This window comes from Copadichromis virginalis, linkage group LG6 (assembly GCF_057382275.1).
Source record: "Copadichromis virginalis isolate Kocher_CV1m ecotype Utaka linkage group LG6, C_Virginalis_male_GT1.1, whole genome shotgun sequence".
In the NCBI taxonomy this organism is placed as follows: domain Eukaryota; kingdom Metazoa; phylum Chordata; class Actinopteri; order Cichliformes; family Cichlidae; genus Copadichromis; species Copadichromis virginalis.
In genome coordinates, this window is record NC_140623.1 from 24,730,679 (window position 1) to 24,839,421 (window position 108,743).

General features: G+C 41.4%; 9 protein-coding genes and 1 pseudogene across 14 annotated transcripts; 5 read left to right on the forward strand and 5 right to left on the reverse strand.

Annotated features, from left to right (window-relative positions):
- Positions 1–933: 933 nt before the first annotated feature.
- On the reverse strand, positions 934–10,983 carry melk (maternal embryonic leucine zipper kinase). The gene is made up of 18 exons (XM_085459400.1): positions 10,851–10,983; positions 10,529–10,640; positions 10,338–10,423; positions 8,853–8,969; positions 8,373–8,516; positions 8,209–8,277; positions 7,562–7,654; positions 7,210–7,308; positions 6,987–7,055; positions 6,571–6,669; positions 5,838–5,924; positions 5,586–5,717; positions 5,311–5,472; positions 4,167–4,452; positions 2,309–2,402; positions 1,964–2,120; positions 1,737–1,840; positions 934–1,639 (listed from the first exon to the last, which is right to left on the reverse strand). Exons 2-18 carry the CDS (start codon positions 10,605–10,607, stop codon positions 1,462–1,464), a joined length of 2,055 nt encoding a protein of 684 aa, XP_085315526.1. The 5' UTR covers positions 10,608–10,640; positions 10,851–10,983; the 3' UTR covers positions 934–1,461.
- Positions 10,984–13,681: 2,698 nt separating this feature from the next.
- On the forward strand, positions 13,682–23,066 carry adamtsl7 (ADAMTS-like 7). Its single transcript, XM_085460781.1, has 14 exons — positions 13,682–13,739; positions 13,950–14,088; positions 15,511–15,652; positions 16,321–16,450; positions 16,593–16,768; positions 17,022–17,127; positions 18,092–18,268; positions 18,666–18,795; positions 19,700–19,922; positions 20,838–21,011; positions 21,138–21,311; positions 21,455–21,634; positions 22,286–22,430; positions 22,773–23,066. The coding sequence occupies exons 1-14, from the start codon at positions 13,682–13,684 to the stop codon at positions 22,925–22,927; spliced, it is 2,109 nt and encodes a 702-aa protein (XP_085316907.1). The 3' UTR covers positions 22,928–23,066.
- Positions 23,067–24,509: 1,443 nt separating this feature from the next.
- ptpn9b (protein tyrosine phosphatase non-receptor type 9b) lies at positions 24,510–39,597 on the reverse strand. Its single transcript, XM_085459403.1, has 13 exons — positions 39,514–39,597; positions 37,192–37,335; positions 36,295–36,384; positions 35,905–36,029; positions 35,354–35,459; positions 35,072–35,182; positions 34,117–34,979; positions 33,915–34,011; positions 33,421–33,490; positions 29,318–29,396; positions 29,052–29,202; positions 28,589–28,796; positions 24,510–27,253 (listed from the first exon to the last, which is right to left on the reverse strand). The coding sequence occupies exons 1-13, from the start codon at positions 39,544–39,546 to the stop codon at positions 27,030–27,032; spliced, it is 2,301 nt and encodes a 766-aa protein (XP_085315529.1). The 5' UTR covers positions 39,547–39,597; the 3' UTR covers positions 24,510–27,029.
- Positions 39,598–41,242: 1,645 nt separating this feature from the next.
- Positions 41,243–57,890, forward strand: polq (polymerase (DNA directed), theta). The gene is made up of 35 exons (XM_085459401.1): positions 41,243–41,517; positions 41,652–41,751; positions 41,829–42,301; positions 42,394–42,623; positions 43,259–43,435; positions 43,627–43,757; positions 43,860–44,016; positions 44,353–44,464; positions 44,567–44,768; positions 44,845–44,986; positions 45,153–45,299; positions 45,561–45,773; positions 45,877–46,019; positions 46,224–46,413; positions 46,698–46,840; positions 47,040–47,233; positions 47,584–47,708; positions 48,204–48,447; positions 49,180–50,704; positions 50,787–52,371; positions 52,536–52,676; positions 52,766–52,968; positions 53,494–53,701; positions 53,779–53,972; positions 54,084–54,212; positions 54,348–54,522; positions 54,636–54,759; positions 55,458–55,558; positions 55,688–55,770; positions 55,848–55,949; positions 56,034–56,145; positions 56,833–56,957; positions 57,068–57,203; positions 57,322–57,428; positions 57,505–57,890. Exons 1-35 carry the CDS (start codon positions 41,450–41,452, stop codon positions 57,616–57,618), a joined length of 8,355 nt encoding a protein of 2,784 aa, XP_085315527.1. The 5' UTR covers positions 41,243–41,449; the 3' UTR covers positions 57,619–57,890.
- Positions 57,891–57,943: 53 nt separating this feature from the next.
- On the reverse strand, positions 57,944–70,380 carry uba6 (ubiquitin like modifier activating enzyme 6). The gene is made up of 32 exons (XM_085459402.1): positions 70,358–70,380; positions 68,393–68,484; positions 68,161–68,255; positions 68,045–68,073; positions 67,833–67,927; positions 66,965–67,076; positions 66,360–66,440; positions 66,135–66,257; positions 65,837–65,960; positions 65,519–65,622; positions 65,336–65,398; positions 64,875–64,951; positions 64,687–64,753; positions 64,412–64,555; positions 64,149–64,295; positions 63,989–64,069; positions 63,823–63,900; positions 63,552–63,733; positions 63,228–63,333; positions 63,043–63,132; positions 62,852–62,932; positions 62,624–62,752; positions 62,456–62,507; positions 62,275–62,338; positions 62,127–62,196; positions 61,969–62,040; positions 61,714–61,837; positions 61,379–61,572; positions 61,083–61,210; positions 60,345–60,432; positions 60,131–60,225; positions 57,944–59,815 (listed from the first exon to the last, which is right to left on the reverse strand). Exons 2-32 carry the CDS (start codon positions 68,431–68,433, stop codon positions 59,674–59,676), a joined length of 3,078 nt encoding a protein of 1,025 aa, XP_085315528.1. The 5' UTR covers positions 68,434–68,484; positions 70,358–70,380; the 3' UTR covers positions 57,944–59,673.
- A 1,125-nt stretch (positions 70,381–71,505) lies between these two features.
- On the forward strand, positions 71,506–74,394 carry grhprb (glyoxylate reductase/hydroxypyruvate reductase b). The gene is made up of 9 exons (XM_085459413.1): positions 71,506–71,750; positions 72,173–72,306; positions 72,388–72,460; positions 72,622–72,738; positions 72,850–72,938; positions 73,039–73,143; positions 73,439–73,574; positions 73,949–74,079; positions 74,169–74,394. Exons 1-9 carry the CDS (start codon positions 71,578–71,580, stop codon positions 74,288–74,290), a joined length of 1,080 nt encoding a protein of 359 aa, XP_085315539.1. The 5' UTR covers positions 71,506–71,577; the 3' UTR covers positions 74,291–74,394.
- Positions 74,395–75,187: 793 nt separating this feature from the next.
- On the reverse strand, positions 75,188–87,852 carry zbtb5 (zinc finger and BTB domain containing 5). 6 transcript variants are annotated; one of them, XM_085459408.1, is made up of 4 exons: positions 87,760–87,852; positions 85,463–85,676; positions 84,516–85,376; positions 75,188–81,386 (listed from the first exon to the last, which is right to left on the reverse strand). In XM_085459408.1, exons 1-4 carry the CDS (start codon positions 87,846–87,848, stop codon positions 80,220–80,222), a joined length of 2,331 nt encoding a protein of 776 aa, XP_085315534.1. In that variant the 5' UTR covers positions 87,849–87,852; the 3' UTR covers positions 75,188–80,219. The 6 variants fall into 6 exon arrangements, with proteins under 6 accessions (XP_085315534.1, XP_085315533.1, XP_085315532.1 ...); XM_085459407.1 differs by having other exon boundaries at positions 84,528–85,376; positions 87,745–87,852; XM_085459406.1 differs by having other exon boundaries at positions 87,745–87,852.
- Positions 87,853–88,088: 236 nt separating this feature from the next.
- polr1e (RNA polymerase I subunit E) lies at positions 88,089–92,110 on the forward strand. The gene is made up of 12 exons (XM_085459412.1): positions 88,089–88,170; positions 88,410–88,513; positions 88,600–88,676; positions 88,757–88,842; positions 88,959–89,014; positions 89,112–89,256; positions 89,353–89,463; positions 89,637–89,733; positions 89,821–89,951; positions 90,043–90,124; positions 91,538–91,669; positions 91,859–92,110. The coding sequence occupies exons 1-12, from the start codon at positions 88,095–88,097 to the stop codon at positions 92,022–92,024; spliced, it is 1,263 nt and encodes a 420-aa protein (XP_085315538.1). The 5' UTR covers positions 88,089–88,094; the 3' UTR covers positions 92,025–92,110.
- Positions 92,091–99,242, reverse strand: fbxo10 (F-box protein 10). Its single transcript, XM_085459404.1, has 11 exons — positions 98,950–99,242; positions 97,990–98,619; positions 97,043–97,867; positions 96,716–96,865; positions 96,287–96,423; positions 95,993–96,063; positions 95,727–95,879; positions 95,272–95,622; positions 94,870–95,180; positions 94,565–94,752; positions 92,091–93,500 (listed from the first exon to the last, which is right to left on the reverse strand). Exons 2-11 carry the CDS (start codon positions 98,572–98,574, stop codon positions 93,320–93,322), a joined length of 2,952 nt encoding a protein of 983 aa, XP_085315530.1. The 5' UTR covers positions 98,575–98,619; positions 98,950–99,242; the 3' UTR covers positions 92,091–93,319.
- A 4,634-nt stretch (positions 99,243–103,876) lies between these two features.
- On the forward strand, positions 103,877–106,248 carry LOC146707853 (uncharacterized; annotated as a pseudogene).
- Positions 106,249–108,743: the final 2,495 nt, after the last annotated feature.

Sequence of the window (108,743 nt, forward strand, 5' to 3'; positions counted from 1 at the left end):
TCCAACCTTCACCCCTGTCTTTAAATGATCGTCCCACCCCCTACCCTCGCACTCCATTAAGGTTAAACCCCTCCTGTTATTATCAGCTCACCCCACCATTACCCTTCTCCTCCCCACTGAGACACCAAGGAGAACCTGCTACAAATAAATGCTGATCAGCTGTAATGTTGTCATGATTAAGTGGCATTCTGTCAGAGTAGGGGGAGAGGGAGGTTTACTCAAAGGGCCGAAGCGCACTAATAGTCTTTATGTTACCATTTAATGTCTTTCACCAGGGTTTGTTTATTTATTAGGTCTGTTCAAAATTGCAGGTAATGTTCATCATGACTTCAGCCTTTCACTTAGTACTAACAATCATGCTCTCACAGGCATTCCTGCCATAAAAATGATAAAAATCATGATACACCAGTTCAAGTTTTTTTTATTATGTTAACCCAGTGATGCGTGGGCAGTATGTTTATACACCATGTTTTATCTGTGTACTGTACAATGATTACTAACGCTTAAAAATACTGGAAACTATTTTTTTGTTTTGTTTTTGCAGCTTGTAGTAAATGTCGGTTAAAACCACAAGTCTGTTCGCCAGTAGTCTTAAACTCAAAAGTATCTGAGGTGAGAAACGTTACAGACATTTGACACCTTTCACTGCTCATTTCATTTACGGTAGATGTTTAGAAAAACTCGCTAAGATAAACTATCACCATCAATCTTTCTACCAAAGTGAAGTGAAGCCTAGAGGACGAACAGAAGGCTGATGACAAGAGTGTAAAACACACCACTGCTCCATCAACTGCTGAATGAATAAACAACATTTGAAGTTAAGAAAGTAGCTGAATTCATCTCAATCATCTGTCTTCATGAATGCGAAAATCATTTATTTTTGCTGCTTTTGCATTTTCAGAAAAAACATACAGACACCATGTGACACAGAAACCAAGACAGAAAAAAGGACATTTAATATAACCACATAAAAACATGATGAAAGCTGTAAACATGTGTACAGAGAATTAGTCATTCTTTACACTTCATCCTATTCATAAAAATTTTGCATCTACAGGGGAGAACAACAAGAAGAAGACATAAATATGTTAATAAGAAGCTGGAAGGTATAGTGTAAGAAGTCCCGTTTCATTTCAGACACACACCTCAACTCACTTTACATCAATTACATAAAGCTTACTCATTATGAAAATGGAAATTAAAAATTGTTCTACATAAAACAAGACGCACTGTACAGACAGGATCCTGAGACGTGATGCTCATAAATTTAATGTAACATGTATTTTGGGAATTCCGGACTAGCCTACGGACAATATTCCAAACAACAATGAAGGACTGATCATTGTCCATGTATCTGCATCACTCATTGGTTAGTCAGTGGTATTTCTTCAGCAAAGAAAGCCAGTGCGAATTCACTTAGGACTAGTAGATACTGGTAAGAAAGTGCTTTTTTTCCCCCCTTCAAATACTGGATGTGGAGAGAATGTCCTCCACCAGATGCTTGTATACCCAAGCGTCTCCCTTCAGCCTCTGGCGGCGGACCCCAACAACTTCGGGCCTTTGCAGCAAGCACACCTCCAGTTCAAACGCCATCGTCACCTTCCCGAAGTCACCCCAGGTTTGACATTTCAGAGTATACCTGGAGGAAAGGCAATGGGAACAATGTGGAAACATTAACATTTGGTCCAAGAGTGAGCAAACCAGTCAGAAGACAGGGAGGTAACGGGAATTCTTACCCTTTCTGTGTGAAGTCGATGTTTTTCTCCGGCAGGATGGAGAGGATCTGGTTAAGCACCTGGTCTGGATTGGTCTGACTGGTCAGAGTCACGTTGTACTGTGCCTGGTGGAAAACACAGCCAAGCCACTGATCAGAATTTCTATCATTTTGCTGTAAATTAATTGTCTTTGAATTTTTATTTTACTGATGATGGATCTGCTTTGGGGGTTTTCGGCTTTCTATTACCTTAATCTTACGTGGACCATCCCGCAGAGCTCGTCGCTTGTTTGGCGTGAGCATGGTTATCACCTTATCCAGACCTCTCTCCAGGGAACCAAACATCTTTCCCCCTCGTTTCTTCTTCCCACTGTCTCCTGTGACAGCCAAGTCCAGTGACCTGGACCTTAAGAGCACAGAGGAAAAAAAAAAAAAGCCTCACTTTAGCTCAGGAATCCTGAACTGCCCTTCCCATTGGCTTACATGTTACTGGTTTCAAGGACTCAAGAACACATTTATGACCCATTCTTATGACTAAAAGTAAAGAATAAATTCTGTTGAAGGGAAAGCACCATTTAGGGAACCTTTACTCACCTCCGCTCTGGGCTGAAGGCTATGATTTCTACATTTGCAGGATCCTTGTTCTCTGCTGCTCTCTTCTTGTGCTCTTTGGATGAGCCGTCTCCACCTACCAGAAAAAAGTGCATTAAGAAAGTTGAAAACTTACTACCTTGCAAACACAGAACTTCTATACATATTGGTGGATCTGACTGAGAAAGCAAGAAACACCGAATGCTCATTTGGTTGGCTAGCCTAAAGAATACTTGCTTTTATTTGTGTCACTAAGCACAATAAAGACCACAGTTCATGTTTTATTCAGTATGCCTTATCGATTATCGATTTAGGCCATAAACTCATCAGGACTGTCTTCAGTGCCTGCTGAAGTCATGCATCAAGTGAGCACTAGGATTGTTTCACCATAGATTTTACACAGACGTTGTCACCACCCTGTGATGGCTCTGAGAAGGAATCCAGGTTTAATCCAATTTAACAAGCGGCAGAATTTTATAGCAAAATAATTTAACTATAAATATGTGAGTATTTCATTAACCAATAAGGAAAAATCAAACTGAAAATTGATAACTCATGTGAAATTCAGTGTCAAATAAACCCCTCTTATAATACATTTTTGGCTATGACTGTTTTGGTCAGATCGTAGTGTTAGGGAAATAACCGTGAAGCTCCTGAGAAGTATAGTCAGCTTGGGGTTTGAATGTTTCACTCACTGTCACTCAGGAACTCTAGTTTAAATCAAGAGCTGATCAAAGACAACACAAAAAATAAAGCATACCGCTAACACAACATGGATAAAGGTTTGTTTTTTACCAACCCCAAGGTCACTCAACAGGGAGAAGTGTTTGGAATGAGAATAAATTTGAAAACGCTTAGGTAACAGCCCTGTGCTCTTATGCATCGAACTGGCTGGCTTTGACACTGGAGTTGTGAACACAAAGGAATAACGATTTTGACACACACGCACACACAAGAGAGCTAGGCTTTAGTGGTAAGAGAACACATGTCACTACAGCCCACGTGGGACAGTGAGCAAAGGAAAGAGACAGCTACACCTGTCACAGCACACGCCTAGGGACAGACACGCATAGACCACTCTGTGTGTGTGTGTGTGTGTGTGTGTGTGTGTGTGTGTGTGTGTGTGTGTGTGTGTGTGAGTCAGAGAGAAATATGAGGACAAGTAAGTCACAGGTAGCACGTTTGCACTTTGCTGTAGTTTGCAGAGCAGGAGGCTGTAAAGAGAGCGGGTCTGAGCCGTATTCCGAGGATTCAACATCAACTAGGTCAGCTGCAGCGAGCTGGTGGCTGAATTTATAGAGGCATCTAATGAGGCTGGACATGTGAGCAGACAAGTCGCTATGACAAATGATTAAGACTTTAATGATTCTCCGTTCATATTAGTGTCCTTCATTCACAGATAAGTGAACAGAATTAGCTGCTTCTTGATAATAACCTCACCTTTGAGTTGACAGTGATAGATGTGTGTGTGTGTGTCCATTTTCAGTGGCAAAATGACAGCTAAATCACAGAAATATGAGTGGCTTTGGGATAAAAACAGACCCAATAAATGAGTTTATTACCAGAATACAATTTACTTGCAAATGTTTGGCATGTGGTTGTGGCACTTGTGATTATGAGAGCTGTGTAAGACCAAGCGAGGGACGAATAAATGAAGGGGGGGCAGGGGGTGAGTGGAGGAGAGGGGCAGCTGGTTAATGCGAATCTGATCTAATAGGCACTGCACTTCAAACCCTTGTTGAGAACAACAATTACAGTACAAATAAACTGTACGATGCCCAGAGCTCTGTACTGTCTGTACGGTACTCAATTTTCTGTCTTTGGTTGAGTGACCAAGAATCTATTAAGAAATGATTCTTACCTTTAGGTGTGGCCACACTGGGTTTGGGGCTGTTGATATTAGCATTTTGATTGGGTGTGGTCAACACATTCTTATTGAGGCGTGCATTCCTCTTACTGGATACAGGCGTTCGAGGTGGAGGCAAGGCAAAAATGTCAACGTCTCTGTCTTGGACATCATTATTCTCCTTGTTCTCGCTGGCCTGTTCTCGGTTCCTCTCTCTATGGTAGCGAGGTGTCGCTTTTCGCGCTCTCTCTGGGGTCGGGCTTGAAGGATGTCCTTTTTCCACCGATGGCGATACCAGCCTCTTTAAAAATACCAAAAGACAAATGATGATAATAATAATGGATTAGATTTATATAGCGCTTTTCAAGGCACCCAAAGCGCTTTACAATGCCACTATTCATTCTCTCTCGCATTCACTCACTGGTGGAGGCAAGCTATGGTTGTAGCCACAGCTGCCCTGGGGCAGACTGACAGAAGCGAGGCTGCCATATCACGCCATCAGCCCCTCTGGCCAACACCAGTAAGTGGCAGGGTGAAGTGTCTTGCCCAAGGACACAACGACTAGGAGAGAGAGCCCGGGGATCGAACTGGCGACCTTCCGGTTACAGATACGCTTCCCAACCCCCCTGAGCCACGGTCGCCCCCAAATGTGGTGTTCTCAGAAAAAAAGCTGCATTTGGGATTTATCTGAACTGCATTTCAGATAGCCAGAAAGCACCCAAAACCTCATCCCCCTGCTTCTTTCAGGTATCAGCTGGAGAATTTCTTATTCATTCAGTATCTGTAACTTCCCGTTCAGACTGTACTTTCTGACATACGGCAGTAAGAGAGAAATCAGGGATTGGTTGCTCTCTGCTTCGGATTAATTAGGTGGTTATTTGGAATACTTTTCTATGTTTACCACCCTGGCGAGAAAAGTGGGTGTCCTTTCCATTTTTAAACATTTAAACATCTGCCTCCCCTTCCCCACAATGGCTGGTTTGTCACTCTGCCTTAAAGCGTGGCCACTTGGAACGACTAAACGCATCCAGCTTCTGACGTGGTTGGACAGCGTGTCTAAAGAGAAGGCTTTCAATCCGAGTTTACCTTTTTCTTCAGTCTACTCATTTAGACACATGAAAGAAAAGAGAAATCTATACTTATAGCAACTTCCACATACCGTGTCTTTTTTTATGATTCCATCTGGCTGACCTCTGACCCTCTGGGGTGTGTGCTGTGGAACTGAAACCCAGGGGCAATCATCGATGTAGTCTGAGCAAATGTCCAAGGAATCCACAATCAAAGCGTCTTCATCCTCACTGAAGTGCAGAGCTTTTCTGGTCTAACAGAGATAGAATAAAAAAATAAAATCCATAACAGCAAAATGTATCAGTATCAGCTGTAAGCAGCTTTAAAAGAGCAGAGCATCATGGAAGCTCTGGTCCTAAATCTGACCTGTAGTCCCTGATGCAGAGGCGAGCAGGAGTCCTCACAGACAGCTGGCTCAGGGCGCAGGCGGACAGGCTTTCCCCTCTGCTTCTTAGACAGCAGCAGCAGGTAGGTGGCTGTGATGTGGTCATATCGCCACTGTGGGAGATAATTTAAGATGTATTTAAGTAGATGTCTAACAGAAATTAAGTACAAGTTCTAGTATAATATGATAAATACAACATAATGATGCTGAAATATGCATATACAGACACACACCTCCTTCACCAGCGCTGTGGTGCTCTGTCTTGATCGCTTCATGTTTACTGCCATCTCAGTGATACAGTCTTCATCCATGTAGCCAAGCTACAAAAGACAAAACAAAGATTAAACTGTGAACACACAAAGCTACAAACAGACAAATTTTATTATCGTCACCAAGGAGGTTTTTCATTGATTCAGTTTGTTTGTTTGAAGGATTATTCAAAACAGCTGAAGAAGGTTTTGCATCAAAAATGTGTTCACAGAGGTTCAGGCTTGGCCTAATTTAGTACCAATTAACTTTTGGAGTTCATCTGGATCCAAGATTTTTGTTTTGAAGGATTCTTCAGGATTGCAGCAGAGGGCAAAACTGGTCATTTCCTCACAGATCCATATCACAGTCCTATCTTCACACATGCACATCACATAAAAATAAGAAAACTTGGACAAAATCTCAAGAATATATCACAAACTAATCTGGTTCCACATCATGTACAGTGTGGAATTTTCAGCCTTGGTGGAGATGTGCATTTGCAGACTGTTCTTGTTTCATACACTAATCCCGATGAAAAAAAGAAAGTGATGTTAAGGACTATGGTAATGTCACAGAACAATGACTTGTATGCTGACTGGACAATCTAAAAGAAGGGGGAAAAGCCTGAAAAAGGCTGTAAAAGCGATGTCACAGCAAACGCTACCATTTGCAATTATGAGTTTTCTTATGCAGTTTTTTTTGTGTGTCTGTCCATACCGGCTGCCTGCTGTACCACTCCACAGGGCTGTTGTAGTCTTTCATCACCCAGGGATGGTCCAGCAGCTGTCTGACAGTCAGACGCCGCTTTGGGTCCACCTGCAGGACACATACAGAAACTACAACTCAACCTGCACAAAACTACATAGTCCACAATCTGTAGCAGAAACAGATTTGCCTTCAAATCTTGGAAAATGCTTTTAGGTTTACTGAGAGTAAGAGGTGTTCTGTTATAATAAATTTATGTGGCAAATGCATAATTGCATCTTACTGTAATTCAACCAAAAAAAGAAGATTTGCACCTCAGTTTTAATTAAAAAGAATCAAGTTTTCTAGAGAACAGTAAACAAATGATACATATCACAGGTTGAGAGGCTGACAGGTATACAAAGACAAGAGCAAATAAACTGACTGACCTGTAACATTTGGTTGAGGAGGAGGATACTACCTGGAGAGAGCCACTTTGGGTTATCATATGTACCCCTCTGAAAATAAAGAAGACATCAAGAAACCCATTAAAAACTAATAATAATAATGATAAGACAACAGCTTGCTGTGAGTTTCCTTGAATGCCCACAAAAATTGAGGAGCAGCACCCGGAACTTAAGGGAAAGGTTTTAAAAATAAGAGTGCTCTTACTGTAATCTTCCTGTAGAGGATCATGCAGTTGTCATCATCAAAGGGCAGGTGTCCACAGAGCAGAGCGAACAGCAGTACTCCCATGCTCCATACATCAGCCTGGGAGGAGGGAGTTACACACCACACAGCGGTATTTCAGCTTCATGCGTTACAGATAACATTTCACAGCTCAGTTGCACTGAATTGCACGCCAGCAAATGTGATCACGACACCATGAAAAACTCGAACCGTGGAACAGGCAGGTATTCATAAATCTTGGTGAAAGCCAAATGCAAATACTGCGACTTCAGAAATTTTTGAATTAAAACCCCAGCATTTCTAAAAGTTGTATTTACCAAAGAACATGTCATACCTCTGATCCAATATACGCTTTTCCCTGGATAAGTTCAGGAGCAGCGTAAGCAGGGCTCCCACAGCAGGTCATCAGCTCATAGCCCAACCCTCCCTACAAGAGGCAACAACATGCTATTTAGGTCATGATTATACACAGCATCGAGTACAGCATGCATACACATGTCTAAGTTTTAGTTATGATGTGCTACACAACAGTGTTCCTTTTATGATTATTTTACTCCCCATGCTTCTGAAAAAATAAAATGGATGTTTGTCTGAGATTTTTTTCCTCATTGCAACATCCATAAGTATCAGGATACACTAAAGCCTTATCCATAACTAACTACTACATTTTCCAAAGTAGCTAAAAAAAAAAAAAAAATCCAAACTCACAAACAACCTTTCAGAAAGATATTTAGGACCCTGGGTGGTTTTTCTGTGTTCAATATGATTGGAAAAAAGATATGCCTGGTAATCAAATTTTACATAAGTGCTGCTTTGTCTCACGTCGTGCACCAGTGTAGTGTGTTATGCATGGAACTAGTTTGTACAATAGACTGAGGAGTACCTTGGTAAACAGCAAATGCCTTAAGAACGTTTTTCCCTCGCCCTGATGCTAAATATTTATAATACACACAAAGAGGGAAAAGGAATTTGGTAATATACCTTAGGTTTGGCACACAAGCCAAAGTCTATAAGCTTCAAGTTGTGGTCTCCATCAATCAATAAGTTTTCCTAGAGTTCAAAGAGAAAAACTTTAAGATTCTTATTACAGCCACAACTGATCTATGACACTTTTTGGTGGTTGTTTTTGTTTGTTTGTTTTTTACCGGTTTTAGGTCTCTGTGTGCGTATCCTTGGCTGTGGACATAGGCCATTGCTGACACAATTTGCCTAAAAAAGACCCGGGTTTCCTCCTCAGACAGGCGGTCCTTAGCTATGATGTAGTCAAAGAGCTCCCCACCAGGGCAGTACTGAAAGTAAAATGAAAGATTGAGGGAAAGAAGAAAAAAGAATTCAGGATTTTTCTGGTTCAAAGCAGGTTTTGGGGATAATTATCTCAACTAGCCCACATATAGTTGCATCAAAAAAAACTGTGTTGCCTTACCGAAAAGAAATTTGTGGCTTTTCATGTTATTTTAGGTCATTTGATAAGCATAAAAGTCAATATCACTTAAAATAAGTTGATAATGATAACATAGTTTTATTTACCATTATTATTCAAATTAAATTCTGGGGGAGAGGAGAACCCCAGAAATTGATCTTAAGCTTATATTCATTCTCACATAACACATTGCTTATGCCCTTACCTCCAACACCATAAATATCTGGGTGGAGGTCTCTATGACCTGATACAGTCGACAGATATGTTGGTGACTCAGGTTCTTCATGGCTTCGATCTCCACCTTCACACGGGGTAGGTCATCCTAGGTGAAACACAGGGATTTCTTGTAAATTATTTATACATACAAATACTGTTTACTGCACTGTACACTTTCTTTCTTTTAAAAAAAAAAAAAACAACATTATTCTTTGTTTGTTCTGCCTATTTGAAGACGAGCAAGAGCCGCGAATTGTGCTGAAGCGAAATACTGAGTTATTTCAGAAGAACCACTCCCATACTAATGTTTTCTGAAACCTCTTGTTCTAGACAAGGTCCGGTTTGCAGAGGAAAATGGGGTGTTAGAAAAGCTTCAGCATTACTTGGAAGGTAACAGGACAAATGCCAGGGCGTGACTTTTTCTCCCCAGATTAAAGGTTCAACTCAGGGCGAGGTCATCTTACTCTTATTGTAAACAAATGAATGCTTGAGCAAACATAACAGTTGAAGGCTGCCATCATTAGTCGGCCAAAAAGATTTGAATTGCAGTTCCAGCACATAGTTATTGAAAAGTGCCAAATGTCAGTTGTTGATTTTTATAAATGATGTGTCATGACTAATTGACCTGCATGCACCTAAACCAAAAGGCCAGTGAAACTGAGTTAACAGTTACAGACATTTAGGAACAAAAGTTAATAACAAATTTAATTCTGATAGAAACACAAATTTATTTTACTGCTTGGTGCGATTGGAAATCACCAGTTTGTTGTCAGACAAACATGAAACAAATTTTATTGGCTGAACAGCTGTTATTGCTGATAAATGGACAACAAATGCAACCAATAACTTTCTGATCTGTGTTCTAGTGGCTGAAATTGCATTAGTGTAAACTCTGAATTTAAGATAATCAGAATACTTTATTAATGCTAAGGACATTATGTGGTTAGTGTTGCTCCAAGACAACAAGAAGAGTAACATACTGAACTAAATTAAATATCCAATACATTATCAAAGTTACAAAATAAAGCCAAGAGCTCCAATATATACAAATAGCTCAATCTCCAGAACATTACAGAAATTACATATGATTGACATTTTACTCTAAAATTATTTTTGTAGAGGATGTGGAAAAGGGTGTAACTATGGCAGTGTGTACTGTGCATTAGATGGAGGAGTTTTACAGCCAGGAATGATTCCCTCTGTAGTTCATAGCAGTTTTAATAGTAGTTTAACTGGTACATATTTGTAAATATTTAATCTTTTATTTGTTTACTGCTTGTCACTCCATTTCACTATCAGATCTAAATAAAGACTGAACTGAACTCTTACAAGTATAGACTAATGGCACCAACATACAACTAGGCTGCCTCACTTTTGAATGCAACAACTTGTGATAATTGTTTCTGACATTTTATACTCTGAGCTATATTTTTGTGTTTGACCCTATTTTTCTATTGCCGGTTTCATTTCTTACCCCAAGATCCTTTTTATTCATGATTTTAATGGCAACCTTCTCTCCTGTCAAGATGTGTCGACCCAGCTTGACTTTAGCGAAACCTCCTGGGGAAAAAACAGAAAGAAAGAAAAAACACACACAGGGTTCAGAGAGGATACGATACAGATAGTAATTGTTTTCTTAAATGCATCAATTAACCCTTGCATTACCTGAGCCGATAGTCTCATAAACCTCATAATATCTTTGGAGCTCGTCCGCTCCGCGATGCTCCGTCCTTTCTATTGGCATCTTCCCTGCTCCGGCGCAAGATGGTAAACTTTCCTGGAGAGGAAAATGCTTAAAATTGGCAACAGACACGAAAAAACTACGTTTGGCACTCACTGGTTATCGGTTTGTGACCGTTCAGCTAGCTTAACGTCAATTACTGCATAACTGTAGCCAACATAAATCATTAATACCGCTTGCAGTTGGTAAAAGTAACTACAATAAACCTTAACTGAACCAAAACAGTACTCGATATTCTGCATTTACCTGAACGAAAACAGAGGAAGACGGCAGCGTCAGTTAACCACACGGTAAAGCCCGAGTCCGGCAGACCGATGTTTTGTTACAGAAGTTTGAATTTCGCACGTTGACGTGACTACATTTCCTGCTTCCGGTTTGCGCTTCGTGCTTCCCCCTGTGGTGAAAAAGAGTACTGCAGCTGTAAAACAAAAAGCACAGTTAGTGCAACTTTGTTTTCATTCTGCAGGCTGGTTCACAATCAGAATTACGTTAATTACCAAGTTGTTTTTTTTATACAAACGAGTCAGGGGTTAAAAAAAAAATCGAACATGGTATTTATATTTGGTGTTATATTTGGTTCACTTTACCAGTCAGAGACAACATTAAAACCCCTGACGGGTTAAATGAATATCATTTTCATCATCTTGTTACAATACATGTTCTGCTTGGAAACCTGTGCTTTATTATTTATGTGTATGTATGATCTATTTGCTAAATGCGTATGCATTTCTATTTTAACTTCCAAATAGGATATAAGAAGGTACAAAACAAACATATTTGCCCCTAAAACCCAGATTAGTAGTTTGACATATAGCTAAATACAGGTAAAGTAGCACAGTAATATATTCTAAATGCATACAAAAACTACAAATACTGGTTAAATATGGTTAAATATTGGAGTACATATAGGAAGGACTAATGGCACTAGTCTGGTCAGATATGTACAATGTGGGTTAATGCATTTCTGTTGGGCTTTACACGGTTCAGTAGTCCAACAAGCCACAAGTTAATACACACCTCCCAGCCAGTCAGAAATCATTTATTTGTTTTGGTATGCATACACTCATCCCTGTAACACTGAAATCTCTTTTTCCTACTACTGTGTAGGTCCCGCTTTTGCTGCCAAAACAGGCCTGACCTATTGAGGCATGCACTCCGCAAGTCCTCTGAAAGCATCCTGTGTTGTCAGGAACAAGATGTTAGTTAAAAAACTGCAAGATAGTGTCTCCACAGATGGTACTCAGACTGGATTTTAGGGAATTGAGGACAAGTCAACAACTTGAATTTGCTAGGTTGCCCAAACCATTCCTAAAGTAGTTTTTTTTTTTCCAGAGAGGCAGACAATAGTGTGGAAGGCTTCTGCAACAATGGAAGGGTCTACCACAATGTTTAAGTAGAGCCCACATAAATGTCAGGACCAGAACACTGTCCAGCGTATGGCACTGTACTTCTGCCAGTTTGCCTTCATTTGCCAGTGGATTCTGGTAAAAGTGACACCTGGCTGTCCACATAATGTAGTATAATATAAACTATCACACCAAGCAACCTATTCCCATTGGTCAACCGTATACAAGCGTACACTGGGTAAGACACAGGGTCCACCATTTCCCAGCCCCAGTCAACGAACAGATTCAGACCCACAGACTAAGTGCTGCAAGGTCAACGTTTTAACTACTGCATCACTATGCTGCCAGATTTGTTCATCTATTATTCCCATATGGAAAAAGAAATAGAAAAAAAACCTCCTGAGTTTCCCATTACCTCAAATAGTAAATATTTATATTTTATGTATAAGTATTTACACTTAAACCAATATACTGTGGACGAATGATGATACTGGTAATCATGCTTTCATATACAGGTATATTACGACCTGCAGGTAGGAAAGCCTTGTGTGTTTTTTGTAATGTGGAAAGTGTTCTGTTTTGACCCTATAGGTATGTGATTGCAGTGGCTGACCGAAGAGATGTATTTAAGGTGTCAGAAGAGGTGTCTTCAGCTGTGCCTGTCTGAAGTCTGTAATTAGAAACAGGTGAGAGGTGAACTATAAATGCATTTTAGCAGAACCCCATCTTCTGTCTACCACTTGTAATGCAAGCACTTTCACTGCAGATGATGTATAAAGTTATTTCCCCCTTGATTATTTTCCCTGATTATTTTAATTGTAAAGGGACAACCACAAAGCTACGGAGCTATTCAGTGATTAATCAGTGACCATCCTGTATGTCTCGTGGTTGTTAGGAAATGAGTCGGTTGTTAGGGAAGTAATCTGTGGTTAGGGGATGTCCAGGTGTCAGCAGGATGACAGAACCACTCATTTGGTCTGTGCGGCAGCTGGACGGGATGGGACAGAGGCACATCAAATAACCACAGCTGGAAGCAAACAGAGGAGAAAGTGAGTGTGAGGAGACGGGAGAGTGAAAAGAAGAAAAGAGAGCGGAGAGAGCAGCGGTGGAAAGTGGAAAACAGAGGAAAATGGAGACCAGTATGAGGTTTTAAAAAAACGAAATCTCGAACGTCACTATTTTGTCTTTGTGTCATTTGTACTTTGTGGTCAGCATACACACACACACATACACAATCACTTACACACCGACGAAAACATATTTTAAATAGTTACATACGGTTGATTGTCTGGAAAGCAATAGCCGTGTTTTTTTTAACAGATCTCAGCTAGTCTAAAATCTGCATGAGCTCATAGGTTTACTGCAGATTTAAACATATTTTGAATGTATTGTAATGTACTGCAAGGCACAGGGTGTTCCCCCCTCTGGGTCCTTTTATAAGATACAACTCAAAGAATTAAAAAAAAAAATGGTTATAATGCTGTTGAGAGCAAATTTTGTTACGGCAAATGGTTTTAACAGACAGCCCGGGACTGCCAAGGCCATGTCCAGCCAGCAAAGTTTCACATATAAGCATCAGTACATAATCATAACAGTCAGGCAACTAAATGTCATGAACAAAATCCTGGTGTAATTGCACGGAAACTTTTAAAAACAATAAGAAACATCATGTTAGCAGATGTGTGTAATATGCAGGTTGTGCATCCACGTCCTGCATTTGTTTTGGGATATATGCTGCTGTGTGCTGTCATTCAAGCAGATCTCTGCATTAAGGAGCTGCTGTGTGAAGGTAAACATGTTGCAAAATGTAAGAGCTTGTAAAATGTAAGAGTCTACAAGCTCTCACATTTTGCAAGATATTTACCTTCATACATATTTAGCTCCATACTGCTGTACCACCTCCAGCGAGTGTATAATGAGAGATCCTGTAGCAGCTATAAAGGTGTCACAACCAAAAACAGACATTGTGGTCCTAACAGCTTCTGTCTTGTACATCTAGTATCCTCTGACAGATTCTTGGAGGTTCCCAGAATGCCTGTGTCATTAGTCCATGGCTGCTGGGTGTTCACTGCAGGGGACTGGCGTCTTAGACCTGGATGGTTGCCAGAGAGGGTTGAAGTAAAGAAAAAGAGGGGCATGTATGTCCGTGTTTAGATGTACAACATGTGTATGTAGGTGCATGCTATCATAAAGGTTGTGCTGCACTTTGCCTCACTGTCTCCAGTCAGAGGGCTCGTGCTAAACACTCAATAGGAGAGATGTAAAGCTTTGCAGAATAACAGATTTTCGTTCTCACTCAACCTCTTTAAACAGTGGCCCGATTGGCTGTGTACAACAGACATTGCATCACTGCACTTTATCCACACATATGTGTCTCATATATCTTTGTAGAGTCCACACATAAACATGAGCGCATACACAATCACAAAGAAGGGGGCTCTCAGAGAAGTTGGGAAAGTTTTGATCCTGGCAATTTCACACCCATGTTGTGAACAGCTGCAGGGTCAATCGAAGGACAGTCTGTGGGGGGAAAAGGTTTTTCAGGTCTGAAATGTTGTCACTCCATTCAGCAACACAGGTAAGACATGTTTTTATCTGCCCCCTACCTCCCGAAGTGGCTCTGTGTCATAAGTTTTGATAGACCTGACTCTCATTGCTCCAATCTACGCAACATGAAACGGTGGAACTAGGCAAGCTTCACTACATTGTGTGTTTACAGGGCAAAAACAGTCCTCTTCCCAGAACTAAAACATTCAGCCAAGGTAATATATTACACCCATATGTGTTTGGACTCCTCCAAATCATTCATGTTCATCCAAAATATTAGCCAAAACTCTCAAACTGAAGACCTTGGGAGTGTGTGACAGTGGGGTTTTGAATGCAGGCCAGTGAATATACAGTAATGTTAAAAGCGATCTGATCATTAAAGGACAGAGCAACATGGTAGTAAACTGAGTCATGATAAGATGGCAAAATAATGCATGTGAATCATTTATTCAGGGAATTTAAATCACCAGGGAACAATGCCACTCAGTGCGTGTGTGTGTTTGATTTTCAGTCCATCCTCTAGCAGTTTGCTGTGGGCTTTTGTTTTTTTTCCCCCAAAGAATTTCTAAAGGTGTTTCCCATCATCACTAAAATATAATAAAAACAATAACTCAAAACATAACAAGCCTTATACAGCAAAAAACAAAAAGTGGGTGGAGAAGCAAGAAGTATGCCTCTCTAAAGCCCCACAATCCTGCATGATGATTCAAAGGGAGCAATATTGTCTTTGGACAAGCGTTAGGATACGCTACAGGAGTCTGTCCATTTTTCTCTCTCACAAACACACGCTCTCTGTGAGCTGTCACAGAATTCATACCAAAGAGTAAAAGAGGTGAAATCCACTTAAAAGGACACCTACATTTGTAACGTTCTCTCAGCACGTCTCTTTACATCCTTCCCAAACTGTCCTTTTTCCCTCCCACCCCATAAGCCAACCCCAACTCTCAAACGCACACTCCCCTCATTACAGATGTGTGTCTATGTGAGTGTGTGAGATTGTCCTCCTCTCTCAGTCTCTTCATGGCTGGATTGTGGCAGCAGCCCTGCTATCTGGGGCAGGGTCGAGTTCTGGCTCTGCTGTACTTGATCTGTCTTCTCTCCCCAGCCACAGGTGCTCTTCCTTGGGATAACACAGGTGGCTCGTCCCCTCTGGAGGTAAGACGCCCACACTTTCATTGGGGGGGGGTATAGAGTATGAGCTACAAGGGGAAGGCATGGCATGCTAAGTTATATCCTTACTTTGTAATATAGATCGTGCTTGTTCTGATGCAAAATGCAAGTAACAATCTTTTAAGATTGGGGAGGCAGGAGTGGGACTGAGTTTGCCCTCGGGGAGGTGGGGGTGGGGGTGTGTCCTGTTTGTTTTAGATCATCTCTGTTTGTGCCACTCAGGCTGAGAGTAATCACTAACAGACTGAGTAATATCAGACTGTAAATAAAATTTCAAATGCGAAGAACCAGAGAAAATGTTAAAAGAGAGATGGCAGGAACGGAGCAGATGAGCCAAACTCATTTGCAAAATAGAGATCTGCACTGTGGAAGATTGGAGAGGAAGACCAGAAAGATTCCCCAATTCAAACCAACTGTTGGACCGAGTGAGCTATGGGATTTCCAGGAAGAGGAGGGAGAGCAAGATACACGAGTGAAAATGAGAGAAAAAGAACAGTAATGTGATCCAGCGGAATCTGTGATTATACTGTTGAAAATTCGGGTGATGCTGAAACTATGGTAAAGAGAGTAAGCAGAAAGTGTCTGAACATGTACAAAGGTGCAGTGTTGTGGCTTTGTTTGCATAAAACATGTGCCAGTGTATCTGTTGGCAGCAGTTTGAGGTGGTGAAGGGGAATTTTTCTCGGACTTTCCTTCACGTTGGCTACCATAAGATTGCAGAGATTCCTGCAGGAGCATGCAACATCAGCATCCAGGAGACCAAAAAGAGCCCAAATTATCTGGGTACACACACACACACACACACACACACACACACACACACACACACACACACACACACACACACACATAACCATATCTAATAGCACAAGTATTTCCAGAATGACAAGCACCAATGCAGTAAACAATCGTGGGGATTTTCCAGCTCTGCTCAGCCAACGTGGTGTCTCCATCATCAACGGAAACTGGCTAATCAATAGACCCGGGATCTACGTTGCTCTGGGAACATATCTGACATATCGACGACCCAATGAGATCCGGTCTCGTAATGGAGAGTCCATCACTGCACCGGGGCCGCTGACTGAGGACCTGCACGTCTATGTGAGATGGAAAATGAAAAACACTGATCTGACAAAGTTGCCCATAAAAATTAAAAACAATTTGAGCTTCATTATGAGATACGAGGTTATAAAAGTGCAAATTTAGTTTCTTTATATGTCTGACAAATTATCAGAATTAAAAGTAGCAAATAAATATACCTTCCAAGGAGTCCTATTAAGATTTGCAAATACAAATAGTATAAAAAATACTACTTATTGGATGCCATTCATCTTTTTTTCTTTCTTTTTCACAGCTGATTTACCAACAACCATTTCCTACTGTGCAATATGAATACAGCATGCCTTTAAACCGATACCTAGCTCCTGAGCCCGGTACACCTTCTGCTGTTCTTCCCCTGGGTGAGTAAACTCACTAACATGCATAAGCACACAAGCTGTATTTGAGTTACTCAGTATGGCCACAGCGTCAGTATCTCATTATCAGGACTATGGTTTACCCTCAGACAGCATGTGCCCTTTTTTGGCTTCTCTTTGTGTTTGGTTAAGATCGCACTGCAGGGTGACACCGTTTCGTATCGTTTTCAGCAAAACTGTTCATTTGATCATTTGATTAGGGTTTAATTGACATTTTTGATACAGGTCAAACTTTCTCCTGGCAAAGAGCCCTTTGCCACACACTGAGACAAGATAAGCTGTCACTTATGCCAGATTTGGCCTCAGGCCTCACCTGGCCATGAAACCACTTCTCAGTCAAATGTGTAATATGTTTTGGATCCCCTGAAAATGTGACAGGGTATCAAAATGTCTGTAATTCCTGAACAGTTGATGCAATATTTTCTTAAACCCCGTGAACCAAAGCTGAAAGCCTACACTATTCACATCTTGTTTGATTTAAAACCCACTGTGGTGATGTACAGGGGCAAAATTATGAGCATTGTTTCATTTTATAAATATTTACAGTATGCAGTAAAGCCCCCTTGCACTTGTTGGTTTGACAGCTGTAACCAGATTAAAACTAAGAATAAGGTCATTTTCTGTATATTTTTCAAAATTTGGTTTTAGTTAGTTTTGCAACTACAGTCTTTTTACATCTTTTTCTAGCGTCCAGTTTTTGTTTTTATTTCAGTGAACTAAAGTGTTTCGTTCACACCCAGCTTTAGTTTTAGTCTAGTGTTTGTCCACTGTAATAGCCTACATACAAATTCACACAGTCCTTAAAACAGATCTTAGTAGCCATAATTAATAAAACCACCGGTGTGGCAGCCTTATGGTTGTACTTGTTACATTTTAAGTTATATTATATTTTAAGTTAGCCCACTTCTTCTCTGGCACATGGAACCTCTAAACTCTAACTTTCTTGTAGCTGAGACAGTAGATTTCTCCTATCCAGATGATGATGGCAAGACCAAACAAAGCATCATCAAGGAGGCATGGCATCCCAACCAGGTTCCCTCTTACCCTACTGTGAACTCTGAGTCTCATGTCACCTACACCTGGATGAAAAACGGGCACACAGAGTGCAGCACAACCTGTGGCACTGGTAAGAAGTTAGTTCATAGTTCTCAAATCTTAATCTGATAGTGCTAACAGTATCTACACCTGGGGCCATCGGGAATGGCAAGTTGTAAAGACAAGAAAAGCATATAATAATAGCTTACACAATCAAAGATGGCCACAGTGGGCAGCTCTGCATGTCTGATTTGGCAGATATTATCTCAGGGATTTGTATGTTCTCCCGGGATGAAACCAGGGGTCTCTCACTTGTTTGGTAAATATGTAAACTACTACACCATAGAGCCACTAAAATAAAGAAATCAAGTCGCTAGCTGAAACAGTCTCTAGGACAATGGGCTTCTACATTACTGTGCATAAGCACACATATATTTCACTCTCCTATTTAATTTTTCCCCCTGGGTGTTTGTCTGTGTTTTTGCCAGGCAAGCGTCAGGTGGTCCTGGAGTGTGTTGAGAAGGATTCCCAGACGGCTGTTCCCGCTGACTTTTGTCACCCTGCCATTGAAACAACAAAGTGGGAAGAAGACTGCAACATACAGCCCTGTCCTGCATAGTGAGCAACACCCACAGACACCTGATGTCCTATTCTGCTAGATGTGGCTAATGCACAGACTGAGCTGCATATAAACTACACATGACGCACACAGTATTACTTCCACATGGTGCTGTGACTCTCGGGGTGAACCCTGATCACTTGCACACATCCTAGCCATAAGTCGGCCAGTAAGTCGCACTAAATCTCTTTGGTGTGGCTTCATTTTTCATGTCGTGCGGTAAATACCACTCTGCTTTACTGCTGCCAAGATGTTAGGACATTAACTTTATGTTTGGTTGTGGGTCTGTCAGATATTTTGCCCACAGTCTCAGTGATCCATGATTGCTGTCATCATGAAATATATGTTTATGTTTTTACTTGGAATGTGGCAGAAACAGAGGGCTATAAAACCAAGACATGAGTAGTAAGAAAAGTAAAGACTTCTGAATTTGTGCAGCACTTTTTGGGCTCCAGCGATAGCCTTTTGTATGATCTGTTTTTCTCTAAAAACAAACACTAACGAGTAACCTTTAAGATGGTGGGGAAGTGGTCACACAAAATTTTAATTTATACAGCGCTGAATCACAATAACAGTCCCCTCAAGGCACTTTATATATTGTAAGGTAAAAAATTTATAGTGACATGAGAGAAAACCCCAGCAATCAACTTCCTATGAGCAAGCACTTGGCAACAGTGGTAAGGAAAAACTCCCTGTTAACAGGAAGAAACCTCCAGCAGAACCAGGCTCATGGAGTGGCTGGTTGGGGGTAAAGGGGAGGAAGATACGCTGTGGAAAAGAGGAACTTAGTAGTTGTGGTCACCAAGAAGACAGAGCTAGGGCAAAGGCAATTTGGTGAAGGTCTTTAGTAAACTTATGCATCAACATTAAAGCACATCATGTCTCTATTCTCTTGGCTAACAGCTGGGACGTAGGTGAGTGGTCAGAGTGCAGTAGAAGGTGTGGACCTGGGACCCAGCATCGCCAGGTCATCTGCCGCCAAGTCACCGACGTTCACGCCAGTGGGACAGAAACTTCAGTTACTGTGAAGTCAGAGATGTGCGGTTCATCTGACATGCCAGTGACCCAGTCTACGTGCCAGCTGAAAATCTGCAGTCAGTGGGATATACGATCAGAGTGGAGCCCTGTGAGAAAACACACATTTCATGAATACTTATGAACAGCTGTAGTATGAGGAGTGTAATTTTATCAGTCGTGGGGGAAGTCTTAAGGTATTTAAGTAATCCAGACAAGTCTCCACTGCTGCTACGTCCTCAGCTCTCTAGAGGAAAAGCGGAGCAATGACAATCATCTAGTATGTGTGGAGAAGGCGGAGGCACAGTTAAAATGTTTTACAACACAAAACACCATAAAAAATGGAAAGAAACAGAAAAAAATGCCAGAACCAACCAAGTGTGGTACATGTGATGTTCGTTTTACTCTAGACTATAGCTAGCCCAGTCTCTAGAGTAGGAAAACCATCCAAAATGGTAATATAACAACTTACAGACCCCCCCCCCCCCCCAAAAAAAAGAACAGGACTTCTTAAGGTACGTTTAATTTTAACACACATACCAGCCAACATATAACATGTTATTTTTGCAACAAACATAGAAAACTAGCCAGACAGCTAAAGTCACAGCTGCCTCTTTTAAGCCAGCTGTTGCAATTAGCTGGAGCCTGACTAGAGCACAGGACTGAAGCTTTGTATCAATCAGCAGTGGTGGTGGGCAGGCTGAAGAGCAGGTGCAGAGACCAATCAGGAGAAGTAGAGCATGTGAAACAATTAAATCATACAAGCTGTAAAGAGTGGAAGACCCAAAGGAGTAAAAATAAAAGCACTACCACTAACCAGCAAAGTATAACTAGCTGACAACATTGTGTATAATGTGTATCTTGTGCCATTCATTTCAGCAATACAGCCATGAATGGGCATTTAGGAAGACAAACATGCATAACTCACAATCTATAGCTGCAGCAAAGGAATTTACATGTCACTGAATAAAAGGAACTCAGTAATTTTCATGAGAAACAAATCTAGATCTCTCATCTTCTCCTCTAGTGTTCAGTACCATGTGGAGTTGGCCAGCGCACCAGGGAGGTGGTGTGTGTGAGCAACCAGGGCGATGTGGATGATGATCAGGAGTGTAACATGAACCTGAAGCCAGACACTATAGAGAACTGTGACATGGGACTTTGTGCACGCAGCTGGTTCACCTCTATCTGGAGCCAGCGGGTAATATTGAAACTGTTTGTGTTAGATATTGTGTTTGAGGAGACTGTGACAGGACGTGCAAATAAAATAATGTTACATTTCAAAATGGGACCAAATAAAATGAAATGTGTGTGTGATGCTCCTTAGTGCTCTGCAGAGTGTGGTAGAGGCAGTCGAACCAGGTCTGTAGTATGCCTGATGGATCATGTGACAAATCTGCCTTTGGATAGCTGTGAAGGGGAACGCCCGCCAGAAGTGACATCATGTGATTCAGGGCCATGCCAAAATCGTCTGGAGTGGTACACAGGACCTTGGAGTCAGGTTATTCACACACACACACACACACACACACACACACACACACACACACACACACACACGCACACACACACACACACACATCATTGCAAACTGTGCAAACAACATCCATTTGAAGACTCACTTATGTGTGTGGGTAATTTAAGTGTTCTGCAGAGTGTGGGAATGGCACACAGACCCGAAGTGTGGCTTGCATTTTAAACAGCGATGGTCAAATGGAAGTTGTGGACCAGTTAAAATGTTCCAGTCTTTCAAAGCCAATCACATCTCAGCCCTGCAGACTGAAGCCATGTGGTGTCCAGTGGTATGTTACGGAGTGGAGTGTGGTAAGTGTACCAAACGTCTAAATCAGTTCTGGCAGCTCCAGATTCAGCATCTTTTATCCAATATATCCACTATTCCTCCTCTGCACACATCCAAACCATCTCAGCCTTGTCTCTCTGACTTTGTCTCCAAACTGCTCAACATGACCTGCCCCTATTATATAATACTTTCTAATTCTGTCAATTCTGGTCACTCCCAATTAAAATCTCACCATCCTCAGTTATATCACCTAAACCTCGGCCTTCTGTCTTTTTGTCATTGCAGCTATCCTTTTGTCACAAATCATCCCTGACATTCATCTTTACCCACTCCACCCTGCCTGCCCTCTTTTCTTCACCTCTCTTATACTCTTTCCTTTGCATGGGATGTTTAATCTCATTTACGTTGACTAACTCTACTCCTTGCAGCTTCACTGTATCCCCTTTAATGTCTTTAAGTCATAGACCACTCTACATTTTTACTGAGACTTTTCCTCATTAAAGATCTGCAGTTATCCCAAGGACAAGATTTCTTTTTTTTAGTGCAACAGGAGACCATTAAAATGCATTTTTCAGTATCTAAAAACATGTGTTTTTTTTTAAAAAACAAAACTGAACCAATTTGTGACAAACTGGTTAGTTTGTGTGTAATCTGTCTTCGTCCTATGACCTCAGTGTTCACGGACCTGTAATGCTGGCTTCCGTGTGCGCGAGGTCCGTTGTCTTGCTGACAACATCGTCCCAAGCGATCGCTGTGATCCCAGCTTTATCCTGGAGAGTCGAGAAGAATGCAACAAACAGCCTTGTGTAGCTGAAATAGGTAAGCATGCCAAGCAGTGTTGTACGACAGCAGTTCAGCTGCATACTGAACGGTCAGTGTTAGACCCCTTACATCACAGAGAGCTCAGACGATGAAGATGCTGATCCAGATCCAACTGCCTCAAACAAAAAGAACTCGAACTTGCTTAATGTGGTCCATATACAGTACATTTGATTCTTTTGTCTTGGCGTCTTGTAGGATGATTAAATTAGTCCCACCTCTTCTATCAAGGTTAGCCAGTTTAGTAGTTGCTCCAAGCAGATGACTGCACTAAACAACAGACAGAAAATACAATTATTTAAAATATCTTTACCCTTCCCCCCCCCCTCTTTTCCTTCACAGATCCATTATGCAGTGATAAGTATCATAACTGCATGGTGGTGGTTCAAGCCAGACTGTGTGTTTACTCATATTACAGAAGTGTCTGCTGTGCGTCCTGCTCTCGTGCCCAGGAAACACACCCCAACTCTTTTCAAAACAATCACATACGCAGGTGATGCTGCAGTGAAACTCAAGGAACAAAAAGCTCTGTGATGACATCAACTTACTGTTGAAGACAATGAAGCTTTAAAATTGGGATGCCTGAAACTTTTTTGTCCTCACAACAACACACAGACAAACACACATGCTCTTTCATAGGACGTTCACAATTTTTAAATCTGCAGTCCAAGTGTAACATTAAAGTGGACACATTCAGTGTTTACTTGTATATTTATTCTTAATAAAGTTTCTGTAACTTCTGGTATTCTACTGCTTTGTTCACTTTTTATTAAAGAAATATTACAAAATTAAAGAATATATTAAATAATATATAAAAGTTTAAAGAAACATTATTAAAAAAACTGATCAAATATACCTGCTTTCTATCAAATGTATTCACTTTGTAATAGCTGTTCCCGGTTTAGGTCTGTGACTGGTTGATATCATTAGAGTTAAGTTGTCTCGATAAATAAGGAGCCAGCTGTGACATGATCAGGTGTGAAATGAAGCGCCAGCATGAAAGGACCGCGCAGGCCATCGTTACCTTTTTTTTTTACTGATCTAATGCTGCTGCACGGCAAAATGTTTGTGCCCAATTCTGGAACCACTGACGAGTTTAGCCATTGAAGGGTCTATAGCAAGAAATTAATCTACAACTGGCAGATTTTGCTCAACATGATTTTCTTTTAACTAAAATGTCCTTAACGTCTGTTAGTAATACTACATAATAATGGCTACATTGAAACATGCTAAATTAGTGGTGGTAACTTTTCATTTTCATAAAGATGGGGTTCTTAATGGTGACGCTCTCTGTGCAAAAGGTTTTGGTAGTTGTACTTTATTTTTGCAGCATGTTGTAGTTCTTATATAGTTTTTTCCCCCTTGTGTTTTCTCCACATGCTTAGGTATCTAATTGACTATCTTAGTTGTCACATCGTCACCCATTCTTTATTTATGTCATACTGTTTTGAACTGGCAGTGTGAAGGGATCTAAACAGAATCCATCCATCCGTCCATCCATTCGCTTCCGCTTATCCTTTTCAGGGTCGCGGGGGGCGCTGGAGCCTATCCCAGCTGTCATAGGGCGTAAACAGAATCCTTAAAACCTAATCGTGATTCCAAAGCCTAACAGTGTGAAAATATTTAAACTGTAACACAGGATCTCAGATAACTTTGCAAGACCTCAGTTTAACTGGAAACTGTTATTTTAGATGGAGTAATGCCTAAGGTTTTTACCATGATGCATTAATGTGGAAGATAAGTAGGTTGAGGTGGACTTTTAATATAAAGTTATGCCTCATATTTTAGAATCTCAGTCTCAGTTACATGCCTTAATTAAAATATCTGCGCCACACCATAACCAATAAATAATGTGGAGTGAAAGTAATGGAGGTGTGAAGTAGAACTACGAGGGAACTCGAGTACATTACATTTGCACTAGAGTAACTAATACTTAAACTGTTACATTTCTGCACTAGTGCAAAGAGCAGACCACAGACTGTTAGCTGAATGCTTAATACTTCAAAGATCTCATCAACCCATTTCTGTATGTGAAAGCAATTTTGTAACTCCAATTTCAATGAAAGAGAAAAAGGTGGACATGTTCTTACTACACATTTAATCTTTGCAATACTCTTTTTCAGCCAAGAGATCACATTAGCTTTGTATCCATTTAAGATAGTAAGACCATTTCTTTAATGGGACAGCTGGGCTGACAGCATGTAAAAGGCTGTAATTCAATCGCATGAACTTCAAGCACAAAAAGAGACATTAAATGAACACTAGTGACAAATGCACATTGCATTCTCAGTTTCTTACAAAACAAATTAAATGTAGCACAGGGATCAAAACTCTTGCATACCCACTCTCCCACTTTTTTTTAGCTATACATATTTATTAGCAATGTTCCCAAGGTGCTCCAGGGTCTTTCGGTGTCCGTGGATGCAAGACTGCACCAGTAAGTCCATGCTTGCAGGCTGTTGAGGATGTGTGACAGGAAAACACTTTCAGATTGAGCCTAGGCCTTTGGCATTGAAGGATGCAAGGTCCACATTCACCAAAAAAAAAAAAAAAAAGTCTTTACTAAATTGCTCGGACACCAGTACCCCAAAAACATTCAAGGCTCTATCCATGCTGATAAACTTTATCCCATAATAATATATAGATATATATTTATATGAACAGAAATGTAGCCACATGTCCTTTTTTTTTTTTTTTGCCATTTTCTGCTCTTAATAGGTTTTTTGTTTGTTTTTGCTTTGTCCTTGGCATAAGGGGACCAGACAGTTGGATGTTAACGTTACCGTTTCTATGATAAACTCTCTAAAAACACAAGTTAGCTTACCTGATCCCTACCCTACCTCACCCCCATCCCAACCCCTTATTGTCCAAAACTTGAACAATCACCATTTATACAAGTCAGTTCTGAAAATACTATGGCAAGTGACAGTTTCCACCTCAATGTCATTGTGAACAACAAAGAAAAATATATATAGTTCACTCCTCGTTCGATTTGTTCAGCTTATCAAATGCAATAACTGGTCTGTTATTCTTTGTTGCATCGTACCAACATTCACGGATTTTCAATAATGTAGAAGTTGTACAAAGACATAAATACAGTAGGATACAATACAGTAAAAAATACAAAATAAAGTTGATATAGATTTTTTTCCTTAAATGATAATTTACCAGAGGCAAACCCAGAAATGGATCTTTGACACTAGACAAAAACACCCCCTGAGGTCAAATGATAAAATAATAACCACGTCTCAAAGCTAACTCCCAGATAACTCACTACTTTGTCATTTATACATAGTGTGCTATGTACAGGACTTATAGGCAAAATGTGGGGGTCCTGTGTGGCACAAAGTTAACATGTTTTATGCAAGTGCACTAGTTTGGGTTTTACTTACTAGCGAGACATTAAGCTAAGGAAAACGTGAAGGCACAATTATCTGAGGGAGAGCATACCTCAGGAATCAAACAACAGTTGTGGTGTCAAGAGTCAGATTGAAAAAAAGGAGAACCACGGGAGGAAATAAAAGTGTACAGTTTAAAGGTATGGTTCAGGGTCTTAGAAGGACGAGGCAGTGAATCAAGTTAAGGCCAAATTACTTAAGATCGTCCAATCAGAACGCTCCAACAGTAAAGACGATGTTAGACCTGACAAATCAGAGATTTGAAATACAACATTAGTTTAAAACCAGAACTCTTCTATATTTTGTCATAGCCTGGCTCGCTACACAGGAATTCTTTCCTCAAAGTTAAGTCAATTATATTAAACAAGGCTTTTTTTGCTGTTATTTCAGAAATTGTTATTATGCACAATAATGTATAAATGTATGTTACAAGAATATACATGGGCTTCAGTCTATAATATCTCAGTAAGGAGTACATCCAAGCATTCAGATTGCGGACTTTGGCTTTTAAAAGTTAGTCTACATATGCACAAATATGAAACTCACATAGAAAATGCACCATAGAAAAAATTAACATGGGAACCCCCCCCCCCCCAAAACAACATGGAAATGGACTAAATGGCTCACACACTGATCTGTCACACAAACTCTCTCAAAGAGAACCAAGAAAAAACAAAAAGAAATGTTTTCAAGTTTCACCTTTTCATACCCCACACATTTTATCTGCAGTCACAGATTTGTTCAGAGTTGAGAAGAGACAAGAAATACAAAAAGGACCAAAGATTCGGGTTTGGAGGGCTTTTAGGGGTAAGGTTCAAGTTTGTCATTTCTCATGTGCAAGTCAATATAAAAATGCTACTCGTACACTGCTTTTGTCGACAACACAGGTTCGGGGCAGGCCAAACCCCCTGTAGTTTGCTAAATTTTTTAAAAAGGGGCTTGGAAATTGGCAGGCCAGCTTGCTCGTCAATGCAGTTTCCACTGCACTGAATTTTCTTCTCCAGCTCTTTGCCTTCTCAGTTTATCAACTCGTGGGAAGAAGGAAGAGCAACTGTGGGAGTCTGCCATCTTGTGCCTCTTCTCTGTTATGTCTGAAGAGTCATCTCCTTTATGTACTCAGAATCGCCACTCCTCACTCTCATTCCTATGACTTCTGCTTAGATTGACTGTTCTGTTCATCTAATTACCCTCCGTATGTCTCTCACTCGCTGTCAGTCTCTAGCTCTGAGTCAGACCACTGCACTGGGCTCAGCTTCCCATTCCGCTGGGCATACTCAATGATTGCTGTGTAGCAGAAATAGTACTGATCCCAGGTCTGGATGCTGAAAGCCCTCTGTGTACGCATCCGCCGCACCGTCTGACAGACATCTACTGTGCCAACATCCTCCAGCTGGGACAGGCAGATGTCCAGTGTGCAGAATGTGCCTAAACAGCCATGAGGGATGAATATCGAGAAGTTACACTTAAAAGAACTCAATTAAAAAGGTTTTTGTTGGACACAAGACAACAGATTAAAACCTAAAAATAAATGCAAAAGTTAGGACTACAGCTCAGCAGAAGGGAAGAGGTAATTCAAGTAAAAGTCATTGTCTAAATAATACAAGGCAAAACGACCTGCATACACAATACCTTACATTTGTTTACCAGATTCACATTTGGTGGGATTTTAATTTTGTATATCAACTGCATGAATTACAATTAGGAAGGCAAGGCAGTGGCACTGATATATAAAGACACAAAAGTGGCTCACACACTGGTGAGGTACTTTTAAAATAACAGGCTGAAGATTGACCAACATGTCCTCCCACTTCAGCTGGCTGCAGGGATTTCCTTTAACTTAAAGAGAAGCCTTTTACACAGTATCAGCCCTCTGAGCTAAACAGGCACTGTAAAAAAAATACTTAAGTGTTATGGGACAGATGCAGATTGCTTTACTGTCTTCTGTGCTTTAAACTTAATAACCAATTTCTTGGGCTATTTAAAGGTTAGCTACCATTTATTTAAAGTGGCACCGGCTCCAGGTTCAAATAGTAAAGTAAAACTCTCAGATGAGATTACTTTAAGATGCATAAGAGCGCTATAAATCTATATTTAAAGTATTTAAATCAGATGACGACATCTTTACTAGGATGTGTGCAACTATTCAACTACACAACTAATCATCCCTAGTGTTACTAGTCAGTACCAGACGTGCTAGTAGTGTAATCTAATTGTAAACATTTGAATTGATGCCCAGTGCTGGTAAATTGCTATGTACTATATGTTATGCAGCCATCTGCCACCAGATGGAGCATCAATATTGAGAAAGACCATAAATATGTTGCTCTAGGTCTGATCTTTTGTTAACACTCTTATTCTTTTAAAAGCAAAAGAATGAGATTGTAGATACAAGCAGCAAAAATGATCTTTAAGGGTGGATGGGCTGTCCCTTAGCGATAGGGTGACGAGTTCAGTCATTCAGGAGGGGCTCAAATTAGAGCCGCAACTCTAACTTGAAAGGTTTATTTTCAGTGTTTTTCCCTCTTCCTTGTCTATTTGGAATACAATGTTCAATGTTGATAATGTTAGGTGCTGCACAGTTAAGCAAGATATATTATTGAAGAACGGGATTAATGATGTCAATGTTTTAATGGTTATCCATTAAAGGGTTCTCAGATTTAACTTGATATCTGAGTGTTTCTTAGTTTTAGATTAGTCAATTTTTTCCCCCTTAATTGGTCGATTAAGAAATTAGCTGCCAAGAGCATCCATAGTTTTTACCTGTACGGCCAATGCCAGCACTGCAATGCACAACCACAGGGGGGCCCCCTGGAGGCCCTCTCCAGGTGGATCCCAAGGTCTGGACTGCAGCTTCCCTCCTTTGCAGAACATGTTCACGGAAGTCCAACATAGCAGAAGCACTCTTGGGCACTCCGAAGTCCGGCCAGCTGACATAGAGGTAGTGGCACACTTCCCGCCTCTCTCCAGACTAAAAGGTCAGACGGTTTCACAGGAGAGCAGATAAAGAGAGAAGATAGTCACTTCTTTCTTGTGAGTTGGCATGTTTAAGCCGTTTTGGAAAATAAGATATGGTGATTTCTACAGTTTCTACTGACAAAGCATTCTCACAATTTAAAGAAACTCTTTAGAAACTCTTAATTGACAAATGAAACTCCTATCTCAGTTTTTCATCTCAAAAGACTTAAACTGAGTTAAAGAAATGTAAACTACACGTGTGCTCTACCTGTGTGTTGTACAGTTCAAGATGGGAAAGTTTGAAGTCCTGAAACACTTGGATGTGTGTATTCCTGACCAAGAAGTATCCATGCTGTTCAGTCCTGCCCTCCTCAAGAGGCCAGTATTGTCCACATTTGACACGTCCACGCTCCACCACCCTGAGAGACACAGTAAATCCATTTTCATCTCATTCACAACACATCAATAATGTGCCATCATTTGTAAAAATCCTTACATTAAAGTTTACATCAGCAATCCAAATTGGAGTCTCACCTGGTGGTCATTACAATGATAAGTACCATCTGTTCCCAAACCATCCTCCAGAAGTCAGCAAAGGTTTTTGGCAAAGGACCTGAGGGACACAAGATGATAATAACGACACATTTTATTTTAGGCGTCTTTCAAAACACTAAAGCTCAACTTACACAGAAGAGTTTAAAAAATGGTAACCAAGGAAGTATCAATGACAATAAAACTATTTTACAATATATAAGCTAATTAAGAACAGAGGGTTCATGTGACAGTTAAAGGTGAATATGCCAGTTTAAAGAAGAGAGTTTTGAGGGGAAATTTTAAAGTGGATTAATGCCAATATTACAGATGTCTGAGAGGGAGTTCCAGAGGCACGGTGCAGGATCTGAGAGTAGAAGAGAGGTACTGCAAAGCAAGTTTATGGAACAGCTTAAAAGGTGAGGAGCAGAATCTTGATGAATAAAAGACAAATTTAAATGTGATTTTGTCAATGAAGTTTTACTAAATGACTTATGGAGGGAGTTCTGGTTATGATATGACCACTAGCAATTGGGACCAGATAACATTTGTGGATGGACTTGATAGAGAAACAAAAAAGAAAAACGTTACAGTAATCAATGAGGAACATAAACAAGGAATGATACTGGTTGTGAGCAGAGGGAAGTTTCAAACTAAAAAGGGAACGAAAGTGAGGGAAAGGGGAGGAGGAAAATTACAGGAAGTGTTAGTGATCAGCTGCTGGTAAATCTAGTCTATTTTGACATTTTAAAAATAACATCAAAGAATTACAGTAAGAGGGTGGGTAAGGATGAGGCAGCAGAGCCAGGTTATTATGTTCCTGACCATTCAGAAAAGGGTCCTTTGCTCCCTTGACCTGAGCTGATTAGTAGGGGTGCAATGATACACAAAATTCACGGTTCGGTTCGGTTCGATACTTTGGTGTCACGGTTCGATATTTTTTCGATACAAAAAAAAATGTTCATGCCTTTTTAATTTGTCATTTATTAAAATTGTAAATATATATTTTAACACAAAAGTACAGTTTTTAAATTTAACCCTAACCCTTGTGCGTGTTGTTTTTTAGCTCGTCATATTGCAGCCACAGAAATTCTTTTGTCCATGAAACCATAAAGCTGCACTTTCTTTTTGCCTTATAGTCTGATTTGTCATAACTTCTCCGTTTTGTGGTAAGCTTTTCTTTGGCTGTCACTTCTTCACCCTGACCTGTCTTATTTGGCTCAGCAGAACTAAAATATATATCTGTCTGTGAAGGTTCTCAATCATCCAGGTCATCGTAGTGAAATATATATCCTGCCGCACTCACATAAGCTCAGCGATTCTCTGCGCGATCAACCTCTCACATGTTTAAGCTGCGGGAGATTTCACTTGTCATGTTTGCATAGTAAGCTAACAATTAATAAGACGATGTCAGAGGAATTGGTGCACAAATTATCATCACTCACAGATCAGTGCTGTCGCTCTCTATACACAGTTCGAGCGATTGCAAAGTGAAAGCAAAAAAACAAGGCAAATTCAAACACGATTTCAATATGTCACATATTGACAGTGGCTCACCCAATGACATAATTACCCAGCTACATTTCTGAAAGAATGCAAAAGCATTGACATATATTTTTCCTTCCTACAATAGCCCGACAGGCAGGGCAGAGATAGCCCCGGGACGTCGGGCTAGCGATATTGCGAGCCCTGTATCTGATTGAGGAATCACTCATCTTTGGAAAAGAGAGTTTATTACAGAGAAATGTCTCTTTCCAAAATAAAAGCTATACTATCCGCTTCTTCTGGGCTATATTCTCAGCAGCATATTAAACATATCAGGTCTCCATAAGGAGAATCCTGTGCTAACAGCTGTCTAAATGACTCGGCTAAAGTTTGTAGCATGCATGCTTGTTGTTTTTGTCTTTGCACTAGGATGATGTCGGTGTAAATGTGCAGTCATATTCGTTGTGTTCCCACTAGTGCTTTCAGGTTAATCTCGTTGAAATAACCTTAACGCCACAACACGGCAAATCTCCGTTAACGAGCTACCCTATACAGAGGGGCTAGACGGCCAACACGTTAACGAGCTAACTGCGCTAACACACTAGCTCCCACCCATGTAATTGAGCATTGCATGGCACATCCAACATACTGTTTTACTTTAGTCCATGACTCGCTTACCTTCAGGGTCATACGTCACATGAAAACCAAAATAATTCCAAATGCCAGATCTGAATGAGGGTGGGGAGGTCCACTTCTGTCTCGCTAGCTTGCCCTGCGCTCTTCCTTCTGACCATGCTGTCTGTGTTGAGTGCTCAGTGAATCTGCGTTCGACTACTCCGCCTAGGCTGCACTCTCGAGCCTAGGCGGAGTAGTCAAATGCAGATTCACTGAGCGCTCAACACAGACAGCATCGTCAGAAGGAAAGTTGATAAAATAAATTACAAATTTTGTATTGTTCTTTTTTTTTCTCCCCTTTGGTTTTCTTTCTTTCTCTCCCCCTCTTTCTTTCATTCTTTCCCCCTGTCCTATCCCACAGTCATGTCTGTCCCGTTTGCAACTGAAAATAAAATAAATTCATAATTATAATAAAGGTCAATCAACTGGACCAATATGATGATCCACTTAAAATAAATCCTCTTGGCATCTTTCTTGGCCTCAAGACAACAATTCTGATGGGTATAGATCCAAACGGGACACAAAAAAAAAAAAATTGAAAAAATTGAAAAAAAAAAATTGAAAAAAAATTGTATTGTTCGATACATATGTGTACCGAACCGAAAGCACTGTATCGAACGGTTCAATATCGATACGAATATCGTTGCACCCCTACTGATTAGATCTGTGTACCAAGTAGATTTTTCTGTAGATAGCGTGCATCCTTCTAATGAAGAATGTGGTTATTGTACATTTCTTTGTGAACAACAAAATCCAACTCTTTTGTAGTGGTGTTCCAAGAGATAGGTTTTTTGCTACCACTTTGCATAATTCAGAAGTAAACCATGATGGGGAGAAAAACAACCTATGTTTTTAAAGCAAGAGCATCTAAAAGTCCAAGAAGACCATCGGGGGTAGGTTAAGAGTTTATGGTGGGAAGGCTGTCAATGACACCCGAAAGACTATTTAATGCCCTTAAAATGAAGTGACATGTTGAACATTTGTCTTGGATAGAGTTAAATAGCCATTAAAAGATAATCAGTCAAAAGCTATCTTAGTAAAATGTAAAGTCCAGCATGAGAACATTACCCATCCTCTTCTGCTTATCCTTATTGATATTGTATGATATTATCCATATGGAAATTTTACACTGACTACTGATAGAGACTGCTGTATTTTAATATACATACAGATAATATCCATACTAAAATCTCCCAGCAGTCAACGTGAAATTTCGCTGGGATGAATACATCTCTGACAGACAGACATACTTCCAGGTAGAAATGTAATAGCGACAGAGAGTCGGAAAGGTAAAACCACAGCTGTAGGAGCTAAGCGGCTATGTACTAAAGAACTGCTGTTGATGGATTAAGTATGACGGACTGGGAAGTCCGAGCAAGCACAAACCATACAAACAGCTTGGCAAGTCACATTATTGGTGATGATGAAACAGAGTACGGCTCTAGACTAAAAGAGGTGAGAAGTGGGAGCAAAGCTGGCATATGTAAAAGATAAATCTGTCAATGCGGCCAGCTGAGATTCCAAAATAATGAAAGTCAGTAAAGTGAAAGACTGATCAGTTGCAGTCAGTAGAGATCAGACAAAACAATAAAAGAATAAAGAGAGCAACAGCGATAATAGCTCATGTACTATTTATAGTATTATCCATACTGTAGTTCTTTACACAGTATGGAGAACTACAGTATTGCTCAAAAGGGTTGAGGCACTTTGGATCTTCACACTCCATTCAATCTCACAATCCCATTAGAGGCATTTGACGTACATCACGACCAGAACATAATAAACAAATATCTGAAGGAGTCATGCAGTTTTCCAGTTAAAGCACTTAGAATTACATTCATTGAAAGATAAGAGCTGTTCAAGGAATCATCTCATTATATCATAAAAATATGCAAAACTACAAGCAATAAAGAGTAAAGCAGGAACTTATGTGAACAGCTTCTCACCCTGAGTAGCGATGTAGGCGTTGCTCCTCTTGTACCCATCCATGAAACTAGCATTAATGTAATCTGATGTCTGCAAAACACAGCAGAGCGATTCACCGTTCAGTTATTTTGCCTTGGATAAGAAGATGCTACACATTACAGTTTAAAAAAAAAAAAGTGTGCATAACCTTAATTGTAGTAAATAATTCTACACTTAGACCACTGTCTAAAAAAAGAACAAAACAAACAACAACAACAACAACAAAAACTGAAAAAAAAAAAACAACCCAAAACACAGATACACCTGTATTCAAAACATTTTGAATACACAGACTGGGCCAACATTCAATGTCTTAAATTAATAAGATACTTTCAGCTGCCGATGATAAACATGAATTTCATCTCAGCTAAATGCTAATGCAATCTTCACTAATTCCCAGAGATAAACAATAATATTGTATTAGTATCGTACTTATAATTTATTGATTGAAATGTATCTACAGATGAATTATTACCTCATCCTCATCATTAGAGAGTGGGCACAGTCGCACTCGTGACTGGTCGAGGCAGAGAACATCACTGTACCTGTTCTTGACCTGATTGGACAATTTCCTGCAAAGATGAGTCTAATGTGAGGCTACATAACAAACTGAAGCTCTGGCTGATATTATACATTTAATTCAGACACACAAAATATAAGAGCTTGACAAGTCTTACTTAGAGTAGTCAAAGGTGCCTGCAGGAGGCTCCTTGCGGATCTCCTCATACTCTTGATAGATCCCTCTCTTCTTCTTCCTCTTCACATACTCCACCAGGTCATGCACCGTCATGGCTCCCTGCTCTGGCATGTGAACAGACACCTCCATGCAGTGGTTCTCATCATCAGGACCCCAAGATGAGGACAGCGGTGGGGATTTTGAGGAAGGCTGGTTGGGTGGACGAGGCTGAGATTTCTGAGGCAACGGAGGCACTCCTTCCTCCTCACCCTCCTCATACTCCTCCTCTATACCCTCACTGCCACTCACCACAGCCCCATCAGTTTTCTTTGAGAGGGGTGTATCAGGGGGAGTGTCTGATTGGGGAGGAGCTTGGCAGCCACTACCATTAATGTTAGCATTGGCGCTGGAGCCAATGACAGCCATGTTGGCGCCGCTCACTGCTGAGCCATTCCAGTGTTGGTGGTTCACTTGCGATTTGTCCACAGCAGAATTTGGACTATGTTGGTGCTGGCCTTGGCCTCGAGTCCTGCTCTCCACAACACAGTGGTTGTGTGGGTTTGCGTTGCTGTCATCATAGCAGTTAGAGTTAGCCACAGCTATCTCAGGACCTATTTGTGTATTTATATGGGCGTGGGACAGTGTTGCATCTACACTTGTGTTGCTATTCTCTAAGCTATAAGAGCGCAACAGGCTTCCCACGCAGTCATGTTCTTTTGTGTCACCCTGAACAATGTTTGTGTTTACATTAACACAGGATTGAATCCAAGCCACGTGGTTATACTGGGATGTCCCACCCAGGTGTTCAGGGAGGGAGGAAACTGGGATATGACTTGCCAACTCATGAGCTTTCACTGTGCAGACCTGGTGAGGAGAAAAACAAAAGTAAGTATTAAATAATGAACAACAAACATCTTATACATGATGCAAATTCTTGATGAAACTAAGAGACACACCCTTTCTCTCAGCTTCTCGCGTACAAAGAGGCGAAGAACCGCGAAAGGTGCTCGAAACCAAAGAGGTGAGGACACAATGAAGACACATTTTAGACGAGCTGGAAAGGCCCCCTGCAAAATGAAAATATTTTTATTATATATTATATAATATATAATTATTTTTCACTATAAAAATATAATGAAATATTTAAAAAAAAAAAAAAAAAACAAGGCGAAAAGCATTTTTGAATTCCAAGATCATCAAACACAACGTGAGAAAAAAAAAATGCTCCTTATATTTACCTTGAGCAAATTGAGAATCTTGACACAGAGCTCATAGTCAAAATTTCCATAACTGGAGTTGGTCATGTCGTAAATAAATATGAGCCCATCCCTTTGAGTTTGAACACTATAAAGAAATGAAGATCTTTACAGTTAAAGAGCAAAATAAATGTGCTTAAAAATACACTTTTATCTATTATAATTCCTGTGTTTCATTTAGTTATTTTATATTTCTAAAGGTACTTTCAACTGATCCTTTCAACTGATCCTTTATTCAAATCAATCACTAAAGCAAGAGATTTTTATGTTGGATGCTCTTCCTGACACAACCCTCCCATTTATGTGGGCTTAAGATCGGCATATGAAATAGACTAGCTTGTGACAGACTGTGTTTATACCTCCTCCTGGTCTTCAATCAGGGACTTTTCATGTTACGCTAATGATTAACCCATTTATCGATATTTCTATCTTTATGAATTAACATCAGAGCACAGGGGACGAACTGTTGTACCAGATCAAAATAACACGATAAAGTGTCATAGGAAACTGTTTATTTATGGTTCACGCTTTACCTCTCTATGGCTTTGTCTAGCTGGTAGATGATGGCCTGGAGAACAGCTTTATGGGTGGTGAGGTCTGGTCGATGAAGTCGAGCGGTGAAGAGTGCTACAGCAGCACCTTTTGCGTCTCGGCCAGGCTGGGAAAAATATTAACAGATCACCATGTTACACCACTGCAAATCAATTTATCGAAAATAAAAACTTTACTTCATTTCTATTCATAGAAATACAAAAATAAGCTTACATGAGCCCTGTGACATGCACATACAGAAACACACAAAACTCTTTTTTAACGACCAGCACCACCTTGCATAATTTTCTGTGTATTCTTGGGTGTTAATTCAAAATGATAAGCTACAGTTCCTTTTATGTTAAGTGACTTATCATTGCTTTATCACTCACCAGGACTGTAAATTTGCCACTCAGCAGCTCAGAGCGTAGGGGCTCCTCGTCAGGGTTGATATTGATTATGCCCTCTTTGATTCTTGTGTTCTAATTTTCATACATGAAGATAGACACAGGAGAGACAGGGGAAAGTCATAAGCTTATAGATGACTTAGTATGTATACAAACACTTAACAGTATTCAGTTGTTAGTCTGTGTATTACAAAAGCCAGTTTATTAACTTGCAACTCAAGGGTTGTTTTTGGTTTTTAAACAGAACTCAATTATTCCACTAAAGTGCTAGCATGTATTAGATTAACATACATTTTTATATACACTGTATTATACAAGTATGTTCAGGGCATTGTGATTCATAGGTGTGTGAGAAGTAAAAAGCATTTAAAGACATACAAAAAAGTGCAGTATGAATGTGTTAATTAGTGAATGCTGGTTATGGTGCAAAAGCTCTCTTAGCGCTCTGCTTGAGTGCGATACAAGTACCACTCCAGTTCATTTTTTTTTAACTTTAACAGATAATAGATAACTATTTAAGCGTCAATAATTACATGTTATAACTATAATTATATTTTAATGTTTAACATTGAGAGATGTAATAACCTGTGAACTAACTTGTGGTTTTTTCCCCCCCCAACAGAAACCCTGTCATTAGATATACTTATAGGGCATTAACACTATGCATTTTAAAGATTTCCTGCATTTACAAACAAGCCTATGATTATTTTTAAGGATTATTATATTTTATATCTAAACACCACTTAAGAAATCATTACAAATTCAATGTGTGATATTTACCTGAAAAATTGGAACTATTTTGCACAAATTAAGCCCGATGGGGTTCGCGTGACGACAGAAGGTAAACAGATGTTGCTGTCACTAGTTGAAACAATGCCATACCTTGTATGCTTGGAAAAGATCAATGGCTCTGGAGACGTCAAACTTGCGGGCCATAAGAAACTTAACAGCTGTAGGTTGAGAGACGAGCCCAGCGCTGTGAGGCTGCTCCCTGCTCCGCACCTCACTCAGGAACTCCTCTACAGCCTGAAAAGACACGGGAAAAGATGGGCACACGTTAAGAAAATAAAAAAGAGAGATTGTGTGTAAAACTTTATATGGCTTTGAAAGATATCCATAAAAAACAAAAGATAATATGGGAATGATTGCTGACATGACAAGAAAAGTACACAATTTTGTCAAAGATTAAATATTGTGAAGTGTGCGCTACTGGAAGATACTATCAACAAAAGCACTCATGTGCCAAGAGACAACAGTCAGCTTGTTTGCTCCAAGTACTCTGCATCCATCCTCCAAATTTGAATGCACCAGGAGAAAAGTATAAAAATGGGGACAACAATTAACTTTTCAGCTATACACAAAGAAGCTTTATATATGTGCACAAATAAGGACAAAGAAATGTACATCCATTGTAAACATGATTCAAAATACCGTGTTTCTCCACCGGGTGTTTTTTGGCAAACGTAACCCATCCAAATGCTTAAGCACCTTGTCTCATAATGAAATTTGTTATTAATTGTAGCCCTAAACAAAAGAGATGCTCATCCAACATGTGGCACTATCCATGTGAAAATGTCAGTGCAGGGTTTTCTTTGTTTTGTTTAAATGGCTCGTGGGATTTTGGAGAATGACTAAACACATGAGTCTGTTACATTATTTAATAGAAATGTATGCATTTTCCCTTTTTACAAAGAAAATAATTTGATAAAAATGTCTTTATTATACTTTTTTTATGAAACCATAAGTAACAAAACTGTTTTTTTCTGGTGTTTTTACTGCCTCTGTATATATCTTTTTCCTATGCAGAAAATAGATGAATTATAACAAATAACTATATAATTGATGCATACTGGAAATTAACCAGAATGCAGACTTTCATTTTTTCTAATCCAAGACTAATATTTGGAAAAATGTGTGCATTTCCTGGCACAGTCTTAATTATATGCCAAAAAGATGCAAGGTCTTGACTGGCAAAAAATATACTTATATACAAAGTATTAACACATCAAGAGAATTATCACTGTGGGCCTAAATTTTTAAGTGGGACAAAAACTATTGAAAAACTCATTATTTAGGGGGCATATTTAAATTACATGACCACATAATTAATCTAGTACCCAATAACGGTACATCAACACCAGGATGATCGCTTTCCCTTGGTTGAGATGTAATCCAAGACGACAAACACGAGCAGCCAAAATCTACAAACGTTAGTGGTGCGGGCAGTTAGTTGACAGACGTTACTGTGTGCGCGAAAGTGATTAGCTATCAACAGATAAGATCTGCAAATCTGGGGAGCATCCAAAGTATGCCCTTTAACTTTGCTCAATGATCCGTTAACCTTGTCATAAGTAGATGAAGATCAGGCCAGAAGCTGTAATATAATGCTGTAATCAGAAACGCAGAATGACATTTCATGTTTGTCATTTATCTCAGGCCCACCCCTTTTACTAGAAAGTGATTGCAACAACAATGCTACGAACCGGAGGATCATTTCTATGAATTGTCCACAGTAAATCCGTTAGACGAGATATTGCTAGTTCGTTGGCTCGTAGCAAAACACTCGTCCAAAGTCGCGGTTTTGGTCATTTTTAACCGTGTCATGGTATAAAATGACAATAAATAATAAAGACAACAATCGATTTATCTTTTTTAACCTTAATGCTCAGCCCGAAATCATTTATAAAGACTGGTAAGACTGCAGTCTAGGAAATTCCCTGCAAGTCAACAATAGCCACTGCCATTAGCTAGCGGCTAGGTTGCATGTGGTAGCTGGACGGCTAACGAAAGCCATTAAGTGACTACAAGCTCTATGAGTAGGGCCAACTGTAAAGAATTGTGGGTCGCTGGTTAATTTACTTTAGACTCATGAACATATCGATGTGGTCCGCATAATGCCTAGTTATCAGGAAGTGAGCATTCAAGGCAGACTGCCGGTAAAATGATACCTTCCACTACTAGCAAACGCCATCGCGCTAACACACATGCTAACTACTGTCAGTCACACCGGAGTCGGTCGACAGGAGGCTTGTGAACGGGCCGGGGCTGTTTACTACACCGCCCCGTTCCCAGAAATAACCGCACGACAGAATCTGATTTTTTTTAAAACCTCCTTTAGAGAAGAAACGGAGGGTGGCGACTGTACACAATGACTACTACAAGAAAACGAAAAAGGAAAAAAAAAAATCACGAAGAGACTCTTACCAGCTGCTCCTGAGTTGTCAGGGCTTCCGCCATGTTGAAGCCTCCGCAACGTCGCAGCGGGCGCGCCCACTAGCCGCTCGCTCACGCCATGCAGCCAGAGATAGACTTCTAAGCCCCGCCCACATCCCCCCCAGCTCAAACCGCTGGCGTTTCATTAACTGAATAACATGGTAGTGTTTTCCCCATGCTGCATCTTCCTTTTGCTGTCCAGTAACTCTAGAGCACAGTGTTCCAAACACAGTCAGTAAAAATAACTATAGACTATATTAAAGCAGAATAGTTAACATACAGGGAAATTTTTATGAGCCTAGAGGGAGAAAATCTGAACAGAGATGTAAAACAAAATCCAAGTGCAAGTAATTTTAGCAAGTATGGGATAATCATTGTTTCTATGATACAGTCATACATAGACTCGCCAATCAGCCACAAATGGTCTCTAAATCGTATGATATCTATCTCCTGCAATTTTTCACAAAGCAAATATTCACATTGAGCAATTTTTGCACAGAGGAAAATACATATTTTTCTTCATAACCATGACAAACATAACCGTGACTCTATATATGAGTTGTAAACAGTTCAGAGGATCTCGGCACTACTTCCTAAGTATTTCTCTGAACCACGGAAATAGCTCCTCCCAGAATTTCATATGCACTTACGGGAAAGAAAGAAGACTTGAGTAAAGGCCTATGCTATGACTGACAGATTTCACTTTCGTGGCAAACAGAGTAGATCATACTCATCTTAAGTTCGGAATTGAATATTCAGCTTTAAACATTATAAATGTTTACTGTCATATTTGGTCTATATTTTATTCCTCCCCGCTGAATAGGCAGACTTACTTTCACTGTAACAGGACCAGACTAAATAGATATAAAATATCCAACTTATAGTAAAAGAAGAGGACGATATTGTTCTACACATTATTTCCAGAAAAGAAATGGAAAGAAGTAGCACTTCATAAGAGACGCAATACCTTCTGGGTTAATTTTCGAAAATTTTACGATGTAGTAATTTTTCTGAATTTAAGGCATTATGTGTTTTTCAGTAAATACCCTGGAGCATAATTATTTTTACCAAAACATAAAACATCATAAAACATGTATTAAACAACATTTTATTTAATTTGTCAATTATCAGTATTAGTTTTATTTACACTACACATACATGGTATATTATACTAATGTGTATTCTTTGCGTCATCAGCATGTATACGGTATGGTCGGGGAAGAATAGCTAAATTGTGAAAAAGGGGAAAAAAGAAAAATAAACTGCTGTACAGTAAATGAAACCACGCAACAGTATATACAATTACTTCAATCACCTCTGCCCTGGGCATCTACAAATATGAAATACTTGCTTATTCATTTATAATAATTTGATAATAGACTATAACATAAAAGAATGGCTATGGAACCCATTTTATGTGTAATGGATAGTTTTACTTTTATATTGTAAGGTTCAGTAAGGTTTAGAATGTATTACTTTTACGTTTACGTAAGTGGTAAAGTAGAAAGTAAAAAGTACCACTGTAAATACACAATCATTATTCACTACACAATCATTATTCACTACACAATCATTATTCACATCAATCATTATTAATAGTCAATGTAGAATAGATAGTAGTAGCAATAGTGATGCTAAATGGAACTTTGCTTAGGAACAGCTTGTATTCCGTCGGACTGTTTTAGCGAAACACCGGGGTGGCGCTCCGGCGGTCTTTTTGATTTGAGATTTGTTTATCAAACTAAAAGGTTTTTTTTATTGTTTTTTTTCGCTACTAAAATAATTACTTAAGAGGTTGACTATTGCTTTCTTTTGTTTTGTGAACATCAAATTGAGTTTATAAGCCTGTGTCGAGGGTAAATTTATGTCATGTTAATTCACATCCACTCACTCGGGCGTTCACTAAAACCTCTGCAGTTTGTTCAGCATGAACACCTCGGGTCCTCAGAAAAAAAGGAGCTACATGGGACAGCACCAGGTCAAAAAGAAAACAAGGTGAGTAACCTGTTTCACTTCATTTATCTGCAATGACATTTATGAACAGTCAGCTGTTGCTTGGAGACACCAATATTAATATAATCGCCAGTCGTACGTGTTGAAGTAATGAATGCACTTATTTCTGCGCACAGCTTCCAAGCTCATGATGAGCCACCAAACGGAGACAGACAGAAAACAAGCCTGTCAGACAAAACAAACGGATCACAGAACAGCAACAAAGACAACCACACGGTGAGTGGAACAGCTTATTTTACTCTCTCTGTCCTTCTTTGATTCAAATAAATCATAAGCATTGTTTTTTGTCTTAGAACGGAGGAGCTGTGTTTCTGCTGGGGGAGTCCACTTTAGCTCTCAGTGAAGAGGTCCTGCTGGCGCTAGACGTTGTGGACCCTGTGAAGCTCGCAGTAAACAGACATGCCCTGGAAAGACCATCATCAGCATCAACTCCCTCTGCCCCTTTACGCCCCCTTGCACTAGTTGCACAAAATGAAAAGGAGAGAGATTTGGTGCAGATCAGAGATGGAGCATCGTTTCACCCCTCAGACAAAAGATCCCGCAGACACCCTTGCCCTATTGATGGAGTCTGTGAGCCTAGAGGGGATAGCAAGCGAGCGAGATGGAGAGCTGACTGCAAAGAGCTTGCTCAAAAGCTTCTCTTCAGTGAGGACTCGGAGGAAGTGGAACATCCACAGAGCACTACTTCAAAGCTTGCTTCTGCCGTTGTCAACGTTGTAGCTTGCCAGAACACACAAAAGAGTCAGCAAGCAGGCACTTCCAGCATGTGTGTTTTAACTTGTCTAGCTTTTGTATAATTTCTTTAATGTCCTCCTGAACTGCTTCTGTCAACATATTCTCTCTTGCTCTGTTCCACAGCCAGAAGCTTGTGTCTAAAAGAAAGAGTTCTCCTTTTAGCGAAGACAAAAGTGGGTCAAGTAAGAATGGCCATCTATCCAGGGACTACATCTTGTTCAGCCCCACCCGTCTCGCAGCAGCTATGAAGAGGGCCAAACTCCAGCAATCATTACAGAGTCAGTCTGCTTCTGTGCTCACAGTCCCCAGCGGCTTAGAGCACAGCACTCTCAGTGACACATTGCCTCATCCAGGTAAAGTACACCAGGCACTGACATAAAACTGTCGAGCTAGATTAACCATTCAGCTGGCTGCTGGACGAAACACAGATGAACTATTGTGTGTGTTACTGCATACAGCTTAGGAATGTGCACAGAAATAATCAAGGTTGTAAAATTTGATATGATAAGTAAACCCTCTTCAGAACATGGTTTCAATATCAACGTTCATAGCATACATATCAATAGCAACATTTCCAAGCTGCTTCCCCTTAGATGAGACATGAGGTAGGGGATTTTGTTTGTTTAGCACCAATCGCCAACAAAGCAGTTAAAACTATTTTACATAAGACAAGGAAAGGCATGAAGACGAGAAGAAAAAAGGCCCAAATAAAATAAAGTTGCCTCATATTGAATATAATCAAAGGCAGTGGTGCGACCACTGATCACAGTTTTGAGGCCCTGCAGCAGGTGGCTATTTTATCCTTTTAGTAAACCAGTTTTGCAGCTTGTATGAATGGCTTTCTTGTTCATGTGTGCCCAGATTTGGACTGTTTCAATAAACTGTATTCATATTTGACATGTGTGTGACATGATCACATATCTGTTTTAAACAAAGCATTGAAGATTTTGATTCAATACTACGTGTAATAACTTGTGTCCTACTGTAGGTCCTGCCTTGTGTGTTCCTCCTGACCAAGCTGAAAAGCTGTTGCTCTCCAACTGGGGCTTACCAAAACCTGTGCTGGACCGATACCAGAAACATGGAGTGACTCGGATGTTTGAGTGGCAGGCTCAGTGCCTTGCTGTTGGACAGGTGCTGCAGGGAGGTAACCTGGTGTATTCTGGTAAGAATCTCAATGTTTTATGTTTTCTTTATTCTCTCCTCTATGATCTCAAGGTTTCTAAAGTGGGTCTTGGGGAGGGAGGAGCAACAGGCATATCAGTTGGGAAAATCTTTTCAATTATTATTTGTATTGCTGTTATTATTATTATTATTGTTTCATTTTGTGTTTTTTTTTTTTAAATTTTATTTCAGCCCCTACTAGTGCTGGAAAAACTCTGGTGTCAGAGCTGTTGATGTTAAAGCGTGTGTTGGAGACAAAAAGAAAAGCTCTCTTCATCCTGCCATTTGTCTCTGTTGCAAAAGAGAAGATGCATTACCTTCAGGTGCGTGAGCAGTGAACAGAGAAATTCATGCATATGGTTATGGACAAAGTGTTTTCTGTGTATATGTCTCAGTCTAACACACTTGTGTATCTTATCTTGTAGAGCATATTTGAAGAGGCAGGAGTTCGGGTGGAGGGGTACATGGGCAGCACCTCTGCTGCTGGAGGGTTCACAGCTCTGGACGTAGCTGTTTGCACCATAGAAAAAGCCAACTCTCTTCTTAACAGACTCATTGAAGAGAATAGTATGACTCTTCTAGGTAATAAATTTGTTATAGGTGCTAGTACTGAAACAGTTGAACAACTGAGTCGTCAATTGACGGTCATGTCAAACTTTTGCTTAACTGCAGCTTTTCAAGTTTAAGAAGTTCCTTCTTTTCTCACTTTTATCAGTGTAAACTGAACGCATTTGGGTTATTTGCAGGTATTTTATAAACTGAAATAAAAGAAGTAATTTACCAAAGTCAGTACACTACAGTAAATTACTAAATACAGAAATACTAAATTCTAAAAGATATTATTGCTTTGCAGTCCTAATTGTTTGCATTCATTGATATAATTAATAGAGAATGAGTTTGTTATTTTTGTGCTTCAAGGTATGGTGGTAGTAGATGAGCTGCATATGGTTGGAGATTCTGGAAGAGGATACCTGCTGGAATTGCTCTTAACTAAAATCCGCTACATTGCACAGAAGCAGAACAGCATGGGGTCTGTGCCATTTATTTAATTTTTTTGGCCTGACCTTTTCTGAATTTGCAGTCTTTAAAAATCATGCTCCTCTGCCAAAAGTGTTAATTAGTCTTTCTGCAGGTCTCTTTCTGAGGGCATTCAAATAATCGGTATGAGTGCCACTTTGCCAAACCTCTCGCTCCTGGCTAGCTGGTTAGGTGCAGAGCTGTACCAGACAGACTATAGACCTGTACCCCTGCAGGAGCACCTCAAGGTGGGCTGCAACATCTATGACCAGAGTCTCTCTGTGGTCCGACATTTTACTCCTGCACTCCACGTTAAGGTAACTGAGTAAAGTCCAGAGATGAGACATAGTTTGTCATGAATAGTAGTATATTAACAGATTCTTTACGTCATAGGGTGATGATGACCACGTAGTAAGCTTGTGCTATGAGACAGCGAGAGAGGGCCACTGCGTGCTGCTATTCTGCCCTTCAAAGAACTGGTGTGAGAAACTGGCAGATACTATCGCGAGAGAGTTTTACAACCTCAGACATGCTGGTTTGTGAAGCTTAAATACTTATTTCAGAATGAGGTAGAACAATAGCCTGTTTTTGCAGCATGTTATGATATGCACATTCAGTTTTTTAATGAATTTATTATATTTGAGTCACAGAATTTTATCTCAAATCTTATGGTGTGTTGTGTTTGGTATGTTTTTTCTCAGAGCGTCAGAGCGAAGCTGAGCCTCAGACAGTGCGTCTGGATCAGGAGGGACTAGTGGATGTAATAGCTCAATTAAGACGAACTCCAGCTGGTTTGGACCCCATCCTGCAGCGCACTGTCCCATGGGGCGTGGCCTTCCACCATGCTGGTGAACACATTTATGCAATCCTTTTAACCACAGCTGAGTCTAGACTACTGGATATTAAACCTAATTTGATGCCCCCACATTCAACAACTATTGTCAATAGTTGTTGAATAATATAACTATATTGTTATATTAAATCAACTTAGTTTAATTTCTTATTGGTCACCTGGTTGGGGCCTGCCACGCAGTTTGAGAACCATTGTTCTAGACTAAATGCAATATTTTTTTGAGTATGTTTATATGAGTTAATGTTTGACTCTGCAGGATTAACATTCGATGAACGTGACGTGTTGGAGGGAGCTTTTCGCCAGGGCATGATCAGAGTCCTGGCTGCCACCTCGACCCTCTCATCAGGGGTTAATCTCCCAGCGCGCAGGGTCATCATTCGAACTCCCACATTCAACGGTCACTTGCTGGATCCGCTCACATACAAACAGATGGCAGGACGAGCAGGAAGAAAAGGAACTGACACTACAGGTGTGTGAAGTCTTTCATGAATGAATGAAGTTTATTTTGTTTGCAAAAAAAATTAAGTTTAGAGTTTTATTTTGTGTTTTATCATTTTGTTCTTTCCTTCTAGGTGAAAGTGTGCTGGTGTGTAAGGAGGCAGAGCGTCAGAAAGGTATCACTCTGCTTAAAGGTGCTCTTCAGCCAATCAGCAGCTGCCTGGTGAGAAGAGAGGGTGAAGGTGTTACCACTAGCATGCTACGAGCCATCCTGGAGGTATGATTATTATTCAAACTGGTAGGAATAGTAACAAGTTATGCTTAAAGTAGATTATTTCCTTCTTTTATAACAGCTATTGCGCTAGTTTAACTGATGTACGGTCAAGGTACTTTACCTAACCTCACAGTGACTAAACAAGCAGCTGCGTCAAGATGTCTGTAAATGTTTTGTCTTCCTTATTCCCCTCATTCTGACACACAGATAATCGTTGGAGGTGTAGCCAGCACTCCGCAAGATGTGAGATTGTATGCTTCGTGCTCACTTCTGGCTGCCAGCATGAAATGTCATGGCAAAAACGTCTCCAAAGAAGAGGCCAGTAAAGGCTCTATTGAGACCTGTGTTGAATGGTTGATGGAGAATGAATTTATTAACATTCAAAAAGATGGACAAGGTAATCCCACAGTTTTGATAATATCCTGCAGTATTCATCCTTTCATATCCTTTCATATCACTGCTAAACTGGCACATGATGAATAGGCCTTCAATAATATTATGCTCTGGTAGAAATGCATATTTCAAATAGTCATTTTCAACATTTAAAAAAAAATGTTTTCACAGTTAATTGATAAGACTAATTTCACTGTGATTCCTTTACTTTCTTTGATCCTAGTATCATTTTCTTATCAGATTTTCAGTGAATTATATGCTCTCTGTCTCATGTCTTTGCATACCCAGACGAGCGGTACTGTCCAACTCAACTTGGCGCCGCCACCCTTTCTTCCTCCCTATCTCCTCCTGAGGCTCTAGGAATATTTGCAGACCTGCAGCGGGCCATGAAGGGTTTTGTCCTGGAAAATGATTTGCACATTTTGTACCTGGTACATATATTAAAACTTGCTGGAACATTTTCTGTTGGCTATATAATACCTCTTAAGGTTGTTGATACATGCCTAATGGTGCTTAAATCCTAACTTTCTTATAGGTAACAAAAATATTTTGAGAGGACACGTCTCTTAAAATTCCACACTGCTGCTCCAAATCTAAATATTTGAAATACTGTGTCCAAATTCTCCTCAGATCACTCCACTGTACGCAGAGTGGACCACCATAGATTGGTATCAGTTCTTCTGTCTGTGGGAGCAGCTGTCATCATCGATGAAGAGAGTAGCAGAACTGGTTGGCGTCCAGGAAGGCTTTTTGGCACGATCTGTCGGCGGGAAACTTGTTGCCAAGACAGAAAAGCAGCACAGACAAATGGCTATTCATAAACGGTAAAACACATTTATTATAATTTGAAAGTCATGTGTATAACATATACTTACTGAATATCCTTTACATTTAGTTTTCAGTTCACATGTTCAGAACCTCAAACTGCTGCAAACCTTGAAATGTTATTGATGAATCAGGGTTTAGTACTGGATTACATTATATTGTTCATTGTGTGCATAGTGATTCCTAACATTGCGGCCCTTGTTTAAAAGCTGACTCATATGAGAAGCACAGGGAAAAAACCCAACCCCCAAACAAATAAGGGATATATTTCATTACTGGAAAAAGTATATTCTTTTGTTTGACTGAATCCTTTGTAATTCCCATCTTCTTTTCTTTCACTTGCTCTCAGGTTTTTCACAACTCTTGTACTGCAGGATCTGGTGAATGAGGTGCCTTTGGGAACTGTTGCAAACAAATACAACTGCAGTCGTGGGCAGTTACAATCTCTGCAGCAGTCTGCTTCCACGTATGCAGGTAGATACTTCAGAGATTCAGACAAGTTGTTCCAGCGCCTCTGGAGGCTTGAGCGTAAAGCTTTTCTGAGGCTTGCAGCAGAGAACACGTTACACTTTAGAATACGCACCCTTTGAATTTGTGACAAAACTTTACCTTTAAACAGAACATTAACAAGAACATTAACTCAATGCAAGAGGCAGGAACACTTCTGAGTGGTAGATACGCAGGAGAGACTTACCTCCACTACAACTTAAATGTGTTTCTGCACCTATATACATAACTTATAGACATGTATCCATCATTCATAGTTGTCCATGTTTTTCAGTCAGGTTAGTATGAGATTTTCTAAGGTAATTCATGTTAACATATTTCGTTCCAGTGTGCATCAGGCGTTTCGCTGGATCAGAATGGATCTAAATGCTGTTGAATCAGTGTAACCACAACAAGAAACGAAAGAAAAACAGAACAAAAAGCAACATGTTGGTAACTAAGCATGTAAATGTGTTCCCTCAGGTATGGTAACTGTGTTCTGCAAGCGTCTTGGCTGGCACAACATGGAACTGCTTTTATCCCAGTACCAGACCAGGTTGAGCTTTGGAGTCCAGAGGGAGCTGGTCGACCTGGTCAGAGTTTCCCTTCTGAATGCAACTCGAGCCAGAGCGCTCTACACCCAAGGCCTCTGCACTGTCGCAGAGCTGGCCAGGGCCACCGCAGCTGATGTTGAGAAAGCCCTGCGGAATGCCATCCCATTTAAGAGGTAGGTGTGTATTTGTGTTAAAGATATGAAGTCCCTGATAGGTCACTGAAGAATGGCACTTATTTGGTTCTGCTGTCTAGGCAAATAATGGCATTGCTTTTTAAATTTTTAATCAGCAAATCTGATACAGTTTTTCAAATGTGCTACGTACTGCATAAAAGGTATTTAAGAATTAAATGGGAAAAAATGGGTGGGCGGAGCATCTTAGTGGTGCATAAGGCACATAAGACTGCTTCCATCAAGGCCAGTGCATTTTTCATTTTTTGCAATTTTAAAGAAAGCGACCTGGGTCTGCAGAAATATTTATTGGGTTTTTCCTTTGCCTGTGCTCCATTTCTCAAGAACTGTGACCTGGTAAATGTTGCAGAACGCTGCTGGAAAAACAGAAAAATAATATTGCAAAGAAATTAATCAGTGTATTATTAATTAATCCAGTTCAGATGAACTGGATTAATTTTTTTATTAATAACTTTTAAAGTTAATGCAACTGAAAAATCCTGATGTGCTTACAGGAGGAACATAATTATATGCACATCAGTCAAAAAAAAGGAATAACAATTGAACAACTGCACTGTGAATCAAACTAAAAAACAATTTAAACTACCCCCGTAATGTAGCTGGTGTGGTAAACCATCTAAACTCAAACTCAATTTCAAAAGGTATGCACTCAAGTTATAATCTCCTGAGAACTTTATAACCTATAACCAGTCTTGTACTGTCTGCCTTCATCAGCTCCAAGCGTGCAGTGGATGAGAGTGAAGTGGAGGCAGCTGAGAGACGAAGCCTCCGATGTGTCTGGGTGACTGGTGGACGAACTCTCACAGAACAGGAGGCAGCTGTTGAGATAGTGTCTGAGGCAAGGCTCCTTCTTCAAGAAGACCTGGCCCAGTTAGGAATTCACTGGGATCCTACAAGTCTTCCTCCTGGGGCTCCTGCTGTAAACAGCCCTGATGATCACTCTGGGGATTCGGACACCTCGTCCTCCTCGTGTCTCAGTGTACAAGAACCAGAGACAAACAATGATCATGGAGAAGAGATTAGGGAAGGCTGTAAAAGTGATGAAAAGATGTCTGAAGTGAAAATGGAGGGAAGGAACAGCAGGGAAAAAGGGGAAGCAGGAAAAGAGCAGGGGAAGTTAGGAGTGATGGAATCAAAGAATATATTGGAAGATCCCAGAAAGGAAGGCAGATCTGACCCAGAAATCGGGGAAGCAAACAGAGAAAGAAAAAATGAAACATCAAAAGCAGTGACAAAGAAATCAATAACAAATGCTGCAGGAAATCAAGGTGAAAACGCAGAGAACATAGGGTCAGAGCAGGAAGAGAAGGAGTGCCACAAAGCAAAGCGAAAAGAAAGAGACGCAGATGGAGTCACGGTCTCAATCAGGCCAAAGAATTGTCAAGTAAATCAGCCTGTTCCTGAACAGAGCCTAACACAGGAGTTGGCTGAGATTATATCTAGCCCCCTGCCCGTGCCTGCACCGGGACCACAGCCTCAGGCCTCACCTTCTCCAATACTGCTTCCACGTTTTAGAGCGCCAATATCACGGGCAGAACAACAGCAAACGGTTTCCACAAGGACAGTGAAAGGAGACTGCACCACAGGACTCACTGTTTCACCTGTGCAACCTGGTATACTGAAGAGAGCCTTAAGAAAAGTCCTGCACTCCATACAGACTGACAAAAATCTGCAAGATAACGTTGAGACTGCAGAAACGTCACACTCGAAACCTGCAATAGTTTCTTCAGTCAAAAATTCAGCTCATTCAGGTCAGCTGCTAGTAACTATTCCTGCCCCTCACCGTATGCACGAAACCCCTCCTCGTACACCTACAAATCCAGACACATTAAACTCTCCCCTCTCGGACTCCTCTGCCACTGTTCCTGAGGCCAAGCGAAGACGGATGGATGGCAGAGAGAAGTTTTCATCTCCTGAGCTCTATGGAGGAGATAAGACAGATGATGAAATTGAGGGGGATGTTAAAACGGGAGAAGAGAGTTTTGGTGACAGCTTTGAACTGGACACTCAGACAGAGAGAATCATTGTTCAACAGACAGATGAGGTCGTCCGATGTATGGATCAGGAAGTTGAAACAAAAAAGAGAAGAGAAGATCAATTGTTGGAAGTAGCTGCAGGTCTGGAGGAAAATGGACATGAAAGAACAAATGGACTTAAAGGGCCAGACAAAGCACACCCCAGCTTCAATGTTTCTCTCTCAGATAGCCAGATGGAGCTCATCCTCAATACCAGCCATCAGGTAAGAGACTGAAACATATATTATGCTAGAATTGTGTGAATATGGTCGTCTTTATAAATACTTATTTGTTCCTTTCTCAAAGATTTCGCCTGAGCCAGGAGGTGGTGATAACATGAATAAAGATGAAAATGAAGGTGCATTTAATGATGAGGCCCCGGATCCTAATCAGACCTCTTCTGTGAGTCTTAACAGAAGCAGTAGCTTCCTTTTTGACAGCTTATATCACAGCCCTCTGCTGGCGGATCTGAGCCCGCACCAGATCCCTGACCAATCAGATGAGGAGGAATCTATAAACCAGGAGGTGAAAGAAAAGCGTGCTTCATCGACCCAGGAGAGACGACGCAGTGAGCTTCTTGCCAACCAGGAAGCAGAGAAACAGGAGGCAATCCAATGGGGCGAGTCTTTCTTTAACCTGTCAGAGTGGGGTGACTCGCTGCTGATCGGTGAACACTATCTGGAAAGGCAGAGTTTGTTCAGACAAGCAGACGGTACTGAACAAGAGCATGAGCAAGTGAACCCAGAGCAGAATGTTCTGTGTGAAGGACAGATGCAGCCACAACTCACTACTACACCTCAAAATGAACATGATGAGAAAAATCTAAAAAACATTAAACAGTGTAGCACACAAGAAAGTGTTAAACCAGGAAGGAGACAGGAAATAGGTATTGAAGATGTTGAAAATGCAAAACATGTAGAGACTAAAGGAGAAGAGAAGGAAAAGAAAAAGAAAATGGATGCCATATTGTCACATAATACAGTTTTTAAACAACCCTTTCAGCAAAATGCTCCAGAAAGTGCATTTGATTGTAGCCCTGGTTTACAAGAGATCTTTGACCGCTGGCCTAGCATGTCTGACCAGCCCTTGCAAAACACAACAGAAGGCCTCACGGTCATTCAAACGCATGCTGCTGCTGCTGCAAACACAGCTGGTGCTCCACTGATACCAGAGTCTTCGAAGCAAGCAGGCAAAAAGAGGGAGAAGTTACAGCAATCTGCTGCTACAAGTAACTCTAAAGAAGGACGACCTTTAAGAAGTGACAGTGAAAATTTACTAGAAAGACCAGGCTCTGCTGGTGACCTCATTCCCCCAACTCAGGAAACACCACCTGTTACACCAAGAGTAAAGCTGACCACCTCATCCATCCAGTCACCACTGAACCAGTCGATTCCGTCAAGCCGCTTTCAAGAAAAATTGGCAATTGCAAAATGTCCTAAAACTCCCACAGGAAACCATAATCTTCGATCAGTAGTTTCTGCTTCTGACAATAAGAGTCTAGAATCAACAACTGATCACCACCAAAAACGTGGACAGGAACCACAGACGCTACCTAATCCTGAACTAACAACTGTTCTGCAGTCAAATTTGAAAACCACATCCACCAGGGAGACCCTCGGCCCTCCCCGACACTCTGTTCCTCCATCCCCACAGCCTCTCTCTGATACAGAGTCACCTGTGTTTCACGAAAGCTTCACGCTTCAGCTGTCCCAGGATGCGTCTGTCTGTTCCAGCAACTCCGGGACTTTCTCCATCATAGACGTGGCAAGCGACAGGCGCCTCTTTGAAACGTTCATTAAAGAGTGGAAAACAAAACAGCGCTACTCTCTGGCTTTGGCCTGTGAAAGGACAGAGCAGCCTGAGGGGGAAATAGGAGGGAAACACAAGAGAGGTAACTGAAGAGTCATTTAGGGTGAAGCAGTTCCAAGGCACTCAATATATTTGCATCATCTGACAAAATTTCTTTAGCACCTGTATTTTTTTCTCGTCAGCATAAGCACCACTAAATTAGCCTGTGATGAGATCAGTGACTTCATCCATTTATTTTCTGTGCAGAGTCAGCAGCTCAGCACAGGCTCAACACGCCTGTTGGATTTCCATTAAGGAACAGCGAAGGGCTTGTTCTGATTGGATTGTCTGTATGCTGGGGAGGAAGAGACGCATACTATGTATCCCTGCAGGAAGAGCAGAGCAAAGGTAGCGATCGAAAAATACATGCAGGTTGACGTTACCAGCTCGCTCTTTAACAGTGTTTTCTCAGTTGACCTTGTTTGCATTTCCCTTAGGCCTGAGCGCCAGTCTGGCCCCTCCTCCACTGGATAATGACTTGCCAGTAAATGAGAGGCTGGAGCAGGTGAAAGCTTGTCTGAGCAGCCAATCAGCTGGTCATGAAGTGCGTGCGGTAGTTGTATATGACATCATACAGGTGTACAAGACACTTGTACTGAGCTGTGGAATCAGCTTGGAAGGAAACTGTGAAGACCCAAAGGTGAGAAAACAGAAAAACACTGAAGTCACGTGTGCAACCTGACACTTCTCCATTCAAGTGCAGTTCATATTAAACTATCATTTTTATCTCAACCTGTGAGATTTTGTGATTGCACCTTGGTAATATGTAAGGCTGACACTTTGAGACTTTTTGTATTTATTATAAACGATAAGAGATAATCCATCCATCCACCTCTTACTGCTTATCCGGGGTCGGATCGTGGGGGCAGCAGTCTGGGCAGAAAAGCCCAGACTTCTCTCTCATTTCGGACACATCTTCCAGCTCACCCAGGGGGATATCAAGTCTTTTCCAAGTCAGCCGAGAGATACAATCTTTCCCGTGAGCAATAAGAGATGATCTGCTTATACTTATCAACATATTTTCTCAGCAATATGTAAAAATAAATGTCCATTTCGTCTCAGATACACTAATAACATTACGGGTTAAATACAGCTGCCATGCTTGGAGGGAAAAAATTGTTAAAGAAAATAAATGTCATGCTGAAGTTGTGAATATCTATCACAGGTTGCGTGTTGGCTGCTGGACCCTGGCAGTGAGGAGAGGACTTTACCCAACATGGTCACTGTCTACTGTCCAGAAGAGTTACCGCTGCTGGACGGACTTGGAAATGCACATTCACACTGTCCCCGTGTTAGGGCGGCAACCACAAGCGTGCTCGTACACGCCGTCATGAACCATCTGACCGGCATGCTAGAGAAAGAGGGCACACTGGGTATAGAAACTCACACTCCATGTGTTCAGAAATATGTGTTTAGACATTTGTTTAACAATATTGTACATATATGTCAGATTTCTTCAGGAGCATAGAGATGCCTTCCCAGGTTTGTTTGGCCCTGCTGGAACTGAACGGAGTCGGCTTCAGTGTTGAAGAGTGTGAACGACAAAAACACGTCATGCAAGCCAAACTGTCTGTGCTGGAATCTGAAGCTTACGCTCTGGCTGGACACAGCTTCTCCCTCACCTGCGTCGATGACATTGCACAGGTCAGACACTTCTTCTCCATCCCAGCTACGTTTTTGAGTAAAATTGCCAATTAGTCTGCGCAAAGCGTAGTAAGACTTCTGAACTTGTGTGTGCTCACATGTATGCCGCAGGTGTTGTTCTTAGAACTCCACCTACCTCCAAATGGTGACGCAGGTGGATCAAAAAGTAAGAAAACTCTGGGATACACGAGGAGGGCAGGTGGCAGAGTGCGACTTGGGAAGCAGTTCAGCACCACAAAGGTGAAGCAATTTCACATTTCACCAAATTAATGTTGCTCCTGCACCTAATTGCTGTCAAGAAACGTATTTATTATATTATAAAACTGTAAATCATTATTTTGGCTTCGTAACTCTAACATTTATTTCTCGAAGCAGGATGTTCTGGAGAAACTTCGCCCGCTGCACGCGTTGCCAGGTGTAATTCTGGAGTGGAGACGTATCACTAACGCCTTGACTAAAGTGGTCTACCCTCTGCAGAGGGAAAAACAATACCACCCCACACTGGAGATGGACAGGATATACCCCATCGCTCAAACACACACAGCCACAGGTAAAACACAAACACCAGCACACGAAGACTTCTGAGATTTCACTGCTGTCAAATACATTTTCCCTTTAGGTTAAATATGAAGCCTGTAGTGACTCGGCTCATTCTGTCCTCAGGTAGAGTGAGTTTCACCGAGCCAAACATACAGAACGTCCCCAAAGACTTTGAGATTCACATGCCCACCATGGTGGGTGAGAGCCCACCTTCACAAGATGGTTGTTACAGGACGACCAAAGCAGGGTAAGGTTAAACTTGATCAAAGTGTTTTGTTTTTAAAAGGGGAATTCATCAAGTTTTAATTATATAAATATGTTTTTTTTAATTTAGCATTTTCTATGTTACAAAGAAACAAACAGGAAAGCGAAAGAAACGAACAAGAGGTCATGAGATGCAAAGACAGTCAATAAAAAGAAAAGAAAATAAAAAAATGAAAAAAGACAACTGTATATGTAAATGAGAAAACACGTTTCTCACTAAATGAATTCAGTTTCAGATTTTCTTTAGAAATGAAGTTGGCAGCTGTTACTGTAGGCCTGACTGCAGTTTTTAAATTTATTTTACAGTACATGTAACTGTGTTAAAAATATGTGTTAAAATATGTAGTTTGTTTTATTTGCCTCCCGTTAAATGTGGCATATTACTTAATAATAACCTGTAAAGTATTTTCCAGTGGAAAAAGTCAATAAATTAAATGAAAAGTTTATTTGCCTGTGCTCATCTCTTTTATTATGCCGAATGTTCTGTTCATATTCATAGGTCTGTCTATGAAGTAGAAGTAGAAATAGGCCAACAACAGAGTAATAGTATTACATCCCTAAAATAATGCAAGAAGAATAATGCATTTTTTTTCCAAAACTAACCGCTTTAAAAGTTAAGTAGCTCGGCGTGATGTAGCAGGGTGGACTTGCTATAATGATTTTTTTACACTGTTGTTACAGAAAGAGGAGACGCTCTGTGGTATCTTCAGTCGCAGCTGGAACTTCAGAACAAGGCCCTGCCTTCTCTGTTAGCATGAGACATGCTTTCATTCCTTTTTCAGGTTAATATAATAATTCTCTAATAATAATACTACTGGTACATCCACGTATAGTTCATATTGATGAGTGGTTACCTGTCCTTCCTGTAGCTTTGCCTCAGGCGCTTCTATAAGCTTTGTACTGTTGTGTAGGTGGAATGATATTAGCAGCTGATTACTCCCAGCTGGAGTTGAGAGTGCTAGCTCATCTCTCAAAGGATCAGCGTCTCCTGCAGGTCAGTGAAATTTAAATCTGGTTAATGGAAAGAAAACAATATGTAAACTCAAATTGTGAACTTTGCATGTTCACCAGGTGCTGAATGGTGGAGCAGATGTGTTTCGCTGCATTGCAGCTGAGTGGAAGAGTGTCGAGCCAGAGTCAGTGAATGACAGCCTCAGACAACAGGCAAAACAGGTACAACTAGGCTGGAAAGGGTAGACAGCAAGGACATGCACACATGCAAGGTCACCAGGGGAGTACATGCTTCTGTGTTTGCAGATTTGCTATGGCATCATCTACGGGATGGGAGCAAAGTCTTTGGGGGAGCAAATGGGAGTGGATGAGAATGATGCAGCATGCTACATTGAGAGTTTCAAAGCCAGATACAAAGGTATACACTGGGGCTTCCCCACTACACATGTCTCAATATTAGTAATATCACTAATATTAGCCGTGTATTTCCGGTTGTTGCCACGGTGTCTCTTACACCCACGCAGACTGCTGCACACACGCATAATGTAGCTGTTCCCATGTGACTTTTTCTTCATCCAATTTGAGTCCATCTGAAAGACGCATGCATATTCTCTGCACTGTTATGCATCACACAATGCTAAAAAACACAAATTCTGCATATGAGACAATCCAGTTCATGGGATGTGCTGCAGTATACAGGTTGGAATATTGAGGGGTTTATAGCTACAATGAGATAACAGGAAAAAATAAAAACATTAAATGGAAATTATGTGCCTGTACTTGAAAAAAAGAGACACAGCAAGATCTTGAATGTTTGTTTGGTTGTTTTTTTGTTTTTTTTTGGTAGTATGAAATGTTTTTTCTAATCTTATCAGTGTTGTGAAGATTAGACTTGTGTAAGTGTAAACTTCTTAACGTCGTTCAGTTATTATCAGTACTAAAACAAGCTGAGGAGCATAACAAGACCAAGAGTTGGATTGATAATCCAGTATAGCAGACCATGGTCAATTGTAGAGGGGGCTTGAACCACTGACATGTTTGCTTTAAACTGGTTAAACTTACTTCTACATTCTCATTTTAAAACATTTTCTTTCTGACATTTCAGGGATCAATGCTTTTCTTAAACAGACTGTGAGGAACTGTATAAAGGACGGCTATGTCCAGACGCTGATGGGTCGCAGAAGATATCTACCTGGAATAACCAGCAACAATGGACACATCAAAGCTCACGTGAGCACGAGTTCTTTGACAGAATTTAGATATGAAGCATGTCATTTAAAACGCATGCAGTGCTTCTTCCACTTTTTTCACCTTTTCCTTAAAACACAAAACTTTTTTAGGCAGAGCGGCAGGCAGTGAACACAACCGTACAGGGCTCTGCAGCTGATATTGTTAAACTTGCCACTGTCAACATCCAGAAACGGCTACGAAATACGTATCCTGCAGCTCCTCCGTCTCACCAGCACACAAATTCAGGTGACCTGAACACAAATTATCTCCTTTTTGGTTTTTTGCATTAATGTAATATGCAGGGAGCGATAACCCCTGCATCATGTTTAAATCTGTAAATTAATCACGTCTGTAATCTCGTCAGTCCGTAATCATCGCAGAGCTGGAAGATCACAACTCAGAGGAGCTTACTTCATCCTGCAGCTGCATGATGAACTCATCTACGAAGCCACAGAAGAAGACCTCATACAGGTACATAAAGGAATTACTGTTTTGGTTGCACACAGCTGTGTGAAGTGTCTCTCACACTAACCTCTGCTTCTGTCAGGTTGCACAGATAGTCAAGAGAGAGATGGAGTCAGTAGTGAAACTCTATGTGAAGTTGAAGGCCAAAGTCAAAGTGGGACCCAGCTGGGGGAACCTGCAGGACCTCGATATATGAAATGTTACAGTTTGATATTTAAACCAGACACAATGCACTTTTCCTCAGTTATTACTATGTAGATACTGTGTTATGTTTTTAATCACTACAGTGGCAATGATGAAATGTAGCAGTCCCACTATGAGATCTGAATGAACTTTTGAATGTATTTATAATTTAATTTCCCAAGGTACTGTATCAAATTATATTTTTAGTTTGGAAAAAAACAAAAAACAAACCTCAGTTACATGTAATATTTTCTCTCTATAAATATCTGACGTAATAAATTCAAATCATAGTGTCTGTATTTGTTGTAAAGTTTGACTTCAAAGAACGAGTCAGCAGCTTCAATTTTGAAGACATCCTGAAATCTCACATTTTATTGGACCACTGGTTGAGCTTGTCTGTCACAAGAACATACATCAGTATCTGTAATTAACACTGCTTTGTTTTAAAATGATGAATTCACTGCACAAGAAGTGTTGTCATTATGGGTAGACATCTGCTGTAGAAAGGAAATTTCACCACCTCTGGTTTTGAGCAGAGAAACAAAGGAACACTGAGGAAGCATCTCGTTGTGGTGTTCAGCCAGAAGGTCCAAGACAGATGATAAGATGCGACTTAATCTTCAAGACAAAGTTCAATTTAACTGATTCCATTCAAAACTACACTGACGTTATTGCCACTGTAGGCACTACAGACTGATCGAAAGCCTTCTTTTTAACCTGGAACTTAATGAAAGGGAGAATTATAAACCTGGAGAAAGACTTTCTGGATGACTACTATTCATTATTGATTATTTAACCAGTGCACCATTACTTAGAGCTCATCAATACAGGCTCAGTCTGACCCAAACAAACAAACAAACAAAAAACAAAAAAAGCATAACAAGTAAATAAATACATGTCACAGACATTCATGAACAAATACAACAAATCATGAACAGCAAAGATTTTCTTTTAAAACAAATGTGTTATAACACAGGAGTGTGATCCCAGATGATTAATGTCTGTCAAAATAAGGCTTTTCTATGTGTGAAACAGTAAACTCACGTCAGTTTTTGTATTGTTAATGAAGAACATCTTGTTTGCTCAAACTAATGTCAGTGTAGTCATTACCCAAGTATTTATTAAGGTAGGTAAGACTAACAGCTACAATTTACTTTTTTTTTTAACCCATTTTTTGTTTTTAAGTGCACCACACACTGACGGTGTCATTTTACACCCGACTGACTGCAGAACAACTTCAGCTTAACCTTTAAGTAAAACAAAGCTTGTGTGTTGCTCTCAAATGCTGGGTGATATCCATGCCCCGTGTTTGGAAAAAAAAAAAAAAAAAAAAAAAAAAAAAGAATCTGCAGACAAAATGATAATCACTATCTTTGGTGGTTTTGCCATTGTCCACTTAACTTCTCGCACCTTAAAATTATACAACAAATCTTGATTTTTTTTTAAATTTTATTTCTATAGAGGGAGACAGAAAATAATTGGCAAATTTGTGGTTGGCAATATTCTCAAAGAACTCAGAGGACGAAGATGTTGCGAGGCCTACCAACTACTTGTTTTTATTGTGCCAAAAGTTTAACTCACAAAAAGAAAAAAGTTGAACACAACAACTAAATGGGTCTGTGTGTCGGGAGTTTAAAGATTCCTGTAAACACAGATTTTAGTCAGACTCGCTGCCACAAACAGAAAAAAAAAGGTTAATAATCAATTAAGGCATCGACACAACCAGAGCTGTGCATTTCACCAGAGTAAAAAAAAAAAGAAAAAAGGAACAAAGTATATGTACACAGGTATAATTATAAGTGCTACTCCTTGTGTTCCACTGGCTAGATCTTAGGCAACAGGGGAAAACAACAACAAAAAAACAAAAACGGAACTGGGACCACGACTGGCTTTTCTTGCTCCATGAAGTACAAGAGGGGTTTGTGCTAAGGCAAGGAGTTTTGACTTTGTCAGGTAACATCCTAAGGGAAAACTCTTGGCCCATGCCAAAGCAATTGGGGTGTAACAATTTACATAAAAGAAGGGAAATAAGGACACAAGAGGCTTGAGGATGACATTGAGGGAGGTGTCAGGGAGTCTCGCCATCGGGGCTGAAGTAGTACCTGACCGGAGGACCAGGGAGGTCCTCATCTCCATCTGCCTCGGGAGCAAATGACACAGTAAGGTCTACGTAGCGGCGGTCCACTGATGGCTTGATTAGTTTATGCATCCTGTGAAAAATCAGAGGCAAAGATAGACGAATAAATGCACTGTGAACATTTCAGCAAATTGAAAAAACAAAACAAAAAAACAACGATGTAATGAGCACATGTACAGGCACACACCTGGAAGTTTAGACCAGGAAAACACTATGTAGGCAGTGTGAGGGAAGTGTGAGTGTCTCTGCTTTAATCTCTTGTTTAAGAGTATCCACCCTCCCGATTCTGATGTGCCCTTAAGCAACACATTCATTGCCTACTCCCTTCAAAAACACTTATTATAAAAAGAAAGACGAAATAAGGAAAAGTTTGGAGGAAAACACATACGTCAATTTGAGCCTCTTGGAGTGTCCAGGCATCACAGGCACATAGAGCATCTTTACACCGTGGACGACCATAGTGGGTTCAATTCCATACTTTTCCTGTAAATAACAAAACAGCTCATTAACGAAAATATTCTCTGCAACAACAAGAATCTGAGGAAGAATACAATAATCTAACAGCTGCAAATCACTGGATAATGGGAGTAAATGCTTCATACCCTGACAGCATTCATGAAGTCAGAGAGAGTGAAGTCCTCGTGGCCAAAGACAGTCCAGCAGTCCCAGATGGTGTAGTAGATGTTGTTCCTGGAAGAGATGCAATGGAGCTGTTACTACATGACATTATAATAATAACAACAACATGGTAAATGTAATTTCCCCATGGATGCTGTGATAGTGCAACAGTAAGTGGTCACTAAGAGTGCAGGACTTGAAAGTTTCAGTACACAGAATCCAAAAACAGCAACATCTTCTTACAGAACAGTCCACTGGAAGTCGGAACTTCATAGCATCAGTTAAAAATCTGAGATCCCCTTATTTCACAAGAGGTCACTGCTGTGGATGGATCTGCATATTTGGCACAGACATTTACTCCGGATACAACTCTCCGAACCCTTCTTCCAGGCATTAGCACCGCACTGTCTTATGACTCCGTGAGGCTGGATTTGCGTTTCCCACTGGGATCTTTCGCGTGTGAGGCGAACATGTTAACAACTAAACCATGGAGCCACAACTGAGCTCATCATTGACTCAGGAGACACAAATGCCTTAGGAGGAGTTTCGGGAAGCGCATCTGGCATATTAAATTTTTTTTTAAAAAAGTGACATGAAACGTGTAGAGCAACGCACTGTGGCGACCTCTTGTGCTGCATCACAATGTCTGGATGAAATCGTAATTTGTCGAAAGTCCCATTATTCTGTGGAGGTGTGATAAAGCGTGAATATGATGAGTGTACCTGATGAGTGTCTGTTTGACTGCAGCAGGCTCGGTAAGAACGACTACAGGAATGGCCAAGTTAAAGAAGCAGTTTTTGTGCGATTCAAACCCGAAGCCTCCAACCACCTTGATCAACTCCAGCGCCACCTGAGTGCATCACATTAATACACAAGGTTACCATACCATTAAATCAACATTTTAAAAACATATTGTACACCTTATTCTTCAATCAAAACATAACCTAATGGATGATGAGCATTATCTGCTGGATGCAATCCTTAAAAACCACACGAGTATCTCAAGGTCTGTGCTCACCAAACCAGCCACTGCAGCTGTTGCCGTGGCAATGGCGGGGATTATCTTCCCAGCAATGCGTTTGGTCTTAAGTCTGTCAGCTGGCTCAATGGAGTACATGATGGCTCTGAGAGAGGATGCTGATGCGACAAAGTCCATGTGACCGTTGCTGTCATCATCCTTTTCAAACTGAAGTGGACTCATCCGTAACCGTTCTGCACAATTTACAGGACACACACTCCAATCGTTAATCACAAATGTAACACTCCAGCTTTCACGTTTTCAATTTGTCAGTCAGCTTGTGTCTCCTTCAGACGTAAAAAAAAAGAAAAAGGATATGTTGAGTATTTGCATACCTGGTGTGACCCTGTCAGTAGCAATAGCCTGCTCCAAATGAGTGATGGCGTCCCTTTCCTCTTCACTGCTTAGAGGCATCTTTATCTGATCAGGCTTCCTTGCCGTCTCATCTGTTTCTATGCACTGGTAGGGACAGAGTCACATCAAAAAGATTAGGGTGGTTTGTTTTCTGGTTTTGTTTTGTTTTTTGTTTTTGTTTTGGGGGGGGGGGGCTTGTTTGAAAGTGTAAAGTTCAGATCAACAGAACAGCTTACTTTTTCTGAGGGCCTGTACTCTGGAATCTTGACATCTGCAAGAATCCTGGTAATAGCCTCTTCAGAAAGATCCTGAAAAACACAATCGCACAGTCAGTAAGTCATTACGTATGTGTGTTGTGTATGTGTGCGATTAGATTTAAATGCTTGCCACCCACCCTTTCTGAATAAGGGATGTTATAAATCCCTGCGAAGAGCCGGGCAGTGCTCACAATGAAAGCAAAGTGCCTGATGGGAACAGAGGAGAGTTTAAAAGTGAATATCTGAGTATATTTAGCTTATCGGTTAGCAGAAGGGCATACTTACAAAGAGTCTTTCAAGTCAAATTCAAGAGGTGTTGGTGGTCTTTTTGGAGACTGCCAAAACAAACCTGAGGAATTGGGAGATTTTTCACTAAATACTTTTACGTGCCATTTATGAATTAGCTATACCCGTTAATTTGCTTGATAACTTGATTCTGGTTTCCATCTGATTATTTAACACTTACTTCCATCTTTTAACCTTGTGTCCAGGGGGAAAGAGTGCAGCAGCTGTAGGGCCTACATGAAAACAGCAGTAAAGTGAAAAAAACGAAAAGAAAAAAACAAACAAAAACCAAACAAAACATAATCGTAAACCACACAGCCCCTTCGATAGGAATGTGTATTTTCATTACCTTTCTCTTGAAATATTTCTCAAATTTCAGACGAGCAACAGCAACGCATTGTTCCCACTGAGTGGGCTGTCTGCTCAGCAGCTTCATGACCTGGAATGACCCTTCCAGACTTTCCCCTGCCTGCATCCTCTACACAGACAAACACACACAATCAAAGTTGTTTTTATTGATTAAACAGCTGCACTGCTGGGGTGATTTTCATCAGTGAAAACTGCACTTGTGCCTTACCTGCAGCACCACCTCAGCCGAGGAATGGGTCTGCCAGAACGAGTTGTACATGGAGGGCTTGTGGACAAAGGCACTCTCAAACTAGAAAGCCAAAAATTTAAAAAATAAAAATTAGGAAGTACACTCAGACTTTCAAAACAATAATTTGCAGTGTGGAAAAAGAATACTGTTGGGTCTTTCAGCTGCCTGACCTTATCTCTGGCCCACTGGATGGTGTGCTCTATAACAGAAGGGAAAGACTTGAGAGTGCAGAATGGGATCTCCTCTTCTGGGGGGTCCCTCTGGGAGGCAGAAGAAAAGCGATTTTAGGTTGGTGACGGGACTGCACATGTCCAGCACAGAAAACCAATAACATGAGCCTCTTCCACAGACTCACATGGCTATTGTAAGACTCTGTCAAGTTTGGCACAATGATTTCGGTGTGCCCTTTAGTTCCCATGGTGCCAGAGTCTAGGAGAGGCCTCTGATTGGATACACAGCGGCTGAAAATACATAAGTTACAAAAAAGGAAAAACTCTTTTTAAATGACAACAAATACTTTATTAAACTGCAACTTCTAGATTCATGTCATGACAATGGTAATCATGAGGTCAGGGGTCACAATAATCACACATGGATTCTGCTTCACTTTGGTTCATTGAACATCGAATACTGAAGTGAATGAAGTGAAGCTGTTCATCGTTACAATGTCTTCACCAACCTGTCCACATATCTCCGTGCCTCTACGTTGTCCAGCGCAGTGACCACTATGTTTAATGAAGAGTAGAATGAGTCATTGTAGATGTTCTCAGTAGCCGGACACACCTTGTTGAGGTGAGCTTCCACCTGTAGGTCTGGGTTTATATCATGAGTAGCCTCTGCTGCTGTGGTACTTTTGGGTTTCTAAAGCAGAGAGGAAACAGACGGCTTAAATGCAGCAATGCGCTGACCAAGCCCGAGCCTGACCGGTGCAGAAATGCACGTCTATTCACCTGTATATGATGTGGCCTGAAGAGAAACTGCCTGTTGAGGTTAGACTTTTCTATGAGGTCTGGGTCTGTGATGCACACCTGAGAAGTTAAATATGCAAATGAAATTCCAGTAAACTTTTCACAGTGAGGTAAAACTTAGGTAAATGCATAAAGAATAAACACCCACCTCCCCTGAGCTCTTGGCCAATCCAATTCCAAGCAGGGCGAAGTTTTTCAGCATCTCACAGCCTATTGCTCCACAGCCAACCTATAAAATAATTTATTTTGGGGTAAACTAGCATGATTCAATAAAAACCTTAAACACATTGAGAACTTCTAAATCTTACCATAAAGACCCTTAGCTTGTGTAGTTGTAAACACAGTGAGTCACCAATGCAAGCTCGTAATCCATCATATCGATCACCCCTAGGGGAAAACTCCTCAGCAGAAAGAGGCTGAAGTGGCTTGACTACCTCAATAGCGTCAAGATAAAACTAAAAATGCGATAAAACAAAACAAAACAAAACTGGATAATAAAACATTTTCTTTCAGGGTTGGAAAACAGCTTACAGTGAGCTATAAAACCACAGCTTCAAATTTAGTGACCTACCCATTGCTGCAGGGGTGCAAACTTCCCTGTGATGGCCTTAAGAACTTCCTGACTGGCTAAACCTCCAACAGCTGCTGCTAATGGAGGGAGAGCACCCCTTGCTGTCCTTGAAAGGCAGCGTACTAGCTCAGTATTCACAGAAGCCTGGGAGGAAGGAGTCACAGAGGAGAGGAAAAGAGAGTATAATGTTATCACACCAGTGTGCATGCAGTCATTTGTCAGACAATGAGTGGCTGCCTTTGCAGTGATGAAATGTGGAAAACAGTAAAGCTCACTTTGCTCTTGAGAGCTGCATTCACTTCCTCAGTCAGCTTTAGTAAAACCTCAGCATCCTGTAAACACCTGATGACATCAAAGAAAAGGCGCTCTTCAGTGCTTAGCAATCATATCGCACAGAGAAAGCAGAGCACAACATTAGACTGGAGGGTAAAAAGTACTGATCTGATATGGAAATTTTACTTACCCAGTGTTAGGAAGTCTACTGTGCTGCTCCTGGAAGGTGTCCAGTGCCAACATGCCAGCATGGATTTGAAGTGGGGCCTGAGAAGCAGATTTAAAACAGGACTGAAGAAATCGGCTTCTTAAACTCAAAGAAAAACAGGCATTTGTGAACTTGGCTAAGAAACACTGGGTCTACGTTAGTTTAACCTGTTTTGTAAACCTAGTTAAACATCAATGTGAAAGAAAGGGTATCTCTGCTCTGTACATGTTTCTATTGTTTAAACGTGAAGGCAGTATGTTTAAGCATGTGGGATACTGTCAGGAGAACCAACTGTGTAGCAAGAGAGCCATGGGAAAGTTTTGATCAGTTTCTAACTCACACTGTTCTTAGCCATGTGAGTCACGAAGCTGCAATAAAACGATGTTTAAATGTCACACTATTCCCCTCTGTAGGATATAAGTTTCTACCTAGTTTCCTCTTACCTCTGGTTTACTGAAGTCCGGAGTCAGGACCCGAGGTTCACACAGCTGTCGCTCTAATGTTTCCTGAAATAAATATTGTGAGTTATTGTTAGCATACACACAAGTGATGGTCATTTAAACATATCTGCATGTTTTTAAATCATAACTGGACAACACTGTTAATATGAAAACTAGTCTACTTACAAATCTGTACATTTTAGGGGTTTTCACCATGACAAAGAAACCTCCATGTGTGTATGGTTGTAGCTGAGATGTGTCTCCTATTGCAAAGCTGTGAGAAGAAAGGACTATAACCACACACACACACACACACACACACACACTTAATTAATATGAACATACATATAGAAAACAAGTCACCAAAGACATTGCCAGATACATTTTTGCATTTGCGTCCAGCAAAATAAATAAAAACACCAGTTTGAGTTTGTACAAATAATAACAATAATCTTGGAGACGCCGCTGTTATGCATTACAGTAATAAAATTGTAACCATAGTACCTGAAACCTGCCGAGATGTGCCGTTGAGCTCCACCATGCCACCGACCTCTCTGAAAACAACACTCTGCCCTGTCTGTAGGCCGTGGGGTTGGTTGTCCATGCAGGTTACCATCCCAGGATTATCCTAAAACAGTTTGCAGAAAAGTTCACCCAAAGTTCGCTCATTTACTGACTAAGCAGAAGATTAACAGGCAAACTTTACTGCAAATTGTAGGTGTTGAATTTTTTGAAGAAAAGCTGGAACAATTTATTTATCTGTCATTTTTTATTTTTTGTGGGGTGTGGTCGGGGGGAATACCTGAGTGATACTTTGAATGAAAACCTCCTTGGGCTCCTCTCCTGTGGGGTCGAACACCTCAAACTCTTCTCCAAAATCACAAAACACTCGTGCACAGATACCGTACACGTCACAGCTGATGAACTGAAGCAATACACACGCAACAGTTTTGGTTAATATTTACCCATCTGTGAGCTCTCGCAGTGCAACTGTAATGCATAAGCACAACAAGGAGAGCAGACTTACTCTGATAGGGGGTTGTTGTGAGTGGCAGAACTCATTTACTCTCTTCTGTAGGCTCAATCTGGCCTCAGTCAAAATCACACACTAGAGGAGGAAGCAGAGCAGACAATAAACATTACCTGGAGTCCATAGCAGACTATGCGGTAGAGAAGAAAAGCAGTTACGTACAAGCATTTTATTTTAAATTGAATGCCAGTTGGTGGCCAAATACATGATCGATATAAAAACGAGATCAACCCTTCGCGACTTGCTGTGCCGTTATGAAATGCCGACCTTTAGGTTCAACATTCCTTTAGACCAGGGGAGAAACATAACTAGAACATCTGTAAGAGGCAGCTGTGAAGTGAATCACACTGCTGGAGTAGCTTCATGAGTTTTATTGACATTCAGAAATGTTTCTCTATGATGAAATCTTTCTATTGGAAACTCTTGTTAAGCCACATTGGTCTTCAGGGAAGGGGCGGGTGTCTTCATACTTCTCTACACCTCATATTTTTAATCACTAGGGGGTTTCTGAGGGCGTGGGAGCAACCTATTAAAAAAAAAAATGTCTGTCCTACTAACCATGGGTTAGCTTACAACCCGGAGTCTGAAAGGTAATGACTTACCTGGTACCTTCTGAGAAAACCGAGATCAGTGTTGTCGTCAAGAGCAGAGGAAGACATGTCAACGTGGACATAAGGGTTCAACTCTGCAACGTGAGGGCACACTGCCTCCACCCTGTGGGAGAAACACAAGGGAGTGGGTAAACATGAGAAAGTATCTGAGTTAGGATGCACCAGTCTCAATGTTTATACCACCTATCACTCTGATACCTACTCAGAGCTGTATCAGGTACGCACTGGTCAATCACAATTATATTCAGTTAAACTGAACTAAAATGTTATTCTTTATTTGGTACATTAGCACAACATGAAACTAACAAGAAAGGATCGTCACTTTGGTGGCTTTCACTGTTTGTGACCTAATTGTGATTTAACAGAAACCAAACAGTGATCAGCTGAGCTGATGACAACAGCAGACAATGGTGCTGTCCCTGTCAGTGTCACCATTTCTGTATCGATGTGTAGTTTACACAATTACGGACTGCACTAATCAAGTTGTGCAGTTGTAAAGTTTTTACAACTGCACAACTTGATTAGTGCAGTCCGTAATTATCTTGTGCAAGCAAGGAGGGTATGGTTAAACAGACATACACAGTAACAAAGGGGAGCAGCAATAGCTTAAATGTATCAATTCAATTTAAGCACAGACCAAGATGAAAGGAAACAAGTTCAAATTAATTAGGTTTTGATCTTGTTATTTTGTCATTTTAATAATGACTGTTTCACATAAAAAGAGAATGGTTTGCAATGTATTTATTCAGCAATATTATCAGCCCGCTCCTTTAAGGAATCTTCATGAGGAATGAATAAGCTACACTGGTGCATGCCTATTTAAGAGCGTAAGGAGAGTCCTGCCCGTGGGGTTCATTACCTCCTCCTCTGGCTCAAAACATCCTCTTTGCGGATAAAGAAGTTGGAGCCAAGATCCCAGGTCTCACACTGTTTTGTGTCATGAAGCGTGACTGCCTGTACATACAGAGGACAAACAGGACAATAGGTTCGAACAATTATGACTACAAGACCTTTGGACTTGCAAGATGCTGAGAATGACACATTGCTGTAATATTAAGAGAGCGCGCCTACCTTTACACCAGCCAGGACAATATTTTTTGCTGCGAAACCAAACCCAAAAGATTTAGAGTCATGTTAGAGTTCCTTGCATGGCTCATACAAACACCAAACCATTAAATATTGCCTACCTATCTCTACTCCCATTCCTCCCATTCCACTGAGAAAGACTGAGGACTGGGCCATCTGGTGCATGGCACTGTCTCCAAGCACATATCGCTGGCGGCTAAAGAGTGAGAGAGAGATGAAGAGTCACTGTGAAGGAATGTGCTAGAAGGACGAATGGAAACACCACGAACAATAACGGCGCTGGTTGTAATATAAACCATTAAAAAGGCAAATTATAAGGATGGTGAGGCTTGCCTGTAAAGAGAGTCGTCAATCTCCATCGAGTCTGTAGCCATGGTGGGAGGGGAAGGGGGGGAGAGCAAGTGCCTCAAAGATAGAGATGCTTCCTGTTAAAAATATAAATAGAGTAATTAACCTTGTCTGATTGAGCGATATAGATTTAAAACCAACGCCCTGCTGTTAATGAGCCGCACAGCTAACTAACTGTTGATGCCAGTTAGCTGTCAGCAACATGGTTGACCCCACCGAGCTGAGCTGAACTGAATTAACCAAGCGGCTTAAAAAAAGCCCGACATTAAAGGGGTTAATACACGTGCCTTAGTAAAGCTAGATGACTTATGAAGTTGCCGAAGCTCAACGCTAGCGGCTACAGCTAGCTAATGCTGCTGCCCGGTGCCGGTTACGGAGACACTTCTCATAAACTCATTAAAAGTGGCGACACAAACACGAGGCTACAAATAACTCCAGGGAGTAGACAAATGTTTAAGGAATAGTTGTTTCTATCAAGCAATATGTAAACACTGCTATAAATGTACTTAAAATTAGTCAGAATATCACACGCAGGTACCTGTCAGTAAGCCCAGCGAGCTGCAGCGAATGAATGGCTGTGACTGGTTAAAAAACTTGGAGTGTTTCCGGGTTAACGCATTCACGTGGCCAACGTCAACCAATCATTTCACGGAAACTTCTAGGACTATATTTGTGAATAAACGTTACTTATTTTGTGTTGTTGATAAAATAACACACATTTATGATGATTTACTAGATTTCGGGTGACATTTTTCTAAAGAATAAAATTTCACCATTTTGTTTTCAGAGGTGTAATCTTGAGTTACCACCCATTTCTTTTTGCTTGCTTTTTAAAAAACCTAACACTGATCCATGACTCATTCAATAGCTAAAAGGCACCAAATTCAAGGATCTAAACGTAACAGACAACTTAGAAAAATACCAATTTTAAATGGAATCTTTAGACACTTTGTTACAAGCAGAACCCCCCCCCCCCCCCCCCCCTTCTCCCCCACAAAAACACAGGATTTATTTGCTGAAAACTTGGCATATCTGAACATGTTGTGCAGTGTGTCTTTAATAATATTGAAGAAACTGAGAAGTGGGAAAAAAAACAAAATAAGTAAATTAAATTAACAATTTTTTAAAAAATAAAACAGGTAAAGCATCTAACAAATATCTGACACAGGTCCTGGGAGATGCTTCTGACTCTTGATTTAATAAATCTACTGTTCACTGTTTCAGTGGCTGTTAAGAAGCCAGTCTAGTATTTACTGTCATATTCCCATATATCATTGTGATGTTGTTTATTCTATTACTCTTGTTCTCTTCTGCTTGCTTTCTTTTTTCTTTCTCAGCAGGTGATCCAGGTGATTGATATATGCATTTTTTTTTCTCTGCCCGTTCTGTTGGTTTTTGTCTTTTGCCCTTCTCCCCCGTCCCTCTTCTCAGCTGTTTCTCTTTCCCTCTTTCTTTCTCCCCTTCTTTCCCCCAGTCAAGTCTGTCCCGTATTCAGTAAGTGAAAATAAAATAAACAATAAAAGGTGAATCAAATGGACCATTACGGCAAGGCTGGGATGGTCAGTTTGGTAAAGTAAATCCGTTGGGCATCTTTCTTTGCCTTTAGACAACAATTCTGATGGCAAAAGAGCCAAACGGGACAGGCAAAAAAAAAAAAAAGAAAAAGAAAAAAGAAGCCAGTCTTAAGGAGGGGAAGCAGGGAGAAAAGCTCATCAGTATGTGCAGAAGAGGTCGGAAGAGAGGTAGAACAGTTAGTGTCTAAGTCAGTGTTTACAAATTATAAGTGATGGTCTGTAAAACACAGTGGAGACTCTGTCATGGTTTCAATCTGCACTTCAGACAGTTGTGTTGGGGATTTTGTCAAAACAAATTGAATTATCAACACACATTTTGAACAACTACCAACAGAAAAGCTCATGATTGGCAATGGCTAATGCAGTAAAAGCATACCTGGTTAGAAAAACACACACTATCAGTCATGGACTGGCCTCCTCAGAGTCCGGACCACAACATTACCGAAGCAGTGTGGGATCATGTTGACAGAGAAGGGAAGAAAAGGAAGTCAACATTTCAAGAAGAGCTTTAAATGTCCTACAAGAAGCCTGGAGAACTATTCCTGAAGACTACACAATTAAAGAAATAAAGGTTAAGAGTGTCCAGGCTGTGTTAAAGAATAAATAACACACTGTTCTACCAATAATACTAAGTACTGACTTCCGAGCTCATTAGAATTGTACAAACTCTATTTTTTCCCCTTATATACTGTATTTCTATGTGTGTTTGCACATGTTTCAATAAGTTGCTGAGTCTATTTCGCGTTTTCCTATAAAAATATAAAGTGATTAAGAGTGTCTTAAGACTTTTCACCGTATAGATGTATATTGTATATGTGAATATGGTGACAACAATGCATTCTATTCATAAAAGAAAAAGATAGCACAAAAGTAATACCTGTAACACAATAATGATTTTAAGGTCCATCCAACTGAAAGCAGGACAGAAACAGCAGAAACATGTCAGAAAATATTGCCTTATCTTAAATCAACCTTGTCGATGATGAGTCTGCTTTATCGCTTTGGATTTGAGGTGTGACAATACCTCCTCCAGCCATTACGGGTTAGGGGTATTTTATTTTTCAGTTTGAGAAAAAATAAGCAATCAACCAAGCAACAACTTTTCTATTTTCATGACAACGCAGGCAGGCTCGTGTTGGAAAAAGCCAGATATAAAAACTGGTCGCAACCAGTGAAAGCAGAAGATAAAAAACAATGTTCAGGTCCCCCCCCCCCCCCTCATTTAAAGAAACAAAGTTCACCAGCTAAGTGAAACATTTACACCACAACTCGATGGAAAACACAATTCTGGTACTGTCTTTGTCGCAGCGGGTAGTTATGCTTGTGCCTCCAGTTCCATAATCAGAGACAAAATTGGACCGATTTTTGCTTCTTCTTTTTTTTTTGGGGGGGGGGGGGCTAGGGATAAGTATCTCTAACCTTCAGACCTTCAGACTATGCAATGGCCTTCAGACTCCCGCCCTTTTATCATATTGGTTAGTTCACAAAGGAGCCTCCCCCTTGATCTGCAGCCAGAATCACACACAAATCCCACAACAGTCTCCAGAGTCTACTCATCCTACACTGTGGACACTCTGCCCACGCACTTACGCTGCAATGTGGTGCAGTCGCATGCCACTCCGTCGGCTCCAGAAGATCGCCGTTACTCCTTTGAACATTACCGGGGGTCTAACAAGCAACATCCAGAGGGAGATGTCAACCCTGCCACGCGTCTACGTCACACGACAGATCCCACCTGAGGGCCTGAAGATCCTCCGCAAATCCGGACAGTGAGTATTTTTTTAGTATCCTGTTATGTCACTTAAAATAACAAATTTTTGCGTTTTTATGTAACTACGCGATGTGTGCCGCAGGAGATTTGACAGTGATCACTTTAAGCAGTTTGAATGTCTGGTCTGAGGTTCATCATTTACTTTGAACAAACATGACTGCTAATGTTTGCCTTAAGGTCTCGTCAAATAAAGCACATAGTCTAAAGGGTATTCCCTGAGAAAGAGAACTGCACAAATGTTTCACTGCACCTTAAAATCCCAGGATTTCTATGAAAAGCACTTTGAGATTATGTATCTCTAAGAAGAACCATTATCTGTATATAAATGTGAAACCTGTGCTCATGCATTTGGGATTTTTTTGTTTTTTTCAAAACTGGATTTGATTTAAATCTTCAGTCATGTGATTTCTGTTTCCCTAGGGTGCAGTTTGAGCTGTGGGACTCAGATGACATACCGGTGCCCAGGAAGGAGCTCCTTCAGAAGGTCAAAGGTGTAGATGGTCTGCTTTGCACGCTGACAGAAAAAATTGATGCGGAACTGTTGGACGCTGCAGGTCTGCCCTTTGCCTTTGACAAATAACCTAAATGCAACAAACAGCCTTGCATGTCTTTATATGTGTGATGTATTCCTGCAGGTTCAAACCTGAAGGTCCTCAGTACAATGTCAGTGGGATTCGATCATCTGTCTTTGGATGAGCTGAAGAAACGGTGAGTTCCCTCTTTCTGTTTTATTTTATTGTAACACGTGTGAATGCCGTTCATGGCTCTACTGAGAGTGATCTTCCCTTTATGAAAAAAGGTTCTTAACATGCAAATAGGCAGTGAAATATTCATGTAACGTTGTATGCAATGTTTATGTTCCCCTACAGAGGAATCCGTATAGGTTATACCCCTGAAGTCCTGACAGATGCTGTTGCTGAGTTGACAGTAGCTCTGCTGCTTGCGACCTCCAGGAGGCTCATAGAGGCCACACATGAGGCCAAGACGTACTGTCATATACAAAATAAGATCACACATGTGTGGAAAACTTACTAAAACATACATGCAAAAATGCAAACTGTGCAAAACAAATTCTCTCTTTCTCTCACTGATGCCAGTGGCGGCTGGGGCACGTGGAGAACGCTGTGGCTGTGTGGTTATGAGCTGGCCAACAGCACTGTCGGTATTCTCGGACTAGGCAGGATCGGTAAGCAGCACGTCACTAAGACAACCTTTACATCAGCGTATCGTCAAACTGCCATTTCTGTCAGTTATGAGCTTTTTACAGTGTGTGATTGTACTCAAAGGTGTGGCCATTGCTGAGCGTCTGGCACCTTTCAAAGTAAGGAAGTTTATCTACACAGATGTGGCCCCCAGGCCTGAGTTGGCGAGTGCCATCAATGCAGAATATGGTAAGGAAGACCCAGCAAGGACGTTACTCTATGATATGTGGACAAAAGATCCCCTGCCAACAGGGCAGATGAGAGGCAGGTTTAAGGGGCTAGTCAAAAGATAAGGCTACTTAAAACCTTTTGACTTTTTATAAGTCTTTCTTGAAGTCCTAAGAGCCATCCACAAACCTAATATGATAAAAGTGATATTAGTGCATCTAGTTTAGTTTTCATCTGATTCCTACCAGCTAAAAAGGTTTGTTTTATTTTAGTTTTCAGTTTATTTTTAATAACCTTGCACTGTATCTTGTTCTAGTCTCTTTTGATGAGCTGGCAAAGCAGTCAGATTTCCTGGCTGTGTGCTGTGCTCTAACACCAGAGACAAAGGAGATCTGCAATAAGAACCTCTTCTCCAAGATGAAAAAGACTTCCATCTTCATCAACACGAGCAGGTATCCCTACCTGATACATGCATGACCCCAAGAGTGGTCTGTGAGTGTTGTGCTCATTAATTACTGATTAACCTGATGTTTAACAGGTTATTTTCCTTCACTGATCACCATTTAATACACAAAATGCAAGGTAGCGGTTTTAAGAAATGACCATTGTGTTTCCTCAAATCCAAATATTCACATTTGAGATATTAGAATTGCTCGCAGTTTCACAAAATGACCTCCACAGTTGACTAGTTCACTCACAGGAAATTAGAATGACTAATCATTTAACTTCTCGGTGACTTGCATCTGGAGAAATGGATATGTACTGTAGGCAATCAGCAGAGAGGATTCTGCCCTTTGAGTCTATAACTGACTTTGCTGTTGTGCAGAGGCGGGGTGGTGAACCAGGAAGACTTGTATGAAGCTCTGTCCACAGGGCAGATCGCAGGAGCTGGATTAGATGTCACTGTTCCTGAGCCGCTGCCAACCAACCACCCACTGTTTACGCTCAAAAACTGTGGTGGGCATTCTGCTACTTTGAACAGGTTTTTAAATCACACTTGGTCCTCTCTGCCTATCATTAGGTTTTAATATTTTCTCTTCCTGCAGTGATTCTACCCCATATTGCGAGTGCCTCCTATACTACCCGTGATGCTATGTCTTCCCTGGCGGCAAACAACCTCCTCCTGGGCCTGCGAGGGCAGCCGATGATCAAAGAGCTCAAGCTTTAAGAAGAAACAGCTTCCACTCTGAAAAAATGATCAAATAGTGGATGATTAGTTCTACTTACTGTTCAAAATATATTTTGCTGACTGAAGTAAATCCTTGCAGTGTTGCAACTGTCTCCTTTTTCTTTAGTCTTCAGTTTCACATTTTTTAGTTTGGGATTCTAGAGTGCTGTGAAAAAGTTTTTGCCCCCTTTCTGATTTTCAAATTATATGGAAAAAAAAGTGATTCAAACCTAGCAGGCCCTGGGTGAAAAAGTGATTGCTCCTATAAACCTACTGGTTTCCCACACTTTGGCAGCAAGAACTGCAAAAAGATTTTTACTCATCTCTGTGGAGGAATTTCGGCTCACTCCTCTTTGCAGAATTGTTATATTTCAGCCACATTGGAGGGTTGGCGCATGAACAACCTGGCTCAGATAATTGTACTGCTGCACAACTCAAGCGTGGGGAAAAGCTGATAGCCGGACATTCTCCTTCAGGATTCAGGATCAAGCCTAAGAAATGGCTCTGTAACTCTTTCCACTCTGATAGGTGTCAGTGACATTGCTTCTCAGCTGCTCATTGCATGTTGCGTTGCTTTTTGAGAACTTTTAGCCTAGTTAGCTTTGTCAGACAGCTTCTATGTTAGCAATTTCTTGAATCAACGGGTCTTGCAGTAATCAGGCCTGAGTGTGGATACGGAAATTGAACTCAGCTTTCCCCAAAAGTGTGGTTAATCACAGTTATCTCTTAATTTAACAAACAAAAAACAATTTTGTATTTACTCAGGTTATTTTGTCTTATGTTAGAATTAGTTTGATGATCTAACACACGTGTGATAAATATTTAAAAATACGAAATTAGGAAGGGGGCCAAGGCTTTTTCACAGCACTGTATATGATAAGAAAGTTGCACACAAACTGAATTTCATAGCATTTTTATTCAGCCTATACAACACCTGAACATACTATACAATCTTCAAAGTACTCAAGAGTAAAGAGACAAACATTTAGCCACCTCATTGTTACACTACGGACGTTATACAGAAAAAAACAAACAAAAACAAACTAACACCCCCCCCCAAAACCTTTCAATTTTGGCATATCAATAAAAGTCCGGCTTTACAAGCTAGAGGGCATAAGGCAGTGACTTTAATAATCAATTCAGACTTTTATACACATTTCTTTCTAAGAAATCAAACATCTTCATACAGAGGGTAGTTCAGTCAGTGCAGTTTTAATAATAATTTAATAATTAATACAACAGCTGTAGAAGACATCACCTAACCTGCTTGTGTGACATGTAAACAGTCAAACCTTTGCCTGATCCCATATCTACCTTTGTATTTTTCAAAAGCCTGCTACAGCTACCTCGCTTCATGACGAGAGAAGAAGCTGAATGTGAGTGAGAGTCAGAGCAACAGACTAAATTTTAGTCAGATTAAAGACTGAACCGTCACTGGTCATTTAAATGACTTTAATAGAGTTCTGAATTAAATTTACAGGGAAAATAACTTTAAATAACTTTTTTTTTCCTTTTTAAAAAGTGTCATTTTGTAAAGGGCTAACAGTGTGATGACTCTACAGTACAATAAGGTGCCAACTAGGATTGAAAGCAATGATCCTGTCTCACTGACAGCTCAAGTGTCACAATACACCAATCATTAAACTACACAAAAAGCAAACATGTTAATTAATGTGTTATTTTTTTCCATTCCAGTTCACTAAAACAGAACTCTACAACACAGCATGAATACTGTTTCAAAAAACATACTGCCATCCAGAGGCTGTTTTTCAACCTGCAGGATGTCTGCTAGCAGAAAACCTTCATGTGATATTATTTTTGTAAATCCTGTCTATATTTTTTTTTTTTAAGCGTACACATCCTCAGCTGTAACATAGTTGTCTTGTAACTTACAGCATTCCCCAACATTTATCAAGTTACATTAAAATACAGCTACATAAAACACAAAATTTCTTGTAATTAACAAAAAATGAAAACATTAAAATCTTGTTTTTTAAAATTACTTTCTCCATGTGAAATATTCCTTTAGTGATGTTACATTTTTCTAGACTAGTGGAACTTTGTTTTCATTTCCAGCACAACAGAATAACAAAGGAAGAAGGAAGATCATAAGAGCTGGGTGAGCCGGATGGTTGGATTACAATGAAGATGTCGTCACATAGTTCAACGTTCCAGTAAACATTATTAGCTGTAAAAAAAAAGACTGATTTGTCTCAGTGTTTTTGTATCAGGCGCAACATTATATGTAAAGAGACACGTATAAAGCACTCATATCAAGTACAGTAGCAAACAGACACGCAATGTTTACATCTTTAGGAGTTGTTTTGTCTCCTCTCCAAAAGACTTACCAGAAATGTGCAATACAGTATTTACATGTCTAAATATTTTTTTTTCCTCCAACACATGCTGAACTCGTCACTGAAACTTCGCCGTTCTTTCAATAAACGCACAACACCGAGGAGCTATGGCTGAAAGTCACGTAGTGCCATATCTTTTACAATCACAATAAACTGTTTTATGAATTTAGACAGAAAAATGCGTTTGTTTTTTTAAACTTTTCTCCTGATTGCCGTAATAGTTTTACGTCAGTAAACAATGAAACTTCACTCTAAGGTAAACAGTTGTGGTGGAAGGGTAATCAGGCTAATTCATAATTTTCCCCCTACAAGTATAAATGTTTTAAAGTGAGGCTGTTACTCTTGCAGACATATGCCACATGAAGGCCTCCATGAGTACATTTTGAATTATTTGGCCTTTAACCAAAAATATTTTCAACATTAAAATGAGCTCAGCAACAACGTCAGCGACAGACTGAAAATCAACCACAGACGACGATCATGTCACGTTAATTTGACTTGAATAAGTCCACTGCTCGATTCCTCATGATGACTATTAATTAACAAAGTACTGATGACATTTCACCGCATGACAGAATAAAAACACTGTTACAACACTACATACTCTGTCGCCTTCTCAGCTGGTTAAACTGTTAAAATGCTACAGATTTCAGCATTACCCAGGTCTCTCCCACACACTGGATTATCTCTACCTTTTTTGCTTGCATCTAGAGCTGGGCGATATGAGATTTTTTCATATCACGATATGTTTTTTTCATTTCAGGCGATAACGATATCTATCACGATATAAGCCAAATAACTATATTTGTAAGATTTAAATGTGCCGTTGCTCACAAGTAAAATGTGAAATATTTCTATTTCTATGCTGTGGTGTGCTGGGGGAGCAGCACAGCAAAGAAGGACTCATCCAGGCTGGAGAAACTGATCAGGAGGGCTAGCTCTGTGGTCGGCATGAAGCTGGACACTCTGGTGACAGTGGCAGAGAAAAGGACATTAAAGAAACTGATGGACAATGCCAGGCATCCTCTGCACACGGCCATAAACAATCAGAAGAGTCTGTTCAGTGACAGGTTGCTTCTCCCAAAGACAAGAACTAACAGACTTAAAAACTCCTTTGTCCCACACGCCATCAGACTGTTTAACTCCTCTCTGGTGGGGAGAGGGAGGGGAAACAGGAGGACAAAGGAGGGAACAACTAAGCTGTAGTGCCTCTTCACCTCACTGTACAATACCTTTTGTGCAATACTTTTGTAAATAGTCAACGGTGCAATAGACTCAATACTTGAAATGTGCAATTCACTTGTATTTTTATTTTTATTCCTATTTATTCTATTTATCCCCTTCGTATATTTTATTTATATTGTCTCTGTATTTATATATATGTGTGTGTGTATAACTCTGTAACTTCTGTCGGTGCTGTGCTTTTTTGGAAATCGAATTTCCCAGAGGAACCCACCCGAGGGATTAATAAAGTTCTATCTTATCTTATCTTATCTTAAATAATCAGCAGCTTGTTTTTATTTAAATATTTATTTCCCATAATAAGTTCAACAGGGTAGATGTACTTAAGGAACATGAGACTTTTTCAGATAAATAAAGGCAAATATTGCAAACTACACAAAAGGCAGCCGCTAAAGCGTTTAAGTTTCAAAATAGAACAAACGAAACAGACTAAATTGTCAATTCCACTTAGAAACAAAATATTAATTCTAAAAATAAATCTTAGTTTGTTTTACAGAAGAACAGACAAAACTGACTAACTTTTGTCAATATCAAATAAACTGAGAACTAAAAGGAAATTCTCAATCTCTCCTTGTTGTATAGCTGAGCTTTTCAAACAGTTTTAACAGTTACTTTAGTCTGACAAAAGCCGAATGACGAATTAGCGCTTCCAGTCAGAGACTGAGGCTACGTCCACACGTACACGGGTATTTTTGAAAACGGAGATTTTCCGTTTTCGTTTTAAAAAATAATCCCGTCCACACATAAAGGCAGAAATGAAGGAAAACGCTGCTATGAACATGCCAAAGCAGCAGGTGGCGCTAGATTTCTAACCGTGCCTAAATGTTGGCCAATCAGAAGTCTAGAAGCCTCGGTGGGAAAAAGTAAACAAAGCTGGGGCGTAGAAGCAGAACCGAGTCGTATGTGTGGAGGGACAGTAACTGTGTGTATATGTAAGCATTTAAACACTGCAGAGAGTAGAATTAACAGTAACAGTATTGTAGAAATTCATTTCACCGAAACAATAACGTGGCGCAGTGTGACGCATGCACCAGTTTATTGTATTTCCAGACTTGCTTTCGGCACAATTTACAGTGCACGCTACTCTGTTTTTGTCAGACTTGAAATAGCCGAAATACCTTCACACTACGGAACTTCTATGGCTCTTCCGTTTGACAATCTCTCCGGCATTGGAACCATCATCTGTTTTCTCTTCGGTCACGCTCGGTTGATTTTTCTAGTCGGCACACTCATTTCCTCCATTATGCACTGGCTCCATTACCCGCTGGCTGCTTCCCAAACAAACACACGTGCGGCTTGGCACTTGTGCTGTACGTAACAAGTCACGCGACGTGACGCTGCGGCTCTGCGCTACTTAATTTGGATTGGCTGACCTTTTTTTTTTTTTTTTTTTTTTGAGGACAAGAGCGGCGAGGTCTATCGCGATAGCTTAATTTCTCTATCGAGTAAAAGTTATATCGCGATACATATCGTTATCGTTCTATCGCCCAGCTCTACTTGCATCTAATAAACCATTAGATTTTAGCACTTACACTCATAATGGCGACCAACGTGGATGAATGTGAATGGATGTGACTGCCCGTGCACAGAACAAGGCACAGTCAATAATGTCAGCTGCTACATGTTTTTACAATTATGCACCGAATATGAATTTAAATACAATATTTTACATGATGTCAGTCTTTAGTGCTGATGTTGCACAGCTGCCTCTGAGTGTTGCAATGACTGAATCTAATTTGATTCCAAGTGTACCACTAACAATGAATCGCCACTAAAGGATCACCTCATGCTCATCTTGAAGTTTCATAATGGGAGTTCACAAACCAAAGGGTGATGTCACAGCAGCTATGTCCATCTTTTATGCTGTGTTATGCTCACAAAATTGTTAAAATATGTTTTTTTCCTTTTTAAATTTTCACATATTGGCCATTATCAATGCCAAATGGTAATTTGCTGATATATCGGCCTGCAGACAAATCAGTCAGGCTCTAATACAGTAAAGTTTAAAGGGTGCACTTTGACACTTTGCAATTAATTAACATAAATAAATATGCTAATTTTGCATGTCCTACATCCCTAAAATCTTTCTATGGGGTTAATTTTTTAACAGAAACTTTATCAACTGGTCCTGGAGAAGATCACGTTATATATTTATATTAAGTTACATTTTCATCCCCATCTTTGGTCTGTGATCAGGATCAGTTAGTTTAGACAGAGCGGATAACAAAACTGGCCGTTCAGTCAGAGCTTCAGAAACATTTTTATAACAGCTTTGTGACTTTAAAGGCAGCTACACTGATTCCTAGTGTTTTAATCTCCACACTCTGCTCCTACAGCAAGCCATTGGACATGTTACTGTTCTGCCAGCGCAGACAGGTGGTCTTGGAATGCTTGTATAGGTGTGACGACTGGCTGAAGCGTTTTCCACACTTCAGACACGCGTAGGGTTTCTCTCCCGTGTGGACACGGATGTGTTTCTTGCAGTCAGTCAGGGTGAGGAAGGTTTTGCAGCAGATTTTGCAGGCGTATTTTCGTGCCCCTTCAACCACTAGGACATTGTGCTCTGAGAGAGCCTTTTTGCACTTGGACAGAACGTCTGCTGAGGCCCGGGTGAGCTGAGGGGGGAGGGAGGTGGGCCTGTTGCCACTCATCTCATACCCCCCGTTCTCATTGAGGAGCAGGGGACCCGCTAGACTTGAGGAAGAAGAGGCAGCATCCTGAAGAATCCCCCCGACTGCCTCTTCTCCTCCCATGCCAGTGGTCATTTTTGGAGCAATGCGTCTGTAGCCTGGATAACTCAGACCTGTGCCGCTGGCTCCTCCTGTCTCTCTTGAGGGCCGTCCCAGTGAATGAAGCCCCAAACTTGAGCGCTGGAATTCTAAATCAAAAGGATCCACTCCTCCACGTCCTCCTCTTGAATTTCCCCCATTTCCTCTGGGGCTTCCTAAACCATCATGCAGGGGGCGGAGGAACAGAGAATCGGCTTGCAGATTATCTCCAAAACTGCTTCTACTCTCACCACTGAGTGGACCTGATTGCAAAAGAGAGGAAGAAGCAGAGCTCGAAGTCCCAGCAGCTTCCTGCCTCAGCAGAAAGCGATGTGCTACTGCATCCCCAGTTGTTGTGTTCGGAAGGTCGTCCTCTCCGGCAACCATCCCCGAGCTGCCAGTCGCAAAATCCTTTTGGCTGAGGAAGCTGGAAATGCTGAAACCAGGTTTGCCACTCAGTCCATTATTACACCCAAAACCTCCGTTCGCACCTCCTCCTCCTATACTGCCCTTGAGGATGAGCTGAGAGCTGGGCTGGAGAAGAGAGTCGGAGCTGGGCTGGGGTTCAGAAGTGAAGCTGCGGTCGCTGCTTTCTGGGCTCAGCTCCACCTTCTCTTCGTCCTCCTGGCACCCAGGCTCGGGGCGATCACTGCCTTCGGCCTGCGATGTGACGTCGCTAATTTCATCAGCTGGCTCGGGCGAACTTAGCGGCTCACGTTTAACAACCACCTAAGAAAAGCAAGAAAAGGAAAGAAATGTTTCATCTAAGGCCAAGGGAGATAAGACCTCAAATTTTAATGTAAGAATTAATATTCACAACACTGGCTAAAGGTCTCACAGTTGGACAGAATTTTATTGTGGAAAGACTTCTCACAGAAACCTCAGAGCCAGCTCCCAAATGGGTAAAACCAGATGCTCTAAAATAATCTCTTGAACAAGCCTGCTTTGCCTTACTAAGACGTTTTATTTTTTCTAGCATGTCCTTTCGAAATAAAGAATTAACATCCAACCATTTCCCCATTCTTCTGTCACAGTGCGTTGCTACTTTGTTGACCTGTGTCGTCTTAGCAGCTGTAACAGTAATTTGCAGGTTCAGGGTGGATTAAGCCATGGTGATAAATTCCTCTACAGGGAGTGCAGAATTATTAGGCAAGTTGTATTTTTGAGGAATAATTTTATTATTGAACAACAACCATGTTCTCAATGAACCCAAAAAACTCATTAATATCAAAGCTGAATGTTGGTGGAAGTAGTTTTTAGTTTTAGCCATTTTAGGGGGATATCTGTGTGTGCAGGTGACTATTACTGTGCATAATTATTAGGCAACTTAACAAAAAACAAATATATACCCATTTCAATTATTTATTTTTACCAGTGAAACCAATATAACATCTCCACATTCACAAATATACATTTCTGACATTCAAAAACAAAACAAAAACAAATCAGCGACCAATATAGCCACCTTTCTTTGCAAGGACACTCAAAAGCCTGCCATCCATGGATTCTGTCAGTGTTTTGATCTGTTCACCATCAACATTGCGTGCAGCAGCAACCACAGCCTCCCAGACACTGTTCAGAGAGGTGTACTGTTTTCCCTCCTTGTAAATCTCACATTTGATGATGGGCCACAGGTTCTCAATGGGGTTCAGATCAGGTGAACAAGGAGGCCATGTCATTAGTTTTTCTTCTTTTATACCCTTTCTTGCCAGCCACGCTGTGGAGTACTTGGACGCGTGTGATGGAGCATTGTCCTGCATGAAAATCATGTTTTTCTTGAAGGATGCAGACTTCTTCCTGTACCACTGCTTGAAGAAGGTGTCTTCCAGAAACTGGCAGTAGGACTGGGAGTTGAGCTTGACTCCATCCTCAACCCGAAAAGGCCCCACAAGCTCATCTTTGATGATACCAGCCCAAACCAGTACTCCACCTCCACCTTGCTGGCGTCTGAGTCGGACTGGAGCTCTCTGCCCTTTACCAATCCAGCCACGGGCCCATCCATCTGGCCCATCAAGACTCACTCTCATTTCATCAGTCCATAAAACCTTAGAAAAACCAGTCTTGAGATATTTCTTGGCCCAGTCTTGACGTTTCAGCTTGTGTGTCTTGTTCAGTGGTGGTCGTCTTTCAGCCTTTCTTACCTTGGCCATGTCTCTGAGTATTGCACACCTTGTGCTTTTGGGCACTCCAGTGATGTTGCAGCTCTGAAATATGGCCAAACTGGTGGCAAGTGGCATCTTGGCAGCTGCACGCTTGACTTTTCTCAGTTCATGGGCAGTTATTTTGCGCCTTGGTTTTTCCACACGCTTCTTGCGACCCTGTTGACTATTTTGAATGAAACGCTTGATTGGTCGATGATCACGCTTCAGAAGCTTTGCAATTTTGAGACTGCTGCATCCCTCTGCAAGATATCTCACTATTTTAGACTTTTCTGAGCCTGTCAAGTCCTTCTTTTGACCCATTTTGCCAAAGGAAAGGACGTTGCCTAATAATTATGCACACCTGATTTAGGGTGTTGATGTCATTAGACCACACCCCTTCTCATTACAGAGTTGCACATTACCTAATATGCTTAATTGGTAGTAGGCTTTTGAGCCTATACAGCTTGGAGTAAGACAACATGCATGAAGAGGATGATGTGGACAAAATACTCATTTGCCTAATAATTCTGCACTCCCTGTATATAAGTTGTAAAACAAATAAAACCTCTAAAGTTAATCATAAATATTTTTTTCTAACTCTAGCCTATAAATGGAAACATTTAGTGGAAAATTAACATGTTAACTTTTGCAAGAAATGGCTTCCTTGCCATTACTGCTGCTGCTGCAGAGTGGGGGGGGGGGGGGGGGGGGGGGGGGGGTCTATACTATACTGGACAGTCTTTTCAGGCTAAAGTAGGTACTCTGCAGTACTGTGGTACAGTTTACAGTAATGAAGTGCAGGATGGATGTTCACGATCACTGTTAGGACTGGTTATGACAGCTGAAACTCGATGGCCGAGTTGTCCCACCTGTTATACCCCTTTGAAGTCTGCTTGAACTCTTCTGCCTGGGGTGTGTGTGTGTGTTTAGTTCATGGACTGTAATGTCAATTATCTGCACATTAGTTAACGAGGCCACAAAAACACTGGTCAAATTTATGTCTCTTGGATCCAAGTCGATGAGAAAAATGTAATCAAGGCTTCAGGGTAACAGTCATTAGTTTGAATGTAAGTTGATGACATTCTTTACTACCCTTCACCTGCCAATCTCCACCTTTAGACATTACAGACATTCAGAGGGCCCGGTGGCGCCAGTGTCCGGCAGCCTCGCCTCTGTCAGTGCGCCCCAGGGTGGCTGTGGCTACAATGTAGCTTGCCATCACCAGTGTATGAATGTGTGCGTGAATGGGTGGATGACTGGATATGTAAAGCGCTTTGGGGTCCTTAGGGACTAGTAAAGCGCTATATAAATACAGGCCATTTACCATTTACCATTACACCGCCCAAAGGTTGGAGAGTGGCCACGACAGCTCATGTAACATCTGCTAATATCTCGTAAATTGCAGCAAGCAAAACCCACAAAGAGCAGTGGACCTCAGAGTCAGCACAGGTCAGCTGTCACAGTCCGTCCGCAAGGAAATCAAATCCTCAGAACAGAAATTATGTGTGACTTATTTCTAAGTGAGTCATTTTCCCCAGCTGCACTGCTACACCCGATCTTATGACTTCCCTCTTCTGTCCAATCCCTTAACCCCTGGTTGCATTAATGACAATCAAACCAACGATTTCTGTTAAGTTTGTTTACTTCATACAGACAAGCCTGAGAGGTCTGGAGAGTTTTAACTATGAAAATATTCCTGCCCACTGAAGAGACAAACCTGTAGCTTTACCTTCTGCTCCTCTTCTTCGTTCTCCTCCTCCTCTGTTCCTGATTTTATTTTCACCCCTGCTCTGCTGTCCTGCTGATCCTGGTCATCCATGTCCTCTTCTTTGTTTACTCCTTGAATTCTCCCCAAGTTCTCCTCCTCGCAGCGTCCACTATCTGACTGACTCGGCATCTGAGGGTCATCTTGGGACGCAGCTGCTAACCCAGTGATTGGAGGGTCAAGTTTAGATTCGTCCCCCATCTTGTGGGAATCCGGGGAGAGAAGTGCTCCCTCCTCCCGCTCTGCGTTCACCCCTTCTTCTCCTAACAACCCGAGGTTAGGCGCCAAAGGACGCTGTCTCTGTCTGGGTCTCTCCTCTGAAATCCCCAGCGCCAGAGAGGGCTTCCGTTTGTGGAAGCGTCGGATTGGGAAGGAGGCCCTCTGGTCAACCACCCTACTGCCAACTACATTTCCCGCCCGGTCGTCTTCCATCCCACCCAAAGCAGAGCTCACCAAGCTGAGCCCCAGCTGCTGCAGTAAGAAGGAGCGCTGCAGCTTTGAAGTGGCAGCATTTGCTGCAAGGTTAGCATTAGCTGCTAACATCGGGTTCACTGCTAAATCAGCTACTTGCTGATGCTGCTGCTGTCTGTGCCTCTGCTGCTCCTGCTGTGGGTGGTGATGGGCAGCTCTGTCGGATGAGGGGGACATGGGCAGCGTGCGCGTCGTCAGGTAGTGTTTGCAAGCCTTGACCACATTGTTGAGGTGCAGATGCGAAGCTGCGAGGAGAACATCCATGACATTGCTCTCGCCGAGCATCAGTGTTGACGTGTACATCATGTCCACGAGAGCAGCGAAGGCCTCGGCCGTCACCACCTGCAGAAGGCACACAGTGGTTTCAATCACCATTAGAATGACTAAAAACACTTTTTTCGCTTTTTTGACAGCATTTTCTTTCTAACCTCGCTGTCCAGCTGGATCATGTTCATGCTAGCATCTCCCTCTGCGACAGTGAACAGCGCTCTGAAGTGGGTGCTGCAGGCCGCCAGCACGGAGCGGTGGGCTTTAAAGTGTCGGCTGCCTACCACGATGACACAGTCGCAAAGCTGACCATGGACACGCTGATAGTTCAGCTGCTGGAAGATCTGCTCAAAATGGCCTGGGAAATCCATGGCCCTGCAGACAGAGGAGCAGAGGGTAGGTTAGTTATGCAAAACTACAGTCAGTTAGCAAAGATCAGGTGATCTACTGATGTCACTGCATCTGACCTATCAGCAGCGACCTGGAGCTTTTCAAGCTTCAGTGTTCTTCAACAAATTGGGAAATTCAGTTTACTGCCCCTACGTACTCTTACCCTTATCATCATAATGCCCAAACCAATAGTTCTAAGTTAATTGCTGTATTACAAGAAACAGACTGTATGTAGTTGCCAACTTGACATTATTGAGTAGCACACTGGTTGCAGCTTGCTTTTTTGACAATCCATTATGCATGAGAAAAAAAACAAAAATTAAATAAGATCAAGTTATCTTAATGGATAAAACAATTGGGGACAAAGTGATAAATCACAACATGTGTTACTACAACACTCATCACACTTCAAAATGTTAAAAAACGCTTATTTATCAAAGTAAGACAGGAGAGGATGGAGAGAGGTTAGATTTTAAAAGGTAAGGACTGCTCCGTGACATTTAACAGACTGGGAAGTTAAAGCTGAAACATAACATCCTCATTCATTTTAGACACTTTTGAACTAATACCAGATCTATACCTGATGTGTTGCTTATGTGAAGTGTATACTAACTTTTGCTATTCCAAGGTTGCATGAAAAGGCAGTGTATGGCAGGGTAATCCGGTTAATCTGTGGTACTGTGGGGATGTTTACAGTGCAGAACAGATGTGGCGTTTATGGTTACTGTAACAAGGAAACACGTAAATTTAAAGTTATGGAAAGGAGATTAATTCACTGAATTCTACCTTTATAGTGTGTAGGGGTGTCACAAATCTGCCCTGACAGCCAACAAGAGCAGAAACTCAGGTCAGCTGATCACAGCCCGAAAACAAAGAAAATTTCATTGTGCTTACAATAAAAATTACTTCCAAGTGATGCTGCACTACAAAACTAGAGATCTCACACCTACTCGAATCAAACTTGAACCCACGATTATGTTCATTTTTCTGCTTAGGTGTAGCTACATCAGCACATAGAGCGAGTTTGCATCTGAATTTGGGCTGACATAATGTTTGTACTCCCATAATATTATTTGATTTTTATATTATTAATGAAGTTAAGTTAGCTTTGCACAAAACAGCTGATAGAAATGTCCTCCAAATAGCTCATTTTCACTGCATTTCAGAGTCTGGATCCAGCACTTCAGTATTTTTTGAAACAAGTATGTTCACTTCTACTTGAGTGATGAAACTGTGCATTTTTGAGTACCTGTGGATGCAGTCTAGGATGTCTGAATGGTGATGGGGGTGAAGTTGGACCAGTTTTTGTATTTACTAGCGAACAGCCAGGATGCCGTGGTGCTGTCGTTTTATTTTGGTTACTGATTACTGTGCACCAAATGTTGCGTTTTCCACTGTCTTTGCCTTCTTGCTATAAAGTCATATATTGACGAACAGGTCTAACTTTATTGAACACCGTCGTCTTTACACACAGTTAACGTCACAACTGCAATGGAACACAATAGCATGGGATGCGACTGGGTAAAATGGCACAAAAGAAGCACTCTGCTGGTGCTGTAAGTCAGAGCAGAGAGCCAGCGGTACTTTAGGTTACCTTGAAAGATCCGGAAAATGCAGGTATCGAGAGGGAGAACAGGGCCCCGATTAGCTAAAGTTAGCTGGCTTCAGCCCAACAAATAGCCCGTTAGCTAAAGTAAAAGCAGCGGCATGCGGTCACCGAGACTGGACAAAATGTCCCCTCAAGCCGAGCTGTGGATAGCTAACATTTCCGCTGCTACCTCCCGCGTCCCCCTGCGGTCGACTTCCTGACGGTTTGACCCCGAAGCGGCTTGTTTGGTTTTGGCCGTGGGAACGTAAAGCTGGCCGCGATGCACGGTGACGCGGTGTCCGTTGATCTCCAGCGGCTGCCAGGCTGAGCACACAGCCACGGCGCCAGAATAACCGTTAGAATAATATTAATGCCTCCTATCTATTGGTGAGTGGTAGCGTCATGCTGTGTTGTGTTTTCTAATATTTCCCCCGGCCGACAGACGGTTTTTCCAACCAGACTCACGGGGCGGCGCTGTACCTCTTTTTCGCGTCCATGACCTCACCCGAGGTGAAAAGCTGCAGCTTTACAGTTTCACCACAAGGCGTCGCTGCTGCACCCCCACACATAGCCAGTTAGCCAAAGATTATAAACAGCATCGAGATGGTAAATGCTTTGGCATTTTCATTTTGTTAAAGCCCGTATAAATGATAATCCAATGAACAAAGACATAGCAGAAGGAACAGTGCAGGCAAAATAAAGAAAGGCACCAGGTAAAGTATCCACAACAAAACTGGAGAAATTAGAGCAGCGGCTTGGCGAAGCGAACACGGAAGTACAGAGGAGTAAACTCTTGCCCTGCATGAAAACTCATCATGACAACAGTCATGGCCGCCTCCTGCTCGTTTGTGTGCTGCGGAGAGGAGAAAGAAGCCGATAAAGCTGTCGTCGGTGAGTCGTCCTCATTTGTTTATTATGTAGAATTTTTCACGAGGATGATGATGATGACACATGACTCTGGGTTGGGCTTTGTAGAGTTTATATTTCTAAAGCATTTAGGTGCACACGTGGGCACTACTGTGTTGTTGTGTCCGAGGCTCTCACGTGTGTCACTCTACAATCACATCGGTCATTGAGGTTTGATCGCATTTGAGGTTTTGATTCCCGGTGTTTCTGTCTCAATCCCACAGTCCGCTTTTCCAACGGCAGCGTCCAAAATGAAGACAAGCTGGATTTCAGCATGTTTAAAAACACAGAGGAAAGTAACCCCAGGAAAAAGACCAGGCGGATACTGGTGAGGAAGATGAGGATCTATCGTGTGTCTGCACTCTCCGGGCTATGTTGCTATACTCTGTGTTCTTCCTGGTTTCTTTTATTTAGGTTGCAGAGTCAGACAGACTGTCCTATGTGGGGCAGAACTTTGGAGTGGGGTCAATGAAGTGCAATAATCTTTGCAAGTAGGTCTTTGCTGCACATTTTGGCATGTTATGGTCACCGAGGAGGAGATTGATAAGGAGGATGTTTGGCATCTTTTTAGATATTATGTGGGCGTTTTGAACAAGAAGACCATGACGATGGAGGTGCATGAAGCTCAGCTCTTCAACATGCAACCAGTTATACCAGGTAAGAGACCTATAACATATCTGTTGCTATTTCTAACTGCCCATAAAGACCAGAAGCTGTGGAAGGAATGCTTTGTGTGCCTTCTGAGAGTCACTTTTTCTGACTTTTGTCACCAGGAGAGACAACAGACAGTGCAAAACCCCAGGACACTACTCAGACCTACAGAGAAAAGGTGCATTTGCTGCTACTGTCTGTCCATTACAAGACATCTGTGCTTAATTATGTGTAATGTGAATATCTTGTTATTACCTTTAATGTTTCCCTTTCAGGTTGACTTACTGATTGAGGCCTTTGGTACCAACAAGCAGAAGAGAGCTCTGAGCTCTCGCAGGCTGAATCAGGTGGGCAGTGAAACCCTTCAGCAAGCAGTGGCAAAGGCTGCCAACACTGTGATTGGCGAGAAGGGTCTGGAAGGTAAGCTGCACAGTGGATGCCTCTCCTAGGAGAAATCTGGAAGTTGAATGTTTCTCTCTCCAGGTTTTTTTTTCTTAACCTTCCCTCTCTGCACAGCTTTGCAGCAAGAAGTGGCTGACGCAGAGTCGCAAGGAGACCTGGCTCTGCACCTTCCCCCCTGCAATGCAAACGCAGACAAACGAGAGGACGTCTATCCATTTGATGAGCGTATCTTTTATTCCTGTGCTGGAGGAGGAATGTGTTTATGGAAATAGGAAGGCAAGGAATCCATTTGAATCCCAGATATCAAGCTGGGGTACTAGCGTATGCATGTGTTTGCAGGTTTTTATCTAGAGCCGTACCAGACTTTGTTCAGGTGACCCTTAATCGAATATGTGCAGTCTTGAGCCCAGTGGAGTTTGGTGCTTTGGAGCAGGGTGGTGCCAAAATGGCAGCACTCACCCCCGAAGAGCTGAAAAAGATGAAAGATGATGGAAGGTAGAGGCAACCAAACCTTCAGAGACATTTTATTAATGTGTTCTTGCACTTGAGGTTGATCTTGTGGTTTTTATCTTTAACCTAAAGGTGCCTGAGTATTGTGAAGCATCTAGAGAATCTGCCAACTGAAAGTGAAAACCGAGACAAAACGGCACGCTGTGCTTTCTACCTCTCTCTGCTCCTCAAACTGGCTCGGGAGAGGAATGTCACCCGCAAGTGTGAGTGAATTTTGTTAGTGTTATGATGTGGAAAGTGGCATACAAACTTTCACCATTAGAGGGTTGTAGTAATTCATGTTTGCATGTACAGTTGGGCAAGAGGAAGGCTGCCCTCGCATCATCCAGGGCAAACTGTTTAAAACGTTCACTGTGGAGACCTTCAACAATGGCAGGTATGGTGGTTAAACACATGTAGCTAGTGAAGAAAAATGTATCTGGAATTTGATTTTGTTTCACTAAATTAATAATTTCATTAGTAATTCAAAAATTTACCAAATGCTAAACCGAGACAGGGAAGCTAAATAATATATACAGTTGTAAGAAGTTTATATACACGAATCATGAGCATGAATGTCATGGTAATTTTGGGCTTTTAATGACTTCTTTGAACTGTTCTTTTCTCAGCGTGGAATGATTGTACAGCATACACCTTTAATGATTTTAAAAACCAAGAATTAGGTGCACAAGTTTCAATTTATTTAGGATTTTCTCTAATCCACATGGGGTCAAATGTATAGATACTCACTTAAATAATTTAGTAAGTGTTGTTAAAGGTTCTACAATGTATTTTAACAAAGTTAAGACCTATTAGCTTCTCGATAGTGATCGTGATTGACTACATCTTTTAGTTTCTCTTTGCAGCATAAGAAGGGATTGTTCGATAGCACCAACTGGATTGAATAATGCAAAAGTCCAAGAAACTAATTGAAGATCTAAGGAGATCTGTAGTTTCTTGGAGACCCTCGAAAGAACTACAGATTCCAACATCATCAGTTTAAACAGCTGATTTGTCATCACTTTGCCAAAAATGTCACCCTCATATGAGAGAAGGTGAGCTAGGATAGTCAGGAACAACCCAGAAACCACCATGGCTGAAGCCTGCCATGAACTGCAAACTGCTGGAACACCAGCATTACTGTCCACAGTGAAGCACCTTTTTCATTGCCATGGACTGAGAGGGTGGCAACCAACAAAGAAGCCCCAAACACACATTAAAACTGGTTTTAGCATGAATAAAGCAGGCTAACATTAAGCCTCTGGAATTGCCTTTTAAAAAACAAAAACCCAACTCAACCCTGTTTAAATTTGTTCAGTGTGCTTTAAAGCCAGGTCTATGCCAGGAAACTAACAAATTTAAGTGAACTTTACCATTTCTACCAAAAAGAGTGGTCAAATATTCAGCCAGAATTATGCCAGAAGCTTCTTGAGGGCTGCCAAAAATCTCATTAGTACAACTTGCTAAGGGACATTAACCAAATATTAGTGGGGATGTGTGTGTATATTTGAATCTGTATGCATACTTTTGACCTGTGTGGATTTCAGAAAATCCCAAATTTAAACTTGTGCACCTAATTTTTGTTTAACTATAAGTTATTAAAGGTGCGTGCTTTACTATCATTTCACTCTGGAAAGCAGTTCAAATAAGTGTTTTTTGTTTTGTTTTTTGTTTTTTTAAAAATCACCAAATTATTTATGGCAGACATTCATGGCCATGATGAGTTTATGTAAACATCTGACCACAAAAGTATAGTTGTTGCTGCACTGATTCTTTTCAAACGACACACTTTCTTTACTTTTCTGTTTAGAATCCAGAACATGGTGTCGTCGTCAATGCGGGTCAAACTAGCAGCATACTGCTTAGCTCTGCTGCTGCATATGGGTAACATGACAGCTGACCTCACATTACTGCATCGTGACCTGGGAATCACTGAGGCAAGGTAAGCAGGGGAATAAAAAGGAAGCCTTTAAAAATCGTTTCTTACATTTCATACATTGTTTAAATAAAGAGTAAAATCATTAATGAAGTCAATAATGTGGACTTAACCACAGATACTACTATCCTCCTTCTTTACTCTGTAGTTTTTGTTTAAACTGTAAACTATTGTGATTCTTGTGCTCTCCTATAGGATGACTGAAGTCGCAAAGTCAATGAGACTGACCTTGGTGAAACCAGCCCGAGGCAAGGGTGATAACATTGAACTGCAAGATGACAGCAGACTGGCCGCCCTTGTTCTGCCTCTGATCAAATACGATCACTTCACTGAGAGACGGAAACGCAAAAAGATGCACTGAGGACGCGAAGGAGAACCGAGAACCGGACAGAAAGAAATGAATATCAAACAAATGGCTGCATTAAACAAGGCTTGTTTGTTAATGCTTTTGTAGACAAAGTGAACTTCAAAGCGTATGTGACACACTTACATTTAAAGATAGAAGAAAAAAAAAAAAAAAAAAGAGACTAAAGAGCTGTAAACAAATTCTAGATGACAGAACATCTAGCAGGAACGTATAGGCACGTTTGTAGACATCACATGTTGCACACTACATATCTTCCCCTTCTCTGAGTGTGTGGACAGGATATCTGGATAACTGCCTCTCTCTTCTGTCTGCTGGTCTTTTTTTTGCTTTTGATTTATTTTTTACAAATGCAGACAAATTAAATAAGCTGTTACAAAAGCTAAACTGTCGTCAGACAATAGTGGATGGTTGTGAGATTATATTTCAGCAAATGCGAACCCTCTTCTGAAACCGAAACCTACTCAAATGTGATTGGTTGGTCGAACTTAAGTGCAGGTGGACTACAAATGGAACTATAAAGCTTAGACTACCAACAGTTTTTTTTGCATAATCATATGCAGACATCTGTTTAGTTTTCTGTGCAGCATGTTGACAGGATCTGAAATAATGAGATGTCTCAAAAGCTGAAGTGCATTAAGTTTTAAAAACCATAGAGGACATTACGCAAGAAGAGACCCGCCAACAAACAGGACAGAAAGAGACAGAATCTTAATTTTGGCTTAATTGCATAAAAGCCCTCACGCTATGAATACACCTTCCCTCGCTACAGCATCCCTTAAATAGTCAACCAAGGCACAGCTTTACTTTGACCCACTGTAAAAGCCACCATTTCTGAAGCCTTTGACTCCTGCTAGGATTTAGAAATGTGCACTTCCTAACCAGCGAGTCCCTATAAGCAAAAATAAGACTACCAAACAAGTCTGCAGTAAATGAGCTAATGATAAACTAGGCAAAGCTCTAGTCTCAAACAGATTCCAAAGAAGTATGAATGTCTTGTACTCCAGCTTCGGTTTTCAATAGCCCACGTTTTATGAGTACAGTAGCATTTTAATCGTAGAAGTACAAAAGTCTAATTTCAGATTTTCAAAATCTTCTTCCACCTTAATAAAAATGAGGGTGGATGGCTCCTTTAATGTTTCAGTTGCCGTCTCCAGCTACTTGGACAATTAACCGAACCCTTATTTTGACAGTCAGTGCCCCACGTGTATGGTTTACAGCAGTTAAGGTGCAACCCGATGCTGACCTCCTGACCCTGGCTATCATATTGGCTTGTAAGTTCTTGCCAGTATTCACAGGATGCTGCAAAACATGCTGCCGCTGTGGCAACCACTTTCCACAGTTGCGCTGATCCTGGTGGTCACGGAAATTCCAAGTCCAGAGGGATACTGGGATGAAGAGAGACCAGCAGGGGAGCTGGCCAGTGGGCGAGGAGGAGGGTTTTCCATAACCCAGGGGGGAACAGATGTACAGCTATGAAATGAAGAGAGAAAGGGTAAACAGCAATTGGGAGGTGCCCTTTAAGATTATTTTTCACCCCACCCCGATTTGTTTTTTTTTAAAAACCATTTTCATCTTCAGCAGTTCCTGAGGGAAATAACCTTTAAGCTGCACACCATTTTTTATGTCACTAGCTAGCTGTCACTGACTGTTATACAATTCTGAGTAAACGGTGAATTTTTAGAGCTTTTTCTTCTCATAAAAACCTGCTTCATTCAAAAACGTTGCTATTAGAGTAAACTGTAGCAGTACATGTATGGGTCCAGCCCAGCAAAGCTAATAAATAGAGAGGGAATGTGATTAAGAAAAACAACCACTGCTCTCCACTGAGGTAATAAAACCAGTAAAAGAACTGCAGTGTGGTGGGACGCACTACCAACACGGTAAAGAACCAAGGACTAAAGCCTCTAAGGAGCCAAACCCCAAACACAGAACTCAAGTTAATAAGATGAGGCAGCAGCAACTGATTCAAGCGGTATCCTGATATTTAGATGGCCTGCCTTAGTACTTCTCCAAGTACACCATCTTCTAACCTCTGAGGTTGGGCTCTAGGTCTTGAACTGGGGGATCATTTCACATGTAAGGAAAATGTGATCACTACACCACGAAGCCACTGCTTTCCTACTAAAAGCAATGACCTCAAAAAGTTCTTTAAGTTAACCTGCAGATCTGAGTAATTTTTTACTCAGATCACTTACTATTTATTAGTAATTTATTAGACACTGCACAGACAGCAGAAGCGATAGAAAGTGACGACACTAATTCCACTGATGGTCTACTGCAGGGGTCTCCAACTCCAGGCCTCGAGGGCCGGTGTCCTGCAGGTTTTAGATGTGTCCTTGATCCAACACAGCTGATTCAAATGGCTAAATTACCTCCTCAGCTTGTGTTGAAGTTCTCCAGAGGCTGGTAATGAACTAATCATTTGATTCAGGTGTGTTGATCTAAAACCTGCAGGACACCGGCCCTTGAGGCCTGGAGTTGGAGACCCCTGGTCTACTGAATGTCTGCCAGTTTTTAATGGGCCTACTGATTACCTGTCATCATGCCTGAGAATGCTATTGTTCCGCAGCACACAGCTCTCATTGCCAGGATCCATATGTAGCAACGCTTTTCTGTTGTCACGGTGACCCTGGAACAAGATGTTGTCATGGACAACACCTTTAACTGGCCCTAGCACGGCAATCCCACAGCCTTGTGAGGGTTGGACACGATTGCGCATTACCTGAAGACAAAAAAATTATTAAAAACTCAAATGTAATAAAGTTATGGTTAATATAAAAGTAAACAGCTACAATATGCAGGTCTAATAGTAGGTTTGGAGATCTTCAGTCCATCCCACCTTGATATCGGCAGTTCCACAGACCTGGATTCCACATCCACGGTTCCCAACAACATCATTCTCCACAATCTGCCCATTACCACTGAAACTGACACCATAGCCACTGTTTTCATAGATGCCATTACCACGAAGCTCCACTCTGCAGTCTTTCTCCACCGCAACACCACCTCGACCATTTTCCAGAATGCAGTTTGTAGCAAGTCGGGTCAGCTGACTGCTTTGCAGCACGGCAATGCCAAGGCCACGGTTACAGTTTATCAGGTTAGCGAAAACATTCAGGGCCTCAGTGCTCTTCACATACAGACCAACTGCTATAGGAAGGGACAAACAGATGGAGAAATGACAAACAGTCTTTCATTCTCCCGTTCTATCGGCATTTGATGAAACAGATCAATTTAGTACCTCCATTGTAGCTCATGCAGTTGCTCTCCACCAGGGCCACGCTAATAGAGCGGCGAGCAGAGTGGCGCTCATCTTCACTGTCCAGGTCACTGTCCCAGGCAAACAGTTCACCTTCTTCATTAAAGTTCTCCTGCCCTTCACGTCCCTCTCCTTCTACACCCCTCCTGTCTGCACCGCCTCCTTCTCCAGCGATTCCTTCCTGCCCAGGCCAGTTTCCCTCCCTGACCTCAATGTTCTCTGGGTCCTTCCTGCAGAACACTGCCAGCCCATACATACAGTTATGGATGATGTAGTTGCTTAGGAGCTGTGGGAGGCTGGATGACATAACCCACACACCGCAGCCTTTGTTACCTGAAGGAGTCAGAGAAAGAGGGAACTGAAACTGTTCTGAGTCAGGGGTGTTGAAAATGAGCTATTAAACACAATGAAGCCTCTAAGAGATAAATAATACATACAAAAAACCTGGTTTCCCTCAATAAGTCCACGTCCTCTCTCTCCCACCACAACACCATCTGAGTAGCCGTAACAAATGTAGTTGTTCCGTAAGATAGGGTCGCCTCCTCTGCGGATATCCACACCGCCCCATTGGTTCTCTCGAATTACATTCTCTGGAATTAAAATTAGTTATTATCTGTGTACATTAGTGGAGAAACACAAAGAAGCCATTTGTCAATTTGTGTGTTCATCTGGATAAGACAATGGAGCAGATCCACTGACACACCTGTTATCGTTCCTCTGCCGTTCTCATTTATAGCAATCCCTGCAGCCTGGCCCTGGAAGATGTGATTCCCACTGAGAAAGAAAGAAAAAAAAGGGGGGGATAAAAGTTCCCACGGAGCAAATGATGAATAGGAGAACAGAAAAGTGGTGTCAAAAGAAAAAAAAAAGAAGCTAGCTCTGCTGTAGGCTTTCTACAAAAATCCAGATTTCTATCTTTTTAAACAATTCCAGTCTCAAGATAAACACGAACACAGTGAATAATATCCAAATTAATTGCTTGCAGACTCCAACCTACCTTACCACGGGATTTCCACTGAAGAGAATATATACCCCAGCTTCTTTGTTGTTGTAAATCTGATTGCTTCGAATTGAACCTTTTCCATTTCCAAGGACAACAACCCCAGAGCGCAAACCACTGTGTATTTTGTTGCACTGTGGATTAATAGTTGATAATGGATAAAAAGACTGAGGAAATTAGTTTCATCTGGAAAGCCTGAATAGATCATTTCTGGAAATCATAAATATTCATACTCTGGGTCTGTCTGTTTTATGCATCTTAAGCTCTTAAGTTGAGTAAGTTAGAAAAGTAATGAACAAAAATCTCCTCATCCATGATATCTGGGCATGCTGCTGAAAGGCTCTGGGACATGCTATCACAGGAAATTTTTTGTTTGCTTGCATCTTTAAAAAGTTGGAATCCAATCAGCAATTGTGTGGCATTTACCACAATGGTTGGGTTAGCCCCCTTTCGGATATCCAGCCCTGCCTCCCCGTTCGAGTGAATGTTGTTTTCTGCTATGAGGCCCTGAGCAGAGAGGCGCAGAAACACGCCTGACGCACGACATTCGCAGACCTCGTTTCTCAGCATTACGATCTGAAGCAGGAGAGATAGAAAAGGAAGGTGATCAAGTAGCAGCTTGAATAGGACACTGATGCTAAATTACTAATGATACGAGCTACTTTAACTTGATATGTTTCCCAAATACACACAATACACAATCGCAGATGCATGCCATTTGTATGAAGCAAAGTTACTAGGAACATTATTAACTGTGGAGTTTTGGATGCAGCGCACGGCGTAGTTCAGGCTACGAAAAACATTCTCCTCCAGTCGAGCTTGTCCATAATTGGACAAATGCACACCGCCCTTCCCGTCCCTGAAGAGGCATCGTCTGAGGATGCAGCCAAGTGTCGATGCTGCCAACATGTGAGCCTCCGGGTCTCTGTCTAATTCCTGCTGTAGGGTGAGAGGGTCAGGGATCATAGAAGGGGGATCTGGGGAAGAGGAAAGTGGAAGAGAGCCATCTGGCCGGGGGTTGAGCAAATGTGATAGGCCATGATGGTCACATGGGATTTTGTACTCCAGTGTAAACTGCTTTTTGGTGTTGTTGGCCCCCCACTCGTCTCTGTTCTCCTCTCCCTCACTGCGCTCACCATCACTCCAGCCATCTTCAATCACTGTCCTCTGACATACCGCATCTACCCCTGTTCTCCTCTTCCAGTCACCTATGGTTATGCTCTCCTTTTTAACATTAGCACCTGGAGGTTGATGTCCACCAGTGGAGGCAGCCGGATGTCCTTTGGGAGAACCATTATGCTCAGATAGGCCACATGATGAGAACGTCCTAGCCAGAGCTGCCAAATGTTTACAAGCCCAGTTCCTTTCTGAGACCGGGGGACCTTCCACAGTCACTGAAGCTGTGTCACTTCCTGAGAAGTCACAGCTGTCAAATAAACTCAGGACAACTCCCAGCAAGTGTGCCGAGCTGCCCTGGGAGAAGGAGCAAAATCGAGCCTGGCAGGTTCCTGGCCCGCGGATTTGCAGCTGAGCCCCCTCAAAGTTGCAGTTATCTAGTTGGACATGTCCCCAGGATGTCTAGAGGAGAGCAAGACAGAAAGAAACAAAGAAATATAATTAGATTCTATTTTCTCTTGTGTTTATAGGAGTGTATAGACTAGGCCAATCTGACTCTGAGACTCTTAGGAAACAAGCTGCACCTTGTAGACAACCGTGGAGAACCAGGGTGGCATGAACACCAGATTACACAGCCTGGCAGTAGGGCACTGCTGTTCCATACACACTAGGAGGGCCACCTCGCCCAGTCGGCCTAACCCAACCAGCTCCACCGGTACTTTCAACGCTACCTCAGCCTGCTCCTCATACACCCCTGGATGGAGCACCACTCGGTCGTAAGGCCCCACCACCCCAAGGGCTCCGCGCAGGGTCTCAAACTCACATCCCGGCCCCACGTGCCAAACCCTGCGATCTTTCCGACGACGGAAGAAGAGAAGGCAGGCGGAGGACTGGAGCTCTGGACCATTTTGAGTCCAGGTGCGGGTGGCAAGGGCATGTTGTTTCAGGGCCTCTCTCCACGAAGGGGGCTCCAGATGAGGTTGACTAGGCCAGTTGGGATGTCGGCACTCAGGGGAGCCCAGGCAGAGCTGTCTCCAGCGGGTGTTATCCAGAGAGAGGATGAGCTCTCGCCAGGCACGGCACACCTGGCAGCAGCGGCCCAGGTCAGGGAGAGGGAGATAGGCTAAGATAACCCTCCACAGCTCCACGGGGAGGCTGCCCACCTCCATGGCAGCAGAGACGCCGGCTGGTTAGCACCGCGATGGGAGGGATACCTGGAGACAGACACACGTGCACACGCACGCGCATTTCAAGGCAACAGGAAGCGCAAACCGTTACACAACAATATTACCCAACAGGATATTCAACTGCGTTTCGTTTTTAATATTCGCACATCAACACCAAATGGCGCCACGACCAGCGTTAATTTTAGCCGAAAAACAAAATACAGCGAAAACTAGATATGAATTATGTAATCTCACTGTTCATTTTGCGTAGCGGTAAACGATATCTCCACTAAGGGCCTGTAATATTGCCCTGAAAGTTTGCTACAGTTAAACGCGGTTAGCTAGCGGCGTAACTAACGCTAGCCCAAACGTCCTTACCTTTTACCAGTTTGCCATAGTCAACACATGTCGGCTCGACGTTTAGACAAGCCATCTATCCGGCGTTGCATGCCTGCGACACTGACTTTGTCCTCGCATCCTCCGGAGTTCACAGCTATCATAATTACTGCAGATGTACCATCGAAATAAATGGAGTTCAGACGATTGCTTACAGTTTACAGCAAGAAACCCAAGATCCCCATCTTCCGCTTCCCAAAAGTGGGCGTTTACTTCAGCTTCCCCTTGGTGCATCCAAGGGGAAGCTGAAGTATAGGGAAGAACGTTAACTAGTTAGACCCCAAATTCAGAGCCGGGCCAAGGTTTTATGGTGCCTTAAGTGGAATTTAATTTGGTGCCCCCCCGCTAATCCCACCTCAGCACCCCAATATTAACTATATATTATCAATTAAAAAAATCCTTTGTGCATTCTTCATTTACCAAAACTATTATCATTACTTTCTAGTGCACTGGAGAGAAATAACAACAACAACAAAAAAAACCCAGCAACCTGACAGTGTATTTTTTTTTAAACATACTAACTGTTTTAATTGTTGTTGAAATGTGCAAAATGACAGAACAATCATAAGGAATTTAACATAGGCCTAAATATGATTATTTGTTATGCAACGATGCAAGTTTTAAAACAGAACAAATTAAACAGAAAGCTAGCAGTAGGTTACCAACCATAATGCCTGTGGTTTCCATTGCCTAAACTCAACACACCTTTAGCTAATTCTGTTACAGTATTGTCAGTGGGCCTCTTTAACAATAGGCCTATTCTGGCAGTCTGTGAGAAATATTGCTTTAGGTTTTATTATCAGTTATCAAAATAAATAGTGAAGCAAATGTGAGACTAAATGCGTTTTTCTTTCCTAAAACAGTAAAAGACAGCATTTATTAAGTTATCATTTGTTACCTAACCAGTTACATACTGGCTAATATATATAAAATTAGCAGTTATTGAGAAGAGGATGAAGAAATTTTCTTTTTTTTTTCTTTTTTCTTTGCGTTGTATACTGGTGTGAATGGCATATCATGTGACACGGGCATGATGTTTTACTTTGTTTGAGTCTGGAGTGTGGAGTTTTGGTCACTCTGAACTTGCATGGCTTCTCTGTTTATGAGATATTTGCACACTGAGCGGACAAAAACTGAACTGTTAACAAATAGGTTCTCTCTAATTAATGGATGTTTTTCTGGTAGCTTCTGGCTGCACAGAATGTGAGTAAAGGGTTAGCATGAGGATGAAAGGACTTAATACAGTAAGTACATTGTTTATTTCCACTCAAAAGTAGAAAAACCTTTCATTTTTTCTTTCTGAATGTATAGGCAGTTTCTATTAATATAGGTTAATGAAAGTAAAGTTCTCTCTCTGTTGATGTAAGCCATTGTAGCTCATCCACCAGTCTCTTTCTCTCTCATGTGTTAGATGCTTTTTTTTATTTGATAAGTTACAGTTTGGACTGGTGTTTACATCACTGGATAGACTATCACAATACACAACCAAAATAACAGTGAAGCAGTCCATTGTCAATATCAAAATCCAGTGCCAATGCTATGGCAGAGAGGCCTGCAACTCTGCCACAAAAGCAGCACTTTCCTTCCCACAGCAGTGCTTTGTTGCTGATTAATGCACCATTCAAAATCCATTCTCTCCTAATTTAACAGTCCTTCACAGCTTATAGAATAAGTATTAGCATGGAAAAAACGGAAGTCCATTATATTCATGTAAGAGATCACATCCCGAAGAGGTGAGAGTCCAGTCTTGTCTGCACAATCACATGACTTGCCCTACCTCATCTAGCCTGCAGATGTCACTGTTGAAACATTTTGATCAGAACCTCAACCACAAATAGACATTTTATTTAATAAATTATTCTGACATGTGGTAAATATTAATTTCAGTCAGTTACCCTGTTGACATTTAATATTGCTCTTGTCTTTAGAAAGATTACCACTTTTAATGCCCTTCCATCTGCCACCAATCTGTTACATCATTTACTGTCTTTCATTTCATAACTCTAAATCAATAATGTGGTTCTTATGTATACCCCAGAATCTCTTGCAAATCTCTTCACCTTTGTAAGCTATTAAATTCAGCTTCTTATCAGGATGATGGCTCCAGTCAAACTGTAAAGCATTCAGGACTCTGGGGCTTTTATTGTGAAAGATAAGGACATGAGCACATGGTAGCTTCATCGTGTTTCTCGGGTCTGCTTTGGCCCACTTATTAACCAATCAGCGTTCAGCCTATGCCAAACTATTCCTTGTTGGATTTCAAAAGAACGGCACGGGAGCACGCTTGTGTAAGCTGAATACCCGTCTCCATAGGCTCTACATACATATGGAAACGGACAAAACTGTGGTATCATAACATAAAACCTGAAAGAGAAAACATGACTTCACAGTGCACCTGCGGGGACCGGTTGCTATGACGACTAAAGCCACTGAGAGGAGTGTTAGGAAGGCAGACGTGAAGGTTTCAAAGAAAAGCTTATCAAGTGAAAAGTCGTATTAAAAAATAGTTTCAGCCTGAGTGGCAGCAACTTTCCTACTACAAAATATGAATTTTTCAGTTTTATTTATACAGCGCCAAATCACAACAACAGTTCCCTCAAGGCGCTTTATATTGTAACGTAGACCCTACAATAATACACATATTATTGTAGTATTGCGACCGTGGTTCAGGGGATTGGGAAGGTCATCTTGTAACTGGAAGGTTGCCGGTTTGATCCCTTCCTCTGTCTGTCTTGGTCGTTGTGTCCTTGAGCAAGACACTTCACCTACCACCTACTGGTGTTGGCCAGAGGGGCCGATGGCGTGATATGGCAGCCTTGCTTCTGCCAGTCTGCCCCAGGGTGTGGCTGCAACTTTAGCTTGCCTCCACCAGTGTGTGAATGTGAGAGTGAATGAATAGTGGAATTGTAAAGCGCTTTGAGGGTCTCGAAAAGCGCAATATAAATGTAATCCATTATTATTATATAGAGAAAAACCCAACAAGCATATGACTCCCTATGAGCAAGCACTTTGGTGACAGTGGGAAGGGAAAACTCTCTTTTAACAGGAAGAAACCTCCAGCAGAACCAGGCTCAGGAAGGGTCAGCAATCTGCTGCGACCGGTTGGGGTGAGAGAAGGAAGACAGGATAAAATACATGCTGTGGAAGAGAGACAGAGATTAATAACAAGTATGATTTAATGCAGAGATCTCTATTAACACATAGTGATTGAGAAAGATGACTGAAGAAGAAATGAATACATCATGGGAATTCCCCAGTTTTAAGCCTAATCTTAAAAGTAGAGCTAGTACTGCATCCAAACTGGAAGTCAAGTCAAGTCAAGTGGCTTTATTGTCATTTCAACCATGTGCAGAAGTAGAACAGAAGTACAATACGACAATACGACCACAATACAACCATGTGCAGTATGTACAACGTTCCTCCAAGACTGTGGTGCTACATATAACATGTAACAGACAATCAACACGGGGCTACATAGAGGGCAAGTGTGCAAAAATTGAAAAAAACAAAACAAGACAAAGACAGTGTAACACCAGAAAAAACAAAATGATACAGACACATGGCAGTGCAGACACAGAAAGTGTGACAATGCCAGTGGGTTGTGCAAAAGACTGAGCATTCTGCTAAAATTTGCTCCTCTGGGCTTCCTCACCAATATGTCATTCTGAGCATCAAACCGTGCGTTGTTCAGTGCATCTGTTAGCGAGGCGTCGCCATCAACCCCAGGTGTCTTCTTCTTGTAGTTGCTGATGGCCTTGATGCCCTGCTACATGCAACTGTCTAGGAAGTGGCCATGGATTCTTCTGCCGTGTACTTGCTTTGCTGCACTGATGTCTTGAGACAGTTTGGCCCTTGCTGTTCCCAGGGCAAACAAACAAAGGAACCACAAAGCTGTCAGTAAACCATTTTATGCCTTACCAAGCCAGGTGTATCCAGAAATCTTGGGAAAAGGTCCAGGACAGAAGAAGCTGTGGCTGGATCTTGAATCACTTTTTGCCTATGTTGAAATGTCACCTTCATTTTCTCTTTGACAGTTTCATGTCAGTTGAGTGCCTCATCACTGACATAGCTTCCTTGCAGTCATCACCTGACAACTGTCTCGCATTTGAACACAAGTTGTGAAGAATTTTGGGGCTGTCTTGAAAAGCTGACCTTGGTTTCTGCATCTGCAAAACAAATTTCCCACGTGTGGGACTAATAAAGGTTATCTTATCTTATCTTATCTTATCTTCAGTAGAGTTGCACTGCACAGTTTTCAATCTCCATGCCAGGTAACCAGAACCACTTTGGTGATCATAGAAATGTTCCTATCGAATTATGAGCAAGAGAGATTTGTTCCGTATTGATTACCTGTTACCCTACACTGTTTGTAGCAAGTTTTGGATACTGAAGAAAACTCCTTCCTGACTGTTGGGATTGTTCAGTAATACATGTCAAAAAGCCAGATATGGCAAATGCATTAGAGGTCTATTTAAATCAATTGTTACAGAATGACATATTTTTTGTACATTTATTTATTTTGGGTCCATTATGTTATAAATGAGCAAAGGACTGAAATCATTTTTTCTCACTGTTTACATTTCTACTGTTTAAGTGACTGGTATTCATACGGTGTTAAATTAATGTGTGATGAGTAACCTGTACATTGTGCATATGGTGGGTTTCAGCAGTTGCTGTAAGAAACAGTATTACTGGCTTGGACAAGATATGTAATGGTGACTTATAGCTAAGGTGACATACATGTTAAGTGATGTTTAAAAAGTAACAGTAATTACTGTGCTTTAAAGTTGTAACAGTAAGCTGAGATTAATATTCATTTGCTCCTCAACTACCAAATCAAATTTAAGCTGCTGCATTAACGTTTACATTAAGGCTAAGTATACAAATTAAAAAAAAAAAACCTCCAACAATGGCAGAGTTTGAGACTAATCCAGAAATCAGTGAAAAGGGTGATGTGGAACAATTTTCTGCAGATGAGCAACTACAAGCAGTTGAAGGCACAGCTGATGATGTTTCTACTATCACAAAGAGCACGACAGAGCCAACGAGTCCGTACGTTGACGGAAAAGGGCAAAGAACTGTACGATAAGCACATAGGCTACATTCACACTGCAGGCAAAAGCGCATCAAATCTGACTTTTTTGAACCTATGCGACCCATATCCTATCATGGTATGACAGTGTGAACAGCACAAATCCGATATTTTCAAATCCAATCTGGGTCACTTTTGTATGTGGTACTGAATCCGATACATATCTGATGTTTTAGAAAGCGACTGCTGTTGAACGGTCATGTCGCATTAAATCCGTCTTTTACGTCACTGACACAAGTTAGACGCCAATTATCAGCGCCGGAGAAGTGCACGAGAAGACATTGTGAATGCTTCTTGGCCATCCAGTGAAAATGTTGGGAAGACAGCGTTGGAGAAACGTGGACCTTTTATTTGTACTGTATAATCTCCTGTCATGGTCCGCGGCCCGGCGTCCGAGGTGCTGATGGGATGCCCACTCCCGTGGGCGTGGCTGCTAACTCCACACCTGCATCCCATCCCAGGCGATCACCAGGTGGACTATTTAATCCTGCCCAGCCTGCTGCTCCACGCCAGTCCGTAGTCGTCCTTCAGCGGTAACGTACACCTGCGGGAAAGCCATGCAAACCTATCCGTGTGAACTAACACTAACTCTGCCCTGTGTACTCAGATCACAGCTCGGCGTGTTTGAGCCACCAGCCTGTCCACCTGCCCGTCTGGAATTTGGATCCCGATCAGCCCCAGCCGCCTCGACCTTTCTGGAGCTTCTCCCCACGGACCCTCACCCCTCCCTCCGGTTCCCTCGGCCCCGCTATCATCGTAAGACGCGTACTCTACCTCCCCTCGTATGCTGCCGTTTTCCCCGCACCCCAATAATCCTTTTTCTGTTTCAGCCTCCCACGGTCCCGCTCTCGGCGTTCCAGCGCGACTCGCCTCCCGGTTCCTCGGTTTCTCTGGTTCCGTGCGTTTTTTCCCTTCTACCCTCCCGGGACACCCTCAGTTATAATAAAGTTTATTTTTTGTTCTCTCGTACCACTGTGTGTGTGTTCTGCTCCTGGGTCCAGCTTGTGCGTGGAACTTCGGTTCATGACAATCTCCTCTCTAAAACAGCAATTAGGATCATTATTAGGCCATATGTAAATAAAAAAATAACTTTATAACTTAAAGAAAAATTGGGAAACGTAAAGTCAGAAATAAGTCTTTATAGTAAGGGCCATCAGTCAAACAGTACTGTTTTGGTCTGGGTCTAAACAGAGCGCATTGTGTGTGATGTCTTCTTTTGCGCATGTGGGCCGCTTTGAGGGTTCATACTAGAGCGCGTTTGCTGTCACATTTTATTTGTGGTGTGAACAAGCAGACAAAAAATCGGAATTGAGCATTAAGACCTGCAGTGTCAACGTTGTCATTAAGGATGCCAAAGGAGCTATAGATGGTCAGTGCTCAAAGGATCTGCTACAAGAACATGTTTCCAAGGTTCTGAGTGCTTCTAAGGTTGTGAATGGTTGAGTTGAGACGTATTGAATTTCCAGATAATGACACAAGATGGAGGATGGATATGTGTGAAGCCATAACAAAGACAATTGTTGAATCTGTAAGAAAGTGCCCAAGCCCAAGTAGAGTGGAGGTTCAAAGAGATGAAGAACATTGGAAGGATACTGAGTCTTTACCTAAGTCAATAGCCTCAGATGTGGAAAGTAGGGATGAACAATGGAAGGAGACTGAGTCTATGCCTAAGTTAGCCTCAGACAGGATGAGTGTCAAGTCACACCACACTAACCTCTCTTCTCATTCAAGGGTTTCCTCCAGACACTCCAGCAGGCTCTCAGCTAAAAGACAAGATGCAGCTGCTGAAGTTACAGCAAATGAGGCTGCTCTGCAAGTTCTGCTTGAACAAGATATCCATATGAAGAAAACTGAAAGACAAGAAGCAGAAATAGCACAAAGACAAAAGGCTCTAGAAGTAGAACGACTTGTTACTGTAAAAAAGCTGATTGCAGCAAAGGCTCGACAGCAGGTGTATGAATAAAGTGAATGTTCAGATGAAGAAATATACAACCTACTTCACCACAGATCTGAGAAGAAAAATGAAGTCAAGTCTGAAAAAATGACCAGCATATCAAACGGTGTTCCTCGCCACCGCAACGAAAGGTGAACACAGAAGATCTGGTTAAAGCATTTGCAGTGTCTCTTAATGCAAGTCGTCTTCTGGTACCAGAGCCAACAATATTCAGTGGCAATCCTATCAGATATAATGATTGGAAAATTTCCTTTCAGACTCTGATCGACAGGAAAAATATACCAGTTGAAGAGAAGACTTATTACCTGAGAAAATATGTAAGTGGACGTGCAAGTAAGGCAATAGAAGGCTACTTCCCACTTGGCACAGAGGCTGCATACTATGCAGCATGGGCAGTTCTCAAAGAGAGGTATGGGAATCCCTTCCTCGTAGCCAAGGCCTTCAGATACAAACTTGGCACATGGCCTAAGATAAGCTCTAAAGGCAGTATGGAACTTCAAGCATTTGCTGACTTCCTTTGCTGCTGCAAGACAGCCATGTTGCAAATGAAGGGGTTTGAAGTGCCTGTAATCCTATAACATCTCTCTTTGCTCTCAAGCCAAGTGAAATTGAAGGGGAACAGAAGCAATGTAGCAAAGGTGCTAGCAATTAACTCAAATGAAAGAACTGTTAGTGCTAGTTGTGTGTACTGTGAAAGGTCGGGTCACAGCCTACTTAAGTGTAGAAGGTTCAAAAGTGAGAGCATTCTAGAAACTAAAGTTTGCTCAAGACAAAAAGTTATGTTTTGGCTATCTGAAATCTGGTCATTGCTCCAAGGATTGTGAAAGCAGAGAAACCTGTGACACATGTAATAAAAGGCATCCAACATGTCTTCATGACAATCGTACTAAGGAAGAGAGAACAAGGAGAAATCAAAGCAAGAACAGTGACAGGACAAGACAAATGAACTCAGACGTCTCACAAGACGACAGTGTCACACCAACAACAAGTGAAGCAACTTCTAACAGAGTCACACAGAATGTTGACAACACTCACACATCTTCCATTATTCCAGTATGGGTTTCAACCAAAGGTGAGCCAGAGCATGAAATTCTTGTGTACGTGTAACAGTGTTTATGTGGTATTATTCCACTTGCCACAAATATCAGTGTAATGGGGAAACAGCGCCCCCCCTTTTGGTGTGGCTGGTTAGGTGAGGCTGGCTGCAGTAATCGCTGCCAGTCTGCCGTAGCCATACGAGAGTGTGCTGTGCGGAGTGGTGTATGGCGAGCCTGTGCACTGATAATACACCGTTGTTTCCATTCAGGAAATAAAGTGGCAACGATCGATCAGAGACTCCTTGTCTTTTTAAAAACACTACACAACGCAGAGTCGAGGAGTCTGTTTGGGCCGAACTGTTGCAGCGGGATGAAGCAGAAACCGGTTACACTGGTGCCGTGACCCCAGCTCCTGCTATCCTGCGACCGCAACGGGGGCCGTCTACTTCCTGGAAGGTGGAAAAGTCGCGGGAGACTGGCTTTTCTTAGTCCCGCCATTTTCTGCGTTCTTTAGAGACATCGGGGCGGGGCTCTGTGCTTTCTTTGTTTTGGAGAGTTACAAAAAAAAAGAAAAAAAAAAGGGAGGGACACATTGCTGAGCCATGGCAGATTTTCCCAGTTTTGGCAGGGGAAGGGGGGCAGTTGGTTTTACCCCTCTGCATTCATATGGCAGATCAAGGTTGCTGACAGCCCCAGTTTCCTCCACACCTAAGCCTGTCCTTGCTGAGTTAAATGAAAACCCTATTGTTGGGAACTGTGATGATCTACAAAATACTAGATCAGAAACCAGTCCCACAAAAGAGAACCTTTATGCAGAGATTGCAACGCAAATTGGGTTTTCTATTGGGGAAAGCATTGCCTCTTGTCTTGAATCTCGGTTGGGCTCTGGAGTGGGAAACAGTGTTGTTGGGTCTGCCAATGTGTTATCTGAACCCTCACTATTGAATGTGATTGTAAAGTCTGATGTTAAAGAACCTGTGTGTTTTAGAGGGGATGGCTGTGATACATGCAGTGTTCAGGAATGGGAGGAAATGATGATGACTTTTTTTTAAGAGAAGAGGGGTACCAGTTGCTGAACAAGCTGATGATGTGCTAAGTAAACTGCTGGGGAGGGCACGAGAAATAGTCAAGGTGGGCATACGTAGTAAGCCATCGGTGTGTCTTGAGAGGGGCCCAGAGCCCATTTTTGAGATCTTAAAGCAGCACTTCAGTGACACTGCCTGTTCAAGCATGCCTTTAGCTGATTTTTATGCAACACTACCCAACTCAGGTGAAACACCGTTTGATTACTGGCTCAGGTTGAACAGAGCCATGGAGGTGACTGAAGACTGTCTGAAGAGACAAAATAAGTCCTTTGCATATCTGACAAAAGAGCTGACTGCTATGTTTATCCGCCACTGTCCAGACTCAGAACTGTCTCTTATTTTCAAGTGCAAGCCCCTGCAGCAGTGGACGGTTGCTGATGTGCACGAGAAATTGCTGGAGCATGGCAAGGACCGGAAGTGCACCCCTCAGTTTAGTGCAGTCAGTGCCTTTGTCATGGTCCCGGGCCATGTGGGCCCAGTATTCTCAGTTTTTGTATGTTTTGTATTTCATTCCCTAGTCATGCCTTGGTTCCTAGGATTATTTAGTTATGATGATCCTTATTTGATTACCTCCTGTGTGCCCCTGTGTATCTGTGAGCCCTCGTCTC

Coding starts and splice junctions, on each gene's coding strand:
- melk (XM_085459400.1), bottom strand. CDS start 10,607: ATGCCAATAGAAAGGACGGAGCATCGCGGAGCGGACGAGCTCCAAAGA. Junction 6,670..6,986: donor TCCTCAACCAAATGTTACAG/GTCAGTCAGTTT, acceptor TGTGTCCTGCAG/GTGGACCCAAAGCGGCGTCT. Junction 2,121..2,308: donor GCCTTCAGCCCAGAGCGGAG/GTGAGTAAAGGT, acceptor TGTGCTCTTAAG/GTCCAGGTCACTGGACTTGG.
- adamtsl7 (XM_085460781.1), top strand. CDS start 13,682: ATGCTGCTGTGTGCTGTCATTCAAGCAGATCTCTGCATTAAGGAGCTG. Junction 16,769..17,021: donor CTGAGGACCTGCACGTCTAT/GTGAGATGGAAA, acceptor TCTTTTTCACAG/CTGATTTACCAACAACCATT. Junction 18,269..18,665: donor CAGCACAACCTGTGGCACTG/GTAAGAAGTTAG, acceptor TGTTTTTGCCAG/GCAAGCGTCAGGTGGTCCTG.
- ptpn9b (XM_085459403.1), bottom strand. CDS start 39,546: ATGGCGGAAGCCCTGACAACTCAGGAGCAGCTG. Junction 35,460..35,904: donor CTAGACAAAGCCATAGAGAG/GTAAAGCGTGAA, acceptor ATTTCTTTATAG/TGTTCAAACTCAAAGGGATG. Junction 34,012..34,116: donor GGCACCTTTGACTACTCTAA/GTAAGACTTGTC, acceptor TCATCTTTGCAG/GAAATTGTCCAATCAGGTCA.
- polq (XM_085459401.1), top strand. CDS start 41,450: ATGAACACCTCGGGTCCTCAGAAAAAAAGGAGCTACATGGGACAGCAC. Junction 54,523..54,635: donor TCAAACACACACAGCCACAG/GTAAAACACAAA, acceptor TTCTGTCCTCAG/GTAGAGTGAGTTTCACCGAG. Junction 56,146..56,832: donor TTTCAAAGCCAGATACAAAG/GTATACACTGGG, acceptor CTGACATTTCAG/GGATCAATGCTTTTCTTAAA.
- uba6 (XM_085459402.1), bottom strand. CDS start 68,433: ATGGCTACAGACTCGATGGAGATTGACGACTCTCTTTACAG. Junction 63,133..63,227: donor CAGAGTCTTACAATAGCCAT/GTGAGTCTGTGG, acceptor TCTGCCTCCCAG/AGGGACCCCCCAGAAGAGGA. Junction 59,816..60,130: donor TCCAAGAGGCTCAAATTGAC/GTATGTGTTTTC, acceptor GATTTTTCACAG/GATGCATAAACTAATCAAGC.
- grhprb (XM_085459413.1), top strand. CDS start 71,578: ATGTGGTGCAGTCGCATGCCACTCCGTCGGCTCCAGAAGATCGCCGTT. Junction 72,307..72,387: donor GGAACTGTTGGACGCTGCAG/GTCTGCCCTTTG, acceptor GTATTCCTGCAG/GTTCAAACCTGAAGGTCCTC. Junction 73,575..73,948: donor ATCTTCATCAACACGAGCAG/GTATCCCTACCT, acceptor GCTGTTGTGCAG/AGGCGGGGTGGTGAACCAGG.
- zbtb5 (XM_085459406.1), bottom strand. CDS start 87,848: ATGTGTGGGGGTGCAGCAGCGACGCCTTGTGGTGAAACTGTAAAGCTG. Junction 85,677..87,744: donor AAGAGGTACAGCGCCGCCCC/GTGAGTCTGGTT, acceptor CTCTGTCTGCAG/GGCCATGGATTTCCCAGGCC. Junction 85,377..85,462: donor TGATCCAGCTGGACAGCGAG/GTTAGAAAGAAA, acceptor TGCCTTCTGCAG/GTGGTGACGGCCGAGGCCTT.
- polr1e (XM_085459412.1), top strand. CDS start 88,095: ATGACAACAGTCATGGCCGCCTCCTGCTCGTTTGTGTGCTGCGGAGAG. Junction 89,015..89,111: donor CTCAGACCTACAGAGAAAAG/GTGCATTTGCTG, acceptor TTTCCCTTTCAG/GTTGACTTACTGATTGAGGC. Junction 91,670..91,858: donor CTGGGAATCACTGAGGCAAG/GTAAGCAGGGGA, acceptor GCTCTCCTATAG/GATGACTGAAGTCGCAAAGT.
- fbxo10 (XM_085459404.1), bottom strand. CDS start 98,574: ATGGAGGTGGGCAGCCTCCCCGTGGAGCTGTGGAGGGTTATCTTAGCC. Junction 96,424..96,715: donor GGGCTAACCCAACCATTGTG/GTAAATGCCACA, acceptor ATTAATCCACAG/TGCAACAAAATACACAGTGG. Junction 96,064..96,286: donor AGTGGAAATCCCGTGGTAAG/GTAGGTTGGAGT, acceptor TTTCTTTCTCAG/TGGGAATCACATCTTCCAGG.